At 44.3% G+C, this 123,627-nt stretch overlaps 1 protein-coding gene across 2 annotated transcripts; it reads left to right on the top strand.

The window, feature by feature from the left end:
• Positions 1-26,839: 26,839 nt before the first annotated feature.
• On the top strand, positions 26,840-122,158 carry Ntn4 (netrin 4). 2 transcript variants are annotated; one of them, XM_041673720.1, is made up of 10 exons: positions 26,840-27,349; positions 30,377-30,906; positions 62,599-62,877; positions 89,811-89,937; positions 92,859-93,047; positions 111,189-111,402; positions 111,741-111,853; positions 114,862-114,930; positions 115,989-116,159; positions 120,719-122,158. In XM_041673720.1, the coding sequence occupies exons 1-10, from the start codon at positions 27,295-27,297 to the stop codon at positions 120,853-120,855; spliced, it is 1,884 nt and encodes a 627-aa protein (XP_041529654.1). In that variant the 5' UTR covers positions 26,840-27,294; the 3' UTR covers positions 120,856-122,158. The 2 variants fall into 2 exon arrangements, with proteins under 2 accessions (XP_041529654.1, XP_041529648.1); XM_041673714.1 differs by having other exon boundaries at positions 111,738-111,853.
• The last annotated feature ends 1,469 nt before the right edge of the window (positions 122,159-123,627 follow it).

Here is a 123,627-nt window from a genome sequence, read left to right as displayed (position 1 = left end):
TTAAACCGGAAAGCTGATCTCTTTGGCTTTGCCTTGTTGCTGCTGTTGTTGATTTTGTGTTTTCCGAACCAGGGTCTTGCTGTGCGCTCCCAATTGTCCTCACACTCACCCTCTTCCTGCCTCAGCCTCCCGGCCTGGGACTACAGGAGTGGGCCCACGTGGCTTGGTATTTCTGCCTCTTTCTAAGGTAATCGTTTTTGAAATGTTTGTAGTTGTAGTTGTATTCCTTCATTCTATCTCCCGAGATGCTGTTATCCCTGATGTGTGTCCCTAATGCCACTTATACCTGCTGTGCAGGCATGGATTTGATACCAGATGTCAGATTCAACAAGATATTATCGTTATATTTCAACAAAGGTGATATTTGATTGAGTTTTTTGTTCCTATGTAAGACCACATATTTAAATATGTGTTACATATGAGTCCAAAGAATATATGTGTATATATATATATAAAGAGCATATATATATATATATATGCTCTTTATAATTTATTTAATTTTATTATATGTGCATTGATGTCAGATCCTTGGGAACTGGAGTTACAGACAGCTGTGAGCTGCCATATGGTTGCTGGGAATTGAACCTGGGTCCTCTGGACGAGCAGCCAGTACTCTTAACCATTGAGACATCCCTCTAGCCCCTATATACCCTTTTCTTTTCTTTTTTTTTTTGTTTGTTTTTCGAGACAGGGTTTCTCTGTGGTTTTTGGAGCCTGTCCTGGAACTAGCTCTTGTAGACCAGGCTGGTCTCGAACTCACAGAGATCCGCCTGCCTCTGCCTCCCGAGTGCTGGGATTAAAGGCGTGCGCCACCACGCCTATATACCCTTTTCTTATCTTCCTTTTCTTTTTGTTTAGAGCCCAGGCTGGCTTTGAATTTGTGATTCTTCTGTCCTAGTCTTCTCCGTGTTAGGATTAACACCAACACATGCAGGTATTCTTTCCTTTTGGGTTTGCATGAGAGTCCAAAGATCTTTTAATTATTTGTGGCCACCTGCCATGGTCTCACACGGAATCTGTATTCATCAGGCTCCCTCCCACTGGTTCTTCCAAACCATGCTTTTCCCTGGCAGATCACTCGCGTACGTTAACAGATCTCAGCTACCTTTCTTTCTCTAACCACTTTCCTTCGTGTATTTTAGGAAGCAATTCCTTCTCGCAACCTTCTTAGTGTGCTCAAAACACGTGTAATTCTGTTGGTGGGACGCCCACGCTTCACTTGCTTCTTTATGAGAATGCCCATGGCATTCTGGGTAGTACTCATACTTCCGCTTTTGCTGTCAGGACATTGGTGGCAGCACCGCCAACGAATTACACCACCTCCACAACGTTGCATCACAATGTCGTTTCCTGTGGATGCCAATGGAAAAGCACACTTCCCTTAAAGTCGCACAGAACATATGTGCAGGAGGTGCCTCTCTTTCTCTTTCTCTATGTCATTTCAGTTAATTGCGGCAAAATGGTGTTTTCTGCTCAAAGGACCCACCTCACCCATTCCTAACTGCCAAAAGTGGTTCCATGCTGATCTCTTGTCTCTTGACTTGTGATCATAACTCTAGAACAACAGTTCTCAATGTGTGTGTCGCAACCCCTTTGGGGGCTGAACGATCCTTTTAAAGGGGTTGCATATCAGATAGCCTGCATATTAGAGATCTACGTTACGATTCATAACAGTAGCAAAATTACAGTGATGAAGGAGCAATGAAATAATGTTATGGTTGGGGTCAGCACAACATAGAGAACTGTACTAAAGGGTCGCAGCATTAGGAAGCTTAAAAACCGCTGTGCTAGACCATATGCTAGTCAGGCAATTCTGACTCCCTCGATTTCTTCATGTAAAGTGTGTGGAGGTACTCTTTTCTAAAGAACACTTTGCTTTTAAAAAGACATTTGAGCAGGACATAGAGAAGACTTGGGTCATCGTTCTTTAAAAATGGCAGTATCACTCAGCTAATTCACACAGAAAAGCCCATGAATCAAGCAGCATTCGGATGCGATGACTCGCTGGCACCCTTCGCTGCTTGAGTTTAGCTTGTTGTTAATTCCAGAACTTCGTAAACTGTAGTTACACAGAGAGACTTTTTAAGCTCTCTGATTTATGGTGTTTAGCAACGTCTGTAGAAAAAGAAAGATTAAAAAAAATATTCTAAGTATATACCACATTTGCTATACTATATACTGGTTTGTCTTTGTTAGTTGGGGAATTTGCTTCTAAGTTATACAAACATGGACATTTAAGCCCATGTCTGGACTTTGAGTGAGGTACCAGATGGGGACAATGAAGGAGAACGATCCCAAATACATGAGGATTAAGACAGAGTGGAACAATGGCCTTGTTGTTAAGAGCACTTGCTGCTCTTGCCGAGGACCCAGGTTCGGTTACCAGCATGCACAGCGAGGCTAACAAACACCTGTAACTACAGTTCCAGGGGATGCTCAGAGCTTTCTGGACCCTGAGGGCTCCTGTACACATTTGTAACACATAAACTTATAAGAGCATACATACATATATGTACTTTCTTAAAATTAAAGGATACAATATACTATAATTAGGCAGGTAGATAAACTTGAATTTCAATTATCAAATATATTTGGGGTGCTCATAGTGACAAAAATACAAACGTTTCCTCTACGAACATTTTAGTAATATATTTAGAAAAATCCATTGGCAAAATATACTTTTCAGTTTATACGGAAAAAATATAAAACAGTTCATGTAAGGGCATACCACGTGCAAGGCATAATTCCTAGACATATACATATATATTAATCATTTAATTCTCATTTAAAAATTATATGACTGACATGTGGTCTCAATTCAAAGATGACAGGCATATAGAAGGACCACGGTCTTCCCAAAGTTACTGTGGTAGTGAGTGAAATGCCCTGCAAAACTCATGTTGAATACTCAGTCCCCAGGGCAGCACTGTTGAGAGATGGAGCCTTGACATTAGTACATGAGGTCACTGGAGGCTTGACATTAGATCATGAGGTCACTGGCCTCATGCTTAGACCAATTCATGTATAGATTCATAACCTAATGGGTACTGGAAAGGGCTGAAGCCTTCCACAGGTAAGTCTTTGGAGGAGGGAGGTTGTTGACAGGAGGATCTTGAAGGGTATGTTTTGCCCCCACAACTTCGTTCTCTCTCTTTCTTTCTTTACTTCCTGGCCAGGAGGACACGAGGAACTTTGTTCCATCACGTGCTCCCTGCCGTGATGTTCAATCTTATGCAGGCTCGAAGCATGAAGCTAAGTGGCTGCGGGGCTGAGGCTCTGACACAGAGAGTCCAGAGAAAGCAGTTCTGCTCTGAATTTATTATCACAGCACTGATAAGTTGGATGAATACAGATTCCAATCTAGAGTTAGAGCATGTGGGGTTTTTCTCCATCCTGCTTTGCAAAGTGATCAATAAACTTTTGATTCATTTTGGTTTCAGCAATTAGAATGTCTGGTTAAAAGAGCAAGCCATGGTAGGTTGGTATTCTATTACGGCAGACAGATATGTTGTATATAGAATATACAGAAATATTAATACCATTAGTTAGCACATACTTGGTATAGGAACCAAAGACCCAATGAAATTCCAATACTGAAATTTTCCATAGTCCAATAAGCCAAGAGAAAGAGAGTTATTCCACGCTACTTGATAGAAAAAATCAAGTAGTCAATAACTTTTACCAGCTGCTTACTAAGAGCCAAGCATTACCCTAAAACTTTGATTAATGGTATTTAATCTCGCAACAATCTGAAAAGATACTAAATTATTATCCTTATTCTATGAGTAAGCTTAAATTGGAGGCAACATGTTCACCCCATCTCTATTTATTTGTGCTTTCCCAGATCTTTAGCGACGTAAATCCTTTGGGTTGACTTTTTCTGGTAAAGAAGGTTGAGGTGTCTGACTTGAGAATGGTGTGAAGGGTAGTGCTTCTTCAAAATAGAAGAAGAAACAAAACAAGGCTATGGAGACATCTGCATCCCATCACCACTAACTAGCACACAGTAGAGTTTAACGGGCATGTTAGGGACCGCTAGCTCCTCCTCCCTCCTCCTCTGCCTTAACCTGCACTTGCTGTCAAAGTAGCCTCAGACTAGGTGATTTACACAAGACGAATCTGTCCCTCAGCATTCTGGGGAGTCTAAGATGCAGGGGCCAATGGAGCCATTGTCTGGTGAGGGCTTGCTTTCTGCTTCAAAGATGGCACTTTTTCATGGGGTCTTCGGGTGACAGAAGTGGTAGAAGGGAAACCAGGCTATCTGGGTCCTTCTATAAGGGCACTAATCCCAGGCAGAAGGCAAATGGGATCCACCTTGTGGACATATCACCTTGGACATTAGGTTTCAGTCATGAACTCTTGAGAAACGCACACACCCATACAATAATGGTTTCTTCTGAGATGATCTTGTCTTAAGTTCCCTTCCAAAGATAGAATCTTTGGGTGCATAGGGAATATCCCTGCCTTGTTTGTGCTTCTGAGGAGTGGGGAAGAGGTCATTGCGAGGGGGAAGAAAGAGGAAGTATCTAAAAATGGTTCTGCCTATCCTCACCCAGCGTTTCCCATTACCTATTTGATGGTTCTATTTGCATGGTGATGAAGGCAGAGTCCTGTCAGCATCTTTTAAGCCGATGAGAACTTTCCAGAATGAATATGCTTGCATGAGAACTGACCTCCAGGCCCACCCAAGCTGTTATGGTGAGGTCACTTGTAGCTCTTGTTCTGGGTCTTTCCTGATGCGTCACCAAAGCCATCTGGGTGCCACACCCACAAAAACAACTCAGAGACAGATTTTTGTCCTTAACCACCGAAGGCACCCGTTGGGCCGGGATATTTTTAACTGGGTCACATAACTATCTAATTTATCACTCTTCCTCTATTTTCAACAGATATTTAACTGAGAATTTATCTTCAGTACCCTCGTTAATGGTGCCTGATAGATGAATTGATCCTAGTGGATTATCCTTGGTCATCCTTGGTCACGTCATAGATCAGCAAGCCTCGTGCCTTATTTACTGCCTGGGAAGACTGCTTTAAAACATCTTTCCAAGTCTTTCTACGTCTTATGACCCTTGGCCCATGTGTTAACATTATCGCTTGCATCCAAACTTCACAGAGCATCCAAACTGCATCCTCTCTGCCTTGATTTGTCCCCTAGCTCCTTCCTACAATAGAGTTGCATATTTGCACAGTCCTCGAGTGGTCCCTTTGTGGTGTTAAATCCTGTGAGGACAAGGTCTGTACTATCCAGTTCCAAATTAACGCGTGAACAAAAGAGTGTCCGTGTCTGTCAGTGTGTCTGTGTGTGCAGGCGTGTAACTAAGCTTTAGATGGGTGACTTCAAAGACAGGCTGCCAATCTCAGTTACGACTTATGGACTGCCTTTCGAAAGAAAGATTTATAGATTGTGTGAGTGCTCTATCTGCGTGTACGATTTATGCCAGTAGAGGGCATCAAATCCCCTAGATGGCTGTGAGCCACCATATGGTTGCTGGGAATCAAACTCAGGACCTCTGGAAGAGCAGTTAGTGCTCTTAACCGCTGAGCCATCTCTCCAGCCCCCGAGATATATAGTTTTACTCTGAAAAAAATAATTTGGAGACAGTGGATATGGATGAAAGTTTTTTATTTGTTTTATATTTATTTATTGGGGGGGGGGTTGGATGTGTGGCAGTTGGAGGCTAACTTGGGGAGTTGGTTCTCTCTTTTCACCCTCTCATTCCTGGGTATTGAACTTAGATCTTCAGTCTTGGCCACAAGCAGACTTACCCACTGTGCCATCTCACCAGCCCAGATGAAAGTTGTAAAAGTTATATAATTTAACTGAAGCAAATATGCTGTATAAAGGGTGATACTGTATATCATTAAGAGTGGCATTTATGGAGCTGGAGTGATAACTCAGGGGTTAAGAGCACTGAATGTTCTCCAGAGAACCCAGCACCCACATGATAGTTCACAACTCTCTGTAACTCCAGTTGCAGGGGATCTGACACCCATGGCAAAACACCAATGCACATAAAATAAATTTTTTTTTAAAAAAAAGAACAAAGGTTTTGTGATTTAGCAAATATCTTTGTTCTAAGGGGGGGGGAGGTTGGTATTTATTATCAAGAAAACTGTATTGTTCCTTTGCAATTCCCCCCAATGTTTTTACAGGAAAAATAATCCACCATTAGGCTTATTTAAACTTAGAGCTGGACTAATCAGGATGCATAGACATACCATTATCGCCATCATCGCCATCTGCCATCATCTCAAAAACATTTCTAGTACCATTAATGAGAATTCTTAATTGTAGGGTTTTTGCTTATTTGCTTGTTTGTTTTTGAGATTGGGTTTCTCTGTATACACCCGACAGTCCTAGAACTCGCTCTGTACACCAGGCTGGCCTCAAACTCAGAAATCCACCTGCCTCTGCCTCCCAAGCACTGGGATAAAAGGCATGCACCACCACAGCCCAGCTAATTGTAGTATTGTTATATGGTTTATTTTCTCTAAAGGACATCTCTGTTCTTTGTTTCTTTTCTCCTGATTGTGCTTATATTAAATAGAAGTGATGGTTTATCTTAATTACATAATATAGCCCAGGTATTTTCCTCTTGCAGCTGGCACAGGTCTTCTTGACACGAGTTTAGGAGTGCTTTTGGAATTGGGTTTTAGAAGATTATCACTACTTGCTTGCAAGAGACCCCGCAGTCTTTTTTGTTTGCTTGTTTTCTGTTTTTTTTTTGGGGGGGGGGGTTGTTTTGTTTTGTTTTCTTTTCTGAGACAGGGCTTCTCTGTGGCTTTGGAGCCTGTCCTGGAACTAGCTTTTCTAGACCAGGCTAGCTTTGAACTCACAGAGATCCGCCTGCCTCTGCCTCCCGAGTGCTGGGATTAAAGGCGTGTGCCACCATGTGACCCCTCAGTCTTAACTAGAGATGTGAGCCACACACGCAAGGCTGCAGCTTTCAGCTCCATGGACTGTGTCCTGTAACGTTCCAGGTCATAACACTCACAGAGACATAAACATCAACAGCCTTCTCAATGTCGCACAACAGAGAAGCCCGAGGAATATTCATGCCCACCAGGACACACCATTAGACATGAGGAACATATAGCAGTGAGCCACCAGCTTGGGAGACGAGGGGTCTAACAGTAGGGAAGGTCAAGATGCAGGATCAATTACCAAAGAACACACTCAGCTGGGTGTGGTGGCACACGCCTTTAATCCCAGCTCTCGGGAGGCAGAGGCAGGTGTATCTATGTGAGTTCGAAGCCAGCCTGGTCTACAAGAGCGAGTTCCAGAACAGGTTCCAAAGCTACAGAGAAACCCTGTCTCAAAACAAACAAACAAATTACCCACTCAAGCAACTGCGTGGATTGACATCTGAGTCCTATCAGGGCAAAACACTGAGAGCGGGGTAGAGACAAGCATGATTATAGCACTCTGTTTACCTCACAAGACAACATGAGAAACCAGGAGTCCCCCAGTACTGTGACTTTTCAAGACACACTAAATGTTCTAGCCAATGTAGATAGGAAAGAAAAACAAGCATGTTTTAAGACATCTTTAAAAAGGTCTCTGTAGACTGGAAAAGGCAAATAATTACCCATGATTACAGAAAAAAAAAACAGCAAGACAGGACAGATGATTAGAACTAAAATTTTAGGGCTGGAGAGATGGCTCAGAGGTTAAGAGCACTGACTACTCTTCTGGGGTGCTGAGTTCAATTCCCAGCAACTGCATGATGGCTCACACCCATCTATAATGAGATTTGATGCCCCAAACACTATACATAATAAATAAATCTTTTAAAAAAAAAGAACTAAAACTTAGGACTGTTGCTAGATGTAAGATGAATGTACAAACTCCATTAATTTCCATACACCAATAACGAAGAGTTAGACAATACTATTTTTTTAAAAGATGCCATTCGGGGATGGTGAGATGCTCAGCAGGTAACGGTGCTTGCAGTCAAGGCTGGCAAGCTAAGTTTGAACCCTGGAACCCACACAGGGACTCCTGTGACTGCCAGAGGTACATTGTGGCATACCCCTTCCAGACACAAGATAAATAACTATAAAATTAAACATATATCACTCGTGAAAAACAACCCGAAGTAGGTGTAAAGCCAATCTAATGAGACATTAGTGCTATTTTTTTATGAAGAATAGTATATAAAACTACTGAGATATTTTAGAGAGAGCCTAATGGCACACTAATAAATGTAAAAATTCAATTCCCTAAGCATATAGGCCCTCCTGAAACTAACAGCAAACATAGTACAATTCCAATTCAACTGGACCCGCTTAAATAGGTGGAATTTAAATGATCCGCTGACTTCTTTGGAGAGCCTCGTAGAATGCATGGCATCTCTCTTAGAAAGCCATTTCCTGACCAGGAGGTGGTGGCGCACGCCTTTAATTCCAGCACTTGGGAGGCAGAGGCAGGCGGATCTCTGTGAGTTCGAGGCCAGCCTGGTCTACAAGAGCTAGTTCCAGGACAAGCCATTCCCTGTATACTTTCTTTCAAAAAGGATGAATGTTAGAATATACTTTGTAAAAAGAAAAAATTATATATATATATACATATATATTGCTCATCAAGATTTGGAATATTTATGCCACCACTGGAAAGTAAACGTGATTTCTTGGCAAAGCAATTACTCTCTTGGAGGCAAGATAGCATTCTCCATCCACAACTTGGAAGGAAAAGTCTTGAATCCCTGCCCAGTCTCCAGTATGGATATGGGCAATAGGCTTCCAGATCTAGAGAAGAATGTAGGGGTTTGCACCACCACACATAAGAGCATCCAGGGGTATCTGAGTGACGGAACCTCACCCACAAGCTCCTTGTTAAAGTGTAACAGGCATGCCACCTGTCCCTTCAGAGGCCAATAAGTGATCTTTGAACAGGGCTGGAGTTAAAGAGTAAACCCAAGCTTCACGTTTCTGTATTGTTAGAGCTGAAGGGCTTGGAACAACTGATGGGGTGTGAGTGTGCAGTCAGTGTTTGCTCCCGAGATCCACGCACTGTTTACATTTTGATGGCAGCACACATTCGCTATGAAAAGGGTTTTCCAAATAGCCTGACTGCTCTTGAAGCAGCTCTTAGCACTGTAACACTATACAGCCAGACAAACCTCTCACGCCAACACCACCAAGGTCTTGATAGTTTAGCGTGCGCAGAGAGGCTACAGAATAAACAGCTATAAATGCTCTAAGAGTCTTATTATTATTTTCCTATTATAAATTATCAAGGGCACAGTTAAAAATCTTTGGTACACGAGATTGGCGTACAGGTGCCATATAAAATATGGGAAAAATTCCAGCTGGTGACGTTACTCGCCCTTTGACCCCTCCGGTCCTCAAACACATCCTTTTCATTGTTGGAAAGCGTTGTCAGATGCAAACAGAAAACTTGACGAGGAATGTGTCTGCCAATCTGTTTCACATTTTCCTTGCCCTGCTCACAAGCTACTAAAAGTGTCCTTTGAAAAGGAGGACCCGAATAAAGCTGTATATGACCTAAGCAGATTGATCAATTTGGTCCATTTGTGCAATAAAAATATGTTGAGTTAGCTGAGCACGACAGATCAGAGCTTTAATGCCAGCCCTCTGGAGGCCGAAGCAAGATCTCCTTAGTCAGGGTTTCTATTGCTGTGAGGAAACACCATGATCAAAAAGCGAGCTGGGGAGGAAAGGGTTTATCTGACTTACACTTCAGCCTTGCTGTTCATCACTGAAGGAAGTCGGGTTTGGAACTCAAGCAGGACAGGAACCTGGAGGCAGGAGCAGATGCAGAGGCCATGGAGGGGAGCTGCTTACCGGCCTGCTTCCCATGGCTTGTTCAGTCTGCTTTCTTATAGAACCCAGGACCAGCAGGCCAGGGGATGGCCACCCTCAATGGGCTGGACCCTCCCTATTGATCACTAGCTGAGAAAACGCCTTCCAGCTGGATCTCATCGAGGCGTTTCCTCAAGTGAGGTTTATTCCTCTGATGACTCTAGCTTGCATCAAATTGATACACAAAACCAGCCTGTCCAACCTCTCCACGGGTTCCAGACAAGCTGGGATACAGAATGAGACCCTGCCTCAAAAATCAATTCTTTAAGCTTCAAGTTTGTAGAACACAACAAAAGCAGTTTTCAGGGGGAAACAGAGCACTGGCTGCTTTCTTTAACCCGGCGCTTCTCACGCTGCAACCCTCACGGTGTGATGACCCCCAACCAGAAAATGATTTTCGTTGCTACTTCCTAACTGTAATTTTGCTACTGTTTTGTAATATCATAATGTAAATATTGGACATGCAACCCCCAAGGAATTGCGACCCTCAGGTTGAGAACCGCTGTATTAGACAGAGGTACTCGGCCTCCCCAGCAAGTCAGGAAATTTTGCCTTCAGAGGTTAAGGAAGGGGAGAGGTAAGACTAGTTAACAGGCGCAGGAAAAAAAGTTCTGCTTCAAATAATAATTCAGTCACAAGTGAATAAAAACATCATTCTTTTCACCGGGCGGTGGTGGCTCACACCTTTAATCCCAGCACTTGGGAGGCAGAGGCAGGAGGATCTCTGTGAGTTCGAGGCCAGCCTGGTCTACAAGAGCGAGTTCTAGGACAGGCTCTAAAGCTACAGAGAAACCCTGTCTTAAAAAATATTTTACATTTATTTATTTTATGTACATTGGTGTTTTGCCATGGGGATTCGGTCTCCAGGAACTGGAGTTACAAACAGTTGTGAGCTGCTGTGTGGGGTGCTGGGAATTGAACCTCTGGAAGAGCAGTCAGTGCTCTTAGCCGCTGAGCTAGCTCTCCAGTCCCTATTTTGAAGCATAACAATTACACTGATATGGGGAAGGTAAAAACAGATACCACACATTGGCGGTGACTGTACAGATGTGTTGGTCCAAATGCATTTCAATAACTGTGCAGATGTATTGGTAATTGTATAAATTTGCAAATTTTGTGAAGGGTATAACCTTCTTATAAATTATAAATTATAACCTTCTTATAAAAGCCTAAATGCACTTTGACCCTGTGTTTCCAATTTAGTGGATTATCAGAAAACAATCCCAGATGGAGAAAACATTGAATTCACAGACAAATATTAAAGCATTATTAATAAACTGAAAATAGTCAGGCTTCAATAACTGCATTACTAACGAGAATGAGATCCACCCAATGCAACAGCAGATAGTCATGAAAATTGATCTTTAAAGAGTACTTCTCAATCTATGGGTTTCGACTGTTTCACAGGGGAAACCCATCAGATAGCCTGCAGATCAGATATTTACGTTATGATCCGTAACCGTAGCACAATCACAGTTATGAAGTAGCAACAAAAACAATGTCATGGCTGGGGGTCACCACAACATGAGGAACTGTATTAAAAGGCCGCCATTAGGAAGGCTGAGAACCACACTGTCTTAAGAGAATTGTTAGTAACTTAGTCATATGGGGAAAGTGGCATGGAGGAGATCTACTAAAAGAAAAGCTTGTTTCCTTGTGTAATGGATTTTCCTTTCTTAGGGCTCTTCTGTTTCCCGATACCTACGATGGGCACAGGAGGTTTGGTCACAGTCTCTGGAGTCTGGATGCGGTTTTTCCTCTGATGCTCACTCACTGTGTCTTCCATCCTCACGTGTAAAATGAAGGGGACTGAAAGTGTCTCCCCAGGTGACTGTCAGGTCCGAAAGTTATGTCCATGGGTGCTTAGCTCAGCGCCTGCTGGGCACCAAGGCCTCAGTAACTGTTAGCTATTGTTATTGGTTAGAGCGAGGGAGAAAGTTCTCTCAGCAGTAGGCACCTGAGGACAAGTTCGCCCAGATTTGCACAGGCTTGGCTCTCCCCAAGACTCTATTGACTTAATCCTCTAACTGATCTGCAGAGGCAAGACTTTAGATACCGATTGCAGGGTATATTGTGTCCATAAAGGGGCAATTAAATTTTATACACATATAAAGTACACACTGGGAAAACATAAGTATCTTTGACTCTCTTTGTGTATTTAAAAGTGCTGTGCCCAAAACACCAGGGACACTGAGAGAAGTCAATGCTACTGATTGTGGCTGCTTATGACCTCAAGACTGCTGGCCCTGATTTTTTTTTTCAGAGTAAAAGATAACAATCTCTGCCTCCTTTATCCTGTGGGGTGGGTTAAAGGCCATAAAATACAGTTTTCCAAGGAGCAAAATCTCTACAAGGTTGTTAGTAGACTAAGAAATCCCCTGGTGAAGCAGGACTCTTGTCAATATAAAATTTCATATTATATAGAAAGTGCTAAAATAACTTCACATAACATTGTGACCCAAACCACAATTCTGGCAGTCATAAATATGCCATTCACGCTCACTGTAATGTTTGGGGGCAGGGATTATTTGGCTCACAATTCCTGATTGCAGTTCATCATTGAGGGAAGCCAAGATGGAACTCAAAGCAGGAACCTGGAGGCAGAGACTGAAACAGAGACCATGGAGTGCTGCTTACTGGCTTGTTCCCCATGGCTTACTCTGCCTGTTTTCTTATATAACTTAGGACCAGCCCACTAAGAGTGGCTCCGCCCATAGTGGGCTGGGCCCTCCCACAACAATTGTTAATCAAGAAGATGCAACACAGGCAAATCTTATGGAGCATTTTCTCAACTGAAAGCCCTTCTTTCCAAATGGCTCTAGGCTGTGTCAGGTTGACATAAAGCTAACTAACACTGAGAACCTATGACATTAAAATTTCCTAAGACATTTGCATTTGCGGTGATTACTGATGAGAAGGGGCAGAAAGTGAACGTATAAGGATGGAATTCAGACATCACTGAGAAACAGTCTCTTTCTTACGCATCCTTACGTAACTTACCAAACTGCTCATTACAACCAAAGTCCCTCTCCTGGGCTGTTCTTTTTTGCCGCTGGACAAGGAGAGAAAACTATCAGGATGCAATATTTGCATTCTCCCAGCAGAGGCAACAGTACCTCCAGCAGCAGCAGTCCTGAATCCCAGAAACAATGTGCCCTACGCTAGAGAAACACACAAGCCAAAGACTAAGTTGCAATTCCAAAAGGAAAGTGGTTCTCAGCCACTTTATCGTTTTATAATTTTTACAGGTATTTCTCACTGGAAATCCATACCCATACTGGGACTTACGAAGACTGGTATTCCTTACACTCGCCCACAGATGGGCTCAGAGCCTAAGGAGGCTCAGCAAATGTTCCAGGGCCTGAGCCCAGTTATTGAGGGGAAGCTAGGGCTACCTATTTTCTGAGCTTCCTCAGAGATGGGTGAAGGGTGTCCCCACCTCCTCCTTCTTTTTGTCTTCAAGAGTGTTTTAGTGGCAAGATAGCTTAAAAATGGGAGCCCTACTTTATTTCCAGTTTCTACCCCTAAAGCATAAGACACTCTCTGATTTTTGTCTTTGCAATAAGCAACAAGTTCCTGGACACAAATAACGAATGCCAATGTCAATTCCTTTAAAAAAATTTTTCTTCAGATAAGCATGCGAACATCATATTATTCTTCAGATCATAAAGTTATTCATCCACCTATACTCTGCCTTCAAGACATTCGCCACAGAGTACCCTGAGAGAGGAACAAGGCACTTCTGGCTAGGTAGGTGGGCTGACCGCTTACTCCGGGATTCTGAAATATCTTGGAATTTCTACTTTCTTCCTTCCCTTTGACATCCCCCCTTTCTAGTCACAGGTTGGGGTGAGTACCTTGAAGGGGAGAGAGATGAGTGTGGACCGGGCAGTTGAAGGATGGCAAAGCATTTTGAAGCAATATGGGCCTCTGAAAAGAAATCAAGGATACTTGGCATCTTAAGGGAAAAAGCACCCTGTTCAAGTCCAGGCCCCCAGGTCCAGTCTTTATGTCCCTTTGCAAGTGGTCCATGGGGACAGCAGGCTGTGTGGTGAGACTTCCCACTTCCCAAACGCAAACCTCATTGTAACATCTTTAAAGATTTCCGGGACTGGAGAGGTGGCTGAGGTAGGAAGAGCACCGGCTTCTCTTCCAGAGAACCCGGGTTTGGTTCCCAGCATCCACATGGTGGCTAACGACTGTCTATTACTCCAGTTCCAGAGGATCCAACATCCTCTTCCTACCTGTGCAGCTACATGACGTGTGGGCAAAACACTCATATGCATAAAGTAATAATGAATAAAGAAGAAGAGGGGGATGAAGAAGAGAAAGAGGGCAGGGAGGAAGAGGAAGAGAAGGAGGAAGAGGAGGAGAAAGACCGCTTCTTCACTGCTTGCAGTAAAAACTAAGATCCATTCAAATGTCCCTGAAAAGCATCAGGAAGTGAGAAAATGATATATTCTTCCTGTATAAGGAAGAAGGCTTTTATAATAGAGGAACTAACCACGTGCACAAAAACGTGCTGGTTGATCAAGAGCAATAAATATTGTGTTAACTTTAGACTTAGAGATTCAGTTCCACAAATCCAATGAGAAACCTTTGTGTGGTTAAGCAGATTCCGTGAGTAAGGAATGCTCTGCAGCAGACCGCGTGCAATGTCACTGCAAGCATTAAGAAATATAAGGAAACTGATTTTTATATGAGCTGGAGTGGTTATGGCCTCAGTTTCCCTTACAGCTCATTCACAGACTTCAAAGGATAATGGGGCGGGTAGCCATTCATGTGAGTTGTGAGGATGGTGTTAGGCTTGACATCATTTAGTGAGATTCTCCAGATGTTCCTGGGAACTGAATTCCTATCTACAAGGACGTCTGTTGTGGAAAATTTGGGGCTAAAGATAACAGTAATATTTTGCCTTCTAAATGGCATTGTAATCTTCCGAAATTTCACACTTAGAGAAGTTCAGGTAGGTGTTTGTTTCCTGTTTCCATGGATCCCATATGTATTCTTTCCCCCATAATTTATGTTCACTTTCCCAAACATCTTCCTTTATTTGTTGTCTTTTGGTTTGAAACTGGATTCACTCCATAGTTCAAGATAGCCTTGAACTCAAGGCAATCCTTCTGTCTCAGCCCGCCAAATGCTGGAATTATGGGTATGAGGTGTTGCACCAAGCTCCCAGGGGTCCAGCAACGCTCACCCACATCCACTGCATAGCCATTCATACCTGCCCAGGTGTTGGGTCCAGCTAAGTCCTCAACTTTGTGTAGTTCTTCTTCCCTCCTAAAGCCACAGAGTTCTGTCCACTGCTAATGTCCTATCACATATACCACTCTTCAGGTACGACTTTATGCATTTTGGTGTTTTGTTTTTTGTTTTTTGTTTTTTTTTTTTTGACAGGGTTTCTCTGTGTAGCCCTGGCTGTCCTGAAACTAGCTTTGTAGACCAGGCTGGCCTCTAACTCACAGAGATCTGCCTGCCTCTGCCTCCTGAGTGCTGGGATTAAAGGTATGCGCCACCACTATCTGGTTGCAGTTTGGTAATGTTAAAGTGTGTGTGTGTGTGTGTGTGTGTGTGTGTCTGTGAAAAAGAGAGAGAGAGGCCGGGCAGTGGTGACTCATCCCTTTAATCCCAGCGGAGGCAGAGGCAGGCAGATCTCTGTGAGTTCGAGGCCAGCCTGGTCTACAGAGTGAGTTCCAGGACAGCCAGAATAGAACTACACAGAGAAACCCTGTCTCAAAAAAAGAAAGAAAGAAAGAAAGAAATAAGAAAAAGAGAGAAAGTGTGCAGGGGTGTGTGCACATGCATGTGCCTGCATGACTTCCTGTGTGTTATCTATGTGCAAGTGACCCACAGGTTAAAAGAATACATGTAATCCCCAAGAACTGGAGAAATCAATGATTGTGAGTCACACATGGGTGCTGGGAACTGAACCCTGTCCTCTGCAAGGACAGTAAGATCTCCTAACCACCGAGCTCCCATCTTATGCTTTTTGAGTAGCCTTCTTTGAATTGCTGTAACTTAAATAAATTGTGATTTCAAAGATCATGTGGCATTGCTAATAGAGAAGGTGTAAAAGAATATAATTTTAAGAGGTGTTACATTTGTTTATCCTCTGGAACGTTTGTTTTATAATGCAAAGAAGTGTTCTAATCTTTTATGTTGTATTTGTTTAACTCTGTGAGGCTGGGTTCCTTTGCCTCTCTAAAACACCTGATTGATCTAATAAAGAGCTGAACAGCCAACAGCGAGGCAGGAGCAAGGAAAGGCAGGGTTGGCAGGCAGAGAATATAAACAGAAGGAAGAAGCAAGATAGAACAAGGAGAGGAGGGCACCGTGGGCCGGCTAAGCGGATACACAGCCAGTCACAGAGTAAGAAGTAAAGAAAGATATGCAGAAATAGAGAAAGGAAACGTCCAGAGGCAAAAGGCAGATGGGATAATTTAAGAAAAGCTGGCTAGAAACGAGCCAAACTACAGCCAGGCATTTGTAAGAAAGAATAAGACTCTGTGTGTGATTTATTTGGGAGCCGGATGGTGGGCCCCACAAAGAGTAAAGAGCCCAAAGAGACCAAGAGTAAAAATCAACAACTACAGAAGGCTATCCGTAATTTGCTATATTGATATCTCTTTCCTTGTTTTTTCATTCATTCATTCATTCATTCATTCATTTTTTTCAGTACTGGAAGTTAAACCTAGGGCCTTACACATGGGAAATGAGACTTCTACCACTGGCCTATACCTTAGTCCTTTGCCTGTTCTCTAGGTGTGTTTCTCATCATTATAATTAAAGCATGCATTCAATATTGCTTCCTGTTTCTATTCGATATGGAGGAGGGCAGCATATCTGAGAATAATGACGTCATACATGGGCAAGCAGAGGGCCAGACAGCTCTTCGGGAAGAGAGGAAGGAAAATGTCACGGCAGTTATTACCAGGACTAGATTTCCAAGGCTCTGCCAGAGGCAGTCAGAAGGAGAGGAGACGCTGCAGGAAGCTCCGTATGGATGGCAAGGAGCCATGGCACAAACTTGTCCAGCACAGAAAGCTTGAATGCCAAGCCAAGCAGCATGAATCCATCTGCCAAGGGGCAGGGAGCCATGGAATATGCTAATCTGGGCAAAATACACCAGCGAAATTGCTAATTTTTGAAGACGTGTGTAGACCCATGTTTTCCTTCCCTTCTTTTTAATAGAATCCTGACGTGGTTACGGGTCCTTGTGTGCCCGGGTGGAAGCCTTGGCTCCTCTCGGGGTCCCCAGACTTCCTTTTAGTCTGGAGATGCTAACTGACCCAGCTCTGAGTAAGCAGACGTAAGCAGGTGGGTGGGACTGCTAGAAAAGCTGCTTACGGCCAGTCGGGCTGGAGACATGGCTCAGGGAGCAAAGGTGATTGCTACCAAACCTGACGGCCTAGGACTGATACTCTGGACCTAGGCAGTAGAAGGAGATAGATGATGGAAGGAGAGAACCAGACCCCAAAATCTGAGCTCTACCTTCCATGAGCAAACACACATGAACAAGTATAACTATAAAAGAAAACAGACCGAGGCTTTAGAGATGTCCTAGTACAGTGCTTCTAAGCCTTCCGAATGCCGCAACCCTTTAACACAGTTCCTGTTGTGGTGACCCCCCAACCACAGAGGTTATTTCCTTGCTACTTCATAACTGTAGTTTTGCTACTGTTATGAACTGCAATGTAAACATCCGATATGCAGGATATCTGATATGTGACCCCTGTGAAAGGGTCATCAGAGCCCCGCCCAAGGGCTTGCGAACCACAGGTTGAGAAGGGTTGCCTTAGAGGTTATGAGCACTAGGTGCTTTTGCAGAGGATCTGAATTTGATTCCCAGCAACCCCATGGTGGGTTCGCAAGCATCTATAACTCCAGTTCCAGGGCATCCAATATCTTTTGCTCTCTGAGAGAGCAGGCACACACACGGTACACATATATACATGAAGTATTTATGTGCACTTTATAAATATATTTATGAACACGGTAAATGAGGTGTTTATATACACTTTATAAATATATTTATGTACACGGTAAATGAGGTGTTTATATACACTGTATAAATACATTTCTTTTTAAGAGTCAACTGGTATACAACTTTTTTTCTACTCTTTTTCCATTGTTCTTGCCTAGAGCAGGGCCACTCCCCGCAGATGGGCAGCCATACTGTGCTTATGAGGAAGAAAAAAGCACAAATCCCATGACTTCATTGAACAGCGACACTGCTCGGCTCTGTGGGTCCTGACTTCTTGTCAGGTGAGGAAAATCAAAGCCGATTTTGCTAAGCGAAACAGCTTACTTTCCTGTGCATGCAACTAAGTGCCATTCTATCAAATATAATAGTGTACTCATTTGGAAGGAAGATTCACAATGGAACGTAGGGTATTAAAATGTCTGGGAAGTCCCATTTAACTTAGTTTGGCCTAATTAGAACTACTTGACTACCGAATTCTTCTCCCACAGAACACATAGACCATTTTGCTGAATCTGAGTGTTCTACAGACATTTGAAAAAAATGACACATTTTTAATTTCAATCAAGGCTTAGAGAAAGCTAACTCTGTGGTCCCACCTCTCTCACCAACCTCAGCTAGGGGTAGCACTTGATGAATCAGGCCTACGCAATAGCAAGTTCTGCATGTGTAATTCCAGTGGGCTCGCATCTTCCCATGACAGGGACAGAGATTGTCGACATGACCTCCACCATCTTTTCCTGGGCTGATGTGTGTGCTGGGACTGGGATGCACACAGGAGCATGTGCGGAGATCCTGGGGTCTTCCTCAACCACTGGACTCTACCTTGTGTTTTGGAGACAGGGTCTCCCCACTGAAGCTGGAGATCACCAATGGACACCCCAGTTTCTGGTTTTCAACCCGGGAACTGGGGCACCAAACTCAGGCCTGATGCATAGCCAGCAGGCGCCTTACCCGGGGAACCATCTCCCCAGCCTCAGTGATGATGCTTTGTTGTGAAATTATTAATTACGTAAAATAATAAGACTAACGGTCAATGTTCATGAGCTCCCTTCTCTTGGACATAAGCGAAGAGATCTGTAGTTCTATGAAAATGAACAGCTAAACAGTCTACTAAGACAGACTGCAGGAAAAACGCATTGAGGGACAAAGATGATATGTCTAGTTTTGAGCTTGAAGTGAACTCAGTTTGGTGTTGAACTTGAGGGGTCTCGGCAGACTTGCCTGTAGACAGCTGGAGATAAAAACCCAAAGATAAAGTGAGATTTGGGAGCGAGCAAGATGAACGGCGGTTAAACCCAGGGCTCGGTGGGGCAAACTGTAACTGTTAAGGAATAAAACACTCCTGCATGTGCTTATCAAAGAGGAAGTTGGCATCTGGAGGCAGACCACACCCCTTAACCTCTGCGCTATCCCGCTGTTCTTAAAAGAGACAATGCTGGGAAAAGCTCTGCCAGACACACAAGGGTTCAAACCCTGACTTCCAACGAAAAGACAGCCCAATCAGTAAACTACCCACTGTGATAAGATGTAAGGACCTGACTTCGATGCCCAGTGCCCATGGAAAAAGCCTGGCATGAAGGTGCACACTTGAATTCTCAGGCTGGGGACACAGAGGCAGGATCTTTCCAGCTTGCTGGCGCACCAGCCTGGCCCCAGGTCCCGGTGAGAGATCTTGTCTCAAAAACCAAGGTGAGCAGCTGCTGAGGAATGACACCTCAGCTTGACCTCTGGCCCCTGCACACACAGATGCACACAAGCATCCATGTGCCCATGCACACACAAGAACACACATATACACATACACGGAATCCCGACTTGTGGGTCCATTTCCTCAACCACTCAGTTATTCAGCTCTTCTCGGGGCCTCACCATGGGAGTGGTAAATTACCCGAAAGAGTCACGCCTCAAGTCGGGTGATATAGTGGCACACGCCTTTAATCCCAGCACTTGGGAGGCAGTGGCAGGCAGAACCACGCGAGTTGAAGGCCACCCTGACCTACAGAGTGAGTTCTACGACAGCCAGGGCTGTTACACAGAGAAACCCTGTCTTAAAGGGGGGAAAAAGAGTCACTCTGCTAATAAAGATGCTTGAATGTCCTGCCTCAAACAAGACATTTCTATCAACCTCTCCAAGACTTGGAGAACACTGTGGAAGAAGGGGTGGAAAGATTATAAAAGCCAGAAGCTGAAGATAACAGCTGTAAAGATCATACTCGGGGAAACCCAGTCATTACAATCATGGACTCTTAATATTTACCAATGACCTTACTGGGCCACAATAACAATGGGCAAGGGTGGAGGCCTGGAGCCCCAGCCCTTACCACTGAACTATTTCCTAAGAACAGATTTGGGGATGAGGAAAGGGAGGCTGGAGAGACGGCTCGGTGGTGAACAGCACCACAGGCTGTTCTTCCAGAGGACCAGGGTTCAACTCCCAACACCCATATGGCAATGCAAAACTGTCTGTAACTCCAGTTCCCAGGGATCCAACACCTTCACACAGTCACATATGCAGGCAAAACACCAGTGCACATAAAATAGAAAAAAAAACATAAAGAATAGATTAGATAAAAGAATGATTCAGGGAAAGAAGTAGTTATGTGTTATGAACAGGTGTGAGATGGACCTTGGCGGGTGGGTTGGGTCAAAGGAGCCCCGTGGCAGATGACAGACAGACCCGAGGGGTGTTTTATGGAGTCAGTGCCTCAGTTGTATCTACTGGTCACCCCACCAGGGTCCAGTGGAGAGTGCTAACCCAACAGTCACACAGATGGCCCTCATTATGTTGACAATCATTTAATGCCAATTCCTTCAGCCCTCCAGCTGGGGGTTGGCTCCTTCATGCTTTTGCCTCCCGTGGAGATCTTCTCACAGAGAGAAGGCCATTTTTAAAATTAAGCCAGGGCCACGGTTTACCTTCTCCTACTGAACACCTGCGCATAACTCAAAAGTAAAATTTCTAGTTGGGTCAAGAGTATGTGATGGGCTTACATTTTTATAATTTTGTATTTAACAAATTAAAAAATATGTCTTGTGCTATTCTGAGTATTAACTCACATGGCATTCATAACCTCCTTATGAATTAGACACTGCTATCATCCCCATATAGACATGTAAGAAGGACACACAAAATGATCAAGTAACTTGTCCATGGTCAAACAGTAAGCTGTAGACCCCGGGACATCAGACTCTATATTTCATGCTCCTAACCACTATACTACTATATCAAAGATACAAGCAGAAAGAATCCCCATATTAACTAGTCTTTCATCCTCATGAGGCCTTTTGTGGCTGTTTCTTCTATTTCCCTACATTAAAGTATAAAGCAGTAGCTGATAGCACACATCTGTAACTCCAGGTTACTCAAGAGGCTGAGGCAGGAGGATTGCCAGTTGAAATGTTGAACTCTGGACCATCCTGGATAACTTAGAGAAATCTTGTCTTAAAATAAAAAGAAAGGAAGGAAGGTGTAGGCACACTTTTCTGTCCCACCAGCCAGTACCCAAATAACACATAGAGACTTAATAATAATTATAAATGTTCAGCTGATAGCTTAGGCTCATCTCCAGCCAGCTCTTACAGCTTAAATGAACCCATCTCTATGAATCTATGTGCTGCCCTAGGCTCATTTACCTCATCTGTGAACTTACCAAGTTGCTTCTTCCATCTGGCTGGAGACCCATCAGACTCCACCCTTCTTCTTCCCAGCATTCTCTTTGCCCCTGAAATCATGCCTAGTTCTCAGCCAATCAGCTTTTTGTTAACAATGAGAACAACACATTTCATAGTGTACAGAAGGATTGATTATTCCTTAGCTTGAGGGGGGGGGGGGATCCAGGAGGACGGGATGTATCTCACTGGCTGAGCTCTGACCCAAAACGTGATTGGAGCTGTCCGTCTTTGAGAGAAAAATGGCTCTCGGCATTGGTGGATGCAGTGCCCCGGTAGAGTACACCTCTGCATTAGCAACAGAGGTGTGACCTCGTTGCTTGACATCTCCTTGGCTCCATCTCGTTAATTAGAACATGAGCGAGCAGGTGAGTGCTGAAGAGCTGGTGTGTTTTCAAAGGCCTCCCTCCTCCCTCCCTGGGAATGAGCAGCTGTAGCCAGGAAGCATGTGAAACAAGAAACAGTCCCATTGGCAAGAGGCTTAGATTAAAGCTTGAGGAAATTCCTAAGGTGATGTTCTTAAAAGGCACGTGGAGGGCAGAGGCCAGGAAGAAAAGAGAACGGGAGATGATTTCAAGGGGAGAATTTCTCCATCCGACCTTCTCCACAAGGTCTCCCAACTCCCAAGGGAGAGAAGTTTGTACCCATAGACGAAGACAGAGAAGCAGTGAGATTCTGATCCACAAGCTTAGGCCCTAGTGCCATTCCCTTCATAGGTGTTTACATATTTATGATCTAAGTTTAGTGGTGACATCTCTCCTGTCACTTTCTCTTTGTATAATTCTTTGTGGGTCACAGGATGCTCACATTCATGCAATGAAGGCAAAAGGGATAATGTTTCTTGATCCTTAAAGGAAGGATAAAAGATCCAGTGAAACAGGACTCGTTTCAAAGCCCTCCCTTTCCTTGGCAAAGTAAACTAGTGCCACGTGAATAGAGGAGGTCAATTCGAGAGGTGGATACTTTCTCCATTTAGGAGGGAAACTTTGTTTTAAATATTCCGACAGTTTTTTTAGTTAGCGTACGCGTGTGTTTTAGTGTGTGTGATGGTGGTTGGGGCTACACATACATGCATTTCCCTGTGCAGACCAGAGCACAATCTTTGGTATAGTTCCTCAGGTGTCATCACTTTATTTTATTTTATTTTATTTTATTTTATCAGACAGATTCTCTCACTGACCCGGAACTCCCCAGGGAACCCCAGGTCATTTGTCTCTGCCTCTTCAGGGCTGGAATGACAAGCACATACCCCTAAGCTCAGCATTTCTTCTTGAATGTGTGGGTTCTGAGGGTTAAACTCAGGTCCTCGTTGCTTTCAAGGCTAGCACTTCTTCAACTGAGCTATCTCCCCTAACCGTTTTTTAGATTTAGCAATTTGAACCTGGGGATTTTTTTTTTACTATTGAGTGAATGTTTACTATATTCATTCACGCCCCAAATTTTTTTTTAAAAACAATCTTTTTTTATTTTACCTATCAATCCCAGTTCTCTCTCCCTCCCTCCCCTCCTCCTGCTCTCCCTACTTTCTCCCTAGCTCACCCCCCCCCCATTCACTCCTCAGTGAGGGTGAGGCTTCCCCTGGGGAGTTAACAAAGTTGGTCACATCACATTCAGGCAGGACCAACGCCCTCCCCCACTGTATCTAGGTTGAGCAAGGTATCCCGCCATAGGAAACAGGTTCCAAAAAACCAGTTCATGCACTGGGGATAAATCCTGACCCCACTGTCAGTGGCCCCACAGACTGCTCAAGCTACACAACTGTCACCCACATTCAGAGGGTCTAGTTTGGGCCTATGCTGGTTCCCCAGTGGTCAGTCTGGAGTCAGTGAGCACCCACTAGCTGGGGTCAGCTGATTCTGTGGGTTTCCCCATCACGGTCTTGACCCCTTTGCTCATAGAATCTCTCCTCCCTCTCTTCGACTGGACTCCAGGAGCTCCGCCCAGTGCTTAGCTGTGGATCTCTGCATCTGCTTCTATCAGTTACTGGATGAAGATTCTATGGTGACAATTAAGGCAGTCATCAATCTGATTACAGGGGAAGGCCAGGTCAGGCACCCTCCCTGCTATTGCTCAGAGTCTTATCTGGGGTCACCACCTTGTAGACTCCTGGGAATTTCCCTGAATCTTAATGGCCTGTAAGAAACCAACACATACAAAGGGTTTTACGTCAAGCATGATCAGCCAGTGTCACAAAACTGCAGATGTGTCTTTAGGCTACACAAATAGAAGCCCTAGACTCGTTAAGGACACTGAAAGTTTTCTTTTATTCTAACTGATCACACTTAGAGTTAATGGGTGGTGCTGTGTGTAAGGCAGGGTGGGATGTATCTGAAAAGGGAGATAAAGGAGAGTTTCAACGAGCTCGGAGAAGTCACAGATGCTTCTCAGGAGGTGCTGTCATCCGAGCACTCAGAAGACTAAGGCAGGAGCACTGAGAATTTGGGGTTAGCCTGGGCTAGATCAGTAGCAGGTTTCAGGCCAGGCCAGGCCAATATGGGGCTATTTAATAAAACCTACTCTCAACACACACACACACACACACACACACGCACACGCACACGCACACACACAAAGTGTGAGAACTTGTATTTACTTTGTATAGTTGCAAATGCCTCTAAGAAGATAAGTGCCACAGTTAAATAAAAGAGTCCTGAAAACAGGAGGGATGCTTTTGAATCTTTTCTTCACTGGGATGCTCAGAAGAAAAATTGCATGTCCAATGGGCAAAGATATCACGGTGAAAGCAGGGCTCCTGGTGGGGCGAGAAGTTGGGCCCCAGGGTTCAGTTATCAGGTTTTGTACTGAGTGTCTGTAGGGTGGTCTCTTTATCGCCTGTGGTGTTTCATCTCTGCGCTAACAGGCCTCAGGCTACTGGGGGACTTTTGTTTTTCTGGGGCGGGGGCAGAGATCTTGCGGCTTATGCCTCTGTCTTCATGTCTGCTGGTCTAGTTTCACCATCCTGTTGATTAGGATGATGCTACGGTCCATTCCTTCTCCTTAACAGCATCCTGCTCCATGCGAGGATGTTATTCCAATACACTGAACCCCAGAACATACCCTAAGTGGACACACTGAGCTTGGAGGAAAAATTTAAGTATGGCCCAGGGAAACTCGTGAGTAAGGTCTTTGCCATCTATTTTAGATATCAGAGGTCCTTTTAACACCTTCCCAAGTCATCAGGAATGTTCTTGATTAAATTTGTCTATTCGTGACATTTGGAAACCTGCTATGGAGGTTCTGCGGTTTCTCCAACCCTCCCTGTAATCCAGGACATTCAGAAAATTCTGAATCGGTTCTTGAAGATTTCACAGCACAAAATCCTAGTCAGTAACGGCTTCACCCCCGCCGAGCAGATCTTCTTATGTTGGTCAACTCTCTCTTGGAGCCTTTCCTCGAAATGAGAATCTAATCTAGACTAGATAAGCATTTTTAAGTAGTCATAACTAGACTCAAAGTTGCTGTGTAGCCCAGGCTGGCCTTGGAAGCATGATCCTCCTGCCTCTACTATCAAGTGTGAAGATCACGGGTGGGAACCACCACACTGCATCCGGCTAACATCTATTCGAATGTTCATTACCTTTTCTTCTGAGCTCATCCACACAGAATTGGTGTAGAGAACACACATCCCGCTAGAATGCTGGGAATCATTTATTTCACTGGTGTTCTCGTCCGTTTCTATTCTTGGCATGTAACAATAGTTTTGAGATAACTCAGTCAAAACATCCAGTGAACATTTATTGCATGTCTGACAAGTATCTTCAGTTAAGAATAATGAGCAAAGGAAGAAAAAACATAATTGCGCCCTGCACAGACTAAGTGTCTAACTGCCATTTAAGGAGCTTGCAGTCCCTATTAGAGGAGAAAAAAAAAAAAACCAATTACGAAGCAATCACGGGAGTTCTCAGCATTGGTACAGACAGCAAATACTTTTAAAATTTATAATCAGACATGGTTTAGCTCTGCCTCAACTTAACATATTGACTCAGAGATTAATAGTAAATACCATCTTTCTCTTCCTTTCTCTTGGCCAGTAGGCTAATATTTGGGCCAAGGGCCTTAGTCTGCTGTTATGATTTTCTATCGTTTGTTTAATAAGGAGAACAGTTGGAGAAGCATTTTAGCGACTTCAACAGGGGCATTATCTGTGAAAGCCAGAGACGGCTCGGACATTGCCAGGATTTGAACACCTACAGCTAATGGCGGCTCCCCTGTCGTCTGCCACTTCCAGTTATTGGCCAAAAGAATAATTTTAACGCCTCCCAAGTGGATTGTGCTAACCTCAACTCAACTTTTTCTGGGAGGTAGAAACTTACATGTCCCCAGCTGGGTCATCATAAATTAACATCTACACGTGCCCCCGAAGCTCTGACTGCCCATCTATAATGCTGACGATTATAATCGAATGTTTTCTGTAATTTTCCGGAAAATATTGGAAGGTACACACACTGAATGCTGCAATACAAAATTGCATTCGACTTAACTTTTGCCAGTTTCCTGGGATGGGTAAGCAGAATTATATTTTCAGAAAAGTTACAGAAGTCCCAGGCTGAAGTGCTATTTAATCTCCTTCCATAAACACCAGCCCTGAGCTACAATTAGCTGCTTTGTGGTTGCTGCTAAATTGCTCCTCGTAAGATATTTCATAACATTATCGTTCTCCCTGCACACCATACTCTGAAAAATGTGTGTGCACCAAGGACCCAGGCGTTCTCTTTGTTACATCCCTGCCTTAGACCAGGATGTTAAACAGCCCATTCCCTGGTCAGAGATCCTAATCTTTCAGACCCTTGAGTTTGATGAAAGACAACACCCTTTTACACCAAAATGGGTACACCCTCGGCTCCTGTAGGCAATGGCTGTTAGCTGGGCTGCAGCCCCCAAAAGGCGGCAAAGACTCCGAGGACACTTAGCACTTGGCGCGCGTTCAGTGCCGGTACCCCAGGCTGAATTGGGGGGCCCCGAACGCAGGCCGTGGGGCTCCCAGAGAAAGGATGCCGCGAAGTGGAGGGGAGAAGGCTTGTTTTTCTGGGTGATTTTGGAAAGTAGTAGCTCGCCTGTTTCGCGGGTTTTTAAGCCCCTTGGCATGCCCTGACCTGATTCGGAGGGAGTCAACTGCTCTCAGGAATGTTCCTGGAGAAGGTGGGAGACTGCTTCCCAGGCGAGGCCCGTGGGTGCTGGAGGGCACCCGCGAGGTCAGGCGGGGAGATGCCCGCAGCGGGGGCAGCAGGGACCCCTCCCCGGGCGGCGGTGACGAAGACCGGACCGAGCGCCTGCACCGCCCGGGCTGTCAAGCGCGGGGGGCGGGCGGGAGGAAGGGGTGGAGGTGCGAGGGGCGGAGGAGGGCTGGCACCGGAGCGCCGCGGTGTCGGTGCAATAAAAATGCATCCCATGGAACTGCCCATGGAGAAGGACGGGACCGAGCCACGGCAGCCACAGGAGGTGGGAAAAGCGGAGGAGGACGGCCGGGAGGCGGCGGCGGCGGCCGGGAAGTGAAAGGTCTCGCAAAGTTCAGCGTCGGCTGCGGGCGCCGAGCCCCGGGCGAGCGGCTCACCCGCCCTCAGGGCCGCTCGGCGGGCAGCGGCCAGGCCGGCTATGGTCCCTGGGCTCCCGCCGCTCCTGAGTTGCCCGGGCCCCGCCAGGCCGGTGCGCGACGGTCACCCCGCCGCCCGGCGCGGCCCCGGCCGGCGGCTCCGCGCCCACGGTGCCCACTGAGCGAGCCTGGCGTCCCGGGAGGAGGAAGAACCACCGAGCCCCGGTGCTCCCGAGGACCGCTGCCGCTTCATCCCACCCGCTCCCGCCGCTGCCCGGCCATGGGGAGCTGCGCACGGCTGCTGCTGCTCTGGGGCTGCTCGGCGGTGGCCGCAGGTGGGTGGTGACGCGGCCGGGCCCCCACCCCTCTTTCCTTGCTCCTGTCCCCTTCACCCCCAAGCTCGGGGACTGGGGGATGTAGGGGACCCCGGACAGGGAACCCTGAGCTCGGCTACCGAGGATGAAGCGAGTGGCCATGTTCCATCTCCTTTGCCCGCGACTCCGCACTTTCAAACACTTGATTTTTTTTTTCCCCCTGCTACTGAGATACACATGTCCTTGAATAACCAGAAATCCTGGGTACGCCCTACAGGAGATAGAGAGATCAGTGTTTCTTTCTGGGTTTGGCTCGGGGGTGAAAAACTGCCTTTGCACTTGGCGAGGGGAACAAAGGACCCAGCTCGCCATCCCCGGGCTCTCCATGGCCTGAGGAGTGACGAGGAGGGGTGGCCCAGAGACCCTGGGCGTGCGTGGGCTGAGATCGCTCTCTCAGTTAGAGCGATCACCACCTTCCCGGATCTTATTTTGTGTACTTGGGAACCAGGTAGGGCCACCTAGGGTGAGGGTGAGCGCCCTCTTCCCGGGTCGGTGGCTCCAACCCAACGTTGTAGAACTCGGAGCTGGGGACCATGGGGGGTGGATCATTCAGGTGGTGATTGCCCGGAGCTGGCTGACTGCCCTTGGGGAATCGGTACCCTGGCCGAGGCTCTGCAGGAGGTCGGAGGCGGGTCTGCTCCTCGGTTGGCTCAGTAACTGGACTACGGAGCAACCGTCAGATGTCCTCTCCCTCCCACCCGAGTCCTGGCTCTCTTGGGCTACCCTTAGGCCACCGGTTCCAGGCTCGCTAGTCCCTGAGCTTCTTCTCCCCCTTCCTTCTCACAGGCCACCTGGCCTTCAGTTGGACTAAGTACAGCACGGTGGGGTACAGGGTCAAGATGGTGAGGCACCCTGATTTCATCCTTGCTCTAGAGAGTGGAGTTAGAGTGGAGAGTTGATTAGAGGCGCCGATTGGAAGATTCAGAGCATTGTGGCAGGCATCTTTTTGGTTGGGCTGCTTCCACTCTCTCCTCAGAGCTACTGGCTGGAAAGTCTGCATCCTCAGCGTATACCCGCCACAATCAGTTCAGGGATCTCCACTGTTTTTGCTCAGCGATAACTATTACCAAATTATTAGGGTGCAGTAACTTTTATTCATTTTTTTCCCCAAGGATCTGTCAGACTTCTCAATGTTAAAGAGCTCACTTGAATTCTTCCTGCTCACACTCCTTATTACACGTTGCACATCCATGCTTCCATATCCCCAAAGTGAACTTTTCATAAACTTTCCCCTTTCCAAGTCATGTTATGACACCCCCCCCCCGGAAAAAAATAAGGGAGCAATCAAGAGGTTGTAAAAAAAAAAAAAAAAGCACCGGGGCGAGTGTTGCAAGTCACAGCTACTTGTACAGGCAGTATGCGCTTTCCCCCTGGATGTTTCACAGGTGAGTCATAACACCGTGTGTTTGTGTGTTTCTGGCTACAGGCAGCTGTTGCGCCCGCTAATCAGAACAATGGCAAACAGTCTGAGCACGGGACGCATTTTCATTTGACACTTAAAACATAACGCCTGAGGAAGCACCTCATTTGGTCCGAGCCTGTGTGAGACGGTGATTGTCACTGTGTGAAATCTCTCCTCTCCCGTCAAAGCTGTCATTTGCCTCCCATCCAGTGCCCCTATGATAACAATTCAGAGGTCTGTCTCTTAAGCAGAAACATTCAATTAGCCAGAATTTGGGGTTCGGTTTCCTTTTCCCTCTTTTCCTCTGTGTTTTAATTTTTCTTAAATGGACAATTTTTTTGCTTACGGTATTCATAATTAAAATGGCAAACCCGAATTAAAGGATTATGACAGGTAGCCAGAATGTGACTAAGTGGATACTGTTTATCGTTCTAAGTACTCCTGAAACAGTAAGGTGGGTGGGAACCTTGGGAGGAAGAGTATGTCTCTTTAAGACGATGCTTAGTTCATGGCAGTTGTTAGAGGGGCGGTTTGGTGGGCCAGCCCACCAACATTCTCCAGCTGGGCTAACAGGTAGGTACTGCAAACCTGCCGTAGGAAGAAACACTTAAGAATTAGAGAGAGGGGACTATAAGGTTTCCCATTGTTTGGTAGTTTGGAGGGTTTGTTTTTTTTTAAAATAGTCACATTTAGTTAATATTAGACATGGACATCACACCTTTAAGAGCCAGTGATTTCTAGCTTTGCCACCTGAACTGAGGTCCCAATGTATATATGTTAAATATCTCGTGTTGGTTTTCCTAGAAGATCGCCCCACTTACTGGCTAGAATATCAAATAATAAAGAAAATGAAGGAGATGGGGAGATTGCTAGCTCAGATGCCAAGATGCTTGTCACATAAGCATGAGATTCCGGGTTCAGTACCCAGCAATCACATCAAAAATTGAGGTGCGATAGTGCATTTACAACATTGGAGAGGCTGAGGCCAGTAGACCTGCGCATCTCACGGGCTAGCTAGGCTAGGCCACTTGGCAGTTCCAGGTTGGTGAGAGACTCTGTCTCAAAACCACAAGGAGGAGGGCTGAAGAGATGGCTCAGTGAGTAAGAGCACTGGCTGCTTTTGCAGAGGACGTGGGTTCTGTTTCTAGCACTGAACACAAGGACTTACAACTCTCTGTGACTCCAGTTCCAGGGGATCCAGTACCTTCTTCTGGCTTCTTCGTGAAGCTGTGTGCACGTGCACACACACACACACACACACACACACACACGATAAATTTAAAAGCAACAAGGAAAGGTATATGGTATCATAAGGAACAATACCCAACGTATTCTGGCCTACACATGCACATGCACACACTCACTTGTACACACATTCAGTTGCACACCTGAACACACACACATACTTGTATACACAAATCACTATGTCTGATAGTGTTCATGGTCCCGTTTGGTAACTTCTCATATAGAAAGGCCAGAGGTCTTCGGAGGATATCTTGACTGTTGTGGGTAAATGAGGGACACAGCAGATCACTCCCATTTCCAGTGAGTTTTGTCTTGAATGACCTCCGTTCTCCCCTCCACAGGACTGAGCGGAGTAGCCGGCGCTAATTCTCGCTGTGAGAAGGCCTGCAACCCTCGCATGGGCAACCTGGCTCTGGGGAGAAAACTCCGGGCAGACAGCACCTGTGGCCAGAACGCCACCGAACTCTTCTGCTTCTATAGCGAGAACGCCGACCTCACCTGCCGGCAGCCCAAATGCGAGAAGTGCAACGCGGCCCACTCTCACCTGGCCCACCTGCCCTCGGCCATGGCCGATTCGTCCTTCCGGTTTCCGCGGACGTGGTGGCAGTCTGCGGAGGACGTGCACAGAGAAAAGATCCAGTTAGACCTGGAAGCGGAGTTCTACTTTACCCACCTCATTATGGTGTTCAAGTCCCCCAGGCCTGCAGCCATGGTGCTGGACCGGTCCCAGGACTTTGGAAAGACGTGGAAGCCTTACAAGTACTTTGCAATCAACTGCTCGGCTACTTTCGGCCTGGAAGACGATGTTGTCAAGAAGGGAGCTCTCTGCACATCGAGATACTCCAGTGCTTTCCCGTGCACTGGAGGAGAGGTAAGGGCACCTGCTTAACTCTACACTGGAAGGGGAGAGAGGGGAGAAAAATGCCACCAGCCCACATTTTTTTAAAAGCGTGAAGCTGTACTTGTAGCAACATGAAGGAAATTAGAATTTTTCATGAGCTTTGTCATAAATTATTTCTCACCCTTGGACATGGATGTGCAGTTGTTCTCAGACAGCCGGCCCAGTGACTGGATTTTCGTCAGGATTCTAAGGTTCTGGTTTTGCATGTGTACCCTCTCTCTACTCAGGATGCTCAGGCTTCTGGTCCCTCGCCTAGCGGAGGTGTTTACTGTGTTGCTGAGAAAGACTGCTCACGAATCACATGGTGATGTTTCCCTGATATTCGTAACATAAATGGGCAGGAAATAAAACAAAGTCGGGGGAGGGGAAGAGATACCTTTATCAAAAGACTGTGAAGAGAGGGGCTGAGAAGGTGATTCGGGTGCTGAATGGCTTCCCTTGCAGGCGTGATGACCTTAGTTCAGAACCCCCACGGAAAAAGCTGGGTGTGAGGATGTATGCTTGCAACCTTGGGGCTGGGAAGGTAGAGGCAGGAGGATCCATGGGTCTTGTTGGCCAGCCATTCCAGCCAAATCAGTGAGCCATGGGTTCAGTGAGAGACCCTGTCTCAAAAAGGAAGGTAGAGAGCCTGGGGGGATGGATCGGTTGGTTGATCAAGCCCCTGAGATAACAAGCATGAGGATTTAAATTCAGATCCTTGGCACGGATGTAAAATAACATAATAGGTCCCTAAGGCCTGCTTGCCGGCGGGCTAATCTAGCCAATTGGCAAACTCGGGGTTCAGTGAGAGGTGCTATCTCAAAAGCTAAAGAGGAGAATCATAGTGAAAGATGTCAACCTCCGGCCTCCAAATGCATAATATACACACATGCTCACACACATAGACTGCACATGCATTACACACAGGCATCTACGGCAGAGAAGTGATCGAGGAAGATGTCCACCAGCTGCCCCTACTCTCCACAAGCATATATACATACATGTACATGCCTATTACACATGCACACACATACACTACACACACACACACACACACACACACAAAGAAGATGGAAAAGAGATCAGGGAGGGTGCTAGCCCTCAACGTCTGGTCTCCACACACATGTACATGAATCATACAGACATGTTCTTGTATACAAACAGACACACACACACATACCCCTTGGAGGTTTGGTGTTAAGGTGACAAGAATGTGTGGAAAGCAAAGGGAGATTGTTCCTTTTACACAAAGGACGATTTGAGGCTCGCATACACATGAACTCCACTTAGGGACTTGGGTCTGTCCTCTTTCCTCTGCCCAAAGTCAGTCCTTTCTGTAAATCGGTCTTGCCAGCTACGGGTCCAATTTCTGTTTATTTTCTCTCCCCTATGGGGAGCATAGGGCTTTTTCACTCTCATAGAGGCTCCCGGGAAGTTCTCCCTAGGTGTATGAGAAAGACAGACAGTGAAGTCAATGAAAGCAAGCCGAGAGATTCTGATGCTTTCAACAACTGAACCAAGAAATGCTGATTCAGGAACAACAAAGAGGGCTGGAGAGATGGCTCAGCAGTTAAGAGCAACGGCTGCTCTTCCAGAGGACCCAAGTTCGAGTCCCAGCAGCCACATGGCGGCTCACAGCAATCTGTAACTCCAGTACTAGGGGATACCATGCCTTCTCTGACTTTCATGGGTACCAGGCACACACATGGTACACGGACATACACACAGGTAAAACACTCATACATATAAATAAAATTTAAAAAACGGAAAATATTGAGAGGGAGCTGGGGGCGGGGGGAGTGTCATCTTCTGATGCTGATACCTACCACGAATTTAAAGACTAGATAAGTAATGTGCACTCAGGGGTTGTCTTACATAATCCCCTGGCATCAGGACATCTAGTGCTCCCTGGAGACACTTTTGCCCTATGAGGAGCGGTGAATGCCACTGGGATCTAGGAAGCCAGGGATAGAGCTAGGTCCCAGACAGTGCACAGAACAGCATTCTCTACTCCTTCTCCAACAGAATTATCTAGCCCAAGATGTCAACACCGCCCCGGTTGGGAAAGTAGGAGCCGGGCGTCGGGCACGCATCCAACACACATGACATGAAGGCTATAGTCTCCGAGATAAGCAGCTCCCAGCAGTCCTTTACACAGCTACTCACAGGCTTCCCAGATGGCAGCGTTTAGCAAACATTTATTGAGTCCCTGCTGTGTGTCAAGCACTGTTCACGGCGCTACTAGTTCTGCTTGCGCAGGAACCTGATGCAGTGTGTAGCGTGGGAATTCCTTCTTCCCTGGGGTCTCCGACACAGAGTCCCAATGCCTGTGTCTGAGTTCAGCCCCAAAGCACTCAAGGACAGTGATACTGGAACCAGAGCCAGGAAGGGCATGGTCTGCCACTGTTTCCCATTCTTCTTAATGGTCCGTAAAGCTTGCTTCATGTTGTAAGCCTTTTATACACTGTTATGATGGGCATTTTTAGAGATATGAAGCAGGAAAGAGAAAGATAAGTTAGGCTCCTTGTTTTCTCATGTGGAGAACACTTTATGCTAAAAACAACAACAACAATGGTTTGAACTCTGAAACTACTTTGGGATTGACCCACAGGCTAGCATTACCGGGCCACATGTGTTTGCAAAGCAGCAGCAGAAATAGGGAACGAGCAGGCGCCACCCTGGGTTAGGGCAGCGATGTCACGATTATGCAGAGATCACTAATACAATACTTACCTGAGCCACCCTGGAAGTACAAACTAAACTGCTGGGTAGCTCAGTCTCTCAAGGGTTTCCCATCCCAGAACCCACATAAAAAGCTGGGCACGGTGCCACACGCTTGAAATCCCCGCCCTGGGAAGGCAGACCTAGGCAGTCCAGGCTACTTGGTGATCTCTAGGCCAGTGAGACCCTGGCTTTAAAAAAAGAAAAAAAAATAGACAGCCCCGGAGGAACAACATCTAACCTTGTCCGCTAGCATCCACACATGCACATGTGAGCCTAAACACAAATGTGCACATGCACACAAATGTGCACACGCACACACTTGTGCACAATATTAAATAGTTATCGCCACCAATACTTACATCACATTCCAAGCAGAGAGTACAATTTTTATCAGGGGTTTGAATGGACAGATACCCCTTTAAATACACGTTGTAAACTTTTTAGGTTACTCCCTCTACTTTAGCAGACTTCTGTTTTAAGGGCGAGGAAACCTTGAGTTCATCTTAGCGCCCCCTAGAGCACTAAGAGAGCCTTGCTTCAAGATCAGAGTCACCCCCTCGGACCCTTGGAGAACTGACCTCTCATTATTTATTCTAAAACAGAAGTAGAGCAGAATGAATCGCGCTGAGCTACAACACGGCAAACCACCAGGTTGTATCTTTGGAAACAGAGTGTTCAGAAAAACAAGCCCGCGGCTCGGATTTCAAACAGGACAGTCTCAGGTTCCATTTCTCGCTTGCCAATAATCTCGTCGATCTGTATCTTCCCGAATTCTATATGCCTTGCTCATAGCTTCGGTAGGCAGGCGTAGTTATGCGCCTGACATAATTTGGCTCCCAGGGTTCTTTCAGAAATCTGGATCTGAGCCTTGAGATCTTATAGCTGCCCTCCTAAAGAGTCTCGTGCCTCTATCGACAAAGCTGGAGGGACCACACTCTGAAAGAGAGCTTTCGGAACGTAGGTGCATCAATCCACCCAGTCTGCTTTGTGGGAGACAAATGCAGGGACCACACTCTGAAAGAGAGCTTTCGGAACGTAGGTGCATCAATCCTCCCAGTCTGCTTTGTGGGAGACAAATGCAGGGACCACACTCTGAAAGAGAGCTTTCGGAACGTAGGTGCATCAATCCACCCAGTCTGCTTTGTGGGAGACAAATGCAGGGACCACACTCTGAAAGAGAGCTTTCGGAACGTAGGTGCATCAATCCACCCAGTCTGCTTTGTGGGCGACAAATGCCGTGGTTGAACCCAGGGCCTCGGACATGCTGGGCAAGCTCTCTACGTGGAGCCACATACTCAGCCCGGAAAGATTGCTTTTTAGCTGGTTGTGGCGGTGCACGCCGGTAGGATTTGCTGAAGGAGGCAGAGGCAGGAGGATCACAAGTTCGAGGCCAGCCTGGGTTACACATTTTTTTAAAAAAAAGATTACATTTTAAACCATAGAGTTAAACCTGCCACACAGACATCCTTGATGGGGTGTGGTTATTTTTTAAAGCGTACCTCCTACCCAGGAGACGAGTCTTGCTCAGAAGTAGCATGATTTGCCCAGCAACTTATTGTAAGCTGTAGGACAGAGTTAGGAACAAAGCTGCGGCTCTTCTGACCCTATCTGCCCTAAAAATTATGTTCTTCCTCTAATAGTGACACCCCAGAACTGCTGGGCACCCCCCTCCTTCCTCACTGCCTCGAAGCCATTTATATTTGTTGCTGTTCATTTGGATGATATAAAGGGAAAAAGAATCTTCCAAACAGCTCTCTCCTAAGAAACAGTATCTTCTTGTTTCAGTGACATTTCAAGATGGGCAGATGCTATAACAGAATGCCGGAGTCTAGGCAATTTGCAGGAATGGGCATGCATTTGGTTTACAGTTCTGGAGGTTGCCAAGTCCAACATCACGGTACCGATGTCTGCTCGGCGTTCTAACGGAATTAGGGCATCACATGTTTTCACAGCACAACTTGCTAGCTTGGGTTTCCTTAGTTTTAAAAAACTACTAACCCCATCCCCTTCTAATGCTCTCCCAATTACTGTTCCAAGTCCCTAGCTCCAAATGCTATCGACATACGAATCTGGAGCTAAAGTTTCTCACACATGACATTCTGGTGAGCAAAGTCAAACAACTGCAAGTGGGCTCAACAAAGTTGAACATCTGTAAACACAGATACTATCATGTGCCTTGCACGCCAGTGAGAGAAAAAGGAAAATGGCATTCAATTTAACTTGCCTGGCCATGGACCCTCTTTCTGGAGCACCCCAGTTACGGTCGCTAGGACTCAGGAGCTCCACCGTGCACCGTGTGGGAAGTCCTGCAGTGGAGGCACCAAGGGCTGCCAAAGCCCCAGTGACAAAGGCTCAGACAGGCCTGGGGCTCAGGTGGTTTGATTTCAAGACTCTCTGTCAACCAGGGGCTTAGTCAATTTGACAGAGTAGTAGATAATAACAAGCTTGGAGCTGGAGATGGTGAGTTAATTAGGCTTGTTCAAGGATGAAAAGAGGCCCCCTTACATCAGCCCTGGGCAAAGAAAATGTAGGAAAGAGAGGAGAGATAGCAGATCATTCAGGGTCCCCCCCCCCCCCCCCCCCGTCTTCCAGGCTTCCCGGAAGTGGGATTTTGATCATGTGAACTGAAATCAATGGTAGCTGATGTAGACACCATCTGTCTCTCTGCTCACTCCCTGTACCATTAAATGATTATTAGAAGAATTCTAAACAAAATTTGGATCACAACCAATTGGCTCACATAGGGTTTTTTTTTCCCTCTCCAGAACATGTATCACACTCAAAGAGAATAAAGTCATGGGCAACAATAAGAAAGGCCAAGAGCACAAAGAGGAGCTTGGTCTTCTTGGATAGACAATGTCTGTTAACACGGGTGGGGATTTTATCAATCTTATTTATGACTGCTGTCTTGACACGTAGGACGTTCCTTTGATCATATAGGCAGTCAACAAATGTGTAATTGGGATGAATAAAGGGGCTGGGAAAGAGCAGAAAAATGCTCTTAAATTGAAAACGAAGGAGAAACAAATAAGGCCTGAGTGGGGATGAGAGGCAGAAGTTCCAGTTGACGTGCAAAAAACTAAGTTGGGGGTAATAGAAGAAACATGTAGGGAGGGACAATTAATAAGGACACCAATGTCCAACTTTTGAGTTGCTGTGTGTCAGGACCCACTCTAGATTTTAGTGGTATATCAGTGAACCAGGCAGAATTTCCCTGTCCCAATGAAAACTTAGATTCTAATGCAGGGGCGAGTGGGTGGTTGGGATTGGGGAGTTGAGAATAAATAAACTATCATATACCAGAGAATGATAAATACTAAGAAGAAAATAAAGCAACACAGGAGAAGGAGAATGTCAACAAAGGGGGTGCTACTTATAAAATTTATTAAGCAATTTATGTTTGATAGAATGGACAATGACTGAGCTTCTGGAAAGCCCTCATGCGTGAACAACATCTGTAACTTAGGTTGGGGGCAGAATTCGGATTTTCACTCTTGTATAGCAAACACTTCACTGACTATGCCATCTGTCTCTCCAACCCCCGGGATCACGTGTCCCTCAGCGACTGGAAAAAGTAAAATGAAATTGGTCATTAATTACTATGATACAGAGCGATCAAAAATTTTTTTTCTAATCAATCAAAAACCACTTCATTACAATGAGAGTGTTTGAAAAGGTCTTTAATGTCACATTGGGGTGGGGGTACGACAATGACGGGGGAAGAGAATACTACTCATGAGTAATTTCAAGGTTGGAGAGTTTAAATGGCTTCCCTACAACTACCCCCACCGGACCCTGTCTTCCTGACTGCTGTTCCCACGATACACACTAAGCTGAAACGCGCCCGTGACAAGCTGGGTAGTGTGACCACGGGTTCTGTGCACATTCCTTTTCTTTGCGATCTTACAGCTTATTGGGTGAGGGGGCATTTATGCACTGACTCCTTTAGTAACCTAGGGCAACTTACCATTAGTCCCCCAAATACGTGTGTAGATGGCATGCCCTTTAAGGTCCAAGCATTTAGTTGTCTCTTTGTGATATTCAAAAGTTTGGATTCTAATAGCGGTGACAAAAGTCTATAGTGCAGAAAACAGTCAGCTGATTGGGTTTTTACACCTATTTGCGTGGATTCTGTGCTAAACTATGCTTGGGATTTTTTTTTTTTTAACTTGAAGGATAAAACAAAGTAATACAGGAGCAGGGATGCTTTGTAAACGATGCCCTTCACTTGGCTGCTGTTTTCCTCAGCTGCTGACATCTGTCTCACCAACAGTAGCAGTGATAAGTCATGATGGTGAACTAAGATCTAAGTGGCCTTCCGATCGGAAGGACCCTGTAAGCGTACTGCAGACTACTTTCTTCCTAGAACCCCAATGAAGCTGGGCATGGTGGGGCTCGCCTTTAATCTCAGCACTGGGGAAGCAGAGGTGGAGGGAGCTCTGTGAGTTTGGGGCCAGCCTGGTCTACAGAGTGAGTTCCAAGATAGCCGAGGCTATGTAGAAAGACTCTATATCAAAAAACAGAACAAGAAGAACCCTATGTGGTCAGGCATCAACATGAACCGTGTTTCAAAGACATAAAAATGGAGACGTGGTGAGTCAGAGGAACTCAGAGTCAAATGAGCGATGAGCTAGCCAATCTGAGAGATGGGGTAGTGAGCTTACCTTAGAATTAACGATATGAGTAAGTTCTAGTATAACTTCAAAGTAGAGAAGAAGGCTGTCGGGATGGCTCAGAAGCTAAGCACACTTGCGACAAGGCTGATGACCGAAGTTGGATCCTCAGGACCCATGAACGGAAGGAAAGAGCTGACTCTTGCAAACTGTCCTCTGACCCCCACACATGTGCCGTGGCATAAATCCCACCCCCACCCCCACCCCAATAAATAAGTGGAGAAAAACTGCTGAAGAAGAATTTGTTAAGTAGACGATAAGACTAGAGCTAGATTACTCTGTGACTGCTAGAGACTGTCCAGACTGATGGGTAATTTGAGATGAGCTGTGTTATATACTTTGGTTTAAGAAATGGCTGGTTGCTAATGTTGTAAAGATACTTATAACAACTGAAGATTTAGCATTAGCCCAGCGATTCTCAACCTTCCTAATGCTGCAACCCTTGAATACAGTGCCTCATGCTCTGGTGACTGCCATGTAAAATTATTTTCATTGCTATTTTATAACTATAATTTTGCTGCTCTAAATACCTGTGTTTTTGGATGGTTTTAGGCGGCCCCCGTGAAAAAGCACAAAGAGGTCGTGGCCCACAAGCTGAGAACCACTGATTTAAAATAAATTATATAGGAAGGAGTATGCGGCTTTCTGGAATCACTGAGCATGCTTCTTGATCGGTTTGTTTTGGAGAGGAGGGGAGTACCTTCCACCTAGCTAGTAACTACTCAAAGAAGTTTCTCGAAGTTAGTTATCTAATGTATTAATGTGTCTGTCGTCTTGAAGTTCTCCATTAGCTATAATTGTATAATACAGGTATACACACATACACACATCTTCCTCTATCACTCCCCATCTTGTTAAGTCTCTCGCTTAACCTGGCACTCACCAGTTTAACTCAACAGGCCAGCCAGCAAGCTCCAGGGCCCTGCCTCCTAGCTCTACATACACTCAACATAACATGAGCTTGCTACCATGTAGCACAAGCTTGCCACCATGTAGCATGAGCTTGCCATCATGAAGCACGAGCTTTTATGCAGGTGCTGGGGACCCAAACTCAAGTCTTCATGCTTGTGCGAGCACTTTGCCTGCTGAGCTGAGCCATGTCCAGAGCCACCTGAGGGACTTTCCACCAACACAATAATACCCTGATTGGTTTATTTGTTTATTTTTTAAAAAGTCTGCTTTGCATTTGTTTGTTTTGTACTTATTCTATTGGATACTTTAACTTTGCCAATATTTGGTCAAAATATTCTGGAAACTTTGTGAAATCAGAATGCAAAATGTCAAATTTTCTTTTTTTTTTTCTTTTTTTTTTTAGATTTATTTATTTATTAAGCATACAATGTACTGCTGGCAAGGAAGGCACCAGGTCTCATTACAGATGGTTGTGAGCCACCATATGGTTGCTGGGGATTGAACTCGGGACCTCTGGAGGAGCAGCCAGTGTTCTTACCCTCTGAGCCATCTCTCCAGCCCAAAATGTCAAATTTTCATAGTGAGTCATTGAAATATTAAGGTTTAACGATAAAGAGCATGTGAGAGGAAAATACCTGGAAGTCAGGTATATGCAAAACATGTGGGGCAGCCTCAAGATATAGGGAACCTTCAAAACCAGAATAGAGATGAAGGGTATTAGGTGCTGGGAGCTCCAAAAACCCATGAGGTGATTCACATTAAACTGCTTCTGACCTGCGGTGGAATGTGTATGGGAACGTGGGAGACTCTCTTCCTATTGGAACCTGCCTCCTATCTATTCCACTCCCACAGGATTTGTTCATTGAGGGCCATTGTTCTTTGTATCATTGTATCCCCTCTGTGGATGCCAGCCCCTAAAGCTCTCACTGGCACAGAATCCTATAAGAAGTAAATGTCTTAGATACATTCCTCGAACTGTAACTGAATTGGATGAACTCCGAACTGTTTACTGATTGTGCCAAGTGTTACACACTTACTAAGGAGTGATCCTTGCAAAATATTCACAGTTCATTCTTTCTCTTTAGGAATAGTTGGGGGAAAACTTAATTTGCAGAGAGAAGGTTTTGAGGTTTGTTTTTTTGTTTGTCCCTGTAGATTTGGATGGATGGGTGGATGGATGGATGGATGGATGGATGATAAGAAAGATGCTAAGCAGGGAAGGGAAGAGGATGTGCAGAAGAGGGATGAATGCTTAGGCAAAGCCCCCAGGGGAAAAATCATGACGACTGTAGGATAAAGTTCCAAAAGAAAGTTGTGAGCGGCTGCAGGCCTGGTCAGGAAAAGCAAGCGCCCTGGGCCTGCTGACCTGGTGCTTTCAGAAACTCGAGGCAGCTGCTGCTGATTTAGCTGAGTAGGTGAGATCGGAGGGAAGATGGGTAGCAGCGAGGAAGTGGATCTCAAAGGCAGGTACCACAGGGAGGTCCAAATTCGCTCCCAGATCACTTAAAATCAAATCATTATTTTCAGCATCTTCTTATACTTAAAAAAAAATCCAGTTTACACCACCAATTGGTTTAACTTCCTTATCATGGCATTAGTTTTTACCCCGAGTGGGATTGTGTTATGGGAGATTTTAAATAAATGGTTAACATAATATATTTTTAAGATACATGTTAAGAAAAGACTACACAGGGAAGCAAGGTGAAGGGGGAATTAGGGACCAGCGGGAATGCACGGCGGAAATCAGACCAGACCTCACAGAGGCTAGATGGGCAGAGGGTGACAGTGGAGGTGGCAAAAAAAGGTTGGATTCTGGGTGTGTTTAGGAAGAGCTAACACATTTGCCAACAGGTTGGGTAAGCAGCGTGTGTGTGTGTGTGTGTGTGTGTTTTTGTGTGTTTGTGTAAGACAAAAAGACAGAAGGAGAAGGAGGAAGGAGAGGATAAAAGGGAACTATAATGATGCTCGTAACTTGAACACCTGGAAGAATACAACAGCCCTTTGCTGAGAAGCAGAAGACTCTAGGGTGGGGAGACAGAAACTAATTTTGACATGCTAAGTGTACGCTGTTTATTGAACACCCAAGTGCAGACACTGAGGAGGATTAGGGTTCAGAGACATTGACAGTTTACAGACTATATCTGAAGCTTGACACTTGCTTGGCATAATCGAGTATACCGGTATGGATAGGAAAGAGGAAGGCCTGGGAACTAAGCCCAGGTAGGGACAACTTCGTCCACTGATGCTGCCGTTTCTGAAACACTCGTTAGAAGTCCTGAGGCATTCACAAAACCCAGTCTTGCTCAGTTATGGGACCAGCGGCAATTGTGTTCTGACTCCATTGAGTTGCCACAGCCAGAAGGATGGGTGTATAAAATGACAGGGGAGAAGGGAACTGGGAGCCACACTTTGGGTTTCCACAAGAGGCACCAACACAATCAAAGAGAAGGATGAAACAGTGGCTGGGACTGAGGGGCAGGACATCCTTATGGGTCTACTGTCTATGGGGCCTCCATCAAGTTCTACTTCTCATCCACTGGCCTACGTTCTAATTCAAGCTTATTTTGGGTGGGGGGTAGATGAGTGGATGGATGGATGATTGGATGGGTGGGTGGGTTGGTAGAGAGATGGATGGATGGATGGATGGATGGATGGACGGATGGACAGAGAGACAGCTGGTTGGGTAGGTGGATGGATGGATGATTGGGTGGGTGGATGGATGGATGATTGTGTGGGTGGATGGATGAATGGATGGGTGGGTGGGTGGATAACTAGATAATTCATATTCATCCTTAAGGACTTTGCTTAAGCTCCACCTTTTACCTAAACTTGGGGTAACTCTACTGTACATGTGTACCACATGTGTGTACCCCAGTACCCTATACTCACTTCTGCTGTGGCAACCCTCACATTCTTTTATGAGCTCCTTAAGGAGGTGCAGGCCACACCTACAGAAATACTCCCTGAGTGTCTAGCATGCTCCCTGCCATTAGGGAGATATTCATCAAATAAATGAACTCTGGGATTATCACTGTTGATATTACTGATAGCTCTTCACTGTTTCTTTCTGATTTAATTTTATGGCAAAGAACTGGGTATAAGGTACATAAATAGGTGTGCTTCAGAAGCGACTTGCCAAGTGCCTCTTAAATCTGCCACTCGCGGCGACAGATCCCCAGGACAGTTGACAAGTGTAACTCTCCACAAACCCATGATGTCATGGGTTCCATTCTTTCGCAAACCCAAGCTGCAGGCTCTGTTCCCAGTTGCCTGAAGCTACTGTACGAAGGAAGACTCTCATCTATTCCCACCTCTTGGAAACAGTGCAAGGTGCAGGGAAGGGGTTACTCCAGGATTCAATGTTTTCGTTGCTGCAAATAATTGGGAAGAGATTGCGCATGCGCTTCCGCAGTGCTGCCAACTGGGCTCTCGCCACACTGCTGTGTTGATGGCACGGGTAGTTGTTTGGGAACTCTGGAGAACAAGCCTCGTGATGCTATCTCTGGACAAGCTTTCGTGGCTGTTGGCTTGCTCGCGGAAAGCCAGGCTTGTTCCTCTCTCTCCCAAAGACTCACTCTTTCAAGTAAACCAAATCCAACATCCACCTCACTGCTTATCTAGAGCGTCAGAGGAAAAACTAGCCGAAACAGAAACTATTTTAGAGAAAGAGTTTAAATATTAGCCGGGTGGACCACTAGGCACCAGGCACCCACCTTTAATTAGGAGGCAGAGGCAGGCAGATCTCTGGGTTCAAGGCCAGCCTGGCCTAGAGAATCCAGGGCTTCACGGGGAGGGGAGGAGGAAGAGTAGGACAAGGAGGAGGAGGAGGAGAGAGGAGAGGAGAGGAGAGGAGAGGAGAGGAGAGGAGAGGAGAGAGAGAGAGAGAGAGAGAGTGTGTGTTTAAACATAATTTTCTCACCAAAACAATGGGGTTTCTTTTGGAGAGAAAAAAAGTCTGTACTGAGTCTAGTTTCCTCCAATTATTCCTATTATTCATATGGTATGTGCTTAAGGACCTGATAATCTGAGAGTTTTAACTATGGATAGATAATTACTGAAAGATGGAGAAGGCACTTCCTGGGGAGGACTATCCAGAAAGTCACCTCACATACTAGCCGGAGAGTGGAGCACTTGTTGACGAGAAGGGGAATGGGAAGGAGAAGCTGGCCATGGAGGCTTGGGTCTGATCTGCCGGGACTCAGACCTGTGAGAACTGGAGGCCCCTCAGCAGCTCTGGGCAAGGATAACATAATCGGAGCCGCTGAGGAAGAAAATGCAGGGACCCGGCATGAGAAACCCTTGAGCAAAATCTAGGAGATTCATTTTGGGAGGGATACATATAAATTCCTCTGTTCAAAACTCGGCCGCCCTGCCACCGCCGGGGAGGTGTGACTGACTTATCAGCCATTCATGTGAAAAGGGAGAAAAAAAGAAAGAAAGAAAAAAAGAGAAAATAAGCCCTGAGGGTTTTGGTTGACTGTGATTTTGGGGTGAATCATCAACATACCGCGCCTGCCAAAAAACCTGAATGCAATCTTAGGCCACATTAGCAGAAGAGCAGCGTTCCAAGCGGAGGAGAGAATGGCCCTCTGTCCTCCTCCTTGTCAAAGCGCAGCTAGGATATTATGCTCAGGTCAAGGTTTTCCTACTTAGAGAACGCCAGCAGCGCTAGGGAGAGCAATTAGAACCCTTGTTATATAACGAACAATTAACTCGGGGCATTTCGCCTAGGAGAGGCTTTATGGATGATGCTCAGGGATTGCCAGCATTCTTCAGATATTTGAAGAGGGATTAAATGGATGCTGACGCTTCCAGAAGGCAAGGGTACGACCAGAGAGTGACTCTCTAAAAACCTAAATGTGTCCGGAGTCAGACTGAATGCGTCGATTTCTCGCGCTAGGGAATGTTCCAGAAAAGTCCAGGGACACACAGAGGGACGCTTATGGGCAGAACTGGCAATTGTCTCAGAGCCTCTGACTCTGTCCTCGCCCCCCCCCCCCCCCTCTGCGCTCATTTTGACTTCTCGTTCAGGAGCAGAGGACCAGCGATAGGTACCGTGGTATTACAGAGCTAGCTAGTCTGCCGCCAGCTGAGCAGCCACCCTCTGCTGCAGCAAGCTCTTTCAGGGGAGAGCTTGCTGCTGTGGAAGGAACAGCCCTGCCTACTTCTTAACCATTAACCACTAGGAAGTCACTCAACAGCCAGGGGAAAGGAGAGAAGAGAAAGAAAATGAGTCCCGACTGTCTGGGTTTTTGCCTTGTACCAATGGGGGCCGTTTCATCTGTATTTTGTAATAGGTCAGATACCATGTGGCCGTTTGAGGGAGGAGTGGAAGCCCCCACCCCAATCTGGCCTGTGCCCAGGGGCTGGCAGTTTCATTGGCCAGTTCCTCTGCTGTCCCCTCCAGGTGAAGCTCAGCCATCTTACACAGTGATCTAGCCTAAGTCGCTGTCTCCTTATCCAAGGGACCTCCCGTTCTTCGTTTATAAACTGGGCCAATGTGAGAAAGACTCCAGTAACGCATATGCGGCTGTTTTTATGAATGGCCGAGGACTATATAACCACTACTAGCACATCCCAATCGTATTACTAGTAGAGACAGCACCTGGGGCCACTTCATTTGGTGACCAAGCCGATATTTGGTTCTAGGGATGCAGTGACAAACAGAATAAAGTCCACACAATAGACGTAAATTGATTTTTCTTTTTAAAAAATGGTTGTGTTTCGTGTGAATGAGTGTTTGTCTGAATATGTATCTGTACACAGGTGTGAGCGTCATGTGGACGCTGGGAATCGAATCCAGGACATCTGGAAGAACAGCTAACCACTGAGACATCTCCCTAGACCCCTAAATAGACTCCTTTAAAACAATAATCAGTTTATTATAATAACTGATTATATATTTATATATATAGTATATGCTTATATAGTATATAATATATTATTATATAATAATTTGGGACTTCTTGTAGTAACTTGGAGCATTCATCCAAGTTCCCTAGATCATCAAGGATCTATCATTTTTTCTTAGTGCTTTTAGATGGACTTTTAGTTGAGAACAAACATCTGTCTTGGCTATTTAATGGTAGATAAGTGAACATAAAAATTATAGGCTTTTTTTTTTAAGGTGTAGCCCGGCCATCTCATTGGACAGTTACAAAGTAGCTATGTTAGGTTTAGAGGAAAATGATGAAATCAGGTGAAAGGACAATTCCTGTCTCTCCAGTCCATATCTAGGGCTGCCTATCAATCCCCTGTGACCTTACAAATTATTTTAAAATTGTATCATGAATATCAAGTGCGAGATAAAGAGCTAAGTTTTAAGAGATAGTTTTAGGTGGCAATGCTGCAGCCAGATAAAAGTATGAGTTGAAAGTGAAATGCCTGAGCAAGACCGAAAGAAATGGCTAAGCGGTGGTGGCGCACACCTTTAATCCCAGCACTCAGGAGGCAGAGGCAGGTGGACCTCTGTGAGTTCGAGGCCAGCCTGGTCTGCAAGAGCTAGTTCCAGGAGAGATTGAAAGAAATGTACCCACCTGCACCTTTGCGGTATTTCAGACTCCTGAAGTCATTTCTAAGTGATTCTGTCTGGAGTTTGCTCTGTAGCAAGCAACAGCTACGCTCTCAGCCTTCCTCTGGGTCCCCTTTTATTCTTCAGCTAAGGGTAAATACGCTTTAAGTCTTCCTATGAAAGGTTTGCCACAAAGATGAATTTCTCTTAAGGTGTTTTTCTGGTTAGTCAGGGAGTTAGAACATGTTTAAGAGATTACCTGTTTAAAATATGGTAGCCAGAATACACCACACACACACACACACATACACACCACACACACATACACACCACACACCACACACACACACACCACACACATACACACACACACACACCACACACACACCACACACAAACACACACACACACACATACACACACACACACCACACACACACACACACCTGTTTTCCAAAAACACTTTATGAAATACGGTCCAGACTCACATGAAAACCCACAGCCAGGAGTTGAGCGGTGCTGTTTCTCTTTAGCTGTGCGTTCCCCTTTAAGAGCCCCCTATGAACGTACTTAAGTCACTTTTGGACCGTCTTGTCTAGCAGAGTCTGCGAAAAAAGCCCACGTGGCTGACTGCAGTGCCAGGAGCTCTGTCACTTACGCAGTGGCCCCTGGTGCTGCGCTGCAGTTTCTAGCTCCTCAGCTGCATTGCTTGAGCTGCTGGAAGACACTGTGAAGACACTGCAGATAAACTACCCAGGAAGCTAAGTGGGTGACTGCCCCCTTAACAACGTGAAGGATTTCCACATTGAAGATTAAATAGGCTTGTGTTGTATGGCCCCATGATAAGTACTGGACCTTACAGAGGACAGGGGGAGCGATCCTGTTTCATGTGTAGCTACTGAACACTTAGACTCATTTGGTTTCCCCAAACCTCCTCTCCTTTGTTACCTTAGCCTCATCTGCCCTTCTCCCAATGAATTTAGTTAGCCTGTGACCAGAAATATCATTTTCTTGGGATGTAATAATGCAAGACAGATGTTACAGAAATGTGTAGAAGGTATATTTTGTATTATAATTCAGATGTAGAATTGAACCTTTCCTTTCTCCGCTTTCTAATATCATAACCTTTGACATCCGTCTCTCATCGTCGTTTTGCCCTGACTGGAGGTAGCTGCATCAAAGCCTACATAAGCATTGTGTCTCAAAAACAGCACTCGGCCCCTCTCACGCCACTGTCTCCACCGAGTCAACTGGATCTCTTCCCAAAGAATTGAACCCACCAAAAGTACTCTAAGTCTTTTCAAACTGAGTGTTGCTTAGGTTACAGAAAACCTTTGACATTTAGATTTGGAAGCCTACAGTCACCAAAAGAAATGTTCAGAAATAGAGGTTAGATGCTTGGCATCATAGAAAGAAGAAATGGAGACATTTTCATTGGTGGCTTGGGCATAGAAATAAAAGACAGGTCTTTTTGGTTTGTTTTGGTTTTTGGTTTTTCGAGACAGGGTTTCTCTGTGGCTTAGGAGCCTGTCCTGGAACTAGCTCTGTAGACCAGGCTGGCCTCGAACTCACAGAGAGCCGCCTGCCTCTGCCTCCCGAGTGCTGGGATTAAAGGCGTGCGCCACCATCGCCCAGCTAAGACAGGTCGTTTTATACTCGGCCAGAGGGGTGAATGGTTTGGAAACTATGAGGCAGGAAGTGCTGTAGGTAGTTTACCCAGACAATGAAAGCTAAATTGATGATCACATTTAACTATTTGAAGGACTTTTCCAGATAGAAGATAAAGTGAATTTATCTCCAATATAGTATTTGGAATTACAAGACAGACTATAGCTTAATGCAGAAGACTTTCTGTTAAGGAAAACCATTTAGCAGTGAAATATGCTGCTTGATGGGGGGGGGTGTCTCATAGCAGGTGGGTGGGTCTCACAGCAAGTGGGGGTGGGTCTTATAGCAAGTAGTTGGGTATCAAAACAAGTGGGTGTGTCTCGCAGCAAGTGGGTGTGTCTCATAGCAGTTGGGTGTGTCTCACAGCAAGGGGATGAGTCTTAAAGCAAGTAGTTAGGTATCAAAACAAGTGGGTGTGTCTCACAGCGAGTGGGTGTGTCTCACAGCAAGTGGGTGGGTCTCATATCATGAGAAGGTATCAGCCATAATAGAGTAAACTTTCTTGGTTGACAAATTAGGGTTAAGTAGTCTTTTGTTCCCTTTTAATTCCATAAATAAATAGAATTGTTTCATAGCATTTTTGCTAGAGCTCAGTGTTCAAGAATTAAGGGGCAACTGAAATCCCGTGGAGCTCATTTTTCAAGAATTAGAGACATCTGCCTTTCTCCTTTGGGATGATAGCCTCAGTACAGTATGAAATACAGCGCCAAATAAGAAGCCAATAGTGGTTTAGCTAATAAGCCAACGGTTCTACTCTTGAAAAGCTTCATGACGCAGACCTGAGATTTCCATCTTATTTAACCAGGGGTTTGTCACCATTTAAAAATAAGATTTGCGTTAATGTTTAAAGACATAGGCAAGCTACGTATTTATGTATATGTGTGTGTTTCTGGAGAGTCCAACCTAGGGTCTCTCATATACTAAGCATATATTCTACCACTGAGCTTCATCCCCCAGCCTACTTACGGAAGCTGATACGAGTTCCACTCATCAGCCACGTCTCCTTGGAGCACAGAATTTTCTACTGAGAGCATTTTTGCTTAGAAACCCAATGGCTTGTAAACATCCTTAAAAATTCTGTGCTTCAAAAGACAAAAAAAATTCTGTGCTTTGTGTTTTTCCAGAGAATTCTCTACTCTGTGGGCAGAGGAAAGCATAGCCTACCTTTCTTTCTATGAGTTAGACTTAGCCATCTTTCAGTTGAGTTGACAGAGAGTTCTTCAGGAAGTGCAGTACAAACGAGAGAACCTTCCCGCTTGCCTTTTCAAAGGCTCGCCAGCTGCTGGCCGTTCTATCTGCAGGTCTCTCCTCCTAGACAGCTTCTGTTCCTTTCCTTAGCTCAATTCTTGAAACTAATCCTCGTACTTCAGATGGGAACTCAGTGGGGGAAAGATATGTGAGACTCCTATCTACTGGGGAAACGTTTCACACTGGTAATGAATACGGGTCCTCAAGGTCAAAGTGGCCCTGTCCTACCTACTCCTCCAGTAACAGTAAATATTTGTCCATGGCCTAAGACAAGTCGTGAGGTCCTTTTGAAGTCTGTTTGTTTGGTAGCCAGGATCTCCCCACCAGGGAAACAGGGTTGGAGGCTTGTTTTCAAACCTTAGACAGGACGTTTGGTTGCTCCTGCTAAAGTCTGAAAGAGAGGAAAGGACATCCTAGGGTGGAGTTTGTGTTATAGAAACCTGCCAGTACGTACACTCGTGTTCAAAGAGAAAGCTCACATAATTGTGGTTTTCTGTATCTGTATCTGAGGTTTAGACAGACCCACAAGACAGATAGACAGATACATAGATTGATGCCCTTTTTAAAAGTACTCATTAAAAAAATCTCTATTGTCCCACCTCAGAAAATAAATCCCATTTTCATTGTCACTACCCTTCTGCATTAGAGTACCTCGCAGTCATACTGAAGTGGCCAGGGCAAAGAAGAGTCTGAAAGTTTTATTCTGATTGCTCTGAGTGATGATGAAAGCAAGGCCAGTCCAAAGCGTAAGAGCTTTAAGCTCCAGGAATGAAGCATCTCCCCCCCCCCCCCCCCCAGGTGTTGGAGTTTCCCTCCACTGCAGGGAAAGGATGCTGTCTGCTATTCAGACACTGAGTGTGTCTTAACACAGCTCAGCATAGAGAACAAACTCTAATTTGTTCAGGGCAAAAGAATCTCAAGTAGGACCCACAGCCCTTCAGAGAGGAAGGAAAGAAGAAATGCATTTACGCAAGCAAGCCGCTGCCACTAAATCAGGTAGATTTCCCCCTTTGTCTCATTTCTAACATTCCACAAGTTGCAATTTCCTTGTGGCTCTGAGATGGGATTTCAGTTTTGGCTCCTGACGGATTATCATCTACAAGATTTAGCTTCCTGCAAGTTTAAAACAAACAAACAACAAAAACAACAAGCAAACTACATAATACCTTGGTTTTCAGGTCCTAGACCTAAACAACACAAGACTGAGACCTGAGAAAAGGAGAAACAAACACGGCAGGCCTTAGGGTTGCCTCTGTTTACCAGCGGTTACTCACAGGGCCGTTTCCAAGCCTCAGCAGGGAAAGAGAAACCTGAGCTGAGGAGACAAAGTCAAGACGGCTTCAGTTCTTCAGGGTGGGTTACTAGAGGGTGAGGTGCGGGAACAGGGGGTTGGCTAAGGCTAAGAGAAAAGCTGGACATCAGTTCAAAGGCTGGCACGGACTTCTGGCTGACTTCTGAGCTGGATATGTATGTCCTAAACTTCTACAAGAGTGCAGGGAACACCCCTAGAAAGCCGTAGTTGAGCAATTGTGAGTATTTCTTCAGAGGTGGCGAACGTTTGGTCTTCCCACTACACAGAATGAAAGACGTCGGAATTCACGGGCGTCAGGCTGTGTTACAAGGATTCTCAGGGAGCTTTAGCGGTGGAGCTAAGTGAGCCCCAGAAGATTTGTTCTACCGAAGGTGGTGGCTCAGTGGGCAAGAGTGCTTACTTTGCAAGTGTGGGGATCTGAGTTCGAATCCCCAGCACCCCAAGAAAAATCCAGGCAAAGCTGCATGTCTGTCTAAGCCCAGCATTGAGAGAAGAGATCCACAGATCCTGGGAACTCACTGGCCACCCAACCTAGTAAAAATGGTGAGCTTTTCCTTCAGTGAGAGAATTTCAACGCTATAATGCAGTGTACAATAAAGGTAAACACCCAATGTCCTGCCCTGGAACACACTCAAAAAGGATTAATTTATCACAATTAAACTATTTTTATACCATATTTAAGTCTAATCATCTTAGAGAAGTACATCAAAATCTAACAAGTAACAACCTAAAATTCACAATGTCTAATCCTTAAACAAAATTATCAAGTAAGAAAAAGTGACTCCTAGCCAGAAGAAAAGTTCAGAGAAACATACCCAGCCAAACAAACACAGACAGTAGCATCAGCAGGCAAGGACATTGAAGAAACTATTGCAAGTAGGGCTCCACATGGTCAAGAAAACATGGATGTGTTGAAGAGAACCATGTGATACACTAAAAAGATTCCAATGGAAGGTCTAGAAATAAAAAACACAGCATTCAAATATGCTGCAGGCGTTCAATGTAGAATATATGGTACAGAAAAGTTTGTCACCAGTAGAAACTATATAAGAATGCAGAACAGAAGCAGACGGAGATCAATCAAAGCAATAAAGCAACAGTGAACTATGGGAGAACATCGGTTGTTCAAAAGAGTCTGCAATTGGAGCCTAAAAGAAGCAGAGGGCAAAAAAAAAAAAAAACCCAAAAACAACAACAACAAAAAAACCCACCACCAACACCACCACCAACAAAAAACGATAGGGAAACTGGGAAACTTCCAAACTGAGTAACAGCTCCCAGCCTACAGACCTAAGGCGCTCAATGAATCTCGGGCAAAAAAGACAGAATGAGAAAAGTACCAAGGCTGCCAACAAGATTCAAGAAAGAAAAGGCAGACATTTCTGAAAATAGTGCTGATATAATTCAACCTGTAAAACTTAAAACCGAAATCAAAGAAGCTTTAAGAGCCTTGGTAGTTGGTTCACACCACATAAAAACTGACCTGAAGCAGACTATTGACCCAAACATAGACCTTAAAAACACAGAACTTATAAAAGAAGTTGTATGCAACCTAGGGTTGAGCAAAAATATTTCCAAGATGGGATACAAGAAGCACCAACTACAAAAGAAAAATATAAACTTTGCAAAAAGGAAAAGGCTTTGCTTTTAAAACACTTAGTAAGTGCCAGCCTGTGAGGAAGATTTGGAAAGCTTATGTCTGAATATGTGTTTACATGTGGTAATTCATGGAAGTCATAGCTCAAGAAGAATAACAAAAATGGGCGGAAGGTTTGGATAGACTAAGTCGCAGGAACGAGCCAAAACATGAAACAGCGCTTAATCCTGTAAGCCAATGGAAACCGCAAATTGAAATCGCCATGAGATACCGTTCGTATTCAATGCACAATGAAGGCGACTGATGGAAAACAAGTGTTGACAAGGATACCTAGCAGCTGCAGCTTCTCATTATGCACCCACGGCAGAATACAAACGTGCACCAGCCACCTTAGCAGAAGCCTGGCAGTTCCTTAGAGGGGCGTCATCCACCGCACCATCTAGCAACCGCCCTCCCAGGGACTGCAGTGGCTTCTGCTCTGATGTCTACGTGACGCTTGCGTGTGTAAACATCCCAACCGCCTCTCTACTAAGCGTGGATACGTGACTGCCAATATTCCTCTATTTCTGTCTTGTTTCTGTTTCCTGGTCCCCCGTGGTCTTTCTTAAAACCTTTACACACTGAGTTGCCAAAAGTATTCCACATTCAGGAGGGTGTGGCAGCTCACACCTTCGGCTCCAGGGCCAAGGCCAGCCTTTCTGCCTCTTTCCAGGCCAGTCAAGGCTACCGCGGGAGAGTCTGTCTCAAAGCAAATAACAACAAATAGCTCCTGTCTCCAGCCAAGCCGGGCAAGGTTCCCGGTCTTCTTTTTCCCTGTAGATTTGCATCTACCATTGTTGCTTTTCTGCCTTTGCGTTTTTCACTTCTTTGGGCTTCCACGGGCATACATTTTTTTTTTCTGTTTTATTACATTCATCCCTGACCCTCTCTTACACTCTTCCTAGCTCTTTTCTTCCTCCCTCCGCTCTCTGACCACCGTGGCCCCCCAGTGCTCAGCCTCTGTCTTCTCATTTGGGTGCTGGCACCCACTTTCTTGCCTCTCACACCTGGCTCCTCTTCTCCTGACCTCCCCCCCTCCCCCCCAGCCACCTCAGTCCTGGTTCTTCTCTTTGTCATGTTAATTCTCCAGAAAGGGAGACTCCAGTTTTTTCTCTCTCTCTCCCCTGGTCACCTATTCACCCTTCCGTACCCAGCCCCAACATTAGCTGAATTTGGACTCCAACCACCGGCATTTAAATGTTAGTTGCGCTTCTTCCCAGCTACACGACCTTGGACAAGCTGACCTTTCCTTTTCAGGGTTCCTTTATCTGAAAGAGGAGCCTGAGGAGCACCATTGCCAACACCCTAGGTGTCCTTTAAGGATGAAATGAGATGAGGAAGAATGGAAGGTCTTTATAAACCAGAACTGTTATCAAGTCTGTCTGTGAGTCTTCACAAACACGTATTTGTAATATGCGCTAAGCTTGTTTGTACAAGCAGATAAAAGTTCCCTGTGTCTATAGAGCTCACAGTCTAGAAAGGAACACAGACACTTAAACAAATACAAATTAAAAAAAAAAAAAAGCATGGTAACTTCCAAGTCTGGAGGGAATAATAGATTCTGGAGATAGCACATGGCAGGGACACCTAAGCTGGACTTGTGATGAAAAGGGACAACGAAGCAAACTTCGTGAGCAGAGTGACGTGGGAGATGACACCGGTAAGATAGTGTGAGTTGGCCAGGTCACAGGGTGGGTGGCGGGTGATGATGACAGAGGGGTGTATTGTGTATTCCAGGTGAAGAACAGCTTTGGAAAGGAGCTTTTTAGGAACGAAACCAGGTTCAATATGGCAGAGCAGGGCAGGCCGAAACAAGGAGGTCACACCTGCATTTCCGTCTCAGGGCAGGCAACGAGAAGACCCTGTAGATCCAGGATGTGAGCCAAGCGGACTCTCAAGTAAATGGGTCATCCGTGTTGGAGCAAGACACAGGTAGACAAACAGAATCTGAGAGGCTTGTCAATAAGTCCTTGACTTGGCCTGGCATCACAGGTTGGTCTGTGTCTCAGGGAAAGCAAGGTCCCCAGGGAAATGCTATGTGCCGATCAGTTTCATTTGTAAGAGTACTGTTTTTTTTTGTTGTTGTTGTTGTTGTTTTTTTTTTTTTTTGATATATCCCTACATCTGCGACTCTTGAATAAAAAAAAAAAAAAAACATGCTTCACAGCTTCCTTGTGTGCCACACAGGACCTGGACCGTCACTTTTCCCGATAGTACAATCAATCCCAGCCACTATCAGGATAACAAGGGACATAGGATAATGCAACATAGGTAATTCCATAGTTTAAATTCAGCTTAGACCCGGAATGGCTAGCTTCAAAGGGTAAGTGGGATTTGTGGGGAATACTCTTAAGGGGGAGGTTGAAATGCTGGGTTCTGGTCCTAACTGTCACCAACCTGCCCACTGATCTTGTGAGTCACTCTGAGCCTGCCGGGACTGGATCATTGATCTGAAGGATTCTTCTGCTGTTTGAGGCCTTTGAATCTAAGTGTTGAGCAAAGGAAATGCTAGAATTCCGGACTCCTAGGGGGAATTTGGGGCATTTGTTTTCTGCCCAATCTCTGTTTTTACTTTGCTCCTTTCTTGTTTCTTGTCCCTCCTTTCGGTCCTGTCCTCCTCCCTTTCCTTTGAAGATATTTCAGAAGGAGCCTCGGAGGCTCTAAAACCGTAAATATGCCCTTGAAACACGCAAAGAGGCTTTTGTGTACTTACACCGGGAGGTTATTATCGGACAAGCAAGTCACTTCAGTGCACGGCATTCCTCCGCCCGCCCCGCTGAGGGCTTTATTGGGTTGTGTTGCCCTATCTTAGCAGATAAGACTCTCCCACTTGAAAAGGTGAGCTATCTGATGAAGCAGGGTGCCTAACTCTCCAGGGGTGGAAGCTAAAGGATTCTGCCACTGCCCAGAAGTCAGACATACTTTTCCAAGACAAGTAGGTGCTTTGCTTAAAAATGTTACAGTCAAGGACAAACGTTCTAAAATTAAACCAACCAGCTGTTCAACGGCGGACGCCCACACGTCAATTACTGTCCTCTCCTTATCTAGCCTTCAAGAATTCCTACTCTCTGCAAGGCTTTTGAAAAGCCTGAAATGTCACAGGCTTTCCAAGAGGAACCCGAGCCATGGTGGCAGAATCCTGTTACGCTCACCGCCTCCTCTCACGGAGCATGCGCTCTTTGCGTTTTTCAATTGGATGCCAAACCCTTCAACTTCAATGATGACAGCAACTGACTTCAGATGTTAAGGGGATGTGGCCCTTCCTTGTTGGCATTAAAGACTATCAGAGGTTGTGTGTGTGGATGGAGAAATGGTTCCCGGGCTAACAATGAGGCTCTCTCAGAGAGCCCAAGTTCAGCTCCAAGCACACAATATATCAGGTGACTCCAGGGGAATCTGACATTTCTGGCCCTCATAGGTGTCCATATTCGTGTGCGCATATATACTAACACACACGTACACGATTAAAAATAAGGTCAACCTTTTTTTAAAAAGGAAGAAAGCAAGACAGGCAGTGATGGCACATGCCTTTAATTCCAGCACTTGGGAGACAGAGGCAGGCTGATTCTTTGTGAGTTCGAGGCCAGCCTGGTCTAGGACAGCAAGGACTATACAATGAAACTCTGTCTCGAAATAAATAGACATTTAAAAAATAAAAAAAAATTAAAAAGGAAGAAAACATTAACTTTTCCATGTCTTTTTAATTTACTAACCACAACCATGCACACGACTTTATTATAAAACTGCCAACTGAATGTCTTGGCATATACCTGTAATCCCACATCTTGGGAGGCTGAAATAGGGAGGGGACTGAGCTCAAAGCCAGTCTGCCCTATGTAGTAAAACCTTATCTCAAAAATCCAAAAACCCGCCACCAAGACCACAACAACAGCAAAAGAATTTTCAATGTGTTATTTCTCTCAATTCATATAGGGAAATAAGAGGTTGGGGAAAGTAGAAGAAGGAAGGGAGGGAGGGAGAGGGAGAGAGAGAGAGAGAGAGAGAGAGAGAGAGAGAGAAACTGGTCTTGGTCTGGGCTTTTGAAACTTCAAAGCCTACCTCCTAATGGCATACCTCCTCCAACAAGTCCACACCTCCTAATCCTTCCTAAACATTCCACGAGTGGGAACTAAACATTCAAGTATATGAGTCTACGAGGCCATTCTCATTCAAATCACAACATATACTAACAAGTATGTGGGGCTTACATAACAAAACTTAAAAAGAAGCCTTGAAAGAATCCAACTGTGTCAGCTAGTTTGACTGCATCCCAGGAAAAAGGTCAAGACTACCAGATTATCCAGCAACCAAAAAGTAGGCCTCACCATGTCTTGCAGCCAGCCAATCGAGACTTGCAAAGAAACAAAACGCCAACACACAGTGGGAAGAAAAATGCATCCATGGAAACATGGAAAAGGTGATGAAAAGCCAAAGTCTCGTGTTGAAAGTGTTGATCGCTGAGGTGAAGGACATCCTGGCTGGTATCGGAAGACACCACAGAAGACTGGTGATCGTGATCCAATAAGCAGCAAAGGAAAGAAAGGCCCAGAAAAAGGAAACGAGGTACCAGTGAGCTGTGAGAAAATGTCAAGAGCTTAGTATGTGTGTAGATAAAACTCACAGAAGGAAGAAGAATGGAGAAGAAAAAAAGAAATGATGGCCTTGAACTCACAGAACTCACTGCCTCTGCCTCCCAAGTCCTGGGATTAAAAGCAAGTACTATCACCGCCTTTAATGGGAGTTTTTAAAAGTTAAAACAAAATTAAAAAGAAACAACTGTTTTCTTAGTTCTGAGCCTAGTCCCTGTTTGACTTCTCCTATTAAAATGAAATTTGAGAAACCGTTCATTCATTGTTTTTAGTGGTAATTGTGAAATGCTCTCATGTGCAGAGACTACGGGACATGCAGGAGCCTTAGCTGCTCACCAAGCAAGATCCCAACCTGTGACTCAGTCAAATGTATTCCAACAGGCAAATGCGCACCAACAATGGACTTCTGAGCAAGTGCCATCCTGGAGCAAGTACCAAGGGCATCCATGAGGGTGGGTTATCAATTGGGACTTAAAACATTTCCCACGATAACAATCGAACAGTAAATTTTTAATGTTATGGTTATTTCTGGAGGGCAGGCTCATTCTTTCTTTTTTTCCCTCTCTTTCCTTCTCTCTTCCAAACCCCCACTCCTGCCCTAGCCTCATGTTTCATGAATGATTATTCAACAGAGGCAATAAAACTTGAAGTATAGGGCAATACATAAAGCATATTTTTGGAAGAACTCCTTCACCGTTATGCACCTGCTTTTGGCTTAGTCTTTACTCTGCTTTAAACAATCCCCAGCTTGTCGTGGGATATCTGGACACTGTGTGGAAGTGTATTGCTGTGATTGGTGTAATAAAAAGCTGAACAGCCAATAGCTTTGCAGGAGGCACAGGCTGGGTTTCTGGGGAGGGAAAGAAAGAGGAGGAGGAATCTAGAGACACCAGGAGGGAAAACAGGAGGTACAGAATAGAAGAGAGGTAATGCCATGTGACAGAATGTAGGGGGAAAGAAACAGGTGAATGGTTGTAAGAGCCACTTGAGACAAGTCTAAGCTAAAGGCCAAGCTTTCATAATTAAGAAGTTTCAATGTTGTTTTTGGGGGCTGGTGGTGGAAAGGAAAGTCTGTCTACACCAGCTCAGGACACATAAAAACATACATTCTGTTTTTACAACTTCTCAATATACTGCTGGGTTTAGGGTCGTTGCTGTTCCTTTTTTTTTTTTTTTATGAGCGATAAAGAGTTTGTTTTTGTCTTACAGTACAAGAAGACAAAATGTGTCATGGTGGGGGAAGAAGTTTGGCAGCCGGAGAGGGAGGCTGCTGGCTACACTGTATCAGCAGACATCAAAAGGGAACAGGAAGTGAGGCTGGGCTATACAACCTCAGGGCCTACTCCTAACTATCCACTTTCTCTAGCAAATTCTGTAATATGTGACAATCCAGGGAGGAGGAGGGGATCTAGTCAGTTTAGGACTCTTTAAGGAATTAAATGAGGACATAAGAAGCAGAACCTGAGCTGAGACTCCACAGTCACACATGACATGTTAGGGATCCTAGCCTCACAGGAGTCAGGCAAGCCAGGTGCGTGTGGTGGCACCCGCCTCTAATCTCAGCACTCTGGGGGTAGAGGCAGGTGGATCTCTGAGCTTGGTTGATTGAGCAAATTTCAGGACAACCAAGGCTACACAGAGAAACCCTGCCTTCAGAGAGAGGGGGGCGGGGATGGGAGGGTCAAGCAAGATCAGGGATTGGATAGGAGAAAAATCCAAGATTCATTCAGAAGGGCAGATAGTTTTAAGTTCTGCATTTTCTTAGCTCCGTGGATTTTACTTTTAGAAGTTAGGAAAATACCATGTAAGTCCACATTTCATGTGCAGGGTGTTCATTGTATTTGGCTACATGGAGAAGGAAACAGCCTCATTGCCTAACAATAGCAGCCTAGATAAATAAATTATGTCACCCACACAATGGCATTCTAAGTAGGGTTTTTTAAACTGTGTGGCAATGTTTCTTGCTCTCTCTTCTGCATCAGAATTACCTAGCGGGTCCACTAAAACTTTGCTTGCTGAGCCAAGCTTGCGGAGTTTCTGATTTAGTGGATCTGAGACAGGGTCTAAGAATTTGCTTTTCTAAAACAATTCCCTAAGAGTGCCGTAGATCCAAGGACTGTACTTTCAGAACTAATGATATACAGGCATATTTTTTGACCCAGAAGAATACTCACCAATTGTACAGAATTGATGACAGTCTATACAGGAGTTTAGGAGGAAAGATATTATCAAGTTCATATTCCTAACTGTCTGTGGCTTAAAAAAAACAAACCCATAGAGTGGGTACTTGTCTTCTAAATTATGAATGGAACTTCTCTGTAATGAACAGAATGTCAGTAACTAAAACACAATAAAATCACTTAATTTAAGGGAAAAGAGTCCTGAGGCACCAGGCATGGGCTCTAAGAGGCTGGAAGAAGGCTCAGTCTTGATCGGGAAGGCGGGCTCCTGACTCAAGGGTACTGGTTGGGAGTGTCCGGAGGCAGAAGCTCAACGACGCATCAACCCCCAGGCACCTCCTGCTCTTCAAGGGGACAAAACATAAAGAGGCTGATGGGAAATGAAGGGCTCCCACAGCGCCTTCCTCCTCTTTAGCTGTGACACACAGGCTTCTTCTGGGTGGGACCCAAGGGCCACCTGCCAGGAGTTCACAGCATCTGCATTGGCCTACTCTGTTTCCTGATGTAGGCTAGATCCCCTTCCCAGAGTATCAGATTAAGGCGTCTCCTCTCTGGAAAAAAAAGATTTCGTGGTTTAAATTCCCGTTCCCTTTTGTGTCTGTGGCACTCTGCTGTCTCCTTCCCAGCACGCAGCCGCAGGGGTCACGATGTCCCTTCCCGGCTGATAGCAGCCCGCCAACTGTGGTGTCATGCACACCCAGCACAGAGCCCCCATTCAGCCTCCCTGGGCTGGGTTCAGGAAGCAAAAGGGCCTCTAAGTTTCCCCAAACCTTGATCCATCGCGTGCTTTTGCCGAACAACTCACAGGGCGAGAGGGGTGGGGAGGGAGAGGGGATCTCGGTAAACGTCGAGAACGTCAAGGGTAAACACGTGACCGGAACAGAGAGCAAACAGCTGTCCAGGAAAAGGAAGGGTGGGCAGACAGAAGCCTAGAGGCTTCTCGGCGGGCAACGCTTTTCCAGCGCTGGGTCATGTCTCTCTATGCCTGCGTGAAGAACTAACAGAGATGTCTCCTTCACTGCCCATGACAGCTCCAGCTTTGGAGAGTTTTGCTTGTCAAGTGTTTCAAAAAAAAAAAATATGAAGCAGGTTCTGATGTCTGACTTTACAAAGCAAAACCCATTATTTCCGCGGCAACTCTCAACTCAGTGACATGGTATTGGGTCAGAAAAGTTGATTCCCCGTGGTGTCGTTTCTCACCGACTTAATGTGGTTAAAAATGGGCCAGAATACTTTTAAGATAACATTTGTCTGCGTCTGAGGTGTTTAGGAATGCACGCACCGCTTAGTTGATAATGCAGCCTCTATGACTTCTGTGCCAAGCTCTTCCCTCTCCCCCTTGGATGCTGTGAAATTCAGCGGAGCATCTATCTGGGGCTGTTTACTTGGGGGAGGCGGGGCTTCCAAACTCACCGTTACACAGGGGCAAAGGGGAGTTTTGTCATTCATTAGTCAGTTACCAAAAATGCATTAAATGCCTACAAAGTGTCGGGATGACTCCTGGGGACTACCCCCAGGAAGCGTTCACTCTGCCCTGGGAGGACAACAGACCAAAGACTGTCAGGGACTAAGCATGGGTACTAAAGTACTGATTGCTGTTAGTGCTCTAAGCAGACTGTCAGGTACTAAGCACGGGCATATAAGTACCAAGGACCAAAGTCAGGCAGGGCCACTGAAAACTTTTTTTTTTTTTTCTGAAGAAAATGGGTCTTTGACAGGGCAGGGAGAAGGACGGTTAAGCAAGAGGGTGGGGGTAATTCGGACTTCCCCTTTGTACTGCAGGGAGACGCTTTGTGACTTCTGTAGAAAGGCCAGGGGTCCACCGAGTCCCGCGCCAGTCAGTGTTATATTTGATCGAGAGCAGTGTTATCCTCACGGGCAGGGTGTGAGGTCCTCCGCAGCGGACCCCTTCCTTTCCATGCTTTCGCTATAAACTACATTTCTTTTGGGTGGCGGGGTGTGTGTGGGGGGCGTGATACGGGGTTTCCCTGTGTAGCGCTGGCTATCCTGGCACTCGCTCTGTAGACCAGGCTGGCCTTGAACTTGGTGATCCACCTGCCTCTGCCTCCCAAGTGCTGGAATTTAAAGACATATGACACTATATTTTCTGGCCATTTCTTTTCTTTCTTTCTTTTTCAATTTTTACAATGTTTATGTCTTTTGTGTGTGTGAGACCTTTGCTTCCATGTGTATGTGTGCCCCATCCATGTGTCGGGTGCTTGTGGAGTGCCGAGAAAAGCGTTGGACTCCCCCGAAACTGGAGTTATGAATATTTGTAAGCTACTCGGTGGGTGCTGAGAACTAAACCCAGCCTTACAAGAGCAACAAGTACTCTTAACTGCTGGATCATCTCTCCAGCTCCCCCTAAAATCCATTCCTAAAATGAAAATTTTGTATCCATTCCTAAAATAAAAATTTTGTATCTAAAGCATCCTTAAGAAAATATCAGTTTAAAAAAAAAGAAAGAAAGAAAGAAAAAGAAAAAGTGGAAATAATGTGGCGGATATAGAGAGCTTCCCTAGCGGGTGAGCCTGTGCAAAGCCCATTGTTTGATCCTTGGAAGAAAAACAAATTGAAAAAAAAATTATTTTTCTATAAGGTCAACTTGGATACATTTTCTCTAAGTGGTAGTTTTTCCAAAGCCTACATTTGAAAATTATGTTCGTGCTACTTAGTTATCAAACTATTTCTGGTTTTTGTTTATTATTGTTAGAGTTTTTAAGTCCTTACAGCCCAAAGGATGCTCAAGAATCTCAGCATGCTCAAGACTGACTAAGTTTTATTCTATGTCTTTATGAGTCCTGCATAATAAGCATGTGTTTTTAATACTATTTCATGTTACAGTACTTCAGAATTTCTCATATCCCTGTTTCCACTGGCTGTGGGCAACCTTGCTCCTCCAGGTAGCAGGCAAATTGGGGACTGTGTGCCACCCATACCAGAATCACTTATGACCCCCACACTGAGAGACTCACACATGGGCAAAGGTTTCTTCCAACCACCCAAAGTGCCCTCTGAGCCCTCCTTTGTCCAGTTTCCTTCCTCAAACCTCAGAGTCTTCTGTAACCTACAGGAGAGCAGCAGGCTCAGTAGTCACGTGGTATATTTAACCAGGAGCGCTGTCGGAAGCTTGGTCAATCTCTTTTGCTCCTCACACTTGGATCGAGATGACTTCTGACTCATTTCAGAAATCAATCTGTCCTCAAGGGCAGCACATTTCCGTCAGTCTGTCCTCAAGGGCAGCGCATTTACCATCTGCAGGGATACTCTTTTTGTAAAAGTGCCTACAAATGTGGAATTCAGTTCCAGAAAAGGAAAACCCAAAATATTTGCAGAACAGAAATAATGGCCCCAGTTGTTAATCAATTAGTCTTTGAAAGGGTTAAGTTTCACTCCGAAATAGAAGCTCCTGGATCTTGGCTTTATAATTGCTTCTCAACTGGCTGTCCCGTTCGATTTTTGACTATTTAATAGGGTATCTATTTACTGAAGGGATAGGCATCCAACCCAGGGCCTCCCTTGAGCTACACACATGCTCTGATTCAGCCACAGCCCTCCTTCTTTACCTGTATAATCTGTGCTCTGGGAAATGATGCTATCTTTTTAGAACTTGCAATGACTCATGGGATATCTGGCCACACCCTCTCACTGGCTCCCTGCAGTGCAAGTCACCCCACCACAGCCTCTCAAGGCCCTCCCTCTTTGCAGGTCATGTTTGTTTCTTACTCTTTCCAGCCCCTCTTCCCTTGTTCACTGGTCTCCAGTCACATGGACCTTCTTTGTTTGGTTTGGGTTTGGTTTTGACACAGGGTCTCTCCATGTAGCCCTGGCTGGTCTTGAACTCTTGGTTCATGCGATCTTCTTGCCTCGCTCCTATTTGCCACCGTGCCTGGCCTGCTGTTCTTGCTAAAATAAATCAAGCTTGGCTCTGCCTTGAAGCCTTGAAGCTTGCTGTTCCTTCTGCTCAAAATGCTCTTCCCAATGACCTGTGCATGGCCACCGTCATGCCTGCTGGTTACTCATTGTGTCCATCTGTATCCCAATAGGAGGTACACCTGCTCCTTAGAATGACTGGGCGGCTCTTCTCCAGGTGTGAGCGAGGTCTGAAAGCCTCAGGTTATCTTATCGCGCAGATAACCAGAGGTATAAATCAAACTGGGGCTACGGCTGGCAAACAGTCCGGGGCTTGCACACCGCCTGTGCACACATGGTGTTTTCTTCTCCTTGCAGGTTATTTTCAGAGCTCTGTCACCACCGTACGACATAGAAAACCCTTACAGTGCCAAAGTTCAGGAGCAGCTGAAGATCACCAACCTCCGCGTGCAGCTGCTCAAGCGACAGCCCTGCCCTTGTCAGGGAAACGACTTGAACGCAAAGCCTCAGCATTTCACACACTATGCAATCTATGACTTCATCGTCAAGGGCAGCTGCTTCTGCAATGGCCACGCTGATCAGTGTGTACCTGTGGATGGCTTCAGACCCGTCAAGGCCCCGGGAGCATTCCATGTGGTAGGTTAAAAAAAAAATAAATACCCATAAGTTACCTTTGGCTTTGGGGACCACAGTCTAAGTCCCCTGAGTTGATATCTGCCTAACAGTGTTTCTTTTTTCTTCCTTGCTATCCACTCCTCTGACTCTACTCAACTCATGAAGAGCTATTAACTTGTTTTTGAAGCTTCAATTTTGGAATAATAGTCAAGTATGATAACTAGATTCCTTGGGAAATATCATATGCCATGACCTTTGTATCTAAAGTGTAATGTGAGCAGGATTGAGAAGTTAACATGATCATACACAAGCCACCTTTGGCTTCGGGAAGTAGGGACCACGGTTATGGAGCGAGGAAAACTAGATCCTCAGTTCAATGTCTGGTGGCTTTGCGGTCCATCAGTAGGATGGGATAGCAATACACTGTGAGAAGCAACCTGAACTCCCATCACCAGAAGGCAGAGCAAACCTCTCCTGCTTCCTTGTTCTTAGAACACAGACATGTAGATGGAGTCCACGCATTTGTTCTTGGTCGCCCAGACCCGAAATAATCACACAGAAACTATATTATTTGCAATAATGTTTGGCCAATAGCTTAAGCATATTGTTAACTAGCTCTTGTATCTTAAATTAACCCATCTCTATTAACCTGTGTATTGTCATGAGGTCGTGGCCTACCGGCAAAGTTCCAGCATCCAGGGTCCGTCTCCTGTGGTGGCAACATGGTGTCTCCCTGACTCCACCTCCTCTCTCCTCCTCTTTCTGCTTGGAACTCTCGCTTTGCCCTACTCTGTGCTGTAAGAGGCCCGAAGAAGCTTCTTTATTAACCTGGTATTCACGGCAGACAGAGGGGAATCCCACATCACAGACATATGTCTTCCACCTATTTCCCTTCAATGCTGCTCGTCTCTTCCTGAGGCCAGGGGATGTGGTTTTAGGGTACCCACCTCCTCAGGACCCAGCAATTACCTGAACTGGACACAGGTACACAGTAAGTGAAAATTAGAACTCAGGTAGAAGGTATTTGTAAATCGGCATTGATTGCCTTCGCTTATCTTCCAAAACAGAAAAGCTCTCGGACATCAAGCACTTCAGAACTATGGGTGGGGATTAGAAGAAGAAGAAGAAGAAAAAAACCAAACAACAAAAACTAAGTAGAAAACACTTCTTTTTTTTTTTAACTTAACATTTTTTCTTTACCTTTTGAAATTAATTTTTAGCTACCATACAAAGTAACGGATTTCACTGGGATATTTTCACACTTGCCTGTCATTTTACTTTGGGTTTATTCAGCCCCCACCCTCCACCCCACCCCACTCCTCCCCTCTTGCCATCTCCCCTTCCTAGAAGTCCCTTTCGTGTCACATTCATTCTATTACCCTCTCTTTAGAGCACCCAAATAGCACCCTTTCTGCTCTCCTGTCCTACAAACACACACACACACACACACACACACACTTGCATAAATACATACTGTGTATGCATGCATATATAGATCTAAACCTAGATTCTGCACATGAGATGATACATGCTATCTTTATGAGTGTGCCTTACTTTATTTAACATAATGATCTCTGCTGTCATCCACTTTTTTGCAAATGTCACCATCTCATCCTTACAGCCCAGCTGCTCATGGTCCTCCAGGCTGGCTAGTCATATCCTGCATGCACTCATTTCTTTAATTCTACACATCCCCAAGCAAAGCAAAAGAAGTAACAGCAGCAATGACCAACAAAATGGAAGAGACTTACACTAAGAAGGCTTGAGGAACTTGGGCTTGGAAGGTATATGGGAGGCTGGGCCAGGAATACTGCAAGTTCAAGGTCAGCCTGGGCTACTTAGCAAGACCTTGTCTCAAAACAAAACAACTCCAAGTATCTATAGGATATCATGTAAAGGGTAGAGTCTACAGTTTCTTCTTTATCTTGGTCCTGATGTTGGGCAGGTCGTAAACTGGTTACCCAGCAGGACACCGTATGCTAATAGGGTGGAGTTGCTGGGGTAACTCAGATGATTAGGAGAGTGGCCAGAGAGTGATAGCAATGATTACCTCTAAGAGTGAGTTCAGTTCTCCCCAGATGGCAGCTTTCATGTAGCCAGTAGTTATTAGTTTCTGGGCCGGGAAAGACTTTTGAAATAATACTGCAGCAGACAAAGAACAGAATAATTTTGTGGATCTCAATTAACTTTGTTCCGGGATGGTTCAAATACAAATGACCCAGAGAGTCTAGACATGAGTAACTACTCCAGCAGGGATGCCCAGCAGCCAAACGTGGTCGTCAACAAAGTTCAGACCTGAGACCTGCACAGTCAGGTCACACGAGAGGTAAAGGAAAGCTCATAAGGTTATAAGCACCTTTGTGACTTGTGTGGGGACCGTATTTATAGGTAGAGCAGAAGGCAGGGCTGCCCGTGGGCTGCATGACAGACATGTGTCAACCAGAAAGCATGGTGGACAAGTGTCAACCAGAGTGCTCATAAATCTTGGCGAGTTATGGCAAGGTGCACAGGCCTTTTGTTCCCTCGGTGTCTTGTCCTCCGAGCCATGCAGAGTCCTGAGCAAGAGGGCATAAGCCTTGAGCCTTGACGCCCCCAGCACATGGCACCGAAGGGGTCCTCAAAGAGTATTTGTGGAATGACTGACCTATTAAACAGCTGAGTACCCCTTACCAACTACTGAGTTGCTGGAGTCGAACGCTCACGCGCATGCATTTGGAAGCAGTTATTTCTTTTTCCTTTAAACAGAGGTCATCCGACTGCAAACTTTCAAAGAAACCTTCGACAAGGTTTTCTTCATCCCGCTGGAATCCATAAGGGAAAAATTACTCAAACTTAATGATTTTTTCCTTAAATATAGAAACCTTAAAGTATAATTATTCTAGACAGTATCCTGTCACCCAGAGAATTATCAAACAATAAAAGGAATGGATAACTGACCAAGAGAAGTCGCAGAGTCCGGTTCAAAAGGATGTAGAGTGAGAGCCCCGTTCTATAGGAAGATCCTGCGCAATGGAAGCCTCATTTCCTGGCTGGTCTCAGGCTACTTCGAAGTTGAAATCAATTTAATTTTCCAACGGTCCTAGTTTCTGGCATCTCTGAAAGCTGAGCTTCCCCACAGCGGGGTAGCTGAACTAAGCGTGTTCCTGACTGAACCAGGGCAGGTCAAGTCAAGCATGGAGCTAGCACCAGAAAGAGAGTAGAACCCAAGACAAGTGGCCAAGACTGCCAGTCTTTGGGGATCTGGTTTCCCAAGGATCTTTGTCCTGGTCCTTAGAACCAGAAAAATGCATAACTACTTAGCACGGAAATGGTTGAATGCAATCTTATTTTATTTTTCCGGATTTGTGAGGAGTCAGTGATACCAGGCTGAGTGTCGCTTATCTAGAATATTTGAGACTAGAAATATTCGGGATTTTCAGAAAGTCCACATATATGTGATAAGGTTTTCCTGGGAATGGAGTCTGAATCCAAACATGAAATCCATTTGTGTTTAATGTGGACCTTGTACACAGAGTGTGAAGATAACTTTATACAATAGTTGTGGTGCATCCATGTTTTGGCTATGACCCATCACATACATGTGAAATTTTGCCCTTGAGCTCTCTTAATGGTATCCAGAAAGTCCTGGACTTGGGATTTCAGAAAATCCAGGACTTTGGATTAGGGGTGTTTAACTTGCTTTAAATTTGGAAAAGGGGGCGGAGGAAATGGCTCAGTTGCCTAGCTGTTAGCTGTGTAAGTACGGGAGCCTGAGTTTCCATCTCTAGGGTCCACGTGAGAAGCCAGCCTGGGTGGCTCACATCTGTAATCCTATAACTGGGAGGCACTGAGACAGGAGGATCTCTAAACCTCACTGGCCAAGCAACGCAGCTGAATCACTGAGTTCTGGGGTGAGGGACTGACTTAAAAATAAGGTAGAACAAGGAAGACATCCAATGTTGACCTCTGGCCTCCACATACGTGCACACGTCTGCACATACATGAACACTTACACCACACACATACAAAACCGAAATCTGGAAATGGTTGCCACTTTTGACTTGCTGCATTCTTAGGTTGCTTAGCTGAGCGAAATGCACATTAGAAGACTAATCCTTGTGCTCAGTGACACAGACGACGGTCAACTGTCATCCCATGTGTGCATGTTTGTCAACACTATTTCATACGTGAACGTGACTTATGACAGCTGGATTAACAATTTAGGACTTCAGAGTAATGTCTGGCCTCTTATGAAATGCTATTCTTTTATAGGTCACCTTATTATAGGCATGTTCATATAAGTGTGACTCTTTTCATAGGTACGTTCATAGAAGTGTGACTCTTTTCATAGGTATGCTCATAGAAGTGTGACTCTTTTCATAGGTGTGTTCATAGAAGTGTGACTCTTTTCATAGGTGTGTTCATAGAAGTGTGACTCTTTTCATAGGTATGTTCATAGAAGTGTGACTCTTTTCATAGGTACGTTCATAGAAGTGTAACTCTTTTCATAGGTGTGCTCATAGAAGTGTGACTCTTTTCATAGGTATGTTCATAGAAGTGTGACTCTTTTCATAGGTGTGTTCATGGAAGTGTGACTCTTTTCATAGGTATGTTCATAGAAGTGTGACTCTTTTCATAGGTATGTTCATAGAAGTGTGACTCTTTTCATAGGTATGCTCATAGAAGTGTGACTCTTCATAGGTATGTTCATAGAAGTGTGACTCTTTTCATAGGTATGTTCATAGAAGTGTGACTCTTCATAGGTATGTTCATAGAAGTGTGACTCTTTTCATAGGTATGCTCATAGAAGTGTGACTCTTTTCATAGGTATGCTCATAGAAGTGTGACTCTTCATAGGTGTGTTCATAGAAGTGTGACTCTTTTCATAGGTGTGTTCATAGAAGTGTGACTCTTTTCATAGGTGTGTTCATAGAAGTGTGACTCTTTTCATAGGTATGCTCATAGAAGTGTGACTCTTTTCATAGGTGTGTTCATAGAAGTGTGACTCTTTTCATAGGTGTGTTCATGGAAGTGTGACTCTTCAGCACTTTTCAGCTCTTGGAGTGTGGTCCCTGAAACAAAGCCATCCATACTTCTCAGTAGCCTGTGAGAAATGGGAATTATTAGGCTCTGCCCCGGAGTGACAGGAACTCTGGAGTCAGAGCCTGGAGTCTGCTGAGCAAGTCTCCCAAGTGATTAGGGTGATTCGGTCTGAGATGACTGGAGATTCATGGACAGCAAACAATGTTCCTAGGAGTCACTATAACAAAGTCTGATTTTCTAGCTTAGAGTTCTTTTTTATTAAGATGAAAAATTTAGGATTTTTAAAATTTTATGTGTACCAATGTTTGGCCTGCCTACATGTATGCCTGCATACATCCACATGGATGCCCGTCGGATCTGCTGACTGGTGCTCCGTGTGGATGCTAGGACTCGACCCTCAAGTCTTTTGTAAGTACGACAGATGCTCTCCACAACTGAACCGTCTCTCTGGGCCCAGGCTAGGATTCTCAGTGGATGATGGTAGTGAATCAGGAAGTTAAAGGAAACGACACCTGTTCCATTTTCCTAAGCTGTGTAAGACTCTAGGGTCATTCTTTATGAAGGGAGATTCCAGTAGGCAGCTCTATGTGTCCTTCAAAAGGAATGCCACTTCCTCCCCCTCGCCGTTCCAAGATCGCCTCCATCCCTTCAGCAGCTGCATTTCCCCTCAATGGTTCCTTTTTCTGGAAGGCAGAACATGGCAATGACGAGTCAGGAGCCATGCTGGGTGCCAACCAGACGTGACCGTGACTCACTCTCCACAGTGTTTGCTAAGTCACCCCGTCTCCACACACAACGAGGATAACATCTGCCTTCATCGGCACCGTGAGGTTTCAAAAGCATGACGGTTTTAGGCTTGGGGATGCGTGCCTGTGGTCCCAGCCCTCAGGAGGCAGAGGCAGGAGGATTCCACATTTGAGGCCAGGCTGGACTCTGTCCTGAAATGCTGTCTCAGGAAAATGGACATAAACCCTGATGGCTGATGTCTATCCTAGGGTGAACCCTGCTTTCCTCGCTGTCCTCGTGCTGCCGGATCTCAGTTACTTCTACTGCTTTTCCCACATAGACTTCTTCCCAGTGCAGATGAAAATAAATCAGAGCTCGTGGGCTGCTTGACATGTTTACAAGGCGAGGGGTTCTGTGGCTCGGAAAACTGTACTTTGCTTCCAGCTTGCTGAGAGCCCAGAGATCAGGTGAGGGAAAGAACCGCTTTGCAGCTGTGGGGGACTGGTTCAGTTCCAGTTTCTTTTCTAGCAGCTGGTGATTTTACAGCTGTTGGATGATGGATGGCAATGAAAAGGAACATGGAGAATTAAAAAAAAAAAAACACCAAAATATCCAATCCACTGGGTAACACCAGAACCCTCTGAGTACCATGGAAAATTGCTTAAAGGCCTTGAGCTACACTTGTTAAGGTGGATTTATATTTCATAATGAGAAACTCATTTAAAAAGAGGGTCCGTGACTATGACCAGGAAGGAAAGTCCTTTTCTGGGCTTGGACTGCCATCTTCAGAATAGATCTAAAAGTATGTGTCAAGCAAGTCAGGTGGTGGTGCATGACTTTCATCCCAGCACTGGGGAGGCAGAGGCTTGTGGATCTCTGTGAGTTCAAGGCCAGCAGGGCTACACAGAGAAATCCTGTCTCAAAAATCAAACAAACAAACAAAAACGGGTGCCAACTATCACATGAAAGATGCTTGGAGAGAGCTTTATGGATGCTTGACCTCTTTGCTCTATTGTAGCCTGCTTCCATCCTTGCTAGACTCAGAATCCGTGGTGCATTGCCATCACCTGTCTCTCCTCCTCCTCCTCCTCCTCCCCCTCCTCCTCTTTATCCTCCACTTCTTCCCCCTCCTCCTCCTCTTCATCCTTCACTTCCTCCTTCTCCTCCTCCTCCCTCCCCTCTTTTCTCTGTTCATAATCAGTTACCCTAGTTGAATTCACATCTTCCACAAGAAGAGAATGAGCTTTTGAGTCTGGTGGGTATTTTAATGCGGCTGTCCCCTTAAGAGCTTTAGGGAAGCCAGTGCACACCTCCAGGCATTAGTTCCTCTTCCGTGACAAAGACGATGATGCTACATTGTGAAGATTAGATTCAGTGGCTTTTGCAGCATGATAGCCCAGGACTTGTTATTCCACAAACATTCAATGAGGGGTGAATGTTGGTATTTATAGTCCACGATAGTTTGTTTCCTTTTTCTGTGCTAAGATCTAAAACTGACTTGCCGATGTTCACTTCCAAATATGGTCATGTATCCTACTGCAGGAAAAGATTTTGAAATCTCGATTCAATCCTCTCATTTAATAACACCATCATTTTGAACATTTGGTTCTTTTCCCACAAGACCTTAAAGATTAGTTTTCTGATAATATAATATATATTTCACGGACAGCACTTTTTCTTCTAACTTTATGTGTATGAGCGTCTTGCCTACACATATGTATATGGATCTTGTGCGTGCCTGGTGTCTGCAAAGGCCTGGTAAGGGTACTGGATCCCCTGGGACTGGTGTGATAGACCGTTTTAAACAGCCATGAAGGTACTCAGATAGAACCCAGGTTCCTGAATGACACCCAGCGCACTTAACCCCTGAGCCATCTCTCCATCTCCCTGACGATATTCCTGACTTATTTATAATACAGGAAACTTTTTTAAAGAAGATGCAACTATGGTCTTAAATCTCTTCTGTATTTATGATACTCGAGTTGTACTAACATGGATAAGTATACTCATAGTCAGTTGCAAAAGAACAAACAAAAAAACGATTTCTGGGTGGTGGTGGTACCTGCCTTTAATCCTGGCACTCAGGAGGCAGAGACAGGGGGCTCTCTGTAACTTTGAAGTCAGCCTGATCTACAGAGTGAGTTTCAGGACAGCCAGGGCTACACAGAGGAAACCCTGCCTCAAAAACCAAACCAAACCAAACCAAAAGAAACTATTGCAGTAAGACCATATGCACGATTCTCAAGTAGGCCCCACACCCTTGTGCCATTGGGTAGCTCTGCCAGGCGTCCCAACCACTCAGAGGGATGAGTGATCCCGAAGCCTTCCCACCCAGAGGCATTGAAAAAATGATCAGCGCTCATGAAAGAATTCCTGGTGGGGCTTCTTTCAAGAGTTCTCACAGAATCCTTAGATGTTTGTTTGTGGACCTTTAGTTGTTTCACAGTGAGGTACGGTCAGAGGATAGAAATGCCTGAGAGCTAAGATGCTGACGTCACAGCTGCTGCCTCTGAAGGTGAAACCGAGAGCCAGCGGAGAGGTGCGGGGGCGTCTCCAAAGCGCTCGTCCACCTTTTCACAAATGTAGGGAAACAAAATCTTGTCTCTTCCACAGTTTGACCTACTAAAAGTGCGGAAGGAAGAACACGAACTTGGCGTTTTCTTTTCTTTAAAGTGCCCGCTATAGATAAAGCACATCTCATTTTGGAAATTTTCTCATGAACGCTCCCAGCACGGAGCTCTGCAATCCATACTGTAGATAGTTGAGAGCTTGGAGCAGCGCCTGCTGCCTGCCGAAAGGCTGGGTCGCCCAGTCTCACAGCTGATGTGATGGGAGGGAGTGGTAAGCGAGAAACTATGTGGACAGAGAAAGGGTTTACGGTAGCTGTCTCACTTATGGTTCATAACCCGTACCTCTATGGCATTTCCTTTGTATCGTGCCAACTTTGTAAGAGTTGGAAATGTACTTCAACTTGTCCTGAACAATTTCATTCAATAAACTGCGATGTAAGTCCTCATCCCCCCTTTCCAAAAGAATGTTTTATTAACATACACTCACACTTATACATACACGTATGCACACATGAGTGCACACACAGACACACACTCATTTTATAACTATGGAAGGTAGAGAAAATTCAAAGTTTTTTTTTATATATAATTTCACTTTTGAAACTGGGTCCTGCTGGAACTCACTATACAGGTGACCCTCAACCTCACAATCCTACTGCCTCAGCCTCCTGAGAATACAGCCATTTTAAATTACAGGGAAGCAGAGTGTGGTAGACATTCAATTCTCCTATAATATAACTGAGACTGTGCTTGTATTACACCTTAGCAATATTAATATCTAATGCAATAAAATAAAATGTGGGTGGGGATATAGAAAGGCTATAATATTTGTTAAAGCCAAGTAATACTGATTCTAGTAATACAGAATTCTGATATCATTTTAGCCCCTGTTGAAATAACCAGGCTAGCTAAGGATAAAACAATTATATTTTATTTATTATAAAGGAAAACTCACGAAAAGGGAAATGAGAAATCCAAGCACAGCAATGTCCAATGGGAAAAGGCACAGAGAGTGTACACAGAGGTGCACACCTTTTTACCTGGGTCCCAGTGAAGCCAAGCCTTAACCAAGACCCACCTCTTAAAGATTATTGGTTAACAAGGCTTTCCCCATCAAGCCCCTCTCTCTAATTCTTTAGATACAAAACCAGAAAAAGCTGTTGATTGATTTTGGGAGTGACAAGGTCTAGCCCCGAACTTTGGGATTAAGGACCCTCCTGCTTCGGCTTCCCAAAGAGCTGGGACTGCAGGCAGGAGCCACAGCACCTCACCGGAAATCATGCTTTCAATATATATCTTACTAGCTTTAGAAGAGCTCAAGAGCAATGGGAGGTGATTAGATAATTTGGCCATACCGTCCGAATCTGCGCAACCACGTCTATCCCAGAAGTTAAGCGAGGTCGACTCTGGTTAGTACCTGGATGGGAGAAAGTGACTGCATTTCTTCCATTATTGAATGTGTTCTCTATGGTGCTAACCATAGAATTATGAATTATGAATTATGAAGTTCATAAGACGCATTTGCATCTCTAAAGGCACATGGCCAGGAGTAGGATGAAGCTATTTCCAAGGGGCCGGGGTTTCACTGTGCAACCAGATGGCTTTAGCGAGGGGGGGCGGGGGGCATGGGAATTAAAGGGACCCTGATGGGTTTTATGTTCACACTGAGCAGATCACTCACGGTGATAGTGCACCTGCGCTGTGATTCTCGCTTGCAATTTCATTTGATTCCTACACATAATGAGAACTTCCGTCACACATAGTAGAGCTGTGGGAACAACTACATCCAAGCTTTGCCACCTACTTTCAATCTTGAGCGGAAAATTAAAAATTACACCCTTTGTCAAATAACTGGGTTATTAGAGTCTTTGCACAAAATTCCATTTATTCTTCAAGGTGCTCACAGCCCTTCCGAGCTGGACATCAGTTGCCATGACTATCATTATTACATCATTTATCTCACTGTATTGCAGTTCATTGCTTTCATACTCAAATCTCTCTATCTGCTAAAATATCAGCAAAAGGTGGACCATTCACAGTATCTATTGTACGGTATGTTAAAAAAAATCTGGATTGCCAGGTGGCGGTGGCGCACCCCTTTAATCCCAGCACTTGGGAGGCAGAGGCAGGCAGATCTCTGTGATTTCGAGGCCAACCTGGTCTACAAGAGCTAGTTCTAAAACAGGCACCAAAAAAAAAAAAAAATCTGGATTAAGTCAGCTGTGGTGGTGCGTGCCTTTAATCCCAACACTCAGGAGGGAAAGGCAGATGAATCTCTGTGAGTTCAAAGTCAACCTGGTCTAATGTAGAGTGAGTTTCAGGACAGTCTGGGCTACAGAGTGGGATGCTGTCTCAAAAACAAAAACAAAACAACAACTATAAAAATTCTGGATCAATATATGACTGAATTAATCGAACGGCAGTTGAAAACTTATAGAGATTTATATGATAATAATGTTAATATTAACAATAATGACTAGCCTTGATGATGTCATAGATACATACATATATTATTTTCTCTTTTAATCCTTTAACAAATAAATAGGGTCAATATTTATGTGATGCATCTTTATAAATAGGAAGCTATATTTGTTACAAGAGACCTTGTCTATGATAATTGAGAAGAAGAATTAGGAATTACTTGTATCTAATTGCAAATTCTCATTTTCCCTATGCCACATAATGGCAAGAAGAGAACTCCAGAGCCCCCAAAGCCACGGTTCTCAACCTGCGGGTTGCGACTCCTTTGGGGGTCGCATATCAGATACCTTGTGTATCAGATATTTACTTTATGATTTCTAACAGCAACAAAATTACAGCTATGAAATAAAAACAGAATAATTTTGTGGTGGGGGGGTCACCACGACATGAGGAAGTATATTAAAGGGTTGCAGCACTAGGAAAGCTGAGAACCACTGCCCCTAGTGTTTCTATATATAGATTGCTTATTGTTTTCAGCTGATTGTTATTGTGGTCTTATGAAAGCAATACATAAAGACCAAAATATATTTTAGGATCATCTCAAGAACAATAAACCCTCTCAGGCAAGCACGACAAACATTTGTAATCACGCAGATATTAGCATGACCCTGGAGGCACACTTCTTCTGAGAAGACTATCTGTCTTCGGAGTTTCTAATTATTAGATTTCCTTAAAGTTAGGTAAAGGGAAAATACAGAGTTCATTTCTGATACTGTCATTGTTTTTCCTTTCCTTGCTCATTTTTGTTGTGAAACCATGTCGACTGAACAAAATAATGGTCACTGGGACATTTTCCTATTCCCACATACATGCCGCACTTTGATCATGTGTCATGGTTTTCTTTACGCTATTTTTCAGGGTAGAGGTGAAATTAAAAATTCTTGGGACATTTTTAATGTGATTTTTCTTGGTTTACCAAAAAACATAGTATTTTTACTTTCTAATGGATTTTAACAATAAAACTCCATCCTAACCTTGACTTTCACTTTTGATCCCCATAAAAGATGTGCGCACCAACACAGTAAAAGGGGGTGCTCCACAGAGACCAGAAGAGGACACTGGCTCCTCTCAATCTAGAGTTCCAGGCCTTTGGGAGCTGCCCCATGGGGTGCTGGGAACCCAGTTCTAGTCCCCAGCAAAGAGCAGCAAGCACTCCAAAACTCAAGAGTCATTCCTTCAGCCCCCGTAAGTTGTAGAATTTTTTTTAAAAAACAGAATAACTTATAAATATAAAGACATCTATTATCTTAACTATATCATTTATCCCTCGATTTAATATAGAACACTGGCTTTGTACTAAAATTATTATAATATATTTTAAAAATTCTTTTCATATTCCTTAATAGTTTCATACTATGGAAATTTGTGTTTTTAGTTAAGCTAAACCTTTAAATATTTTTGTCTGGGCTTTGCACTGTTTTTCCTATTAGAAAAAGAAGTTTTCCTTTTTATTAAGGAAAAAAAAGGAAATGGTATGTTCTTGTTTATATGAGTTTATTCTATCTCAAATCTAGACGGCTATACAAATTGAAACTCGGTTTAACATCAGAAAACCAACTAATGTAATCTGCAATACTCATTTTTTTTTAAAAAAAAAAAAAAAGGTAGAACCCGCCTCATCTTCTTAGTAGACATGGGGAAAGGATATGACAAAAATCCAACACCCTCTCATAAATAATGAAGCAAAGCACTCAGTCAACTAGGAATGGCGCGGCCATCCTCCACACAGCAAAGGTTATCTACGTCGGGCGGTGTACACAATGGTGAAAAACAGTGCTCTCCCTCCGCTATCAGGAACAAGACAAGCGTTCCTGTTCTCACTGCCTGTTACTTTGTGCCGGAAACTCCAGCCCAGGCGATTAGTACAGAATAAGAAACAAGACACCCAGGTTGGTAGCTCTGGAATTCAAGGCCATCCCTAGTGCTGCAGAGAATTCCAGTTGCAGCGAGCCTGAGACCCTACCTCAAAAAAGAAAAATTAAAACCAATCACAGTGAAAAAGACTATTCAGTTATGGTGAACGATCTTTTCAGCAGATGGTGAGCCAATCACGAGAATATAATTGGGACCTCCACCATACACAGTGCCACGGGTAACTCAGAATGAACCAACATACTGAGCACAGGGCTAACACCGTAGCTCTTAGAAGGAAATATGGGGTAACTGTGACTTTGCTGTAGGGGATGGCTTGTTAGATGTGACACTCAGAAGCACAAGTAACAACAATAATAATAATAATCTAAGTGTGGTGACACATGCCTTTTATCCCAACACTCAGCAGGCAGAGGCAGATGGATCTCTGTAAATTCAAGGCCAGCCTACTCTACACATCGAGTTCCAGGATAGCCAAGCTTACACAGAGAGACCCTATCTCAAAAAAACAAAACTAAACTAAACTAGATATGTTTGAGTTCATCAAAATCAAAACTGTTGAGCAAAGGACACTATCAAGAAAGTGAGCCGGGCAGTGGTGACACACACCTTTAATCCCAGCACTTGGGAGGCAGAGGCAGGCAGATCCCATGAGGCCAGTCTGGTCTACAGAGTGAGTTCAGGATAGCCAGAGCTACACAGAGAAGCCCTGTCTTGAAAACACACACACAGACACAAAAGTGAAAAGATGGTCTACACAGAATGGCAGAAAATCCTTCCAGACCATCTCTCTCTAAGGTTCTAGTATCCACAGGGTATGGAAAGGATTCTCAGAGTTCAACAACAGAAAACCAACCTGTTTTTTCGAGGGGAAAACACACAAATGCACGCAAAGGCTCAGCATGTTCATGGAAAGATTCTCAGTACCTTCAGTCAAATAGATGGAGGCAAATCAAAACATCCACAAGACACCACTTCACATCCACTCCACAGCTGTCACCAAGAGGATAAGCAGTAACAAGAGCCCCTGGGGACACAGAGAAGACGCAGTGCTGAGGATCTGCAAGCTGACAAGTGAAAAGTTTGGCATTTCCTCAGAGAGCTGGAGACGGAGCTCTCGTAGGATCCAGAAAGTTTACTCTTCCCTGTGAACTCAAGTGAAGTGAAAATACGTTTACATAAAGTCTTGATTGTGTATGTTCAAAGAAAGCAGCATAGTCACAAAAGAGTTGGTACCGCACAATGCCCATCAATTGATGAACACAAACTAAATACAGCAAATCCACAATCCGGTATTATCCAAGCTCAGTAAGGAGGGTTCCAATACACACCTCAACTCGGCTAGATCTTGTAAGCATTAAACCATGCAAAAGAAGCCAGACACAAAAGCCCACGTTCTATTCTCTCTCTCTCTCTCTCTCTCTCTCTCTCTCTCTCTCTCTCTTTTGGTTTTGTTTTCTGTTTTGTTTTGTTTGTTTTTCAAGACAGGAGTTCTCTGTAGCTTTTGGAGCCTGCCCTGGAACTAGCTCTTGTAGACCAGGCTGGCTTTGAACTCAGAGATCTGCCTGCCTCTACCTCCCAAGTGCTGGGATTAAAGGCCTGTGCCACCACCACCCGGCAGTATTTTTTCCCTTTTATATGAAATCTACAAAGTGAAAAAAATCCATAAAGGCAAAATAAGTTGGCAGACTCGGGGAAGCAGGGGAGTGTGTGCTTCTTCGTGTTCTTTTTCGAGCGCTGGAAAGCTCTATATTCGTGTTGGTGGTTGTACAACATCTGGACTAAACTAAAAACCATTGTGTTATACCCTAAAAAGACGAAAATGACAAATTCGCTGGGACTATTACCTCACAAAGAGAACTGTTACAGCAGTCTCCACGAAACAAACCCACGAGGCAAGTGTAGATGTTCGTAGAAGGATTTTGCTTACTGGTTGTATTTCTTTGCTAGTCTGGGTCTTGAAACTGGCTGTTTTCAAAAGCAGTGTCTCTGAAGGAGACCCGTGCTTTAGCTACCTGTGGCTGTTGTTTCTGGCCACGTTCAGATGACCTCAGATTTCTTAATGACTCTGCCAGAGCTGCCAAGCGAGTGCAACATTTAGGTCAGTGAGTTGCTTCTACCTTAACCCTTCATACGAGCAGGCGTTTTAAAAATGCAGATTACACTTTACAGGACTCATGAAGCAACAGGCAGTTTCTTAGTGTGAAGAGAGGCCTCTGAAGAAAGCAATTCAAGCCACCAGAAACCGTGGTAGGAAATGTGCCCTCACAACTAGCTTCCTGTGCCACGATCCGAGGCTCATTTATCTTAAACAAGTCAACTCCGGTGACGCCCTCTGCACTGTATAGAACACTGAGTGACAACCAGACAGAGCTGTCAAGGAGGGGGGGGACAACAGTGGGAAACGAAATGAGAATGAATTAAGAAGGGGGAGGGGCTGCGAGAGAATGCAAAGTAGTTGGTAGCAAGGAATTTTCCTTTAAAATAAGCGAGAGCCCTGTGAGCCCATTGACGAGTGTCACCCGGGTAAAAAGTACTGAGTAAGGCACCAGGTCCTCAGAGAATTTACCTGCCCCCCATTCATTATAAAAAAACCTCGTCTGAATCCTAAAAGACGCTGCGCAAGATCCTACAAAACCTTCCTTCAGCCTCACGTCAATTTCTGTGCTTGACACAGCAATCGCTTAAGAAATGGTTCTATTCATTCTCTGTCTCTCTCTCTCTGTCTCGTTCTTGTGTAACAGAGGAAGACTTAGCACCACGTGGGAAGAGACGTGCCGCTAATTCCACCCTTGCTATTCCCTCCTGAGATTGTGAAAATCCAAGGCTGTTAAGAAATTGAAACTGAGATCTTCCCTTTCTTTCCTCAAAAGGTTACGTCACAAGCAGCTATTTTAAGAATTCGTGGGAAGGATTCAAAAAAAAATCCCCTGGATGGCATCAGGGCATCGGTGTTCTGGTATCTGGGGGCCTCTTGGGGAGTCTGTCTTGTGTGCTGCCGCAGATTTGCTCTGAGAAGTACAAGCCGTCGTCAGGCAATGTGTTGTGGAATGATGAAAACACTTCACAGAGTGGCGCAGGCTCGCGAGGCAGCTGAGTGGCCACTAGCAGCTGTCCCCAGAACAGAGTGAGCTTGCTGGCCAGGCACTGGTTTGGCTTGAAAGACATTTACAGTTAGCTCCCTACTGAGGAGCTTTCTTCTACAGAGTACTGCAGGGGATTGTGGGGGAAACGTAGCAATATTTAGCCACTTTTAAATAGCCGATTTTTGCGCTATATTTGCAGTGGAGGAAACTGGAGGGTCCAGAGCCAGCTTCCCTTCTGAAGCAATGAGGTCTCAGATACCCTGAAGTAGGTGTCGTCCAGTCAAGAGCATCCAACTCTATGGCCCTTGCCTGCCTGTGGATCTAAAGCCAGATAACGTGTACACACTTGCCCAATATACTTGTATGATTTTAGTCAAATAACTTATCTGCAGACAGAATATGTTTTAGCTTAGTTCTCATCCTTTGGAAGCAATAAAATAAAATAAAGTAAATCGTTATCTGCAAAGAAGGGAGTACTGTGGGTACCTTCCTATGTCAGCTGTGATATGGTCTTATCTAAACGCCTCTCCAAAGCCTCCTGGACCTTGCAGGCTTTAGTTCAATGTTGTTATTTGCATTTTTACAGAAGAAAGAAAATCAAGCCCCTGGTGGTACTAAAATGAGGAATTATTTTTGTAAAACTATAAGACATTCAAAACCCATTATCTTTTTAAAGCATATTGAAACTCTATCTTTAGAAATAAATTCTTAAGGTTTTTTTCTTCTTCTTCTTCTTCTTCTTCTTTTTTTTTTTTTAAGACTCGGTCTACACCACGTAGCTCTGGCAGGCCTAGAGCAGTCTAGGTTTGGACTGACCTTAACTTGTGGTCCCCCACCTCTGCCCCCCAGAATGACAGGGTGTCAGATTGTACACAACACATTCAACCCTTTTATTATTCTTATTCTTTAGAGATAGAGTCTCATGATGTACTTCAGGCTGCTCCTGAATAGTGCTATTTATTCAGTCCCCTTCCTCAGCGCCCCAAGAAGCCAAGACTACGGGCAGAAACCAGCAAGTTTGGCTTCACGTGGCCTTGAAAAATCAACAAACAAACAAACAGAAACAAGAAAGGACGAAGAGAGGAAGAGGAAAAATGAGAGAGGAGAGGGAGAGATAGAGGAGAGAGAGCAATAGAAGGTAAGACAGAGAAAGAGAGAGAGAGAGAGAGAGGACAGAGACAGAGACAGAAGGGGAGACAGACTTGAGTCTGGAATATAGCTCAGTTGGTTGGGCACTGTAGCAATAACCAGACCCTATCTTGACACCCTAATACCACCAAACAAAACAAACAAACAAAAATTTCACGGACACAAATGTTAAATGTGTCATGTGTCAAAACCAGTAAGACATTATTATAACAATTCAAATGAAAAATTAAAGAATATACACATATTTAGGCAAATATAAAAATACAGAATGCTGATATGAGCCAGGCATGATAGCTCGGACTTTAATCTCAGCACATGGAAGGCTAAGGGCAGGATTGCTTAGTGAGAGGCAAGCCTGGGCTACATAATAAGTCAATAATCATTCATATTCTTTCAACACAATGTACTCTCTAATACAACTGATTCGGCTTCTGTGGATAAGAAACACTTGAATTATTGGTTTTCTGCTTACAGAGCTGTAAAACAGCCCAATGATAATAAAACTCAAATCAGCCCAGAAGGCTTCCCTGGCTAGGATACTTAGCAAGTGGGGTTCCCCTCCCCTATTTAAGAGTTTTTCTTCACTACTTTTTTTTTCCCCAGCAGAAGAAATTTGGATAATTAAATTGAAAATAGGGTGAAGAAAGATCCTTCAGGGAGTGGGGTTTCCAAAATGGAGGCTCTCTGGACTCTCCAGTCCTCAGCCACAAACAGAAGTACTTCTGGTCCCTGGCCTCAGGAAGGAGAGATTTGCTTTCTTCCACTTATGTTTCTATGATGTAGAAGAACATCTTAAAGTTGCTCTGTTCACTTATTAAGAAAACAAAGAAAAACCCATAGTATTGAGAATGAGAAAACTATACGAGGAGAATAATTAACTCCTTTTATTTGGCTTTTTAAAAACTGAGTGTGTTTGGGCAGGAGTGATAACTCAGTCGTTAAGAGCACTGATTGCTCTTCCAGAGGACCCAGGTTCCATTCCCAGCACCCACATGGGAGGCTCATAACCATTTATGATTCCAGTCTCAGGGGGTCCAACACCTTCTTCTGGTCTTTGAGAGCACTGTGTGCATGTGTGCATGTGGTGCACAGACATACATTCAGGTAAAACACTCTTACATCTAGATAGATTAGATAGATAGATAGATAGATAGATAGATAGATAGATAGATAGATTAGATGATAGACAGATGATAGAGATAGATAGATAGATAGATAGATAGATAGATAGATAGATAGGTGATAGACAGATGATAGATATAGATAGAGGATAGACAGATGATGGATGGATAGATGATAGACAGACAGACGGACAGACAGACAGACAGACAGATAGATAGATGATAGATAACATTGTATAGATTGGGTAGGAGGGGGGTTGTAGTTTTTCACTTAGTGTGTTTTTGTTTTTGTTTGTTTGTTTGGTAGCTTTGTTCACTGCTCTTTATTAAGTAGGCCGAATGAACTTGGATGGGCATCATTTATTCAGATGAGGGCAATATTCAGTGGCCACACCACTGAGGAGTCTGATTTCCCTTGCCTTTGCAACCTTTAACTGCCCGTGGGTTCCCTTGGGACAGGTGGGGCCTTATAAGCCCCTTTCCATCCACGCTGGAATGTTCATGCAGGCCCTATGCAGAGAGCCAGGGCTACTGTGCGGTCATGGGTGCAACTGCCATGTCGCACCCAGAACACAACACTTTACAGTGTTCTTTCCTGTACTCCAACTCTTTTGGAGGAGGAGGGGGAAAGTCAGGGTTTCCTCTGTAGCCTTGGATGTCCTAGAACTCCTTCTGTAGAGCAGCCTGGCCTTGAACTCACGGAGATCCAGCTTCCTCTGCTTCTCAAGTGCTGGGATTAAAGGCTTGCGCAACCAGCACTGGTTGGAACCAGTGCACGGATAGAAAGGTTTTGTGTGCAACCAGTGAGTTTCTTATGTCCTTCTCCACCCTTCCTTGCCGGATACTTACTTGTGGCAGGTGTGGGAAACTGGCAAATCTTCCTGTATTCCTTTGCCCTCAAAACAGCTGGCTTCACCACAGATCCATGCCAACTCTATCCTGAAGCAATCAGGATATCCTGTTCTTTTTTTTAAAAAAAATGTGTATGTGTGTGTAAACATGTACTTACGCATACCTACACACAGGAATATGCACGTCACAAGCGTGGCGGTCAGAGAACCACTCGTAGGAGTTGGTTCTCTCATTCCACCCTGTGGATTTTGGAGATCAGATTCAGGTTGGAATCCGGCAGGTAACATTCTCAGCTTTTGAACCATCTCACCAGCTTCCTAAAAAGCTCTTGAAGGGCAAACTGGCCTGGGACACACTGACATCATCCAGGGATCACTCTGAACAGGCTTGGGCCAAGTGGGTCCTCAAAACCTACTCTCTAGGTCTTCCAAACAGGGGTTAGGTTGGAAACTCAGGAGGAAGACTGCTAGACTTCAAGTCATTCTACCAGTCTTTGAGGTTTTGACGTTTGGACAAAGTGCTTAAGCCCTCTGGGCCTTGGTTTAATCTGTCCTGAAAGTGGGCAATGCCAATTATTCCTGCCTTCTAACAAGGTTTTTGTGTGAACCAAGTTAATTAATATTTATACGGTGCCTAGAACAGCGCATGGCACATTGCAGAAGCCGTGCAGTATTATCACTACTATTGTGATGATTATTAATTCACTATGATCCCATGGCAGAGTGTCTTTCAGAGACACTCGGGTACGAGCTAATATAGCCATTATAGCAAGTGCCTTGCTCATACGGATTCGCTAAACAACTGTAGTGATCTCATGCCCACTTCACAAGCATGGCTAACTCCCAGCCTTCTCGGCAGTTTTAAATAAATGGCTAAGGTCCTCCAGGTCCTGCTAAACATATATCAACTGAAGGAAAACAGCGCATATTTACTGATAGCCTGTTATATTTCACTTACTGGAAATTAAAAAAAAAAAAAAAAGCCAAAGCCACTGTTCCCTGCAAGAGCTTTTAATCCAGTGGAGAGAGATAAGCAGCATTCTGGTTCTCACACAAGAGCGTAAAAAGCTTAGCAGTTCCTTCAGAAATTTGCATTGGCCCCATTCATGCTTTTTCCCAAGTGTCAGTCAAGGCCTGGTCTGGGCAAATTAACAAGTGGGCAAAGTCTGCCTTTGGCCCTCTTCCTCTCCGCCTAAGACATTCCTTTCCATTCCTCCAGGATGTCCGTTCCTCCTCCAAGCAACTCTGTCTCCAGTGGTAGGATTAAGAACCGATATTTATAATCTCTGCGGCTAGGGTTTTCAGTAACCACTTAAGGGGTATTTTTGTCAAGAGCTCTGGAACCTGACCCATCGTGAGAATTGGAAGGACAGACGCCTCCGAGAAGCATTTCAGGGTTCAAGCTAGGAGGGAAGAGCGGTCTTAATTAGGAACCAATAGCCTGTGTTCGTAATCGCTTTTACCTCTCGACCTAGCCGCGCAGCCCACGCTTTCGGATACAAGCTGTTTTCTTTAGTGTTCTGGTACAGCCCAAGGAATAAACTACACAGCTGCCTGCTTTTCCTTGCCTTCTCCCAAGCTGTACTATTAGGCAAGGGTTGGAACGCCCCTCACCCTATTTCGTCCATCCTGACAGGATGCTGCAAGCTCCTTTTCCACCAAACTCGCTCTGAAGTTCTATCTTCTCTTCTTCCGTCAATTGAAAATGCGCAGGCTTCTGGTGGGAAAGGGCATGGTTTATTTTTTAATAAAAAGATATGTTTTCCTCGCGGGGCTTCCTGTTCGTGGGTTGTAGTGTATTGTTGTTTGTGTTTTTGTCCCACAGAAGAAGAGTAGATTCCAACGGGCTAGCCTGTTGTTAGAATTCCCCTCTTCAGCTGGGCAGTGGTGGCGCACGCCTTTAATCCAAGCATCGGGGAGGCAGAGAGAGGCGGATCTGTGTGAGTTCGAGGCCAGCCTGGTCTACAGAGTGAGTGCTGAGACCACAAGGGCTGTTACACAGAGAAAAACCCTGTCTTGGGGGGAGAGGGAGAAAATTTCTCTCTTTCATGCAGAGGAACGTCATTCCTTTAGAAACTAACCCTTTTTTCTAACAGGAATCTACTATCTCCTCAGAAAGTAATCAGCGTTTCTTCCCATTTGGTCTGAAGAGGCCACACAACTTCTCTCCACTCTCTAGATAATTCGTTAGTGGTCAACAGAGGCTCATACATCACCACCGCCGCCATCACCGCCGCCACGGCTGCCACCGTCAAGTGTGCATTGCTCTTGGCTCCCAGATGCTCTTCTTTCACAAATGCATTTTTATTTTTTAAGTTTTGATGTTGGTATGAAGCAATATTTATTTTCTACTGGAATTCAGAGTTGCATGGTAATGAAATAAAGTCATGTGTATACAAATTATCGCAGACAAGAAAGTCACTCCATTTTTGAAATTCCACCGTTTCTCAGTATGGAGTTACAAAACACGTTTCCCATTAACTTACACGGTTGTTTTCTGTAGGATCTGAATAAAAGACTCCAACAGTGGCTGAACCTTCTTTCTCAGAAGTGGTAGGGAAGTGATTTTGTCAGACGTTCCCTAATGAACTTAATATCAAATCCTGTGGAACGCGAGCCCTTTTGAAATGATGAGCGTCCACAGGGATCGTCGTCACTAGGTAGCAAAGTGTGTGGCTCTTGGGGAGAAGTAACTAGAACAATCTTTAAGATGACTTTGGTGGTCTCTAAGTCAAGCGAAGCTCCATCTCTAGACTATACGCGTTTATTCATTTATCTGTGCTACACAGGGCAAGAAATAAGAAAAACACTCTTGGCTCTTCTGTGTTTCACATCAGGAATTTCTAGCATGGCTGAGAGGGCAACAGAACTCTCTGACAGTCCAGGAAGGACTGTGGGTTGTGACTTGTTACTCTTGTGCCTACAGCTGCACAACATTCAGAGGACAAAGTTGTAGGCTTTGATATTGCATTTTTTTTAAGGACCCCGAAGATTTTTTAAAAGGTGAGCTAAGCCATGCTTCCATCTCATAATTAAATATTCTATAACATCTTTGGACTGGAGAGATGGTTCGGTGGTTAGGAGTGTGTACTGCTCTTGCGGAGGGCCCAAATTTGGTTTCCAGCACCCATTTAGAGGTTCACAACTGCCTATAACTCCAGCTTCAGGGGATCTGATGCCCGCTCCTGTAGGTGCCAGCATATGTCATACACCTATGTGCAGACACACAGATACAGATACATAATTAAAAGAAATATCTATCTTGTTTTAGAATCTATATTTAAAATCTGCATACAAATAACCGATTGTTCAATCACAGGTGCTTAATACCATCTGTAACCAGATTGCCACCATCTCTTGCCATGACCAATGTCCTCAGACACATGACAGATGACCACTGAAAGCCAAAATGAACCAGTAGAAAGGAAAGAAAGAAACTTTGCTGTCCCAGACCGATCTTCTGACAATGGATCTAAATGGCATGCCTGATTTTTGGCCCTGCCGAAATTTTCACGCGTGTAGCTTCAAGTATGAAAAGATGACATTTTCCTTTTCTTTATCTCTCTGGTTTTAATAGATACCTATTGTAATGAAACCACACAGCTCATAATGAACACACTGGTCCAGTAATCCCTTGAATGACTTGTTTCAAGTCTGCACAAGTAGAGAAGTGTGCTCAAAATGAGTAGAAAATGGGTTGATTTTAGTGGTAAACAGACTTGTGTGTAATTATAAAAACTTTGGCTGGGTGGTGGTAGCACAAGCCTCCAACCCCAGCATTCAAGAGGCAGAGGCAGGGGGATCTCTGCGAGTTCGAGGCCAGCTGGTCTACAGTGAGTTCCAGGACAGCCAAGGCTACACAGAGAAACCCTGTCTCGGGGGTGGGGGGTGGGGGGCGGAGAACCCTTTGGACGCTGAAAGAGAAAAGTTTTCTTGACATTAACAGGGGCATTTCTGAAACTCCTACAATATTCGAATACCTCATATAATTAGAAACTGTAGTTCTGTGGTGAAGATTTATTCCTCCTTTTCTAGTTAGACAACCAGACGGCAGCACTAGATGAACTCTCTGGGGGCACAACTCCACTTTCTTACTCTTTGCTTCGTTCATGTTTGTGTACCAGATAGGAGTGATGTTTAACTTATTACTGAAGTTTCCCTTTTCTGTTTGGTCTCCAAGGAAGACCTAGTTTTCCTGGCACATTTTTCACGAGCATCAAATAGTGGGTGATCTTTCAAGCTTGAACGGCAAGAGTTCTCTTGCTGAGGAAGGATTTCTTGTTTCGAACTGTCTGGGTAATGATTTACAGCTATTTTTGGTAATTCGCAAAATGACAGCTCCTTGATTTTTTTTTCTATGTGCACAAAAATTTGCTGTCCCAGCATCCTCAGACCCTGGGAGGTCCATTTCAGTCCCTGGCAGATGGGAGCAAAAAAATGCTCCGGATGGAACAGACCTGTCAATATTATCCTATGATACGCATGAATGTTTGATGACGTTACCCCAAATGTCTGTGACCTCCTGAGACCTAAAATTAGTGGGACAGAATAACCTATGCGTTGGGTGAAATTATATATTGGGTTTGAACATGCCAAGACTAGACTTGGTAAACTGGACTCTTGGCAACAGTTGAGTTCCTGTAAAGAAAATTAACAGCACCTTTCAATATTATCATCTTCCTATAACCCTTGGTAAATGGATGCTAAAAAGCTTGAAAAGATACAAACAAGGAATAAATATAATTACCTTTTAAGATTACAAATGTTATCAGAAAGTACAGGTGGTGTCGCTGGCTATTGGGAGACATAAGTTGGGGGGCAGGAGTAAAAAACAATCAAAGAGGAAAGGAAAGAAAAAGTATATTATTAGGCAAGAAGGAAGAAGGTAGAAAGATGTTTTTCTTGAACACGGAAAAAAAAGAAAGTGTAGCTCTAATACACTTCCTACTTATATCATTCCCTAAAAATCTTTAATGTGTTGGGGCTGGAGAGATAGCTCAGAGGTTAAGAGCATTGCCTGCTCTTCCAAAGGTCCTGAGTTCAATTCCCAGCAACCGCATGGTGGCTCACAACCATCTATAGTGAGGTCTGGTGCCCTCTTCTGGCCTAAAGGCATACACACAGACAGAATATTGTATACATAATAAATAAATATTTAAAAAAAATCTTTAATGTGTCTGCATTATCTACAGGATAAATTCCAGATTCTCGGAGCTGATGTTTGATGAATGCCATGAGCATTCTAGACCACGCCTGTGTCTCTGATGCACACTCTGGTGTACTTACTGCCTGTTTTTTGGACAACCCTTTGCAATCCTCATCATTTCATTTCCCACCGGTGGTGAAAATTCCTGCTCCAGCCTTAGAGATCACCCTTGCTCACAGATCACCCTTGCTCACAGAGCTCCCTAACACCTTGGTTTATGTGGTTCACATGTCCTGGGAAATTTCTTTTTTTCAGCTTGTTAGAAACGCAGTTCATCTGCCAAGGCCAGATCAAACCCCAGGCCTTTCATAATGCCCTCCGCATCCGTCGGCCTAAGATCAGCTCTGGACCTTTTGAATTCCTACGGTGTTTTTCCTTCTTTTGCATTTAGTTGTTGTCTTGTTTAGTCTTGCATTCTCCTACGTGACTGTCTTTGCTCCAATTGTACTAGGTCCTTTCCTTTATAAAGTTTATTTTTAATTATGTGTATATGCTTGTGTGTGTGTGTATGTGTGTGTGTGTGTGTGTGAGAGAGAGAGAGAGAGAGAGAGAGAGAGAGAGAGCGCAGATGCCTGCAAAATCCAGATGTGTTTGATTCCTCTAAGAGGAGCCAAAGTTACAGGCAGCTTTGAGCTTTCTGATATGGTTGCTGGGAACTGAACTTGGGTTGGGTCTACTTGAAAAGCAGTATATGCTCCTAACCACCACACTCTCTCTCCAACCACCCAAATCCTCCTTCTGTTGTTGTTTTGCCTGAATGTGTACCCCATGAAGTACCTGTTGCCCAGGTGTTAGATCTAAAAGGTGTTAGATCTCTAGGACTGGCGTTATAGATGGTTGTGAGCCACCACGTAGGTGCTGGGGATCAAACTTCTAGAAGAGAAGCCAGTGCTCTGAACTACTTAGCCATCTCTCCAGCGACCACCAACTCCTCATCCTTTCTTAAAGAAAAGAAGTATGTGGCTCGCGTAACAATCCTGCAGTTAAAAGTGCCTTGGGTTCTCCCAGAGGAGCCCAGTTCAGTTCCCGGTACCCAGGTCGGGGAGCTCACAATAGCCTGTAACTTCAGCTCTAGGACTCCAGCATCCTCTTCCGGCCTCTGAAGGCACCGGAACACATGTGATATATTCGCAAACACACATTAGTAAAAATAAATAGAGAAGGGCTGGAGAGATGGCTCAGAAGTTAAGAGCATTGCCTGCTCTTCCAAAGGTCCTGAGTTCAATTCCCAGCAACCACATGGTGGCTCACAACCATCTGTAAGGAGGTCTGGTGCCCTCTTCTGGCCTGCAGTCATACACACAGACAGAATATTGTATACATAATAAATAAATAAATAAATGAATAAATATTAAAAATATAGAGAAGTGACGCTTTGTGTACCAAACTCAGTGCCCCATCGTGACTGTCCCTTCTAGATCATCAATAAGTATTCACTGACTGGTTGACAAGATTTGTTACCTTAATGTTGAGTCATTTTAAGAACTGTTTTTCAGGAGAAAATTGTAGCTTTGTATTTATGGAACCCGTTCAGAGTTGCGTTACAAAGTCCCACCTCTACAGTCACTGTATCAGTATCCAGAGATGCATTTTGGCCCTGGACGCCATGGTAATTCTTAGTGATATGTGATGATCCAAAGTATTTTCTAACATTATCAGTGAAATGAGGGCTTTCTGGGTGATACATGATGATCCAAGGTATTTTCTAACGTTATCAGTGAAATAAGGGCCAAAAATATTTCCTTAAGAATTCTACAGAAGCATTCTTCTCTGAGAAACATGGTATTTTAGATGACCCCCCAGAATTCAGTCATGGGGTCAAAAGAAAAGCCCAGTAATTATAACAAAGTGTATTCAAAGTCTTAGCAATATTTTTTCGGCTCTTTGATTAATTTTACTTCTAGGAAATACATTTAGGAGAAGTAAAGAGTTACACAAATTTATACAAGTATATACAAGTTGATCTACAGGGATATTCACTATCGTGCTGAATATACCACGAGTTTAAGCCTTTGTGATAAAGAAGTAGGGGACTGCTCAATTAAACTGTTGCTCACACAAGAGGATGTCTGATATATAAGAATGCTAAAGAAAGCATACAGATTTCCTTTTCCTTTTTTGGATAGCAGCCTGAGGATTGAACCCCGGAGTCTTGCACATGCTAGGCACATACACTACCACAAAGCCACATGTTCCTAACATGTTTTGTAGAAAAGTCCTTAATTGCATTTTAAGGTGCTAGAAATATATATATATTCAAATATTTATATTAATATTTTTGAAAAGATTACAAATTTCTACATTTTTTGCAGTAAAGCTACATTATTTTATGCTAAGAATTTTTTCTTTAAACTAAGGATATTAAAATTGATTTAAAGGGGCTGGAGAGATGGCTCAGAGGTTAAGAGCATTGCCTGCTCTTCCAAAGGTCCTGAGTTCAATTCCCAGTAACCACATGGTGGCTCACAACCATCTGTAATGGGGTCTGGTGCCCTCTTCTGGCCTAAAGGCATACACACAGACAGAATATTGTATACATAATAAATAAACAAATATTTAAAAAAAATAAATAAGATTGACTTAAATACTTAGCCAATACCACAGAATTTCTCATTACGGCCATAGATTCTATAGTCAAGAAAAAGTTTTCTTTCTTCCTTCCTTCCTTCCTTCCTTCCTTCCTTTCTTTTGTTAATCACAAAATAGACTAAAAGTATTTTTCCTCGCACTAGCTAACTTCTTTTAAAAAAATAAATAAATAAATCTATGTCTTCTGGCTAAAGTAACGGGTGCGGAGAGAGACCCGAGGGAGAATTTCTCCCTTAGCGACGCGGCCCACGCTCACAGCTCTGCCCTCACGTTGTTCGTAGGTGCACGGGAAATGCGTGTGCAAACACAACACAGCCGGCAGCCACTGTCAGCACTGTGCGCCACTGTACAACGACCGGCCCTGGGAGGCAGCCGACGGCAGAACGGGGGCCCCTAACGAGTGCAGAAGTAAGTATCAACCTCCGCTATGTAAAAGCCTTCTTTGTGGACGACACTTATCTGTGAATTCCTTGTTATCTCTTGAAACACAATATAAAGTGGCGGACGGCAGGAGCTACACACAAACATAGCCGTATCACTGCCCAGCACGACTCCAGCCATTGGAAACAGGAAGTTCGCAGCCAATAGGACTGAGTGGCCAAGAATGTGCTGTCTATTCGCTTGGATCCTTGCGGGACCTAAAAGCTGTCCTTGGGAACTTGACAGTGGTACAAACGCGAGTAGACACAAGAGCAACTAAGGGTTGCAGTGTCCCGCGGCTCGCGTAGCTGTGATACTGAACGAAACACGAAAATAGCTTCTTCTAAATTCAGCTCACAAAACAACCCCAGAGAGAAGATGGTGTCAGTCCTGTTTTAGAAATCGGGAAACTGAGGCTCAGTAAGATTAAATGTCTTGCCAGAGTTAGGAAATGAAGGAAGGAGGATTTGATCCCATGTCTTCGGGGGTCCTATTAGATATGTTCCCCACTGGTGGATTAGACCCGAAATTAACCCAGGAAGTCAAGAATGGGGTTGTTTACTAGGATTGATTGTGGGGTTGCATTTGGAGAAGAGAAGATAGGCCATGGGAAGATGAACCATTTTTCCCTTTCCAGACTGCAATGTGCAGAGTGTGGTCCAGTGATATCCAGGTTAGCATTCAAGTGGCCAGATGTCCTGAGAAACACATGTGCTCACTGAAATGTTTCCAGTCCCAAGCCTGTCTTAGGAGAATGTTTAAATCTTGTATCTACTCATGTTTGTACCACATCAGGTTCTCAGGGACAGCATTTGGGTCCTCCAAAGTGCCCAAGCAGTTAGCACATTCTTGTCCACTCGGTCCTATTGCCAGATTTGAAACTGTTTGCTCTTTGAATAAAGTTTCCGAGAAATCTCTCCCCATACACAATCTGGAATCGGAATGGATTTGTTTCTAAGAAATATAAAGGATTTCCTCTAAGCATAAATATCAAATTGCCTTATGCCTTTTAAAGATATGAGTCTGGGAAAAATCCCGTGACAGGACGAGGAAACAAGGGGGAAAAAATAGCACTAGCGTTTTCAAATACAGTTGACTTCCAGGGTGGGGTGGAGGGGGGGATGTCTGGATTCTTATTCTAAATCATTTATCAAGAGAATCTAAAGAATTTCTCCTAAATTCCTAGAGTGCCATTCCAGTCCTTTCCATGGGAACCCAGAGTGTATCTAACTACACATAGACACAGCGACTGTCACTGGGAGCTAAAGACTGATAAGCTCAGAGATACCACTGAGAAATTATTACATAAGGAGCACGGAGGCCTCCTCTACAAACTGAAGTTTCAATAGCAGAGTTCCTTAGAGTCACCAAAGGACGACGGCTGAGACATATTACTCCACGAAAGTAAACTTAAACCAAGTCCTGATGGCTCAGGCCCCTGATCTCCAGTTACTTGGGAGGCTGAAGCAGGAGAATCCCAAGATCAAAGCCTGACAGGGCTATAAAGGGACTTCAAGGACAGCCGGGGCAGCTAAGTGAGACTCTGTCTCAAAATGAAGTGTAAAATAGTGGGCCAGCGATAAGGCTCAACGTGTAAAGGTGCTTGCCACCAAGCCTGTTGACCCAAGTTCAATCCCCAGGCTCCACACTGTAGAAGGAAGGAAACACCTGAGTTCCAGGTGGAACCCATGGGGAGGAAGGGGAGAATTGATCGCTGCATGTGTGGGGTATGTACACACATGCACGCACACACACACGCACACACACACACACACACACGCGCGCGCGCGCACACACACACACAAAGCACCTAGCCCATGTGAAGACCTTGATCTTAGTACCACAAGAGCGAGGTACTTAGGCTCTGTTCGCTATCCTCCAGGCGTTTCTTTCCAGGCTCATGGGCGAGCATGAATTATGGTTTGTGCCTGCAATACACCCTGTAGTTTCCAAATAATGCCAAGAGTCTTAGGTTTTCTCCCCAGAGCCAAGAGATCCACTGATCCTGAGAAAGTAGCAGGAACGGACAAGGTCAAAGGGCACCATCAGAGAGGAAAACTGGTGACCGCTCAAATATCTTTCCAACAACAGATGCCAACCTCAGAGAAACCGGAATGTCTTTGCCTGGATGGACGTATCTCCCTTCACTCTGATAGATGTTTTGTCAGAGTAACTGGAATGTCTTTGCCTGGATGGACGTATCTCCCTTCACTCTGATAGATGTTTTGTCAGAGTAACCGGAATGTCTTTGCCTGGATGGACGTATCTCCCTTCACTCTGATAGATGTTTTGGTTTCTTTTCCTGTTGCCGTGTTTGGTTACTCTGACAAAAGCCACCTAAGGGGCTTATTCTGGCATACGGTCCAAGGGGACAGGCAGGAAAGTCAAGTACAGGGACTTGAAGCAGGTGGTCACATCACACCGCATCCACAGTCAGAAAACAGGCAACGGGGAATGCCTGCTGAGTGCTCAACTCTTTTCTCCAAACTCCCTGCCCAAGGATTGGCCTGGTCCACAGCTATGATGGGTCCTCCCACAACAATGAACACACTGAAGATAATTTCCAGGCATGCTGAGGCTAATTTCCCAAGTGGTCTAGACTCTGTTCCGCTAACAATCCACACCGACCATCATGATGACCTTCATGCATATACCAACCCTTTAGAAGACCAACGTGTAATGAAAAGTGAAAAGTCAGATAAGAAGTATAAAATAAAAGTGGAATCCCGATCAAGGGAAAGCCAATTAGCTCTTAATATATTCCTTTTTGTATTGCTTTTATTATTGTGCTAGATCTTCTTCTGTAAATAAATAAAATTTAAATTTAACTTGATCGTAGCTTAACATCTTGATCACCAGTGAACCCGCGGCAGTGTTTTTTATGTCCCTCCCGTCTGTTTTGTCGCCAGCCTGCAAGTGCAACGGGCACGCCGACACCTGTCACTTCGACAGCCAGGTGTGGGAGGCGTCAGGGAACCGCAGCGGGGGCGTCTGCACCAACTGCCAACATAACACGGAAGGTCAGCACTGCCAGCGCTGTAAGCCGGGCTTCTACCGGGACCTCAGGCGACCCTTCTCTGCCCCAGATGCCTGCAAAGGTGAGCGCGTGCGCGGTGCCGAAAGTGATCTGTGCAAACCCGACCCATCTCACTTAACCTTCCCTTTGCTGGCCCGCGGGAGCAGGTTTATGAAATCCTCAGACAATACACTCGGGGAGATCAGCTAATTTCTTATCAATAGGAGCCAAGCATTTTCAGCCTGTTCAGTTAAAAAACGGTCCAGTGTTCGTGAAGGGGAGTCTCCCTTTCTTGTCCTGATAAAGAAGTTTCTTTAGCGCCAGAGGAGAATATGAGAAGCCGTAGGAGTGGTGAAAAAGGGGGAAAAGTGAGTATAGGGCACACAATAGGCGAAACCACGCTGATGAAAGAGAATGGTCCCTGACCCTTCGGATGCGCCACCATTCACCTGAACAACGACCTTGGACACCTGAAAACAACCAAGGGTTTTCACGCCATTATGAATGAACTTCCGTTGACACGGCTCAAACGTACCCACCCTGTTATCATGGCTGATTCAGGGCATAATAATTGTATGCTCTCTCTTAAAACACTGTACCCACAGGCTCGGTTCGGCCTCTCTGTTGGCATAGCTCCCAGAAGTTTACTTGAAGAGCGAATAGAATTTTCAAAGGTCTGCTCCTGTGTGTGGCGTCGCCACAGGTGCGACGCATGCGTACAGAGCCAAGGCATTGCCCCATGGCAAGCAAAGCTTAAAATGCCACGATGGGATCTGTAAAGCCTCTCAACTAGAAGTTATTAGGCTGGAGGAACCACTCCCCGTCAATGGCAGTTCATGATCACGCCTGTTATTTTTACTGAGGACTCCAAGTTCTGACTTGAAATCAATGACGGGATTTAAGCAATACAACGGGAAATAAGCGCTCTGGGACCCCATCCCACCCACTCCACCCCAACCCCTCTTTTAAAGGAAAATAAAAGCTCTTTAAAAACGCATAGTTTAACGGGTTGTGGTGATACGCACCGGTAGGATTTGCTGAGGAGGCAGAGGCAGGAGGGTCATGAATTCAAGTCCAGCCTGGGATAAAAATACATATTTTGAATTTCAGGGAATTGGTGAAATCTCCACATGCAGTTTATTGGGTTTCTTTTGGCAAGCTTCGTCTCTTAAGCAGTGGAGGGTGGAGGACAGCGAGGCTCACCCTTTCCGACTGACTCCAGATCTGGACCCGCCTCAGAGAACTTCACTAAGAATACTAAGTTACCCAGATCCTTGCTTGTATTCAAACCTCCATCTGAACAGGCTTGAAACACATGCAGAGTAGGCGAGTTCACGGCCACTTCCTGGCTGTTTCTGATCCTATGCCAGTTATCAAAAGTTCTTTGGTCTCCAGTTTCTTAGATGCAAAAGTCTTCCTTGTAGTGTTGAAATGGGAACTAAGATATAATAAACTCATAAGATAACGTGTTTAACACTTTATCATGCCATAGAAACGCTTCCGCTATGGTGCTCTAGACTTTCAGCTAGTTGGCCCACACACTTCCAATAGATTCCCTGCTCCCTCCTCTACCTCTCTTCTCACCATAGGAATGCTGGGATTGCAAATGTGCTCCACTGTATCTACGTGGTTTCAGAGATTTTTCTTATTTTCAATTCTGTCTGTGTGTGGCTATGTGCACATGAATGCAAGTGCCCTCAGAGACCAGAAGAGGGCGTCATATTCCTCGCGGCTAGAGTTAGGGGTGGTTGTGAACCTCCCACTATGGGTGCTGAGAACCAAACTCAAGTCTTCTCTAGGGCAACAAATGATCTTTTTGTTTGTTTGTTTGTTTATTTGTTTGTTTGTGACAGGGTTTCTTTGTGTAGCCCTGGCTGTCCTGGAACTCACTCTGTAGACCAGGCTGGCCTAGAACTCACAGAGATCCGCCTGTCTCTGCTTCCCAAGTGCTGGAATTAAAGGCATGCACCACCACTGCCCAGTAGGACCAAGTGATCTTCATTGCTGAGCTATTTCTCCAGCCTCTACTCCTTCCTGAACCCTGTTTTCTGTTTTGTATGTTTTGTTTTGAAATATTTTTTACTGATTTTTATTGAGCTCTACATTTTTCTCTGCTCCCCTCCCTGCCTCTCTCCTCCCCTTCAACCTTCTCCCAATGTCCCCATGCTCCCAATTTACTCAGGAGATCTTGTCCTTTTCTACTTCTCATGTAGATTAGATCTATGTATGTCTCTCTTAGGGTCTGTTTTGTTTTGTTTTAATTACGGGTTCCAGGAATTCAAATTCAACTTGTCAGGCTTACGTGGCAAGTGTTTTTGCCCTTTAAACCATCTCTCTGGCTCTTCCTATTTTTTAAAAAATTTGTTTGGCTTTTGTAAAATAAAAAGACAAAAAAATACACGAAAAATTTAAACAGGTGGAGCTCATTTTTTAATGAGCCTGACAGATAGAAAAAGAAAAGTGGAAAGGTTTATTGCCAGAATTGAAGCCCAAGTGAATATCTTCAATTTTCGTTTATGTTTTATTTTGATTTCTGCTACCGCTCTGTGACAAGCTATGATTCATATGCTTGCCGAGTGTAAAAAGGCTATTTTAAAACAACAAAACAAACCCCTCTAGCCTGTTAAGACCTAGAATACTTGCAGATCCAGAGTTTTCTAAGAAGGGTAGAGAAGAAGAAACTATAAAACAAAAAAAGGATTCCTTGTAACCAGTCAGAAGAACAATACCTCAATGAAAACTCTATTAATACGTGAACATATCCTCAGAACAAAACTAAACAAATCCACAAATTGCATTTGTCTGGTTGAGTCCTTCAACCTCTTAAGATGCCCTGAGATTCATTTCCCTTCTGGGCTACTACTGAAAGGACCAAAGTACGAAACTACTCTAATAAGTCATATTGCAAATCATGATTAGATAGCAAGTATGCGCACGGTTCTTCGTGTATCCTGGAGGGGAATTATGAAAATGATGGATGGTTTAGGATGGTTTCCAGGAGGTGGGTGGGGTCGTAGGGAGACCTGTCATTCTCCTCTTCTCCACATCATTCCTGTACTGAATAATCCAGGGCGGATTAGGGCACAGACATCCATGTCCACATTCTCCCAGAATACATACCCAGTTATTGATCTCCCCTTTCTGAGCCTGCGGTGTACATCTCAGAACACAGCAATCCAGTTCTTCTACCCAAATCCTCTCGGTACCACTGTCCAGTTGGCATTATGTTCAATGCCATCCTTGAACTGCTACATGTCAACCGCTTCCCTGTGTGTCCTCTTCAGCTGACACGCAAGATCTGCTGTGTGTGCTATGTACAGACTTGTGTGACGTGCCCTTACAGAGAACCACTAGTGAGGAGCCTTCTCTCCATCAGAAAACAGGTTGATTTTTAAAAAAACAAAAAATCCAGATTTCTTCCCTGTGTGGCTCCATCAGCAGCATGGACGATTTTCCTTGGATTAACAATTTGACTGTTTTTGTTCTACTGAGTTTACCAAGGCAGCAGGGGAACCTGCCCTTGGTGTGTGGTCCAGACACTGGTCTCATTGGCACCATCTAGCTGCTTAGAAATGCCGAGCCTCTGATCCCAACCCAGATGAAACCAAAGCTTCACTTTCACAAATCCCCATGCGGCTGTATTTTACTAAAGGTCGAGAGGGCTGCAGAATGCTTTCCAACGAAGATTAAACGTCCTGGAGCACTTCTCTAGAGTTAGATTGCTTAAACGCGTTAGCCAGAGTATCTACTCAAACCAGCGTGCAAATCAACCCAAGATTTTTTATCTCGATTTGTGTACATATAAACTTAGAATTCTAAAATAAATTTTAAGAAGTTGACTAAGAGAGAAAAACAGACATCTAAACAGAAGTATCGGATCCCCAGTAGAACTCTTAATTCCATGAAATGTTAGGAGAAATTACAAGAAGGGATGTTTTCCTAAGACTGTCAATTCAGGAAATGAGCTGGGTAAAGTTTTCTTTACCGAGACACCTCCTGGCCCAATTTGCTGCTCTTCACTATAAATCTTTCTTAAAGTGGCTGTATCTATGTGAAGACTTCACTTAAAGACATTTATAGTCCCCCCTCCCCCCCCACCTCCAGCTAGTGTGTCAAGCACCGGGTCTGTAAGATGTCAGGGTCTTCCAGAAAAGGCCTCACGTGCTTAACGGGAAGAAACTTACAGGGACAGATCATCACTTCAGCGTCCTGAAGTGGTGGCGACGTGAGGTGTGAGCGCAGGCTGACACGCACTGGGTGCGCAGAAGTCTCTGTTCACCCTCCAGAGGGCTGAATGTGAACTCATTGAACTCTTGCAAAGGTGCTTTGACAGAAGTACCGTTAGGATCTCTGTGTCACGGGAGGAAAGACGACGCACTGTGTGCCCCAGGGAGAGGGTGGGACTAGAATGAGAACGGTTTGAGGATGACTGTCTCAGGAAATCCCCTGCAACATGGACTTTTTTTTCCCTCCTCTGAAATTATCGTCCTCCTTTCTAATGTCAAGGAATGCCTCTGTGGCCTTGAATGAGTTATCTAAGGGACATAGTAGCAGCTCCCATACATTTAGTAGGACACCACCCTGTAACCCTAGCTCGTTGGCAAATAGAGTGACATTAACACTGGGAATGGCTTCTCGGGTCACTAGCTTCCTGTATAATAACCAAGGGCTTGTTGCCCTCCTTAGAGTTCTGTGCTTGTGTCTCTCACTCTCCTGATGGACCTTCTGCACACACTTTCGTTAATGTCACAGATCCATCAAACCTGAGTAAACACGGCCCCGCCCCAACTCTCCTGTCGATCTTCGTCCCTGCAAGCAGTTAAACCATCCGTTCTCACTTCCTCTTTATTTCAGCCTTACCCAAGCGTCCGGTGGAAGTACCACCACACATCTCCAGGCCAACGGCTCACTTCTGAGGATTTCCCAGGATGCTGTTTGTTTGTTTAAAACAAGTGGAGATCATTGAAAGGGAATTTATTTACACAAGGAAGGAAGAGAAGTGTTTTTGAAGGACAGTGAGTGCATTTAAGGTCTATAAACCCAAGGGAAAATGTGAGTCTCCCAGCTGGATTCAGGGCTAAGAACAGAAACAGGCTCAAACTAAGTGGTTGCTAAGGGCTGAAGAAGGAAAGGTCTCTCTCTCTCTCTCTCTCTCTCTCTCTCTCTCTCTCTCTCTCTCGACAGAGCTACTCTATGGAACAGTGGTTTCTCTCAGAGAGACCCTTTTGGAACCTCTGCTCTCTTATGTAACTATAACCCCATGTTGGTTTGGTTATGGCAGGGGTATTAAAAGTGGGAGAATAAGCCACGTGGCACCCAGTGGTGTACTGTCTTCTGTAGTTGGTTGTTTTACTCTTTTGGCCCTTTGCTCTTTACTCTTTGTGGGGGGTGGAGGATGCCACCCATTTCCCAAATAAATACATAGAGACTTATTCTTTATTATGAATGCCAGGCCTTAGCTTAGCTTGTTTCTTGCCAGCTTTTCTTAGCTTAAATTATCCCATCTATCTTTCACCTCTGGGCTTTTATCTTTCTCTGTTCTATATGCCTTTCTTTACTTCTTACTCCATGGCTTGATGTGTAGCAGGGTGACTGGCCCCTAGTGTCCTCTCTCCTTTTCTCGTTCCTCAATCTTTTCTTCCCAGATTTCTCCCCCTGTTTATCCTCTCTGCCTGCCAGCCCCACCTATCCCTACTCCAGCCTCTCTATTGGCTGTTCAGCTCTTTATTAGGCCAATCAGGTGTTTTAGACAGGCAAAGTAATACAGCTTCAAAGAGTTAAACATATGCAGCATAAAAGAATACAACACATCATTAAACAAATGTTCCACCACAGTCTTTCAGTGGGGGTAGAGATAGAATCTTAATTTGTAGCATTTTCCAATTTCTATGGCTTTAATATTCCATCCTAGCCTGTTTCAAGCTCCCAGATTTTGAGGGTGGGAGATACTGAAGACTGATTAGGGACTCACATACCAGGCAAGCGCTCTACCATTTAGCTACATCCGAAGCCCCTAATGCTCTCCATTAGGAAACCAAACAGATATTAAGTGGGATGTTTCTCTCCTCTGCACACTGTCCAGCCACCTTCACAGTCCACTTCCAAGTGTGAGCATTGTCCTCTGTGCTCATTGAATGGGGATCAGAATCACCTGGGAGCTCATGCTGACCGTGAAGACTGAGATCTCCTGACTCACCAGGAAGTGATCCGCAGACCCACACTTCCTTACAAGCATCCTTGGGGATGCTGATGTAGCCTTTTCGTCTCCCTGCTTGCCTCTGAGGACCACTACCACCCTGGGATGAAAGACTCCGAGCTAACAATCACCTGCAATGCAGTCTTCTCACTGCATTAGCCGTACCTTGGGCAGAAAATCCTAAAGCATTGCTAAAGTTCCGGCTAGGCGTGCTCTTCTTCTGATTCACTAATACACACGAGCACTGGAAAGCATCCATATCATTTGTCTTCCCCCATGAAGATGTTTAGCATAGAACGTGCTTTTCTCCAAGATAAGCTGTGATAGATTAAAAAAAAAAAAAAAAAAAAAAACTCTAAGATGTCTGTTTTCTATGGGACCATTTCAGAATGTTTATCTGGAAATTCCAATCACAGAACTTCTTATTCAAAGTATATAGATTTCGTGTGTGTGTGTGTGGTGTGTAATTCTTTAAAGCAGATTGCTGTAATGAGTCTAGAATTTATAATAAAACTAGTTTTATTATACGACACCAACATTTAGCTTTGTCCTATAATGACCTATTTTGGAACAGTACAGCATTGAAATACTGTAGGTATAGTATTGCTTTGGCATTGAAAGAATCTTTGAATCCAATTCCTCCCCAGTTTTCTCCTTTCCCATCCCCTTCTTTTCAGCACCTAAGAATTTATTAAGTGTTGTGTGGGTGTGAAACCGAGTGGGCATGGACGACTGACAGCCACCCTGTGACACCTCTGTATGAATTTTCCTCACTTTCACAGAGCAAGTTTAAAACAGATGTTGGAACACATGCCTTGCCGAACAGAATTAGCTCTTCTTCGGACACACCCAGTCAGTTCCTTTGTAATGAATTCTTCTTTAGTGCCAAGAAGCACCCTTTTAACCACTACGTAGTCTTCCTCAATATATAAAGAAAAATGCAGCAGCTGGAAACAGAGTAAGATACCAAAGCGGCCACCTCCCGAGAGGTCGGCACCCCTCCCTTCATCCCTGGTGGCCAGAATAAGTTCAGCCAATTGCCTTTTAGGAGCAGATGAATAAAAATAAATCCGCCCTCCCTGCTCTGAACCCCAAATCAAGTGTTTACTAAGATCCTCCTGGCTCCTTAGTTACGGTTACACACACGAGTGAGTCCGTCAGCCAAGCCGCTTTGCCCCCTTGCATCTTTCCACCCTCTGCTTTCTTTTTTTTTTTTTTTTTTTTTTTTTTAATAATTTTTTTATTAAGAAAAGAAGAAAAAAAACATAAACAAAAAACAAGTTTCCACCTCCTCCCAGCCTCCCATCTCCCTCCCCCTCCTCCCACCCTTCTCCCCCTCCTCCCACCTTCTACCCCTCCCCCCACTCCTCTCCCCCTCCCTCTCCAGTCCACAGAGCAGTCCAGGTTCCCTGCCCTGTGGCAAGTCCTAGGTCCTCCCCCCTCCGTCCATATCTAGGAAGGTGAACATCCAAACTGGCTAGGCTTCCACAAAGCCAGCACATTAAGTAGGATCAAAACCCCGTGCCATTGTCCTTGGCGTCTCATCAGCCCTCATTGTTCGCCATGTTCAGAGAGTCTGGCTTTATCCCATGCTTTTTCAGTCACAGTCCAGCTGGCCTTGGTGAGCTCCCAGTAGATCAGCTCCACTGTCTCAGTGGCCGGGGAGAAAATTAGGATTTTGGGGGTGGGGTGGGATGGGGGTAAGGGGAGATGGGGAGAGAAAAGGTAGAAGGGAAGGAGGGGGGACTTGGGGAATCAGGAGAATTGGGATAAAGGAAAGGTGGATAGGGGAGCACGGAACCACAATTCTTAGTTAAGGGAACCACTTTAGGGTGAGCAAGAGATTTGACCCTAGAGGGGCTCCCAAGTGCCCAACATGAGGTTCCCAGTTAGTTCCTTGGGTAGCTGAGGACTGGGAACCTGAAATGACCCTATCCGAGAGCAATACTGACGAATATCTTGCATATCATCATAGAACCTTCATCTGGTGATGGATGGAGACAGAGACAGAGACCCACACTGGAGCACTGGACTGAGCTCCCAAGGTCCCAATGAGGAGCAGAAGGAGGGAGAACATGAGCAAAGAAGTCGGGACCACCCTCTGCTTTCTAACTGGGGCGAAAAGAACTCCATGCGCAGGAGAAATACAAGAGCCTCGGATGGGGGCGTGGTTTTCTGTCCTGCACCGTCTACCCGCGTAGCCAGTTCATGAGCTAAAAGCCTACACTGTTCTCTTCACTTATATTTTTATCCATTATTCCATTTCTCCTCTAGCAGAACGAGGTCCCTCCTTTTCATTCATCTTCCAGGTGAAAATGTTACCCTCACCAGGAAAGACAGTTAGGGACCAGAGACATCTTCAGTTCTCTCCTCGTGTGTCCGGGGCACTGCTTCTCGGGTGCCGCTGAAGTCCCTTCGGACAGTAGCCCACACTGGGGGACTCTTTCTTCCCAAGTAAAATTTGGCAAAGCCATCTAGGTTCATTTTTATGGCACTGAACAACACAGGCATCTCTGCTTAATTCTGAAAGCAAGCGTGGATGATTCCAAGGTAGCATCAAAATGAAGTAACTGTTTTTGAAAAGCAAACTCTAAATAGAACCAGCAGTGTGGCAGCTTTTTAGTTTAATCCAAAAAGTAAAAAAAAAACATAACAAAAACAAAAAAAAAAAAACAGAGGAGTAAGAAAATGAAAGAAATAGAAAAAAAGTCAATATAACATAATATAATGACCATAGTAGGATACTTCTTTAAATAGACTAAGTAACATAAATTAACATTTACCTTCTCCCTATAAGAACCATTATAAACTGATAAATAAGAGTCAGTAAAGGCTGGGCATGGTGGCACACACCTAATTCCAGCAATGGGAGGCGAGGCAGGAAGATCTTAAGTTCAAGGCTTGCCTGGGCTGCATGGGAAAGCCTGTCTCAAAAAAAAAAAAAAAAAAAAAAAAAAAGCTGGAGATACAGCTCAATAGTAGAGCATCCCAGCACATACTCGCTTGCTCACTAGTGTTCTCTTTCTCTCTCTCTCCCCCACACACATACATACAACCTGGACAACCTGGAAAGTGATAGATATTAATAAATTAACCGCAGTACCTCTCAAACAGAAAGGAAAGTTCACTGAATAAATAATATATATATATTATATAAATAATATATATATACTTTTTTACATTTGATAAAGATGACTAACATTAACTAAGCACTAAACCAAAAGTTTCTATTGATGCCCAAAAAGTACAGGGGATGCAGAGTGGTGATCTTAAAACAAGTTATTGCCCTAGAACAAAGAGGTGTAATTAGAGATAATTGCAAGCAAGAAAAGAAAAGGAATTTCAGGCTGACTCACATGGGAAGAACTGCTCTCAGCGAAAGGCATTATTTTGGATGGAGAATGTCTCCTGCAGAGTTATGATATTTTTATTACAGATGATAAATAACAAAACTGGATGAGATGAAGCATTACATGTAAGAAATAACTGTGCCCAAGTGACTTGGCATAGCTGACTGGGCTTTGACCATTTATGCTTTCTGCAGGCTTGCTTGGGGTCTTGTTTGCTTTGTATTTCTGTTTGCAGTATCTCAGAATTACATGCAGCAGTGTGAAGAAACTGTAAAACCTATGAGAGAAGTAGCGTGGTCCTGTTGGAGACAATTATTCCAGGCTTACAGAGAAGTTCATGCCTTCCTTCCTTCCTTCATTCGTGTGTGTGTGTGTGTGTGTGTGTGTGTGTGTGCCCACAGAGGCCAGAAGAAGGCACCAGATCCCCAGGAGCTCCAGTTCCAGGTGGTTATGAGCCGCCATGTTGGTGCTAGGAACCAAACTTTGGTCCTCTAGAAAAACAGCCAGAGCTCTTAACTGCTGAGCCATCTCTCCGGCTCCTTGTTTGGACTTTTTTTTTTTTTTTTTAATGAATGAATTGTGTTAGCTAGTATTTCTTAATGACCGATGATCTTTGGTCTTTAGGAGTCTCTCACTGCCTCAATGTCATTTCTGTAGTATCGTATAAGGCCTACAATGTAAGAACCGCATCTTTCTGTATTTGTATCCAGTAGAGTCTATGCCTTTGCTCAATATAAAAATGTTAGAAGAGAAAAAAGTACCGTGACAGGTGATAGCCCAGACTCATCATGTCGGCTCAGAGAAGAGATCCCAGACATATTCAGTCAGCAGAGAATAGGGCTTTCTTCTCAAAAGGAAAAAAGGGCCTTAGAGATGACCCCATTCCTGGCAAGGCGCCAGGCAAGATGGTGACCAAGTAGAATAGGAGCGCAGGTTAAACAGGTGGTACTTCTCTTAAAAGTGTGACACGGGCAATAATAACAGTTGTGGTGTATGACAGAGAAGATTTTTCCAAGTCAAGAAAAGCACCTAAAATCCTAACCTAGGAGTTTTCTAGTAAATTAAAGTCATCTGTGTACTCAGTGGCGCTGTCTTCAGTTTTAAAAAGTCACAAACCGAGATTATAACATGTTTTTAAACCAAATATGATCTCTTAGATAGGTCCAGGAACAAACAGAAACTGGCAAGGTTCCAACTGGTAAACAGGAAAGGAACGATACAAAAAAACAAACAAAGGTCCGAGCCAGCCGTCAGCTGCAGTCGCGGATTAAAAAGAAAGGCCATGACGTTAGTATTTCTTTATTGTACATTTCAAGTTTCACCAAGGGCAGATAGGAAATATACTAAAGTGCCTTCCACTTACTCCCTGAGACATCTAATAAAAGCTTAACCTATGTGTGATGGGTTTTCCTATGTGGCATAAATTAAAGGCACGTGTTAATTAGGATTACTTATTAAATTCATTCAAGCACGATTCTGTTTGAAAACAGTATGTCTGAAGTGCATATCGAGTATTGTGGTGCAGCTATCACCAATGAGCACGCATATCATTTTAAGGATCAGCAGGAAAATGTTCCATGGGTGCTGTCTTGCCTTTCACACGGTCAAATTCATTTCCCTTATTTTTAGCTTCATGGCTGCTCATCCACTAGCAAAACTGGTTGTTCCTGTAGCTTTTCATCTACCATCCGAGATGACGGCCGAATGGAAGGAGTAAACAGGGACGCTCGGAAGATAGAAGGGCTCCTTTTATCTACTGTTTAACTTCACACCTCATACATCTGTAACAGCTTAGACTATCTCCTTTCTGCTTGAAACTGCATTTCAGACCATGCCCCTTGGGTTCCCGTGAACTCTGGCTGCAGCTGCTGCTGCTGCCCGCTTCTAAAATTCCCCATCAGACGCTGGGTCGGGCCTCCGCCTTTCCAGGGGAGAACAATGCTGGGAGCCTGGGAGGCACTGCCAAGGGCGTGGCCACGGGGCAGTGGTGAAAGGTCCCAAGCTGCCACTGCTTTCCCAGCCGAGGGCCTTGAACTTTGAGTGCTGTTTTTAGAAACGCTAAATCAGGAACAAATACTTTCAGGGTATTTTGCCCTCGGTGCATCTTTTGCCAACAGAAGAGCCAAAGTTAGGGAGCGACCAGGTGATGCTAGAGAGAGCTCAGAGCTGCTGTTTCTAGGGCGAGCTTGGTGTCACGGATCAGTCTCAGAACGGAACTCACACAAACCGGGCTTCAGTTCTCCTGAAGGTGGGATGACGGTGAAAGGGCACCCGTGGCTCCCTTGGACTTCCCTGCCAAGGCCTTAGCTCTCCATCACATACAAGGGGCCATGGGGTGGCCGGCCGTTGTCATTGCCATTAGAATTCTTCCACGTGTATGCATCTGAGGAGCTTCGACTCCTGTCCTACATTACATTACAGGCTCCCTCGCCATAAGCAGTGGGACCGTAAATCACACCCTAATTTTCTACTGAGTGATAGGTTGATGTTTTTATCCGAGGAAAGGACCGCGGAACCAAAGAAGAACTTAAAGCCAAAGCACAGGGCAATCAAGAAAGGTATGCTGCTGTTTGCTACCACATTCCTCCCAAGGGCAAGGGAGAGAGAGAGAGAGAGAGAGAGAGAGAGAGAGAGAGAGAGAGAGAGAGAGAGAGAGAGGGAGGGAGAAGCTGGAAAGCCAGTTGGACTGTTCAGTCTCTTGAAAATCAAGCCATGAGGTCACTGCTGGTTTACTGTGTTCTCATCCACTGTGGACAGACTCAGTCCTAACATCCACTGCCTTTTGTCATTTCTTTCCCCGGCTCTAGAGATACAGTTCTTGGTATTTTCCCTCCTATCTCTGGTTCCCAGCAGTTCGTGTTAATGCGAAAGTCGGAGAACCTCCTGGGTGAAAATGTGGGTAGTTAGGTGGGTGAGTGGAGGCGTGGATGCCTGGACAGACAGATGGTGAGCAAGCAGGTAGGTGGAGAGGTAGAGGATGGTGAACATCTTAAAATATACATTAGCCAGAAAATAATATCAGCTATTGATCCTGTGGCACCACAAATTTCTAATACATTGCCAATGTGCACACTCCCTACTCATCTATAAGCTCCCCTGTGCTATAGGTATTGTTATTCTCACTTGAGTAATGAGACTATTGAGACTTACGGAAATTAATTTTATAAAGCCTTATAAAGAATAAGCCTAAGGCAGGATGTGGTGGCGCACACCTTTATCTCCAGTACCTAGGAGGCAGAGGCAGGCGGATCTCTGTGGATTTGAGGCCAGCCTGGTCTACAGAGCAAGTTCCAGGACAGCCAGGGTTATGATACAGAGGAACCCTATCTTGAAAAAACAACAAAAAAGAAAAGAAAAAGAATAATAAGCCTTATAAGCAGGATTTGAGCTCATCCCATCTGACTCTTGGACTTGCCCCTTATCCTCTTTATTTACCCTATGTCTCTGTCTTGTTTTCTTTTTCTAAGAGACCTTGTAAGGCAGACTTCCAAGCAGCTGTATTTACTGTCAGCTCCTGTAGTTGGAATAAATACACAAAGCTGTTTGAAAATGTGTTAATGAAATCCATTATTTCATTAACAGTTGTACTTGCTGTTAGAAAACCCTCCAGAGAGGCTGCACATCCTACCGTCTCCCTGGAAACGTTCTAAAGAGGCGATGCCCATCATAGATGCACTCCTCCAGAAACCTCGCAGACGAAATTTCTATCTCACTTAGCAGTGATCAAAATTCATCGTTCAACCTGCTATGGAACCATTTGTAAAGCAATTTTCCTCTACTGCATCTGCTTAGACATTTTGTACTATTCCTTTAGATTTTCTTCCAGTAAAACACACCTCCCCGTGACTACTGAAAATAAGTCATTCGCATCACGAGAGAATACTTATGAGATAGTAAAGGCCCCGGTTACCAAGCCCAATGACCTAAATTCAACCCCTGGAACCCATTAAAGGTAGACAAAGAGAACCAACTCCACGAAGTTGTACATACACAACCACACACAGTGATAATAATAATTAAAAAATATATAATTTTCACTATCTAAGTTGATGTCTAATGACAAGCAAAAGTCAAGAGCTAACATCCTTTACGTCAAAACTTTGACAGCCTCAGAAAGATAAGTGTAGCACTTGTTTTCTCTCCTTTGTGGTTTTTTAGATTTTATTTAGACACATGAAATCATATATGTACCTGTGCCCTGAAAGGAGAAGTGAAACTTTCTGGAAGAAACAATTAATCAGGGGGAATAAGAAAAAGGGAGGGTAGAAGGGTTTGGAGAGACAATATGCTCAACGTACATTATATAGTTGTGTGATAATGTCCTTATGTATAGTAATGAAAACAAAAAATATTTTTTAAAAAAATGCTTGAGTAGAATTAAAAAAAAATATATCATCTGGGCAGTGGTGGTGCACACGTTTAATCTCAGCACTCAGGAGAAAGAGGCAGGAGGATCTCTGTGAGTTGAAGGCCAGCCTGGTCTACAGAGTGTTGGGGACTCAGACCCAAACCATAACCTGCAGACATCCTCTCCCCAGCCCACTGATCTTCCTAAACAACAATAACAAAGATATCCATTCTGGAAGAGAAAAGAAATGCCTCTTCTGTGTGTCTGGTGCCGACAGCCACCAAACCTGAGGAGGCCAGTGTGCAAGGCAAGCCTTTCCTCGCAGCCTGAAAAGGCAGCCGTGGAGGACGCTGGGGGCCTTCTGCCTGCAGCTAGTTCTGCATAGTTTCCCACTGGTATTTTTGTCTTGTTATTATGCAAAAAGTCACATTGACAGAGATCCATTAGCACTCGTGATAGGACCACATTTTTCTCTGGCCGTGCCTGACATGTGTGTCGGTTTGAAAACATAAGATCCTACTGAGAGGTCAACTCCTAGACAGGCTGCAAATCTACGAGTGGGGTCCCATGGGCAGGGGTCCTGTGACATCTGCCTTCTGTCTCGGCCTCCCGCGGCTGCTGTCAGGGACCAGAATGATTTAGCTGAGTGACACAGAAACTGTTGGTTTACTCATCTAAAAGTTATGAAAGTTTGATGCTCCCTTGCACGGTTTTATTTGAGTGTCATCTCTATGCTCTCTGTACATGCCTATATTGGTAAATTGATATTTCACATCACATAAACGTCCCACATTGGCTAATTAAAAAGAAGTAATAAAACCAGGTGACAAGGCCAGCAGGAAAAGGCACTTGATCTGTGACCTCCATTCGATTCCTGGAGCCCACAGATGGGCGGGGGGGGAAAAGGCTGGCTATACATAGTTGTCCTCTGACCTCTACCCGTGTGCCGTGTCAGGCACACACCCACACATCATAACAATACATACATCATACAAACACATACGTCATATGCATGCATACATACATAACACACCTATCATAGGTACACACGCCAATATTAAGATAAGTTATTTTTAAGAACAAGTGATAAATCAATGGTGATTTGATATCTTAAGAGAGAATTCTGGAAGGGGCTCATAATCAAGCAGCTGAAAAACTTAGGAAGCTTAGTGAAGACGTAACAATACATAACGTAAATGACATCATTACAACGAGAAACTCGGTGTTTTAAAGATAAAATCTCTTCTTTTCTTTTTGTATTGGATAAGCCCCCCCACTTTTGGGGGGGATTTTTGAGACAGGGTTTCTCTCTAGTTTTTGGTGTCTGTCCTGGGACTAGCTCTTATAGACCAGGCTGGCTTCGAACTCACGGAGATCTGCCTGCCTCTGCCTCCTGAGTGCTGGGATTAAAGGCGTGCACCAGGATAAGCCCCTTTATATTGGACTAGTCATTATTATTTTCAATTTTTATTACTGTGTGTGTGTATGTGTGTATGGTGTGTGTATATGTATGGTGTCTATGTATGTGTATGGAGTATGTGTGTATGGTGTATATGTGTGTGTATGGTGTGTATGTGGTGTATGTATGCATGGGGTGTGTTTATGGGGTGTGTGTATGGTGTGTGTGTATAGTATATGTGTGGGAGGTATGTATATATGGGGTGTGTGTATGGCATGTGTATTATGGTGTATGTATGTATGGGGTGTGTGTGTATGGTGTGTGTGTGTGTGGTGTATGTATGCATGGTGTGTGTGTGGTGTATGTATGTATGGTGTGGTGGGCTCTGTTTGTTAGAGGCAAATAGAGTTGCAGCTCTTTTAAGAGAAGACTTCCTGACTCAGCATTAGCAGCAAAAACTGTGCAGCTCTCTTAAGAGCTGGCTTCCTGGTTCATGCTGGAAGCACAAATTCTGACTCTTTTGGGGAGGTCCTGCACTTAAATGGGGTTTGTGAACAGCATGCTACAAATTGCTTAATGGCAACATGGGACCACTAGGGTGGTAAGCATGGCTTGCAGAGGCAGTAAACACACCTCTGCTATGTTGGAAGGGGTGAAGTCAACAGGCAGGGCTGAGAAGTTGGTCCTAGCCATGCCTGATTAGCATTTATTTAAAAAAAAAGTTGCTCCTAGTCAGAAAATGATTACAGATGTACAATAAAAACAGACTAAGACAAAAGTGTACCTCTAAACGGTCAGTGTTTGAAATGTGTACATAGACTCGGAAGAGAGAGGAAACATAATATAGATAAGAGTACAGACAGTCATAGATTAAAGGAGTAAAAATAATAAAATAAATATTAAAAAGTAATAGAGTAATAAAAAAGCCACATAAAGATGGAAAATATACAGAGAGTCTGGATTATGTATATTATTGTTTTATTTGAATTTCTTGATTGCAGAGAAACATTTGATTCTGGGGCTGCTAAGCTAAACCAATATTTATATTTTAAAGGTATCTTGACTTCGAAACTTGAGTCTAAGGATATGTCACTTTGGGAAAGAGGTTCTGCTTTTGTTTCCACAGAAGATGAGAAACTGTGGATTCCTTCCAGGCTACTGTGGTTTGATGGAATAAGACCTCCAGAAAGGTCTCTGTGAACCCTAAAAATACTTCACCCAACAAACAGCAGGAAGCAGCTTGGAGAAAACTGTGCCCAAATTCTCAAAATGATTATTTATAAATGTTTGTTTTCATTTAAAGGGAGATATGATATAAAGAATACTTTGCATGGGCATGGATCTTGGTCTATTGATACAAATTTATGGTTGATTTGTTACACTGTGTATATGTATTTCTGCTCTTAAGGTATTGTGTTTGTTCAGCTCATTTAAAAATGTAATGTGTAATTAAGAATTACAGATTAATAGACAGTCATTTATAGTAGTCAAATCTATAGTCATGTTAGCTAGGTTTTCTAGATATACAGAGATATATTTCTTTTAGACAGATACTCTTTAGCACTTCAAAGACCTACAGAATATAGCATTTTAAATATTTTAAGAACTTAGACTTTTCTCAACAGTGAGACATGTCTGCTTCTGGCAGCACCAATTACTTCAGAATTTGCCTTCAATGTGACAAGGCTAGCCATTTGGGCAAGAAACTGCTCTTGCCTGGACTTATTGATGGTATGCTATATGAACTGGACACAGAGGACCCACCAAAAAGTAACTGCTGAACTTGTCTAAAGAAGGCAATATAGTCCTTTGGCGTTCCTGCTTCATGAAAGAGTCTGCCAAACATTCTAAAGGGCACAGAAGAAAGTGACTGATAAACTGCCAATATGGGCAAAACAGTCTTTCAAATAGCCTGCTTCACGAAAAAGTCTGCCAGATGCTATGGGCCTATAGGCTGAAGATGGATGCCCCAATGTTACAGAAGAACTTTGGGTGATTATCCAGGCAGCAAGATGTCTCTATCAATTGTAGAGTTTTGGAAGTTGTTTACAATGCAACTCCTGTTAACTTAGGTAATATTATATCCTTCTGGAGTCTTTGAAGAGTTAAAGAACAGATACATATAGTTATACTTCTCCTTAGTTATGATAAAAGATAAATTATAGATGATAGAAAATTTTCTTTAATTTGCCAAATATAATGGACTAAATATTGTAACTATAATTCTTGTTTAATAACTGTCTTTGTATATGTAATTTTAGTATGTTAAAATTAAAGTCTTCTGCCAGGTGGTGGTAGCACATGCCTTTAATCCCAGAACTCTGGAGGCAGAGGCAGGCAGATCTCTGTGAGTTCAAGGCCAGCCTGGTCTACAAGAGCTAGTTTCAGGACAGGCTCTAAAGCTACAGAGAAACCCTGTCTCGAAAAAAAAGAAATTAAAGCCTTCCTTTTTAATTAGACAGAAAAAGGGAGATGATGTGAGATGTCCTTCTGTATGTGTTGCTTTTATTGGTTGATTAATAAAGCTATTTCAGCCGATGCTTTAGCAGAGTAAAGCCAGGCAGGAAGTCAGAACTAAGATAGACAGAATAGGCAGAGTCAAGGAGACAACATGTAGCTACGGAAGGGGAAGGAATCTTACTTACCAGTAGGTCGCAGCCTCATGATGATACATTGATTAATAGAAATGGGTTAATTTAAGATGTAAGAGTTAGTTAATAAGAAGCTTGAGCTAATAGGCCAAACACTATTATAATTAATATAGTTTCTGTGTGAGTATTTAGATCTGGGCATCTGGTAATGAAAGAGCAGTCTTTGTTTACAGAGGAGTCTCAGAAACATGCTGTTTGATGAGATGAAGCCATTTGCCAGGGATAAGTTACAAGGTTGAGCCAAAGGCACTCACCAGTCTCTTCTCTCTTCTTTTGTAGCATGTTCCTGCCATCCAGTTGGGTCAGCTATCCTTCCTTTCAGCTCAGTGACCTTCTGTGACCCTAGCAATGGTGACTGCCCTTGCAAACCGGGGGTGGCAGGACCACACTGTGACAGGTGCATGGTGGGATACTGGGGCTTTGGACACTATGGCTGCAGACCTTGTGACTGTGCAGGGAGCTGTGACCCACTCACAGGCGACTGCATCAGCAGGTGAGTGTGTGTGCCTCTTCTTCTCTGTGAGTCACTCAAGCTTTCAGAGATTGTGCAGTGACTGAAAGCCATTAAGGAGAGCACACATTGCTCACATCTCTTAAAAAAAATGTTTTTCCAGTCTGCAGAATCAAATAATTTGCTCTTGTGATTTTTTTTTAAATGAAATTATCTAGCTCATTTTGCAAACTAAGCTATTTTGCCCAGTAATTTCCTATAACAGCACTGGTGTCAGGAAAGCTAAATAGGAAGGTTTAGATCTCTATAACAAGATTCATTTTTACTAGGGTTCTAAAACATCTTATTGAATCTGCCATTGTTTTCTGTTTTGTTAGTAGTGCTGACGTAGATTGGTACCATGAAGTCCCCGCCTTTCCTTCTCCGTACAATAAGAGCGAGCCGACCTGGGAGTGGGGGGACGAACAAGGATTCTCTGCACTCCGACACTCAGGTGAGACTGGGACTTCTTCCATCATACTTCCAAGTCTGGTCTGGAGCCCTGTCTCTACCTCCCAAGTTCTGGAATTAAAGATGTGCACCACACTTGGCCCTCGTATTGATCTTTTCTCAAAGCATTTGGGAAAGAAGATGAATATCCATGCTACATAGTCCACATGCTATATGGCCACTCTTAGAACTCTCTTCTACTTTGCTTTGACAATGACCTCTAATCTGTAACTGCCCGCTGGACCAAACCTGTAATAACCGGGTCATTTGGACGACAGGACATCCACTGAGTCCATTGTGCATGTTATTAGGGAGCTGGCAGCATGCCCAGTGAGCACACAAAGTGTCCCCACAGCTGTTAGGCTTAGGATGTCCCCAGGGAGGCTCTGGGATCCATCTGGATGCGTTCCCGAGGGAAGAAAACAGCTCAGCTTCAACATTCCCTTCTGGTATAGCTCAGTGCTCCTGGGTACCTTTCTTCAGCAAAAAGTGGCAGCCTGTTTCTTAAGCACTTACAAAAGCCCTTTCATCCTTGAATCTAGTTGCCTACCTGTCTATCGATCTATGGTAAACACCATGAAAAGCTGTTGACTACCATTATGATGCAATCTGCCTACTAATACTGCTATGTATCACAAGAAAATAATTTCTTTCTCTTTTTTCTTTTTCTTCCTTCCTTCCTTTCTTCTTTCTTCCTTCCTTCCTTTCTTTCCTCCCTCCATTTCTCTTACTCCCTTCTTTCTCAGTGCCAGAGATGAAGCCCTGAGCCCTGTCCTTGGTAGGCAAAGTGTTTGAGGACTAAGCTCAGCCCTCTAATCTATCATTTCTCCCCCTGGTGAGGTAGAAAACACCAGATGTGAATTCTGGCTTCCCGAATGACAAATCTGGCTTTCACTAGTACCAGAAAACAGTGAGCCATGTTCATTTTTCAAAATGTCCCAGCGATCCTACTGTAACTAAACAGGTCTTTTCCATTTCCAGATTGCTTAAGCCCTGATGAATGAAAAATATTAGTTTCTGAAATTGGCTCTCATGATAGGCCTCGGCTGGGCGTGAACTCCTGGGCTCAACCAGTCCCTTGGGCTTGGCTTTCTGAATAGCTGAGACAACATAAGCTCCCTCACGGAACCCAGCTTGACCTGCGCATGTGAATGCTTGAACTCTGACTGTGTGGGAAAAAAGGGGTGTTGTCAGGAAGTCAAAGACAGACCTTCAAGTGACAGACCTGTGTGCTGCCCAGAGGACTGATGGACAGCTTTGTGGTGAGGGATGGTGTACACCATTCTCTCGTGGTCCCCTTGATTCTATGGCAACATGCTAGCTGGCACACTCCCGGCTTCAATGCCGTTCTCAAAGGCCATGGGCCAGCCACTTAGAGCAACTTCTGAATGAGCGCCTCTGCTGGGTTTAGATTATAAATGAATCACAACCGCCGGTTTTAAGCACCTTCCACTCCTTTCCCACTTTTTAATTCTACTTGGGCTTTTCCAGGCGTATCTCTGGTTCTCTTTTCTGAAGCATGCATCGCTGTAGCTGAAATGCCAGAGGTACACGTACCACCCTCACTGGGTTGGCATTTCTGCCCAGATGTCCTGCCAGCATCCTCTGAATCAATGTTTCCTCCTTGTCCATCCTCTCCGTCTGGGCCAGATCCATTTTTCCCTCTTTCCTGCTATGCCTGGGTTAGTGCCTCTCGGTCTTGCTATGAGAAGCCACCCCTCCTGTCTCACCGCAGTGCAGTGTGTCCTCTCTGCCTCTGGATTTGAAGTGCTGCCCCAGTGGTGACTACATCTGCACATGACAGAGCGTGTGACTCCAGAGGCAAAATTGTAAGAAACACTAGCCAGCTACTCTGCTGCCTGTGTCTCCAGTGCCCCACCGACTCTTGCTTTTATTGAGTTCTGATTTCAGCTGCTTCTCCCTTCAGAGAGCTACTACTATGCTATGTCCTTAAAGCAACAAACTAGATAGGTGGTTGCTGCTAAAGCCCTTAAAACTATAAAGCCCTGAAATGCCCCCGCTAATGTTTCTATGTCTGTTAGTGACACGACGATCCTCTCATTAACTGCAAACTTCGCTTTCATGACGTTCATTTTTGTACTAAGGTGTTATGAAAGTCTCCTACAGGGCCCGGCATGTGCAGCAGTTCTAACAGACGATTTCAATGGTTGGAAGAAACTACCCTTTTCTGTAAACGACCATTCTAGATCCTTCTTCAGTCAAGAAGGCTTTTCTCTTCTTCCCAAACATTGTACCCTCCTCCCACCTAAGCATGTTGTACTTCTTTCTTTTTTGCTTGTTTGTTTCTCAAGACAGGGTTTCTCTGAAGCTTTGGAGCCTGTCCTGGAACTTGCTCTGTAGACCAGGCTGGCCTCGAACTCACAGAGATCTGTCTGTCTCTGCCTCCAGATTAAAGGCGTGTGCCACTACCGCCCAGTGCATGTTGTACATCTATCTTAGACCACTTAATCACTTTTTTTTATACACTCCCTTTTTTACTTGCCAAATTGCAAGAACTGTATCATGTCCATACTAATGTGCTCTGAATGACGTCATCACCACGCCCAGCAGGTGGTAAGGCATCCAATTACCTTCGATGGGCTACCAGATATTTTACTGGATTTTAGTTGACATAACTGTTAATGGGCTATTTAATATGCTTAGTTACTTTCCTGTAAGTGCACACTGTTAGCTGTTCCTTTTTATTGACGCTGGACTGTATTTATGACAACATCAGTTTGTGCTTTGGAAATTGATGTCGCCTTTATCTTCCATATTCTACCTAGGTCGGTATTTTATTAGATGATAGTCGATTCTATTTGGAAAGAGAATGTACTTCTTTTAAACTATTCCCATGACTGCTTAATACTTACAGGTGTTATATAGAAATCAACAAAGAAGCAAGCTCTGAGACCTGCATTTGACTACTGAATCATCACCCCTCCCTCACCACCCTGCCCTTCCCCCCCTCCCGCCACCCCTGTAACACAATTTTCCATTTACTTTCTGTAGGTAAATGTGAATGTAAGGAACAAGTGTTAGGAAACCCCAAGGCATTCTGCGGAATGAAGTATTCGTACGGTGAGTTTGAGCACCCCATGCTTCTGTACTTCCTATTCAAACTAAATACTGAGCTGTCTACGGAAACTCTAGGCTGAGATTCCATAGCACATTGGATGCTTGGGAAATGGTAAGATGACTGTCTGTGAGGTATTAAGATTGGTGTTTCATCCAGGCTGTGGTGGTGCATGCCTTTAATCCCAGCACTGTGGAAGCAGAGGCAGGTGGATCTCTGTGAGTTCGAGGCCAGCCTGGTCTAGAGAGTGGGTTCCAGAATAGCCAGGACTTAAATGGCTGAACATATGCATTCAAATAAAGAGAAAGGTTTTCAGTCAAGATCCCCAAAACCAAGTAGAGTATTTTCATTCTTTATTTTGTTTATTGTTCTTTCTTCCGTGGCCTGAAACTTAATACCACACTGGCCTCCTAGTCACAGAGATCTGCCTGCCTCTACTTCCCTGGTGCTGGGAACCACCAAGCCTGCCAATGTTTCCATTCTTGATAACATTGTCTTTAACCTTATAAGAATTAAGTAATAAACATACATATACATAAATAAATACATATTATAATATATAATCAGAGTCTACATAAAATCAGGACAATAGTTCATCCTCCTATTTTTTTTTTCTTCCTTGGTAGTTTTGATATATGAATGCGTTTATTTGTTTGTTTGTTTTCTGAGATAGGATTTCTCTGTGTAGCCCTGGTTTGTACTGAAGCTCACTTTGTAGGCCCAGCTGGCCTTGAACTCAGAGATCCACCGCTACCGTGCCTCACTCAGTTGAATATACTTAAATTTTTATTTGTAGAAGGCAATGGATAATATCTCTCTAGTGTCATAACATGGGAGGGGGCAAAAGTTGAAACTGCCCAATAAAGAGAAAATAAAATATAAATGAGATTAAATCATTGTGAAAAAGAACGAGTCTCATGATTGTAAAGCAGATTTCCATATTATGATTTTTGTCTATTCAGCTTTCCATCAGACTTGAAAGTGAATCTTCAAATAGTTCAAATTTCCAAAGAAAACATGAACTCCACATTTTTTTTTAACTTTTGGAATTGTGTCATTCCAGTGTTAAAAATCAAGATTTTATCAGCTCATGACAAAGGTTCCCATGCCGAGGTCAACGTGAAGATAAAAAAAGTCCTACAGTCTACGAAACTGAAGCTCTTACGAGGCAAGAGGACGCTGTACCCTGAGTCCTGGACAAACAGGGGCTGCACATGTCCGATCCTCAATCCAGGTGAGCACTAACTGGACTTGATTAGTTAATCTTGTGGCTCTTGTCTCTGCACATTGGCTGTCTTCATCCTCTGAACCAAAACCCCCTGAGATCATCTCCCCCTTCACCTTCTGAATATCCAGAAGGAATTCTTTTAACTAACATAAAGAAATACAAAACCCAGTTGGGCTGTGGTGGCGCACACCTTTAATCCTAGCACTCGGCAGGCGGATCTCTGTGAGTTTGAGGCCAGCCTAGTCTACAAGAGCTAGTTCCAGGGTAGGCTCTAAAGCTATAGAGAAACCCTGTCTCAAAAAAACAAAAACAAAAAGAAAGAAAGAAAGAAAGAAGAAAGAGAAAGAGAGAAAGAAAGACAAAACCTCATCTCCATGTACTCTGCAAACATGAAATATTTTAAAAATCTAACAATATAATACTTTCCATTCTGAAAGAGAAGGCTCAGCTTGGTTCCAGCGCCTGCTGTACCAATAGCACCTCCCTGAACTTATCTGCCGTGTGTGCATTTTTCGACAGCTAGGTCCTCTTCCACAAGAACCTGTCCGCAAAGGAAGCACTTGTATAAAACCTTCTGTGCAAATGATACTAAAAAACCAGTCTTTCCTATTGTATGAGAGGTGTCCGTTTTCCCTGCACAGAAAACAACTCTCAAGTTTTCATCGTGTTGTTTTTCATTAAATGATCCTTCTGGTTTCCAAGGAGAAACAGCAGGGGCAAATAATTTAAATACAACCTTAGAGGAACTTGGAACAGGAGTAAGATAAGATTTGAACCTGAAAAACTTAACACAGAGGTGGTGGTGACAGCAGTCACTGATGAGGCCTTTTTTGGGGGGCGGGGGCAGGGGGGTTCGAGACACAGTTTCTCTATAGCTTTGGAGCCTGTCCTGGAACTAGCTCTTGTAGACCAGGCTGGCCTCGAACTCACAGAGATCCACCTGCCTCTGCTTCCCGAGTGCTGGGATTAAAGGCATGCACCACCATCATCTGCCTCATTGATGAGTTCTTCAGACCTTCCTGATTCTATAAAGACAGACCTCTGGCGATGGTCCCTTCAGGATGGAGGACCAGCTGAGAGAAGAGTCTCCCGTAGCAACCTTCCATCCGCTTGTGTCAACACTCTGCTGAGGATAACAAAACTGCATCCTACACCTAAACATACACCTCACGTTCCATGTCCTCGTCTACTTCTCTGCGCCGCCCCCCCCCCCCCGCTAAATTTGAAGGCAGGATAGGATATAGATGTCTGATCACAATCTATCTTTGATACCCATGCAGCATTAGCACCCAAATATACTATAATGCTCAGATGATCGATTCTAAACGCCTGCTTCCCTGTACGTGCGCTCCGTGACTTCCTGTTGGAGCAGCCATGGCCTGGGCTGTAGGCAGATGAGGCAGGAGCATCCTTTATATTCTAGATCTAATTTATTCCCCTTCCAAGCCAGGAAAGCACAGTTACGCTAGAAAGAACTCTTCTGTGTTTTTTTTTTTTAATTAACAAATTAAAAGAAACAGATAACAGAAAAACTACAAACAGCCGGGCGGTGGTGGCGCACGCCTTTAATCCCAGCACTCGGGAGGCAGAGGCAGGCGGATCTCTGTGAGTTCGAGACCAGCCTGGTCTACAAGAGCTAGTGCCAGGACAGGCTCCAAAGCCACAGAGAAACCCTGTCTCGAAAAACCAAAAAAAAAGAAAGAAAAACTACAAACAAACTATCCCCTTAATCTAAACACTTAACCGGTGATTTAAAACAAAAAGTTTCCTCGGGTTAACTAACTTCTTACCTCTTTCATCCCTCTAATATTTTACTTAATCTCATTTAAATTTCAATAAGATAGAAGGAAAACTTCTTTATTATAAAAGTAAATAGTTCCAAAGCATAACTCCGAAGAATAAGTAAGAATTTTGGGTTTTTGAATATGGGAAAATAGGAGTCGTTCATTTAAGTTCTGTTTCCCAGTGGTCTGTGCTTAAGGGCTCTCCTGAGCAATTTTCTATTATCTTGGCAAAAGGGGAAGAAAAGGTCTGTCCAGTTTTGCAGAATGACATTAAAAACAAAAGCTCTGACCGTCTGAGCCACCCTCCAGGAAGTGAGCTCTATTTCCTGCTCAGGTTTCTGCCAGAGTCCGAGAACCCTCTGAGCGCATCACAATTGAAAACATAAGCGCAATTATTCAAAGAATTCTTGAAAACATGTTTACTTGCTTTGGAGAAAAATCTGGAAGCTGCCAAAGCAAAACCAGACACTGTTTCATTTTTCTTTTGTTTTTCCATTTTTACATGTCCAATGATGAAAACTAAAGAAGGCTGATTAAAAAACTCACGCCTCAACTTCTCTGCTGTGCTGCCTTTGAACAGGAGCGATCCACTGGCTGTCCGCGCCAGCCCAGTCCCCTGTGACTCGTACACACATTTCATCAGCCCTGTGTCTTTAAATGCCAATGCTAGCACCAGAGTACACTTCCTTTTTGTTATAGACAAAAAAATATTGTGCCCTCAAACATATAACAAAGCAGATATGAACCTGTAAGATAGACAAATGTAACTGATATTAAGGGATGTAAAAGAAAACCGTGTGCTATGGTTTGATGGTACTCCGTACGCTGGGGGTTTATTCGGCATCATTTGTATTAGTTTTATATTAATAATTCAGATGGTAAATTCCTGAACTATTTGTTCTATTTGTGACTTTAAAGTAATTTAAAATACTGGTTTTGATCTACAAGTTGCTATTATTATTATTATTATTATTATTTTAGGCCTTTATCTTTATGTGTCTTAGTGTTTTGCTGCATCAATATCTGCACATCTTGTTCATGCAGTGCCCAGAGGCCAGAAAAGGCTGCCGGGTCTCCTGGGACTGGAGTTACAGAGGGATGTGAGCTGCCGTGTGGGTGCTGGGAATCGAACCAGGGTCCTCTGGAAGAGCAGCCACTGCTCTTAACCACTGAGTCATCTCACCAACCCCAAAGATTTTGTAAAAGAGAACTTTATTACTTAAACATTGGGCAATAACAAGACATACGTTTACACATAGAGAAGTTTTTAAATGTTTACTGTATTTGTAGAAAGAGAACTTTATTATTTAAATAGTAGACAATAGCAAGATATGTGTGTATACACACATATACATACACAAAACAAACAAACTACATACTAGCTTGTATGTTTGTTTTATTAGGGATTTAACCTTGGTCCTTGTGCATTGCCAGACAAGCCTTCTATGTCTGAGCTAAGTCCTAAGTCCTTGTTATTTTGAGACAAGGTCTTGCTAAATTGCTTAGGTGACCTCAAACTTGGGTTCCCCCTTGCCTTAGTGTCTCAAGCAGACATCATAACTAGGATTACAGGCATGCATCACTCTGTATGACTCATAGACTTAAGCCAACATATATTTGAATTTTAACATCTAGTTAAAATAACTTTCTTTTTTTAAATATTTATTTATTATGGATACAATATTCTGTTTGCATATATGCCTGCAGGCTAGAAGAGGACATCAGACCTCATTACAGATGGTTGGGAGCCACCATGTGGTTGCTGGGAATCGAGCTCGGGTCCTTTGAAAGAGCACGCAATGCTCTTAACCGCTGAGCCATCTCTCCAGCCCAAAATAACTTTCTAAGACAAAGAGCTATATACTTTAAAATTTTAGCTAGATGTTATGACTATATAACTCTTTGTCTTAGAAAGTTATATGCCCTACATTTTATGAAATTGTTTCAAAATATCAAAACTGACACCATTGCAAATATGTAATGAGGAATATTGTCATTTCCTTAGGTAGTACACGAGGAGGCACTCCACCTTTCTGTGCCCTTGTTAGCCAAAATATTTTACCCAAAGCCTGAATTTTTTTTTTTAATTACAAGGGCAGAACTAACTGTGGTCAAGTTTCATCAGTTTTTTAGTTTTTGTTTTTGCTTTATTTTGTTCATAAACAAATAAGTAGGATATATTTATTCTTCAAATACAAAGATATATTCAGTCCTCAACTATAACTATATAGAAAGATACATGTCATTGTATGTCATTTTATACAGCTGTATAGAGAGAAGACATGTCATTTTCTGTCATTCACAGTTCTAATGTTTTCCTCACGCTGCTTTAGTTTTGTAAAGTCCTTCTCTTTTTTTGTTTCATTTTGTTTTGTTTTTGTTTTTTGTTTTACAAGACAGCCCGGTTGTCCTGGAACTCGCTCCGTAGGCGAGGCTGGCCTTGACCTCACAGAGATCTACCTGCCTCTGCCTCCCGAACGCTGGGATGGAAGAAGGCATTGCCACCACTGCCAGGTGTAAATCCTTCTTAATTGGAGTGATCTCCAGGGAACAGTGACGCATTAAGCGCCCATCGATCCCTCACTTCTTTCTCACGCAGAGTCTAGAACCAGACAGCTCTGCGTTTGAGTCCGGGGACTCTTGCTTAACAGGGGGAACTGAACGCGTCTCCTACCTTCTGTCCCTGCCTATATGAAAGTCTGAACCGGGGATGTCTGAAACTCTGGAAGTTGTATCCCCTCCTTTAACAGAGTCATGCGTCCATCTCCTCTCTGCTTTCAGGTCTGGAGTACCTTGTGGCTGGACACGAAGACGTAAGAACAGGCAAACTGGTTGTGAATATGAAGAGCTTTGTCCAGCGCTGGAAGCCAGCTCTTGGGAGAAGGGTCATGCATATCTTAAAGAAAGAATGCAAGTAGCACTGGCCACGTGAGGCACACAGAGACACGCGTGTAATGGGAAAGAGATCTTGAAATGAAACTGGAATATTTTTGAAGTGCCAAAATGTAAAAAAAAGTTCCAATGCCTAGGCCTCGTCCGATCTATCTGTTCTAGATCTGCGCTCAAACACAGTTTTGTTTCAGAAAGAGAAATGAAACCCCGAGCTGATCGCTGCTGTCTGTGGAACTGGTTCTGAAAGTTGTGGCTATGGAGAATATTTGAATAGCGATGTGATGTTTAGCACGCATCCATCAGGGGCTGTATCCCTGGCGAGGTCTGCTCCCAGCTTGAGATATGTCGTGTCCATTGTATTTGATGCTATTTAAGGAACTAATGAGATTTTTAGGGACCCGCCCCCAACTCAACCGTCAGGAAAAGTGTTTCTTAAAAAGAGCCTTGCTGTGTGCTGGGTGTGGACTTGGGCGGGCGGGACGTGAGAGGAACTTCACGTGTGTGTACATAGTATTTCCTTGCGTAAAGCACTTTACCTACCGCTGGTGTTGTGGATGTTTGGAGCCGGCTCCTGACGGGAAGACAAGAGAAGAGCTGTGTGAAGACCTGCCGAGACAGAAGCACTGCCACCATGGGTGGATAGAGACCCAGGAGCCGTGGATAAAGGAAACGATGCCATTTAGCTGTAGACATTGGGAGAAACACCGCAAAGACGCAGCCTAAAAGGAGAACGTTGTGTGAAGTCTCGGTTCGGGGTGAGAGGTTAGATTGCAAGATACTTGTCATACTGAAACTTAAAAAAAAAAAAGAAGAAGAAGAAGAAAGAGAGAGAGACTTTAAAAGAAGAGAAAGAAACCACAAACGTAGAAATATGTTTGCATAAAGGGGAAGTAGGCTTTACCTGTCAAAAAAGCTCATTTATTTGTGATGCACTTGGACACACTTCGAAAATGATTGTAAACACAGAATTTGTTCTGTTTTTTTTTTGTGTTTAGTATTTAAACATGAACATTGGACCAGTTTTCTCCCTTCTTTTATTAACAGTACATGGTCGTGACATTTACCTGTTTCATAACACAATATATGTGATAGTTCACGTGATTACTGGTTTTCATTATCCTTCATTTTCTTTATACAGGCATAGCCACGCTGCATACAGTTTCTAATGTACTTGAATTTACAAACCAGAGCCACAGTGCCGAAACTTTAGGTTCATATCCGGAGCATATTTTTCTCTGAGGTCCTGTGGACTCACAAAAATATATATATATTGCCTTGTGAATTTGTTTTTATATTTCATGTATGTAATAAAGGAATATGACCTTCTGACCTTTGTCTCCTAGCCAATTCTTCAATAGTGCTAAAGATTAACTTCTCTCAATAAGGGGACTTAAATCTAATTCCTTAAATTTAGAAAATAAATTATGAGGGAATGACTTAGTGGGCAAATTAAAAGCATTTGCCATGCAAGCCTTATGACCTGCGTTCGAGCTCCAGAACTCACGCAATAATTAAGAAATGGACTGGCTCCATCAGGTTGTCCTCTGACTTCTACATACACACCAGAACACACTCATACCAACACACCATACACACAGAAAAGAAATTAATGTTAAAAAAAGCTAACCCTAGCATTCAGGAGGTAGAGGCAGGTGGATCTCTGAATTTGAGGTTCTCTGAGTTCCACTGTAGAACAGTCAGGGCTATACAGAGAAACCCTGAGTCAAAAGAAAAAAGAAGAAAGAGGAGGAGGAGGAAGAAGAAGAAGAGGAGGAGGAGAGAGGGAAGGGAGGGAGAGAAGAAGGGAGAGCGCCTCAACAGGGTGGAAAGAGAGACCCAGCTCCCAGAAAGTTGTTCTCCGACCGACCGTATACACTGGCGCACACACTAATGTTGCGAGATATTTGATTACACTGTAGAGAGCTTGAAATGGGAAGTACTAGAGAGAGGGAAAACTTCAGCACAATGCAAGATCACCCCCTAACCTAAAAACACACTTACTGGATTACATGGTTTCTTCAGCCTTTGAAAACAGATCATAGCAATGTCTGTCCTTCCAGGGAAAACAGGTCCCCTCTTACTTGACTGGCTCTCACTGTGCTGTTTCTGCAGTTATTTTTCCCCGACAATAAAAATTCAGCCAGTGGTAGTTTTAAAATATGATCAAGTAAAATCATAACCAAAAGATTAATTTTATATAATTTGCCTAATTGTTGGGCGGTAATGTTTTCCGTCTCTGTCACCTTGGCGTGTCCCCTGGCCTGAGGCCCACCGGCTAAAGACTTGGTCATCACCTCTGGTGGAACTTTTAGGAAGTGGCGCCTGGTGACAGGAAGGGAGGTGCCCTTGGAGATACAGCCCTTTCCTTCCTGGACCTCTTTGCTTTCTGGCTCCCTTGAGGGAAGGTGCTTTGCTCTTCTGCACCCTCACCATGATGCTCTGCCTCAGCACAGGCCCAAGAGCAACATGGCCAAGTGACCATAGATTGAAACTTCTGTTACTGTGAGCCAAAATAGGTCCTTCTTCATCTAAGATGTTCACCTCAGGGTTTTGCCACAACAGAAAGCTGATTAGCGCAGGTCCCCCGAGACTGAACTTTCCTCAGTATAGGTGCTCTTTAAAGCATCTTTCTTGCAACATTAAAAAGAAATCCATATTATAATAATTTCTTAATATCTGATTCTGAAATCACTTGCAATCTTCCCACTGTTGCTTTCGACATCCAGGGGGCACCCTTTGGTTTCCAAAGTGGGGAGCAGTGAAAGTTGGGGTGAGGTGGGTCTTAGAGAAAGAAAAAG

The sequence above is a fragment of the Microtus oregoni genome, unplaced genomic scaffold, assembly GCF_018167655.1.
Source record: "Microtus oregoni isolate MIOR12 unplaced genomic scaffold, Mior012 000001F_ref0000356, whole genome shotgun sequence".
NCBI classification, from domain to species: domain Eukaryota; kingdom Metazoa; phylum Chordata; class Mammalia; order Rodentia; family Cricetidae; genus Microtus; species Microtus oregoni.
Note: the sequence above shows the minus strand (reverse complement) of the source record. Positions and strands in the feature narration are given on the sequence as shown.

Bases quoted from the DNA above. Each gene is read 5' to 3' on its own strand.
- Ntn4 (XM_041673714.1), top strand. From the start codon at position 27,295: ATGGGGAGCTGCGCACGGCTGCTGCTGCTCTGGGGCTGCTCGGCGGTG. The intron at 62,878-89,810 runs GTAGGTTAAAAA...CGTTGTTCGTAG, and splicing joins CCCCGGGAGCATTCCATGTG to GTGCACGGGAAATGCGTGTG. The intron at 111,854-114,861 runs GTGAGACTGGGA...TACTTTCTGTAG, and splicing joins CTCTGCACTCCGACACTCAG to GTAAATGTGAATGTAAGGAA.